Source organism: Mobula birostris, unplaced genomic scaffold (genome assembly GCF_030028105.1).
Source record: "Mobula birostris isolate sMobBir1 unplaced genomic scaffold, sMobBir1.hap1 scaffold_1214, whole genome shotgun sequence".
In the NCBI taxonomy this organism is placed as follows: domain Eukaryota; kingdom Metazoa; phylum Chordata; class Chondrichthyes; order Myliobatiformes; family Myliobatidae; genus Mobula; species Mobula birostris.
The window spans coordinates 1-117,632 of NW_027274255.1; the positions used below are offsets into that span (position 1 = coordinate 1).

At 48.2% G+C, this 117,632-nt stretch overlaps 3 protein-coding genes across 3 annotated transcripts; all 3 read right to left on the reverse strand.

The window, feature by feature from the left end:
• Positions 1-20,488: 20,488 nt before the first annotated feature.
• On the reverse strand, positions 20,489-25,601 carry LOC140192361 (solute carrier family 22 member 6-A-like). The gene is made up of 4 exons (XM_072250012.1): positions 25,158-25,601; positions 24,764-24,867; positions 22,903-23,057; positions 20,489-20,661 (listed from the first exon to the last, which is right to left on the reverse strand). Exons 1-4 carry the CDS (start codon positions 25,557-25,559, stop codon positions 20,489-20,491), a joined length of 834 nt encoding a protein of 277 aa, XP_072106113.1. The 5' UTR covers positions 25,560-25,601.
• Positions 25,602-38,780: 13,179 nt separating this feature from the next.
• On the reverse strand, positions 38,781-78,949 carry LOC140192360 (solute carrier family 22 member 6-A-like). Its single transcript, XM_072250011.1, has 10 exons — positions 78,548-78,949; positions 73,527-73,630; positions 61,995-62,149; positions 60,857-61,025; positions 59,206-59,329; positions 57,501-57,616; positions 54,032-54,246; positions 46,931-47,039; positions 42,528-42,731; positions 38,781-39,045 (listed from the first exon to the last, which is right to left on the reverse strand). Exons 1-10 carry the CDS (start codon positions 78,947-78,949, stop codon positions 38,964-38,966), a joined length of 1,680 nt encoding a protein of 559 aa, XP_072106112.1. The 3' UTR covers positions 38,781-38,963.
• Positions 78,950-108,751: 29,802 nt separating this feature from the next.
• Positions 108,752-117,389, reverse strand: LOC140192362 (calpain-1 catalytic subunit-like; the record flags this gene model as incomplete). Its single annotated transcript, XM_072250013.1, has 7 exons — positions 108,752-109,060; positions 109,612-109,670; positions 111,579-111,695; positions 114,671-114,749; positions 116,144-116,212; positions 116,909-116,973; positions 117,332-117,389. Coding segments are annotated over 7 exons (474 nt in total), but the record flags the coding sequence as incomplete, so codon positions are not given.
• Between the last annotated feature and the right edge of the window lie 243 nt (positions 117,390-117,632).

The window sequence follows — 117,632 nt, forward strand, 5'->3', positions numbered from 1 at the left end:
GGGAAAGTGGGAAATGGGGCCACAGTATTTAAAGCAGGAGTGGGAAATTGGGTCCCCGTTTTTAAAGGAAGAGTGGGAAATGGGGCCACAGTGTTTAAAGGGAGAGTGCTAAATGGGGCCACGGTGTTTAAAAGGAGAGTGGGAAATAGGGCCCCGGTGCTTAAAGGAGTCGTGGGAAATGGGGCCCTGGTGCTTAATGGAGGCGTGGGAAATGGGGCCCCAGTATTTAACTGGAGAGTGGGATATGAGGCGACAGTATTTAAAGGGAGAGTGGGAAATGGGGCCACAGTATTTAAAGGGAGAGTGGAAAATGCGGCCACAGGATTTAAAAGGAGAGTGGGAAATGGGGTCCCAGTATTTAAAGGGAGAGTGGGAAATGGGGACACAGTATTTACAGGGAGAGCGGTAAATGGGGTCCTGGTATTTAAAGGGAAAGTGGGAAATGGGGCCACAGTATTTAAAGCAAGAGTGGGAAATTGGGTCCCGGTTTTTAAAGGGAGAGTGGGAAATAGGGCCACAGTGTTTAAAGGGAGAGTGCTAAATGGGGCCACGGTGTTTAAAAGGAGAGTGGGAAATGCGGCCCCGTGCTTAAAGGAGGCGTGGGAAATGGGGCCCCAGTATTTAACTGGAGAGTGGGAAATGAGGCGACAGTATTTAAAGGGAGAGTGGGAAATGGGGCCACAGTATTTAAAGGGAGAGTGGAAAATGCGGCCACAGGATTTAAAAGGAGAGTGGGAAATGGAGTCCCAGTATTTAAAGGGAGAGTGGTAAATGGGGTCCTGGTATTTAAAGTGAGAGTGGGAAATGGGGCCCCAGTATTTAAAGGGAGAGTGGGAAATGGGGCCACAGTGTTTAAAGGGAGAGTGGGAAATGGGGCCGCAGTGTTTAAAGGAAGAGTGGGAAATGGGGCCACAGTATTTAAAGGAAGAGTGGGAAATGAGGCCACAGTGTTTAAAGGGAGAGTGCGAAATGGGGCCCCAGTATTTAAAGGGCGAGTGGGAAATGGGGTCCCGGTTTTTAAAGAGAGAGTGGGAAATGGGGCCCTGTTATTTAAAGGGAGTGTGGGAAATGGGGCCCTAAGGGAGACTGGGAAATGGGGCCCCGGTGTTTTATAGCAGGCATCGGAAATGGGGCCCCAGTATTTAAAGGGAGAGTGAGAAATGGGGCCATAGTGTTTAAAGGCAGAGTGGGAAATGGGGTCCGGTATTTGAAGTGAGAGTGGGAAATGGGGCCCCAGTGTTTAAAGGGAGAGTGGGTAATTGGGCCACAGTGTTTAAAGGGAGAGGGAGAAATGGGGCCACAGTGTTTAAAGGGAGAGTGGGAAATGGAGCCACAGTGTTTAAAGAGAGAGGGGGAAATGGGGCCATAGTGTTTAAAGGGAGAGTGGGAAATGGAGCCACAGTGTTTAAAGGGAGATTGGGAAATGGGGCCACAGTATTTAAAGGAAGAGTGGGAAATGGGGCCACATTGTTTAAAGGGAGAGTGCGAAATGGGGCCCCAGAATTTAAAGGGAGAGTGGGAAATGGGGGTCCCGGTTTTTAAAGGGAGAGTGGGAAATGGGGCCCTGGTATTTAAAGGGAGAGTAGGAAATGGGTTCCTGGTGTTTAAAGGAGGCTCGGGAAATGGGGCCCCAGTATTTAACAGGAGAGTAGGAAATGGGGCCACAGTATTTTAACAGGAGAGTAGGAAATGGGGCCACAGTATTTAAAGGGAGAGTGCGAAATGGGGCCCTAGTATATAAAGCAGGAGTGGAAAATGAGGCACAGTATTTAAAGGTTGAGTGGCAAATGGGGCCACAGTATTTAAAGGGTGAGTGGCAAATGGCGCCACAGTATTTAAAGAAAGAGTGGGAAATGAGGCCCCGGTGTTTAAAGTCAGCGTGGGAAATGGGGCCTCAGTGTTTAAAGGGTGAGTAGGAAATGGGGCCACAGTATTTAAAGGAGAGTGGAAAATGGGGGTCCCAGTATTTAAAGGGAGAGTGGGAAATGGGGCCCTGGTATTTAAAGGGAGAGTAGGAAATGGGTTCCTGGTGTTTAAAGGAGGCTCGGGAAATGGGGCCCCAGTATTTAACAGGAGAGTAGGAAATGGGGCCACAGTATTTAAAGGGAGAGTGGGAAATGGGGCCCTAGTATATAAAGCGGGAGTGGAAAATGAGGCACAGTATTTAAAGGGTGAGTGGCAAATGGGGCCACAGTATTTAAAGAAAGAGTGGGAAATGAGGCCCCGGTGTTTAAAGTCAGCGTAGGAAATGGGGCCTCAGTGTTTAAAGGGTGAGTAGGAAATGGGCCACAGTTTTAAAAGGGAGAGTGGGAAATGGGGTCCCGGTATTTAAAGGGAGAGTGGGAAATGGGGCCCTGGTATTTAAAGGGAGAGGTGGAAATGGGGGTACAGTATTTAAAGGGAGAGTGGGAAATGGGGCCCTGGTATTTAAAGGGACAGGTGGAAATGGGGCCCTGGTGTTTAAAGGAGGCGTGGAAATGGGGCCCCAGTATTTAACAGGAGAGTGGGAAATGGGGGCAGCAGTATTTAACGGGTGAGTGGAAATGGGGCCCCAGTATATAAAGAGGGAGTGGGAAATGAGGTAGAGTATTTAAAGGGGGAGTGGGAAATGGGGCCACAGTATTTAAAGGGAGAGTGAGAAATGGAGCCACAGTGTTTAAAGGGAGAGTGGGAAATGGGGCCACAGTATTTAAAGAAAGAGTGGGAAATGAGGCCCCAGTGTTTAAAGTCAGCGTAGGAAATGGGGCCACAGTTTTTAAAGGGAGAGTGGGAAATGGGGGTCCCGGTATTTAAAGGGAGAGTGGGAAATGGGGCCCTGGTATTTAAAGGGAGAGGTGGAAATGGGGTACAGTATTTAAAGGGAGAGTGGGAAATGGGGCCCTGGTATTTAAAGGGACAGGTGGAAATGGGGCCCTGGTGTTTAAAGGAGGCGTGGGAAATGGGGCCCCAGTATTTAACAGGAGAGTGGGAAATGGGGCAGCAGTATTTAACGGGAGAGTGGGAAATGGGGCCCCAGTATATAAAGAGGGAGTGGGAAATGAGGTAGAGTATTTAAAGGGGGAGTGGGAAATGGGGCCACAGTATTTAAAGGGAGAGTGAGAAATGGAGCCACAGTGTTTAAAGGGAGAGTGGGAAATGGGGCCACAGTGTTTGAAGGGAGAGTGGGAAATGGGGTCCCAGTATTTAAAGGGAGAGTGGGAAATGGGGGTCCTGGTATTTAGAGTCAGAGTGGGAAATGGGGTCCTGGTATTTAAAGGGAAAAGTGGAAATGGGGGCCCCAGTATTTAAAGGGAGAGGGAGAAATGGGGCCACAGTATTAAAAGGGAGAGAGTGGGAAATAGGGCCACTGTATTTAAAGGGGAAGTGGGAAATGGGACACCGTATTTAAAGCGAGATTGGAGAATGGGGTCCCGGTTTTTAAAGCGAAAGTGGGAAGTGGGGGTCTCGGTTTTTAAAGGGAGAGTGGGAAATGCGGCCACTGTTTAATGTCAGGGTGGGAAATGGGGCCACAGTATTTAAAGGGAGAGTGGGGAATGGGGTCCGGTATTTAAAGTGAGAGTGGGAAATGAGGCCCCAGTGTTTAAAGGGAGAGTGGGAAATGGGGCCACAGTATTTAAAGGGAGAGTGGGAAATGGGACACAGTGTTTAAAGTCAGGGTATGAAATTGGGGCCACAGTGTTTCAAGGGAGAGTGGGAAATGGGGCCAAAGTGGTTAAAGGGAGAGTGGGAAATGGGGCCCCAGTACTTAAAGGGAGAGTGGGAAATGGGGCCACAGTGTTTTAATGGAGAGTGGGAAATGGGGCCCCAGTAGTTAAAGGGAGAGTGGGAAATGGGGCCCCAGTATTTAAATGGAGAGTGAGAAATGAGGCCACAGCATTTAAAGGGAGAGTGTGAAATGGGGCCACAGTATTTAAAAGGAGAGTGGGAAATGGGGTCCTGGTATTTAAAGGGAAAGTGGGAAATGGGGCCACAGTATTTGAAGGGAGAGTGGGAAGTGGGCCCCAGTATTTAAAGTGAGAGTGGGAAATGGGGTCCTGGTATTTAAAGGGAGATTGGGAAATGGGGCCACAGAGTTTTAAAGGGAGAGTGGGAAATGGGGCCGCAGTGTTTAAAGGGAGAGTGGGAAATGCGGCCACAGTGTTTAAAGGGAGAGTGGGAAATGGGGCCACAGTGTTTAAAGGGAGAGTATAAAATGTGGGTCCCGGTTTTTAAAGGGAGAGTGGGAAATGGGGCCCTAAGGAGAGTGGGAAATGGGGCCCCGGTGTTTATAGCAGGTGTCGGAAATGGGGCCTCAGTATTTAAAGCGAGAGTGGGAAATGGGGCCATAGTGTTTAAAGGGAGAGTGGGAAATGGGGCCATAGTCTTTAAAGGCAGAGTGGGAAATGGGGCGCTGGTATTTAAAGGGTGAGTGGGAAATGGGGCCCCGGTGTTTATAGCAGGTGTCGGAAATGTGGCCCCAGTATTTAAAGGGAGAGTGGGTAATTGGGCCACAGTGTTTAAAGGGAGAGGAAGAAATGGGGCCACAGTGTTTAAAGGGAGAGTGGGAAATGGTTGCCACAGTGTTTAAAGGGGAGAGTGGAAATGGGGGCCGCAGTGTTTAAAGGAAGAGTGGGAAATGGGGCCAAAGTGGTTAAAGGGAGAGTGGGAAATGGGGCCCCAGTACTTAAAGGGAGAGTGGGAAATGGGGCCGCAGTGTTTAAATGGAGAGTGGGAAATCAGCCCCAGTATTTAAAGGGAGAGTGGGAAATGGGGCCCCAGTATTTAAAGGGAGAGTGTGAAATGAGGCCACAGCATTTAAAGGGAGAGTGCGAAATGGGGCCACAGTATTTAAAAGGAGAGTGGGAAATGGGGTCCTGGTATTTAAAGGGAAAGTGGGAAATGGGGCCACAGTATTTGAAGGGAGAGTGGGAAGTGGGGCCCCAGTATTTAAAGTGAGAGTGGGAAATGGGGTCCTGGTATTTAAAGGGAGATTGGGAAATGGGGCCATAGTGTTTAAAGGCGGAGTGGGAAATGGGGTCTGGTATTTAAAGGGAGAGTGGGAAATGGGGCCACAGTGTTTAAAGGGAGAGTGGGAAATGGGGCCGCAGGGTTTAAAGGAAGAGTGGAAATGGGGCCACTGTGTTTAAAGGGAGAGAGGGAAATGGGGCCACAGTGTTTAAAGGGAGAGTATGAAATGTGGTCCCGGTTTTTAAAGGGAGAGTGGAAATGGGGCCCCGGTGTTTATAGCAGGTGTCGGAAATGGGGCCCCCGTATTTAAAGCGAGAGTGGGAAATGGGTCCATAGTGTTTTAAAGGAGAGTGAGAAATGGGGTCCGGTATTTGAAGTGAGAGTGGGAAATGGGGCCCCAGTATTTAAAGGGAGAGTGGAAAATGGGGCCACAGTATTCAAAGAAAGAGTGGGAAATGGGGCCACAGTGTTTAAAGGGAGAGTGGAAAATGTGGTCCGGTATTTAAAGTGAGAGTGGGAAATGGGGCCACAGTATTTAAAGTCAGGGTGGGAAATGGGGCCACAGTGTTTAAAGGGAGAGTTGGAAATGGAGCCCCGGTGCTTAAAGGAGGCGTGGGAAATGGGGCCCCGGTGCTTAAAGGAGGTGTGGGAAATGGGGTCCCAGTATTTAACTGGAGAGTGGGAAATGAGGCGACAGTATTTAAAGGGAGAGTGTGAAATGGTGCCACAGTATTTAAAGGGAGAGTGGAAAATGCGGCCACAGGATTTAAAAGGAGAGGGGGAAATGGGGTACCAGTATTTAAAGGGAGAGTGGGAAATGGGACACAGTATTTACAGGGAGAGTGGTAAATGGTGTCCTGGTATTTAAAGGGAAAGTGGGAAATGGGGCCACAGTATTTAAAGCAAGAGTGGGGAATTGGGTCCCGGTTTTTAAAGGGAGAGTGGGAAATGGGGCCACAGTGTTTAAAGGGAGAGTGCTAAATGGGGCCACGGTGTTTAAAAGGAGAGTGGGAAATGGGGCCCCGGTTTTTAAAGCAGGCGTCGGAAATGGGGCCCCAGTATTTAAAGCGAGATTGGGAAATGGGGCCATAGTGTTTAAAGGGAGAGTGGGAAATGGGGCCACAGTATTTAAAGGGAGAGTATAAAATGTCGTCCCGGTTTTTGAAGGGAGAGTGGGAAATGGGGCCACAGTGTTTAAAGGGAGAGTGGGAAATGGGGCCACAGTATTTAAAGGGAGAGTGGCAAATAGGGCCACAGTATTTAAAGGGAGAGTGGGAAATGGGGCCACAGTATTTAAAGGGAGAGTGGGAAATGGGGACACAGTATTTAAAGCAAGAGTGGGAAATTGGGTCCCGGTTTTTAAAGGGAGAGTGGGAAATGGGGCCACAGTGTTTAAAGGGAGAGTGCTAAATGGGGGCACGGTGTTTAAAAGGAGAGTGGGAAATGGGGCCCCGGTGCTTAAAGGAGGCGTGGGAAATGGGGCCCCAGTATTTAACTGGAGAGTGGGAAATGAGGCGACAGTATTTAAAGGGAAAGTGGGAAATGGGGCCACAGGATTTAAAAGGAGAGTGGGAAATGGGGTCCCAGTATTTAAAGGGAGAGTGGTAAATGGGGTCCTGTTATTTAAAGTGAGAGTGGGAAATAGGGCCACAGTATTTAAAGGGAGAGTGGGTAATGGGGCCACAGTGTTTAAAAGGAGAGTGGGAAATGGGGCCACGGTGTTTAAAAGGAGAGTGGGAAATGGGTTCCCAGTGTTTAAAGGGAGAGTGGGAAATGGTGCCACAGTGTTTAAAGGGAGAGTGGGATATTGGGTCCCGGTTTTTAAAGGGAGAGTGGGAAATGGGGCCACAGTTTTTAAAGGGAGAGTGCTAAATGGGGGCACGGTGTTTAAAAGGAGAGTGGGAAATGGGGCCCCGGTGCTTAAAGGAGGCGTGGGAAATGGGGCCCCAGTATTTAACTGGAGAGTGGGAAATGAGGCGACAGTATTTAAAGGGAGAGTGGGAAATGGGGCCACAGGATTTAAAAGGAGAGTGGGAAATGGGGTCCCAGTATTTAAAGGGAGAGTGGTAAATGGGGTCCTGTTATTTAAAGTGAGAGTGGGAAATAGGGCCACAGTGTTTAAAGGGAGAGTGGGAAATGGGGCCACGGTGTTTAAAGGGAGAGTGGGAAATGGGTTCCCGGTGTTTAAAGGGAGAGTAGGAAATGGTGCCACAGTGTTTAAAGGGAGAGTGGGAAATGGGGCCGCAGTGTTTAAAGGAAGAGTGGGAAATGGGGCCACAGTGTTTAAAGGGAGAGTGCGAAATGGGGCCCCATTATTTAAAGGGAGAGTGGGAAATGGGGTCCCGGTTTTTAAAGAGAGAGTGGGAAATGGGGCCCTGGTATTTAAAGGGAGAGTGGGAAATGGGGCCCTAAGGGAGAGTGGGAAATGGGGCCCCGGTGTTTATAGCCGGCGTCGGAAATGGGGCCCCAGTATTTAAAGGGAGAGTGAGAAATGGGGCCATAGTCTTTAAAGGCAGAGTGGGAAATGGGGCGCTGGTATTTAAAGGGTGAGTGGGAAATGGGGCCCCGGTGTTTATAGCAGGTGTCGGAAATGGGGCCCCAGTATTTAAAGGGAGAGTGGGTAATTGGGCCACAGTGTTTAAAGGGAGAGGGAGAAATGGGGCCACAGTGTTTAAAGGGAGAGTGGGAAATGGTGCCACAGTGTTTAAAGGGAGAGTGGGAAATGGGGCCGCAGTGTTTAAAGGAAGAGTGGGAAATGGGGCCAAAGTGGTTAAAGGGAGAGTGGGAAATGGGGCCCCAGTACTTAAAGGGAGAGTGGGAAATGGGGCCGCAGTGTTTAAATGGAGAGTGGGAAATCAGCCCCAGTATTTAAAGGGAGAGTGGGAAATGGGGCCCCAGTATTTAAAGGGAGAGTGTGAAATGAGGCCACAGCATTTAAAGGGAGAGTGCGAAATGGGGCCACAGTATTTAAAAGGAGAGTGGGAAATGGGGTCCTGGTATTTAAAGGGAAAGTGGGAAATGGGGCCACAGTATTTGAAGGGAGAGTGGGAAGTGGGGCCCCAGTATTTAAAGTGAGAGTGGGAAATGGGGTCCTGGTATTTAAAGGGAGATTGGGAAATGGGGCCATAGTGTTTAAAGGGGGAGTGGGAAATGGGGTCTGGTATTTAAAGGAGAGTGGGAAATGGGGCCACAGTGTTTAAAGGGAGAGTGGGAAATGGGGCCGCAGGGTTTAAAGGAAGAGTGGGAAATGGGGCCACTGTGTTTAAAGGGAGAGAGGGAAATGGGGCCACAGTGTTTAAAGGGAGAGTATGAAATGTGGTCCCGGTTTTTAAAGGGAGAGTGGGAAATGGGGCCCCGGTGTTTATAGCAGGTGTCGGAAATGGGGACCCCGTATTTAAAGCGAGAGTGGGAAATGGGGCCATAGTGTTTAAAGGGAGAGTGGGAAATGGGGTCCGGTATTTGAAGTGAGAGTGGGAAATGGGGCCCCAGTATTTAAAGGGAGAGTGGGAAATGGGGCCACAGTATTCAAAGAAAGAGTGGGAAATGGGCCCACAGTGTTGAAAGGGAGAGTGGGAAATGGGGCCATAGTGTTTAAAGGGAGAGTGGGAAATGGGGCCACAGTATTTAAAGGGAGAGTATAAAATGTCGTCCTGGTTTTTAAAGGGAGAGTTGGAAATGGGGCCACAGTATTTAAAGGGAGAGTGGCAAATAGGGCCACAGTATTTAAAGGGAGAGTGGGAAACGGGGCCACAGTATTTAAAGGGAAAGTGGGAAATGGGGCCACAGTATTTAAAGCAGGAGTGGGAAATTGGGTCCCCGTTTTTAAAGGAAGAGTGGGAAATGGGGCCACAGTGTTTAAAGGGAGAGTGCTAAATGGGGCCACGGTGTTTAAAAGGAGAGTGGGAAATAGGGCCCCGGTGCTTAAAGGAGTCGTGGGAAATGGGGCCCTGGTGCTTAATGGAGGCGTGGGAAATGGGGCCCCAGTATTTAACTGGAGAGTGGGATATGAGGCGACAGTATTTAAAGGGAGAGTGGGAAATGGGGCCACAGTATTTAAAGGGAGAGTGGAAAATGCGGCCACAGGATTTAAAAGGAGAGTGGGAAATGGGGTCCCAGTATTTAAAGGGAGAGTGGGAAATGGGGACACAGTATTTACAGGGAGAGCGGTAAATGGGGTCCTGGTATTTAAAGGGAAAGTGGGAAATGGGGCCACAGTATTTAAAGCAAGAGTGGGAAATTGGGTCCCGGTTTTTAAAGGGAGAGTGGGAAATAGGGCCACAGTGTTTAAAGGGAGAGTGCTAAATGGGGCCACGGTGTTTAAAAGGAGAGTGGGAAATGCGGCCCCGGTGCTTAAAGGAGGCGTGGGAAATGGGGCCCCAGTATTTAACTGGAGAGTGGGAAATGAGGCGACAGTATTTAAAGGGAGAGTGGGAAATGGGGCCACAGTATTTAAAGGAGAGTGGAAAATGCGGCCACAGGATTTAAAAGGAGAGTGGGAAATGGAGTCCCAGTATTTAAAGGGAGAGTGGTAAATGGGGTCCTGGTATTTAAAGTGAGAGTGGGAAATGGGGCCCCCAGTATTTAAAGGGAGAGTGGGAAATGGGGCCACAGTGTTTAAAGGGAGAGTGGGAAATGGGGCCGCAGTGTTTAAAGGAAGAGTGGGAAATGGGGCCACAGTATTTAAAGGAAGAGTGGGAAATGAGGCCACAGTGTTTAAAGGGAGAGTGCGAAATGGGGCCCCAGTATTTAAAGGGCGAGTGGGAAATGGGGTCCCGGTTTTTAAAGAGAGAGTGGGAAATGGGGCCCTGTTATTTAAAGGGAGTGTGGGAAATGGGGCCCTAAGGGAGACTGGGAAATGGGGCCCCGGTGTTTATAGCAGGCATCGGAAATGGGGCCCCAGTATTTAAAGGGAGAGTGAGAAATGGGGCCATAGTGTTTAAAGGCAGAGTGGGAAATGGGGTCCGGTATTTGAAGTGAGAGTGGGAAATGGGGCCCCAGTGTTTAAAGGGAGAGTGGGTAATTGGGCCACAGTGTTTAAAGGGAGAGGGAGAAATGGGGCCACAGTGTTTAAAGGGAGAGTGGGAAATGGAGCCACAGTGTTTAAAGAGAGAGGGGGAAATGGGGCCATAGTGTTTAAAGGGAGAGTGGGAAATGGAGCCACAGTGTTTAAAGGGAGATTGGGAAATGGGGCCACAGTATTTAAAGGAAGAGTGGGAAATGGGGCCACATTGTTTAAAGGGAGAGTGCGAAATGGGGCCCCAGAATTTAAAGGGAGAGTGGGAAATGGGGTCCCGGTTTTTAAAGGGAGAGTGGGAAATGGGGCCCTGGTATTTAAAGGGAGAGTAGGAAATGGGTTCCTGGTGTTTAAAGGAGGCTCGGGAAATGGGGCCCCAGTATTTAACAGGAGAGTAGGAAATGGGGCCACAGTATTTAACAGGAGAGTAGGAAATGGGGCCACAGTATTTAAAGGGAGAGTGCGAAATGGGGCCCTAGTATATAAAGCAGGAGTGGAAAATGAGGCACAGTATTTAAAGGTTGAGTGGCAAATGGGGCCACAGTATTTAAAGGGTGAGTGGCAAATGGCGCCACAGTATTTAAAGAAAGAGTGGGAAATGAGGCCCCGGTGTTTAAAGTCAGCGTGGGAAATGGGGCCTCAGTGTTTAAAGGGTGAGTAGGAAATGGGGCCACAGTATTTAAAGGGAGAGTGGAAAATGGGGTCCCAGTATTTAAAGGGAGAGTGGGAAATGGGGCCCTGGTATTTAAAGGGAGAGTAGGAAATGGGTTCCTGGTGTTTAAAGGAGGCTTGGGAAATGGGGCCCCAGTATTTAACAGGAGAGTAGGAAATGGGGCCACAGTATTTAAAGGGAGAGTGGGAAATGGGGCCCTAGTATATAAAGCGGGAGTGGAAAATGAGGCACAGTATTTAAAGGGTGAGTGGCAAATGGGGCCACAGTATTTAAAGAAAGAGTGGGAAATGAGGCCCCGGTGTTTAAAGTCAGCGTAGGAAATGGGGCCTCAGTGTTTAAAGGGTGAGTAGGAAATGGGGCCACAGTTTTAAAAGGGAGAGTGGGAAATGGGGTCCCGGTATTTAAAGGGAGAGTGGGAAATGGGGCCCTGGTATTTAAAGGGAGAGGTGGAAATGGGGTACAGTATTTAAAGGGAGAGTGGGAAATGGGGCCCTGGTATTTAAAGGGACAGGTGGAAATGGGGCCCTGGTGTTTAAAGGAGGCGTGGGAAATGGGGCCCCAGTATTTAACAGGAGAGTGGGAAATGGGGCAGCAGTATTTAACGGGTGAGTGGGAAATGGGGCCCCAGTATATAAAGAGGGAGTGGGAAATGAGGTAGAGTATTTAAAGGGGGAGTGGGAAATGGGGCCACAGTATTTAAAGGGAGAGTGAGAAATGGAGCCACAGTGTTTAAAGGGAGAGTGGGAAATGGGGCCACAGTATTTAAAGAAAGAGTGGGAAATGAGGCCCCAGTGTTTAAAGTCAGCGTAGGAAATGGGGCCACAGTTTTTAAAGGGAGAGTGGGAAATGGGGTCCCGGTATTTAAAGGGAGAGTGGGAAATGGGGCCCTGGTATTTAAAGGGAGAGGTGGAAATGGGGTACAGTATTTAAAGGGAGAGTGGGAAATGGGGCCCTGGTATTTAAAGGGACAGGTGGAAATGGGGCCCTGGTGTTTAAAGGAGGCGTGGGAAATGGGGCCCCAGTATTTAACAGGAGAGTGGGAAATGGGGCAGCAGTATTTAACGGGAGAGTGGGAAATGGGGCCCCAGTATATAAAGAGGGAGTGGGAAATGAGGTAGAGTATTTAAAGGGGGAGTGGGAAATGGGGCCACAGTATTTAAAGGGAGAGTGAGAAATGGAGCCACAGTGTTTAAAGGGAGAGTGGGAAATGGGGCCACAGTGTTTGAAGGGAGAGTGGGAAATGGGGTCCCAGTATTTAAAGGGAGAGTGGGAAATGGGGTCCTGGTATTTAGAGTCAGAGTGGGAAATGGGGTCCTGGTATTTAAAGGGAAAGTGGGAAATGGGGCCCCAGTATTTAAAGGGAGAGGGAGAAATGGGGCCACAGTATTAAAAGGGAGAGTGGGAAATAGGGCCACTGTATTTAAAGGGGAAGTGGGAAATGGGACCACCGTATTTAAAGCGAGATTGGAGAATGGGGTCCCGGTTTTTAAAGCGAAAGTGGGAAGTGGGGTCTCGGTTTTTAAAGGGAGAGTGGGAAATGCGGCCACTGTTTAATGTCAGGGTGGGAAATGGGGCCACAGTATTTAAAGGGAGAGTGGGGAATGGGGTCCGGTATTTAAAGTGAGAGTGGGAAATGAGGCCCCAGTGTTTAAAGGGAGAGTGGGAAATGGGGCCACAGTATTTAAAGGGAGAGTGGGAAATGGGACACAGTGTTTAAAGTCAGGGTATGAAATGGGGCCACAGTGTTTCAAGGGAGAGTGGGAAATGGGGCCAAAGTGGTTAAAGGGAGAGTGGGAAATGGGGCCCCAGTACTTAAAGGGAGAGTGGGAAATGGGGCCACAGTGTTTTAATGGAGAGTGGGAAATGGGGCCCCAGTAGTTAAAGGGAGAGTGGGAAATGGGGCCCCAGTATTTAAATGGAGAGTGAGAAATGAGGCCACAGCATTTAAAGGGAGAGTGTGAAATGGGGCCACAGTATTTAAAAGGAGAGTGGGAAATGGGGTCCTGGTATTTAAAGGGAAAGTGGGAAATGGGGCCACAGTATTTGAAGGGAGAGTGGGAAGTGGGGCCCCAGTATTTAAAGTGAGAGTGGGAAATGGGGTCCTGGTATTTAAAGGGAGATTGGGAAATGGGGCCACAGAGTTTAAAGGGAGAGTGGGAAATGGGGCCGCAGTGTTTAAAGGGAGAGTGGGAAATGCGGCCACAGTGTTTAAAGGGAGAGTGGGAAATGGGGCCACAGTGTTTAAAGGGAGAGTATAAAATGTGGTCCCGGTTTTTAAAGGGAGAGTGGGAAATGGGGCCCTAAGGGAGAGTGGGAAATGGGGCCCCGGTGTTTATAGCAGGTGTCGGAAATGGGGCCTCAGTATTTAAAGCGAGAGTGGGAAATGGGGCCATAGTGTTTAAAGGGAGAGTGGGAAATGGGGTCCGGTATTTGAAGTGAGAGTGGGAAATGGGGCCCCAGTATTTAAATAAAGAGTGGGAAATGGGGCCACAGCATTTAAAGTCAGGGTGGGAAATGGGGCCACAGTGTTTAAAGGGAGAGTGGGAAATGGGGCCCCAGTATTTAAAAGGAGAGTGGGTAATGGAGCCACAGTGTTTAAAGGGAGAGTAGGAAATGGGGCCCCACTATATAAAGCGGGAGTGGAAAATGAGGCACAGTATTTAAAGAAAGAGTGGGAAATGGGGCCACAGTATTAAAGGGAGAGTGGGAAATGGGGCCACAGTATTTAATGGCAGACTGGGAAATGGGGCCATAGTGTTTAAAGGGAGAGTGGGAAATGGGGCCACAGTATTTACAGGGAGAGTGGGAAATGGGGTCCTTGTATTTAAAGGGAAAGTGGGAAATGGGGCCACAGTATTTAAAGCAAGAGTGGGAAGTTGGGTCCTGGTATTTAAAGGGAGAGTGGGAAATGGGGCCACAGTGTTTAAAGGAAGAGTGCTAAATGGGGCCACGGTGTTTAAAAGGAGAGTGGAAAATGGGGCCCCGGTGCTTAAAGGAGGCGTGGGAAATGGGGCCCCAGTATTTAACTGGAGAGTGGGAAATGAGGCGACAGTATTTAAAGGGAGAGTGGGAAATGGGGCCACAGTATTTAAAGGGAGAGTGGAAAATGCGGCCACAGGATTTAAAAGGAGAGTGGGAAATGGGGTCCCAGTATTTAAAGGGAGAGTGGTAAATGGGGTCCTGGTATTTAAAGTGAGAGTGGGAAATAGGGCCACAGTATTTAAAGGGAGAGTGGGTAATGGGGCCACAGTGTTTAAAGGGAGAGTGGGAAATGGGGCCACGGTGTTTAAAGGGAGAGTGGGAAATGGGTTCCCTGTGTTTAAAGGAGGAGCGGGAAATGGGGCCCCAGTATTTAACAGGAGAGTGGGAAATGGGGCCACAGTATTTAAAGGGAGAGTAGGAAATGGGGCCCCACTATATAAAGCGGGAGTGGAAAATGAGGCACAGTATTTAAAGGGAGAGTGGAAAATGGGGCCACAGTATTTAAAGGCATCCTGGGAAATGGGGTCCCGGTTTTTAAAGGGAGAGTGGGAAATGGGGTCCGGTATTTAAAGTGAGAGTGGGAAATGGGGCCCCAGTATTTCAAGGGAGAGTGGGAAATGGGGCCACAGTGTTTATAGGGAGAGTGGGAAATGGGGCCGCAGTGTTTAAAGGAAGAGTGGGAAATGGGGCCACAGTATTTAAAGGAAGAGTGGGAAATGAGGCCACAGTGTTTAAAGGGAGAGTGCGAAATGGGGCCCCAGTATTTAAAGGGAGAGTGGGAAATGGGCTCCCGGTTTTTAAAGAGAGAGTGGGAAATGGGGCCCTGGTATTTAAAGGGAGAGTGGGAAATGGGGCCCTAAGGGAGACTGGGAAATGGGGCCCCGGTGTTTATAGCAGGCATCGGAAATGGGGCCCCAGTATTTAAAGGGAGAGTGGGAAATGGGGCCATAGTGTTTAAAGGCAGAGTGGGAAATGGGGTCCGGTATTTGAAGTGAGAGTGGGAAATGGGGCCCCAGTGTTTAAAGGGAGAGTGGGTAATTGGGCCACAGTGTTTAAAGGGAGAGGGAGAAATGGGGCCACAGTGTTTAAAGAGAGAGGGGGAAATGGGGCCATAGTGATTAAAGCAAGAGTGGGAAATGGGGTCCAGTATTTAACGTGAGAGTGGGAAATGGGGCCACTGTGTTTAAAGGGAGATTGGGAAATGGGGCCACAGTATTTAAAGGAAGAGTGGGAAATGGGGCCACAGTGTTTAAAGGGAGAGTGCTAAATGGGGCCCCAGAATTTAAAGGGAGAGTGGGAAATGGGGTCCCGGTTTTTAAAGAGAGAGTGGGAAATGGGGCCCTGGTATTTAAAGGGAGAGTAGGAAATGGGTTCCTGGTGTTTAAAGGAGGCTCGGGAAATGGGGCCCCAGTATTTAACAGGAGAGTAGGAAATGGGGCCACAGTATTTAAAGGGAGAGTGGGAAATGGGGCCCTAGTATATAAAGCAGGAGTGGAACATGAGGCACAGTATTTAAAGGGTGAGTGGCAAATGGGGCCACAGTATTTAAAGGGTGAGTGGCAAATGGGGCCACAGTATTGAAAGAAAGAGTGGGAAATGAGGCCCCGGTGTTTAAAGTCAGCGTGGGAAATGGGGCCTCAGTGTTTAAAGTGTGAGTAGGAAATGGGGCCACAGTATTTAAAGGGAGAGTGGGAAATGGGGTCCCGGTATTTAAAGGGAGAGTGGGAAATGGGGCCCTGGTATTTAAAGGGAGAGGTGGAAATGGGGTACAGTTTTTAAAGGGAGAGTGGGAAATGGGGCCACAGTATTTAAAGTCAGGGTGGGTAATGGGGCCACCGTATTTAAGGGGAGAATGGGAAATGGGACCACAGTATTTAACGGAAGAGTGGGAAATGGGGCCCTAGTATTTAAAGGGAGAGTGGGAAATGGGGTCCCGGTGTTTAAAGGGAGAGTGGGAAATGGGGCCCCATTGTTTAAAGGGAGAGTGGCAAATGGGGCCACAGTATTTAAAGAAAGTGTGGGAAATGGGGCCACAGTGTTTAAAGGGAGAGTGGGAAATGGGGCCACAGTATTTAAAGTCAGGGTGGGTAATGGGGCCACCGTATTTAAAGGGAGAATGGGAAATGGGACCGCAGTATTTAACGGAAGAGTGGGAAATGGGGCCCCAGTATTTAAAAGGAGAGTGGGAAATGGGGTCCCGGTGTTTAAAGGGAGAGTGGGAAATGGGGCCCTGGTATTTAAAGGGAGAGTGGGAAATGGGGCCCCGGTGTTTAAAGGAGGCGTGGGAAATGGGGCCCCAGTATTTAACAGGAGTGTGGGAAATGTGGCCACAGTATTTAAAGGGAGAGTGGGAATTGGGGCCCCAGTATTTAAAGGGAGAGTGGGAAATGGGGTTTTGGTATTTAAAGGGAGGATGGGAAATGGGGCCCCATTATTTAACAGGAGAGTGGGAAATGGGGCCACAGTGTTTAAAGGGAGAGTGGGAAATGGGGTCTGGTGTTTAAAGGGAGAGTGGGAAATGGGGCCACAGTGTTTAAAGGGAGAGTGGGAAATGGGGTCTGGTATTTAAAGGTAGAGTGGGAAATGGAGCCAAGTGTTTAAAGGGAGAGTGGGAAATGGGGCCACAGTATTTAAAGGGAGAGTGAGAAATGGGGTCTGGTATTTAAAGGTAAAGTGGGAAATGGGGCCCTGGTATTTAAAAGGAGAGTGGGAAATGGGGCCCCATTATTTAACAGGAGAGTGGGAAATGGGGCCACAGTATTTAAAGGGAGAGTGGGAATTGGGGCCCCAGTATTTACAGGGAGATTGGGAAATGGGGTTGTGGTATTTAAAGGGATATTGGGAAATGGGGTCTGGTATTTAATGGGAGAGTGGGAAATGGGACCACAGTATTTAAAGGGAGAGTGGGAAATGGGGCCACAGTGTTTAATGGGAGAGTGGGAAATGGGGCCCTGGTATTTAAAGGGAGAGTGGGAAATGGGGCCACAGTATTTAAATGGAGAGTGGGAAATGGGGCCCTGGTATTTTAAGCGAGGGTGGGAAATGGGGCCCCGGTGTTTCAAGGGAGAGTGGGAAATGGGGCCACAGTATTCAAAGGGAGAGTGGGAAATGGGGCCCCGGTATTTAAAGTGAGTTTGGGAAATGGGGCCACAGTATTTAAACTGAACACAGTAGGACATAGAAACATTGAAAACATACAGCATAATACAGGCCCTTCAGCCCACAATGCCATGCTGAACATGTCCTCACTTTAGAAATTACCCATAGCCCTCTATTTTTCTGAGCTCCATTTATCTATTCAGGAGTCTCTTAAAAGACTCTATTGAATCCACCTCCACTACCATTGCTGGCAGCCCATTACACGCACTCACCACTCTCTGTGTAAAAAACTTACCTCTGACATCTCCTCTGTACCTACTTCCAAGCACCTTTTAACTGTGCCCTCTTGTGCTAGCCATTTCAGCCCCGGGAAAAAGCCTCTGACTATCCACATGATCAATGCCTTTCATCATCTTGTACATCTCTATCAAGTCACCTCTCATCCTCCGTCGCTCAAAGGAGAAAAGGCTGGGTTCACTCAATCTATTCTCATAAGGCATGCTCCCCAATCCGGGCAACATCCTTATAAATCACCTCTCACCCTTTCTATATTTTCCACATAGGCAACCAGAACTGAGCACAGTACTCCAAGTGGGGTCTGACCAGGGTCCTGTATAGCTGCAACGTTACCTCTCGGCTCCTAAACTCAATCCCACAATTGATGAAGGCCAATGCACCAAATGCCTTCTTAACCACAGAGTCAACCTGTGCAGCTGCTTTGAGTGTCCTATGGACTCGGACCCCAAGATCCCTCTGATCCTCCACAGTGCCAAGAGTCTTACCATTAATACTATATTCTGCCATCATATTTGACCTACCAAAATGTACCACCTCACACTTATCGAGGTTGAACTCCATCTGCCACTTCTCAGCCCAGTTTTGCATCCTATCAATGTCCCGCTGTAACCTCTGACAGCCCTCCACACTATCCACAACACCTCCAACCTTTTTGTCATCAGCAAATTTACTAACCCATCCCTCCACTTCCTCATCCAGGTCATTTATAAAAATCACGAAGAGCAGGGGTCCCAGAGCAGATCCCTGAGGCACACCACTGGTGAACAACCTCCATGCAGAATATCACCTGTCTACAACCACTCCTTGCCTTCTGTGGACAAGCCAGTTCTGGATCCACAAAGCAATGTTCCCTTGGATGCTATGTCTCCTTACTTTCTCAATAAGCCTTGCATGGGGTACCTTATCAAACACCTTGCTAAAATCCATATACACTACATCTACTGCTCTACCTTCATCAATGTGTTTAGACACATCCTCAGAAAATTCAATCAGGCTCGTAAGGCATGACCTGCCTTTGACAAAGCCATGCAGACTATTCCTAATCATATTATGCCTCTCCAAATGTTCATAAATCCTGCCTCTCAGGATCTTCTCCATCAACTTACCAACGACTGAAATAAGAATCACTGGTCTATAATTTCCTGGGCTATCTATACTCCCTTTCTTGATAAGGGAACAACATCCGCAACCCTCCAATCCTCCAGAACCTCTCCTGTCCCCATTGATGATGCAAAGATCATCACCTGAGGCTCAGCAGTCTCCTCCCTCGCCTCCCACAGTAGCCTGGGGTACATCTCATTTGGTCCCGGTGACTTATCCAACTTGCTACTTTCCAAAAGCTCCAGCACATTCTCTTCCTTAATATCTACATGCTCAAGCTTTTCAGTCTGCTGAAAGTCATCTCTACAACCGCCAAGATCCTTTTTCCGTAGTGAATACTGAAGCAAAATATTCATTAAGTACCTCTGCTATCTCCTCCGGTTCCATACACACTTATCCACTGTCACACTTGATTGGTCCTATTCTCTCACGTCTTGTCCTCTTGCTCTTCACGTACTTGTAGAATGCATTTGGGTTTTCTTTAATCCTGTCCTGCTGGTCGATGTCCCTGTTACTATTGGGTGGTCTATAAAAAACACCCAGTAGAGTTATTAACCCCTTCCTATTCCTAACTTCCACCCACAGAGACTCTGTAGACAATCTCTCCATGACTTCCCTTTTTCTGCAGCCGTGACACTATCTCTGATCAACAGTGACACGCCCCCACCTCTTTTGCCTCCCTCCCTGTCCTTTCTGAAACATCTAAAGCCTGGCACTCAAAGTAACCAATCCTGCCCCTGAGCCATCCAAGTCTCTGTAATGGCCACAACATCATAGCTCCAAGTACTGATCCTCGCTCTAAGCTCATCCGCTTTGTTCATAATACTTCTTGCATTAAAAGAGACACATCTCAAACCGTCGGTCTGAGTGTGTCTCGTCTCTATCACCTGCCTCTCCTTCCTCTCGCACTGTCTCCAAGCTTTCTCTGTTTGTGAGCCAACCGCCTTTCCTCTGTCTCTTCAGTTCGGTTCCCATCCCCAGCAATTCTAATTTAAAATCTTCCCAATAGCCTTTGCAAACCTCCCCGTCAAGATATTGGTCCCCCTGGGATTAAAGTGCAACCGGTCCTTTTTGTACAGGTCACACCTGCCCCAAAAGAGGTCCCAATGACCCAGAAATCTGAATCCCTGCCCCCTGCTCCAATCCCTCAGCCATGAATTTATCCTCCACATCATTCTATTCCTGTACTTACTGTCACGTGGCACAGGCAGTAATCCCAAGATTACTACCTTTGTGATCCTGCTTTTCAACTTCCTTCTTAACTCCCTGTAGTCTGTTTTCAAGAACCTCCTCCCTTTTCCTACCTATGTCATTGGTACCAATATGTAACACGACCTCTGGCTGTTCTCCTTCCCACTTCAGGATACCGTGGACATGATCAGAAAAATCCTAGACCCTGGCACCTGGGACGCAAACTACCATCCGTGTTTCTTTCCTGCGTCCACAGAATCGCCTATCTGACCCTCTAACTATAGAGTCTCCTATCACTGCTGCCATCGTCTTCCTTTCCCTACCCTTCTGAGCCACAGGGCCAGACTCTGTGCCAGAGGCACGGCCACTGTTGCTTCCCCCAAGTAGGCCGTCCCCCCCCCCCAACAGTACTCAAGCAGGAGTACGCACTGTTAAGTGGGACAGCCACAGGGGTACTCTCTAGCACCTGCCTCTTTCCTTCCCTCTCCTGACTGTGACCCACTTATCTGTCTCCCGTGGCCCCGTTGTGACTTCTTGCTTATAGCTGCCATCTATCACCTCACTCTCCCTGACCAGATGAAGGTCACCAAACGCGGTCCCTAAGGAGCTGCAGCTCGACGCAGCTGGCACAGGTATGGCCGTCTGGGAGGCTGGGAGTCTCCCGGACTTCCCACATCTGACACCGACCACAGAACACCGGCCTCACAGACATACTCCGTGTCTGTATTCTACGCAGATAACCTACCTAACAGTGACACGGGATTTCTGATTATCCGCGGCTCCGTGGAATCTCACTGTCGATCGATAAAGCCCTGACGTCATCGTTCCTTGTTTATTTAACCATTTTCATTATCGCCCCTGAAACTTTCCCTTTGCCCCGCTCCCAGTGGACCGAGATAGTCGTGGTTGGCGTTACGCTGTTACGCTACCAGAGACCCAGGTTCAATTCGCGCCGCTGTATGTACATTCTCCCGGTGGCCACATGGATTTGCTCCAGGTGATCCTGTTTCCTCCGAAGTTAGTAGGCGAATTATCACGTGAGTGTAACTGGGCCTTGTGGGCCCGTCGTTCCGTAAGGGGCCGTTTGGCTGTTTACTGTGTCGTAGCTCTAAATGAAATAAATCTGACAGACTAACAGTGGTGACTTTCGATTCGAGTAAATAAGAGAGGAGTGGCGTTGGACTTTACCAGGAATAAAGGAAGAAGATAAAGAATGGGACGGAGACCGAGAGCTGGAGCCAACGCCAATCCTTGAAAGCGTAAGCGAACCCGGGCAGGAGGAGCTGGCCAGCCGTGTAACTGAAGTTAAGGATCGTCGTAGAAGTTGTTCGAACTCTGGTTGGAATCCATTCGACCACTGGGTGGAAAGCGGAGAGAGATGGCATATTAATCAAAGTGGAATCCGTCCACGCCTCTTTCCCCTCCTCCACCCTCTCTACCTGCCTATCATCCCTTTAGGTCCCTTGCCCCCCACTGTTGACATCTGCCTTCCTCACCCCCCTCCCCTGGACCTCTCACTTCACCCTCCTCTCCTATCTGATTCCACCAATTTCAGCCCTTTGTTACCCTCACCCTTTCAGTCCAGTTCAAAGGTCTCGGCCTGAAACGTCTCTTCTCGCAGATTCTGTCTGACCCATTGAGTTTGTCCAGTGCTTTGTGTATTGATTCTGAATCGGCTCGTATTCAACTGACATAGAGTGGAATACAATCTGCTTATCAACAGGACCGGACAGTGGGGAGATTTATACAAGGTTCACTGGGTAAGAACAGGCATGTTCGAAGAATCGTTCATTTGTTAGTGTGATATGATATGGGTGATCATGGGCTTTCCATGACCATGATCGGTCTTAGCAAATTTTTCTACAGAAGTTGTTTGCCATTGTCTTCTTCTGGGCAGTGTCTTTACAAGACGGGTGACCGCAGCCATTATCAATACTCTTCCTGATGTTAGTTGTCACATAACCAGGACTTGTGATATACCACCTGCTTACATGGCTTCACCTGACCCTGATCGGGGGGTAAAGCAGGTGCCACATCTTGCCCGAGAGTAATCTGCAGTTAGTGGAAGGAACACCTCCTTTGGTAGAGATGTATCTCCACCCGGCCACCCTAATTTTAAGAATATCAGGGCCAAAAGTGCCGGTGAGAGTGTTATGGGTGCTGTCCACCTACACTGGCCTGAATCCTGAGGGAGTTACGGTAGGGCAAGGGTTAACATAATATCCAGGCAAGGATAGAGTGCAGAAAGCCCGGGAAAGAAAGGTTTTGCAGAACATCTCTTCTCTATGTCCAGCAGGGGACTGGAGACATTTCACAGGGATGAGATGAGGCTGTGAAACACACACACCAAGGAAGGCACAATTGCCTTACGAACTTCAAATTATCATCGCTGGTCAGCTTGCAGTTTCTGTTGACTTTAATGCCTCTATTATCAACGGCAATTGATCCTGCAAGGAAGGAATCTGACTACACAGTTTACCAAGGTCTGTAATGGCGAGTCAATTCTGTATAGCAATGGCATTTTCTGTTCTGACTTGACAACACTTTGGTGACAGGGGCCGGGCTGTTCTTGTGCACGAGTAAAGAAAGTCTGATTGAGGAACGGGAGAGTTTACAGAGTCTAGATGTTGGTCTCTGGGGTTTTGCGACTGCTTTGTATGTTGGGTTGTGCTGGTGAGGGGGTGTGGGTGTTGATTTTTTTTGCTGGAGCGAGGAGGGGGAGGGGAGGGTTGATGCTTTTGCTGCCTCTTGTGTGTGGGAGGGAGGGGGAGCTTTGGGGTTCTGACGTTTCCTCTCATTCATTCTTTGGGATTTTTCTCTGTCTCGTGGATGTCTGCGAAGAGTAAGAGTACGATTTTCAGGTTGCATACTGTATACATTCTCTGATATTAAATTGAACCATTGAACCATTGAATCAGGCCACTTGGCCCGTCGAGTCCGTTCCCCATTCAGTGAAGGCTGGTTTTTCACTCTGAACGATTTTTCCGACTTCTCGCCGTAACCTTTAACCCCCTGCCTAATGAAGAACCTATCAAATGAAGACCCCTACCCAACAACTTGGCTTGCACAGCTAACTGTGACAATTAATTCCACAGATTCACCACCCTCTCCTAAAGAAATTCCTCCTCATCTCCAATCTAAAGGCATGTCCCTCTATTCTCAGACTGTTCCCTTTGGTCCAAGACTCTCACACTGTTGGAAACATCCTTCCCACTCTATCTCAGCCTTTCAATACTCGATAGGTTTCAGTGAGATCCCCCTCATTCTTCTAAACTCAAGCGAGTACAGGTCCAGAGCCACCAAACACCCCTCATACATTAACCCTTTCATTCTTGGGTTCATTCTCTGTACATCATCTGGACCCTCTCCAATGTCAGCACATCTTTTCTTAGTTAAGGTCCCAAAATTCTTGCAACACTCCAAGTGTGGTGTGACCAATGCCTTATAAATTCTCAGGGTTTTAACCTTGCTTTTATATTCCAGCCCTCTGGAAGTGAACGCTAATTCCACAGATTTGCCACCCTCTGGCTGAAGAAATCCCTGCTCATGTCTGTTCTTAAGGGAATATCCTTCTATTCTGAGGCGACTGTTTACTCACTGAGGGATATGGTGTTGACGCTGATACCCGACAAGCCAAACCCCAACAGAAATCTCCAGAAGCAGAAGAGCGGGAAGGAGGAGGAGAACGCTCCACACGTCCCCGACACAGCGACCAGGAAGTGCAACCATAGGAGCAGGGTTTGGCGGCCATACCTGACGGACGAGAAGCATTGGGTAAGCACCAGTGAACAGGAGTCCACGCTGACATGGGGTTACAGGAGAGCATCGGTAAGTGGCTCTCTGGTCCTTGTGATGTGGCTAATGTTTGAACGGCTGTGTGATGTTTGACTGATGTCATCCAGGAGTCTGATCCATCATAGGACATAGTACATTACAGCACAGTACAGGCCTATTGGCCATCATTTTGTACTGACCCTTAACCCACTCCAAGATCAATCTAAGCCTTTCCTCCCACATAGCCCTCCGTTTTTCTATTATTCATGTGCCTATCTAAGAGTTTCTGAAACTTCTCGAATGTATCTCCCTGTGCCCCAACCCAGGCCGTGTATTTCAGTGTAAAAAATCTTACCTCCGACATCCACGGCCCTGCCTATCATCACTGTCATTATCTGCCAAGCTGTACGAAGTGGGCAATCATGACCTTTGCCCATTACTGTTCTTGGCAAATTTTTCTACAGAAGTTGTGTGCCATTGTCTTCTTCTGGGCAGTGTCTTTACAAGACGGGTGACCCCAGCCATTATCAATACTCTTCAGAGATTGTCTGCCTGGTGTCAGTGGTCACATAACCAGGACTTGTGATCTGCACCGGCTGCTTGTACGACCATCCACCACCTGATCCCACTGCTTCAAGTGACCCTGATCGGTGTGGTGGGGGGGGGCGTTGCTAAGCAGGTGATATACTTTGCCCAAAGTTATCCTTTCTATCTCCCCTTATACTTTTCATAATCACCCTAAAAGCATGACCTCTGGTATTAGTCATGTCCCCCACGTCCATAGTTCCCTCAAAGTTGCCGCACATGTTGATATGGTGGTTAAGAAGGCTTTTGGTGTGCTGGCCTTCATCAGTCAGGGAATTGAATTCAAGAGCCGTGAGGTAATTTTGCAGCTCTATAAAACCCTGGTTGGACCACACTGTACTGCGTTCAGTTCTGGTCGCCTCATTATAGGAAGGATGTGGAAGCTTTAGAGAGGGTGCAGAGGAGATTTACCAGGATGCTGCCTGGATTAGAGAGTGTATGCTATGAGGAGAGGTTGAGCAAGCTAGAGATTTTCTTTTTGCAGCGAAGGCGGATGAGAGGTGACTTGATGATAAGAGGCACAAATCAAGTGATAGTCAAGAACTTTTTCCCAGGGTGGAAATGGCTAATACGAGAGGGCATGATTTTAAGGAGATTGGAGGAAAGTATGGGGGGATGTCAAAGGTAGGTTTATCACAGAAAGTGGTGGGTGTGTGGATTGCCCTGCCTGGGGTGGTGGTAGAGGCAGGTACATTAGGGGCATTCAAGAGACTCTAAGATAGGCATGTGGGGTCCACATCCAGAGATCCCTGAAAGCCAATAGGGTGGTTAAGAAGATGCAGAGTGTTTTGGTCTTCAGCAGTCTGAATATCCAGTTCGAGGTAATGTTGCAGCTCTATAAAACTCTGGTTAGACCACACAGCAGCTTAAGCACTCTCATTCAGCAGTTGCCTCCCCTCCCCTGATGCTGTTTGACCCATTGAGTTTATTCAGAGATTACTTGTTAACCCATCTGCGTGTTATCCTTTGAGTGATTTGGATGTGTGACTGTCACTGTGGTGTGGGGTTTTATTGTGGATTCTCTTTCTGTGGCTCCCAGCAAGAAGACGAATCTCACCACTGTACTTTGATAATAAATGTACTTGGAACGTTGAACTTACTTGTCGGCCAGTCTGCCCAGGACACTGGCTCCGATCAGCAGTCCGGCCATGTAGATGGACTGTACCATCCGCTTCAGAGACTTCCGATCACACACGAGGTCCCACTGCCGAAACAAGGGCACAACTGACCGTCACTGAGGACACGGCAACTCCGCGCTGCCCAATTACACCCATGTGACCAATTACCCTACTAACCCACACGTCTTTGAACTGTGGCAGGAAACCCACGCGGTCACAGGGAGAATAGACAATCTGCTTACAGAGCCTGTCGGGAATTGAACCCGGGTCTCTGGTGCTGTAAAGCGTTGTGTCACGGCGCATTCTGTTCACTCCATCAAGCCACCCCCTTCAGTGCACCATCCCCCAGAAGTGAGGGGGGCATTTCCAGCCGTACCTCTGTCACAATTGTTGACGTGAACTGGGAGTGGTCGTACACCCACCCATCGGTGCATGCCTGTGTGTCAGGTTGGCTCCCGTTGCCCTGCGTCTCGTTGGTGCCCAAGAGATGCCACTGCGGGGAGGTGTACATGCGGCACTTGTCCGGCCTCCCTTCCCGGTCCATGGGCAGGAACACCCGGAGAAACTCCGCCCTCAGTGGCTCCTCCGTCACATTGAGATACCTGGAATCCGCACCTCCCAGCCGCACCCTGCACCGGTGGTCGGGGACAGCGGCCACGAAGTTCTGGAGGAGATTGTTGCAGGACGTGAACAAGGTCGGAATTGATAGTAGGGCAATGTGGATGGCTTGGAACTTCCCCAGGTCTCCAACCATCTCCAGGATGTCCCCAAAAGCCATGGTCTGAGCAGGAGGAGGGCAGACCAGGTGTACTGAGGCAGACTGTGCTGGCAATCGATGCCTAAACCCACACTCAGCCTTTTGTATGTGATGTCCGGTAATGTGTAACATGCTGATAACAAGAGTTAATTAATCATTCTGAACTGTTAATCTACAGTGGCATGCAGAAGTTTGGGCACCCCAGTCAAAATTTCTGTTACTGTGAATAGTTAAGTGAGTAGAAGATGAACTGATCTCCGAAAATCATAAAGTTAAAGATGAAGCAACACACATCAAAGTTGCTGGTGAACGCAGCAGGCCAGGCAGCATCTGTAGGAAGAGGTACAGTCGACGTTTCAGGCCGAGACCCTTCGTCAGGACTAACTGAAGGAAGAGTGAGTAAGGGATTTGAAAGTGGGAGGGGGACGGGGAGATCCAAAATGATAGGAGAAGACAGGAGGGGGAGGGATGGAGCCAAGAGCTGGACAAGTGATAGGCAAAAGGGATACGAGAGGATCATGGGACAGGAGGTCCGGGAAGAAAGACAAGGAGGGGGGACCCAGAGGATGGGCAAGAGGTATATTCAGAGGGACAGAGGGAGAAAAAGGAGAGTGAGAGAAAGAATGTGTGCATAAAAATAAGTAACAGATGGGGTACGAGGGGGAGGTGGGGCCTAGCGGAAGTTAGAGAAGTCAATGTTCATGCCATCAGGTTGGAGGCTACCCAGACGGAATATAAGGTGTTGTTCCTCTAACCTGAGTGTGGCTTCATCTTTACAGTAGAGTAGGCCGTGGATAGACATGTTAGAATGGGAATGGGATGTGGAATTAAAATGTGTGGCCACTGGGAGATCCTGCTTTCTCTGGCGGACAGAGCGTAGGTGTTCAGTAAAGCGGTTTCCCAGTCTGCGTCGGGTCTCGCCAATATATAGAAGGCCACATTGGGAGCACCGGAGGCAGTATATCACCCCAGCCGACTCACAGGTGAAGTGTTGCCTCACCTGGAAGGACTGTTTGGGGCCCTGAATGGTGGTAAGGGAGGAAGTGTAAGGGCATGTGTAACACTTGTTCCGCTTACAAGGATAAATGCCAGGAGAGAGATCAGTGGGGAGGGATGGGGGGGGATGAATGGATGAGGGAGTCGCGTAGGGAGCAATCCCTGCAGAAAGCAGAGAGAGGTGGGGAGGGAAAGATGTGCTTAGTGGTGGGATCCCGTTGGAGGTGGCAGAAGTTACAGAGAATAATATGTTGGACCCGGGGGCTAGTGGGGTGGTAGGTGAGGACCAGGGGAACCCTATTCCTAGTGGGGTGGCGGGAGGATGGAATGAGAGCAGATGTACGTGAAATGGGGGAGATGCGTTTGAGAGCAGAGTTGATAGTGGAGGAAGGGAAGCCCCTTTCTTTAAAAAAGGAGGACATCTCCCTCGTCCTGGAATGAAAAGCCTCATCCTGAGAGCAGATGCAGTGGAGACGGAGGAATTGCGAGAAGGGGATGGCATTTTTGCAAGAGACAGGGTGAGAAGAGGAATAGTCCAGATAGCTGTGAGAATCAGTAGGCTTATAGTAGACATCAGTGGATAAGCTGTCTCCAGAGACAGAAACAGAAAGATCTAGAAAGGGGTGGGAGGTGTCGGAAATGGACCAGGTAAACTTGAGGGCAGGGTGAAAGTTGGAGGCAAAGTTAATAAAGTCAATGAGCTCAGCATGCGTGCAGGAAGCAGCGCCAATGCACTCGTCAATGTAGAGAAGGAAAAGTGGGGGACAGATACCAGAATAGGCACGGAACATAGATTGTTCCACAAAGCCAACAAAAAGGCAGGCATAGCTAGGACCCATACGGGTGCCCATAGCTACACATTTAGTTTGGAAGAAGTGGGAGGAGTCAAAGGAGGAATTATTAAGAGGACTAATTCCGCTGGACGGAGCAGAGTGGTGGTAGAGGGGAACTGCTTAATCCCCTTCTCGCAATTCCTCCGTCCCCGCCACATCTGCTCTCAGGATGAGGCTTTCCATTCCAGGACAAGGGAGATGTCCTCCTTTTTTAAAGAAAGGGGCTTCCCTTCCTCCACTATCAACTCTGCTCTCAAACGCATCTCCCCCATTTCACGTACATCTGCTCTCACTCCATCCTCCCGCCACCCCACTAGGAACAGGGTTCCCCTGGTCCTCACCTACCACCCCACCAGCCTCCGGGTCCAACATATTATTCTCCGTAACTTCCGCCACCTCCAACGGGATCCCACCACTAAGCACATCTTCCCCTCCCACCCTCCCTCTGCTTTCCGCAGGGATCACTCCCTACGCGACTCCCTTGTCCATTCGTCCCCCCTATCCCTCCCCACTGATCTCCCTCCTGGCACTTATCCTTGTAAGCGGAACAAGTGCTACACATGCCCTTACACTTCCTCCCTTACCACCATTCAGGGCCCCAAACAGTCCTTCCAGGTGAGGCGACACTTCACCTGTGAGTCGGTTGGGGTGATATACTGCGTCCAGTGCTCCCGATGTGGCCTTCTATATATTGGCGAGACCCGACGCAGACTGAGAGACTGCTTTACTGAACACCTACGCTCTGTCCGCCAGAGTAAGCAGGATCTCCCAGTGGCCACACATTTTAATTCCGCATCCCATTCCCATTCTGACATGTCTATCCACGGCCTCCTCTACTGTAAAGATGAAGCCACACTCAGGTTGGAGGAACAACACCTTATAGTCCGTCTGGGTAGCCTCCAACCTGATGGCATGAACATCGACTTCTCTAACTTCCGCTAATGCCCCACCTCCCCCTCGTACCCCATCTGTTATTTATTTTTATACACACATTCTTTCTCTCATTCTCCTTTTTCTCTCTCTGTCCCTCTGACTATACCCCTCGCCCATCCTCTGGGTTCCCCCCCACCCTTGTCTTTCTCCCCGGACCTCCTGTCCCATGATCCTCTCATGTCCCCTTTGCCAATCACCTGTCCAGCTCTTGGCTCCATCCCTCCCCCTCCTGTCTTCTCCTATCATTTTGTATCTCCCCCTCCCCCTCACACTTTCAAATCTCTTACTAACTCTTCCTTCAGTTAGTCCTGACAAAGGGTCTCAGCCCGAAACGTCGACTGCACCTCTTCCTAGAGACGCTGGCTGGCCTGCTGCATTCACCAGCAACTTTGATGTGTGTTGCTTGAATTTCCAGCAGCTGCAGAATTCCTGTTATTTGCGAAGTTAAAGATGAAACATTCTTTTCAACATTTTAAGCAAGATTAGTGTATTATTTTTGTTTTGTACAATTTTAGAGTGAAAAAAAGGAAAGGAGCACCATGCAAAAGTTTGGCTACCCCAAGAGATTTGTCCTCTCAGATAACTTTTACCAAAGTCTCAGACGTTAAATGGCTTGTTAGGGCTATGGCTTGTTCACAGTCATCGTTAGGAAAGGCCAGGTGATGCAGATTTCAAAACTTTATAAATACCCTGACTCCTCAAACCTTGTCCCAACAATCAGCAGCCATGGGCTCCTCTAAGCAGCTGCCTAGCACTCTGAAAATTAAAATAAATGATGCCCACAAAGCAGGATAAGGCTATAAGAAGATAGCAAAGCGTTTTCAGGCAGCCGTTTCCTCAGTTTTTAACGTAATTAAGAAATGGCAGTTAACAGGAACGGTGGAGGTCAAGTTGAGGTCTGAAAGACCAAGAAAACTTTCCAAGAGAACTGCTCCTAGGGTTGCTAGAAAGGCAAATCAAAACCCCCGTTTAACTGCAAAAGATCTTCAGGAAGATTTAGCAGACTCTGAAGCGGTGGTGCACTGTTCTACTGTGCAGCAACACCTGCACAAATATGACCTTCATGGAAGAGTCATCAGAAGAAAACCTTTCCTGTGTCCTCACCACAAAATTCAGCGTCAGAAGTTTGCAAAGGAACATCTAAACAGGCCTGATGCATTTTGGAAACAAATCCTGTGGACTGATGAAGTGAAAATAGAACTTTTTGGCTGCAACGAGCAAAGATATGTTTGGAGAAAAAAGGGTGCAGAATTTCATGAAAAGAACACCTCTCCAACTGTTAAGCACAGGGGTGGATCGATCATGCTTTGGGCTTGTGTTGCAGCCAGTGGCACGGGGAACATTTCACTGCTAGAGGGAAGAATGAATTCAATTAAATACCAGCAAATTCTGGAAGCAAATATCACACCATCTGTAAAAAAAAAAAGCTGAAGATGAAAAGAGGATGGCTTCTACAACAGGATAATGATCCTAAACGCACCTCAAAATCCATAATGGACTACCTCTAGAGGCACAAGCTGAAGGTTTTGCCGTGGCCCTCACTGTCCCCCGACCTAAACATCATCGAAAATCTGTGGATAGACCTCAAAAGAGCAGTGCATGCAAGACGGCCCAAGAATCTCACAGAACTCGAAGCCTTTTGCAAGGAAGAATGGGTGAAAATCCCCCAAACAAGAATTGAAAGAGTCTTAGCTGGCTACAGAAAGCATTTACAGGCTGTGATACTTCCCAAAGAGGGTGTTACTAAGTACTGACCATGCAGGGTGCCCAAACATTTGCTTCAGGCCCTTTTCCATTTTTTGGTATTTTGAAACTGTAAAAGGTGGAAATAAAAAAGTAATCTTGCTTAAAATATTAAAGAAATGTGTCATCTTTAACTTTATGCCTTTCGGAAATCAGGTCATCTTTTACTTGGTTAGTTATTCACAGTAACAGAAATTTTGACCGGGGTGCCCAAACTTTTGCATGCCACTGTAAGTTTAATGACCGCTGTCACTGTGAAATCAGGTTTTAAGAAGCACAGCGTAAAGGAATTGTAAACACAGGAGATTCCGCAGATGCTGGAAATCCAGAGCAACACACTCAGAATGCTGGAGGAACTCATCAGGTCAGACAGCATCTATGGAAATGAATAAAGAGTCAACCTTTCAGGCAGCTATCCTTCATCAGAACTGGAAATCCCTCTGAACTTTTCCTATCCATGTTCCTGTCTATATCCCTCTAAACCTTTCCTATCTGTGTACCTGTCCATATCCCTCTAAACCTTTCCTATCCGTGTACCTGTCCATATCCCTCTAAACCTTTCCTATCCGTGTACCTGTCCGTATCCCTCTAAACCTTTCCTATCCATGTACCTGTCCATATCCCTCTAAACCTTTCCTATCCGTGTACCTGTCCGTATCCCTCTAAACCTTTCCTATCCGTGTACCTGTCCATATCCCTCTAAACCTTTCCAATCGGTGTACCTGTCCATATCCCTCTAAACCTTTCCTATCCGTGTACCTGTCCATATCCCTTTAAACCTTTCCTATCCGTGTACCTGTCCATATCCCTCTAAACCTTTCCTATCCAAGTACCTTTCCATATCCCTCTAAATCTTTCCTATCTGTGTACCTGTCCATATCCCTCTAAATCTTTCCTATCCAAGTACCTGTCCATATCCCTCTAAACCTTTCCTATCCGTGTACCTGTCCACATCCCTCTAAACCTTTCCTATCCAAGTACCTGTCCCTATCCCTCTAAACCTTTCCTATCTGTGTACCTGTCCATATCCTTCTAAACCTTTTCTGTCCAGGTACCAGTTCATATCCCTCTAAACCTTTCCTATCCATGTACCTGTCCATATCCCTCTAAACCTTTCCTATCCGTGGATCAGTACTTGGAGCTATGATGTTGTGGCCATTACAGAGACTTGGATGGCTCAGGGGCAGGAATGGTTACTGTGAGTGCCAGGCTTTAGATGTTTCAGAAAGGACAGCGAGGGAGGCAAAAGAGGTAGCGGGTGGCACTATTGATCAGAGATAGTGTCACGACTGCAGAAAAGGAGGAAGTCATGGGAGGGATAGAGTCTCTGTGGGTAGAAGTTAGAAAAAGGAAGGGGTCAATAACTCTATTGGGAGTTTTTTTTATAGACCACCGAATAATAACAGGGACGTCGAGGGGCAGATAAGGAGACAGATTCTGGAAAGGTGTAATAATAACAGGGTTGTCGTGGTGGGAGATTTTAACTTCCCAAACATTGACTGGCATCTCCCTAGAGCAAGGGGCTTGGATGGGGTGAAGTTTATTAGGTGTGATCAGGAAGGTTTCCTGACACAATATGCAGATAAGCCTACAAGAGGAGAGGCTGTTCCAGATCTGGTATTGGGAAATGAGCCTGGTCAGGTGTCAGGTCTCTCAGTGGGAGAGCATTTTGGAGATAGTGATCACAATTCTATCTCCTTTACCATTGGAGGGGGATAGGACAGACATTGGAGGGGGATAGGACAGACAAGTTAGGAAAGCGTTTAATTGGAGTAAGGGGAAATATGAAGCTATCGGGCAGGAACTTGGAAGCATAAATTGGGAACAGATGTTCTCAGGGAAATGTATGGCAGAAATGTGGTAAATGTTCAGGGGATACTTGCTCGGTGTTCTGCATAGGTACGTTCCAATGTGACAGGGAAAGGATGGTAGGGTACAGGAACCGTGATGTACAAAGGCTGTTGTAAGTCTAGTCAAGAAGAAAAGAATAGCTTACAAAAGTTTCAAAAAACTTGGTAATGATAGAGACCTAGAAGATTATAAGGCTAGCAGGAAGGAGTTTAAGAATGAAATTAGGAGAGCCAGAAGGGGCCATGACAAGGCCTTGGCGGACAGGATTAAGGAAAACCCCAAGGCATTCTACAAGTATGTGAAGATCAAGAGGAGAAGACGTAAGAGAATAGGAGCAATCAAGTGTGACAGTGGAAAAGTGTGTATGGAACCGGAGGAGACAGCAGATGTACTTAATGAGTACTTTGCTTCAGTATTCACTACGGAAAGGATCTTAGTGATTGTAAGGATAATTTACAGTGGATTGAAAACCTTGAGCATATAGACATTAAGAAAGAGGATGTGCTAGAGCTTTTGGAAAGCATTAAATTGGATAAGTCTCCGGGACCAGATGAGATGTACCCCAGGCTACTGTGGGAGGCGAGGGAGGCATCATCAATGGGGATGGGAGAGGTTCTGGAGAATTGGATAGTTACAGATAGCCCAGGAAATTATAGACCAGTGAATCTTACTTCAGTGGTTGGTAAGTTGATGGAGAAGACCCTGAGAGGCAGGATTTATGAACATTCGGAGAGGCATAATATGATTAGGAATAGTCAGCATGGCTTTGTCAAAGGCAGGTCGAGCCTTACGAGCCTGATGGAATTTTTTGATGATGTGACTAAACATATTGATTAAGGTAGAGCAGTAGATGTAGTGTATATGGATTTCAGCAGGGCATTTAATAAGGTACCCCATGCCAGGCTTCTTGAAGAAGTAAGGAGACATAGGATCCAAGGGAACATTGCTTTATGGATCCAGAACTGGTTTGCCCACAGAAGGCAAAGAGTGGTTGTAGACAGGTCATATTCTGCATGGAGGTAGGTGACCAGTGCTGTGCCTCAGGGATCTGTTATGGGACCCCTTCTGTTCATGATTTTTGTAAATGACCTGGATGAGGAAGTGGAGAGATGGGTTAGTAAATTTGCTGATGAATCAAAAATTGTGGGTGTTGTGGATAGTGTGGAGGGCTGTCAGAGGTTACAGCGGGACATCGATAGGATGCAAAACTGGGCTGAGAAGTGACAGATGGAGTTCAACCCAGATAAGTGTGAGGTGGTTCATTTTGGTAGGTCAAATATGATGGCAGAATATAGTATTAACGGTAAGACTCTTGGCAGTTTGACGAATAGAGGGAGCTTGGGGTCCGAGTCCATAGGACATTCAAAGCTGCTGTGCAGGCTGACTCTGTGGTTAGGAAGACACATGGTGCATTAGCCTTCATCAACCATGGGAATGAGTTCAAGAGCCGAGAGGTAATGTTACAGCTTTATAGGACCCTGACCTGTATTGTGCTGTAGGTTTTCCATGTTTCTATGTACCCATGTACCTGTTCATATCCCTCTGAACCTTTCCTATCCGTGTACCTGTCCATATCCCTCTAAACCTTTCCTATCCGTGTACCTGTCCATATCCCTCGAAACCTTTCCTATCCGTGTACCTGTCCGTATCCCTCTAAACCTTTCCTATCTGTGTACCTGTCCGTATCCCTCTAAACCTTTCCTGTCCGTGTACCTGTCCGTATCCCTCTAAACCTTTCTTATCCGTGTACCTGTCCGTATCCCTCTAAACCTTTCCTGTCCGTGTACCTGTCCATATCCCTCTAAACCTTTCCTGTCCGTGTACGTATCTTGGTGAAGAAGTTGCCCCTCAGGTTGCCACGAAATCTTCACCATCAGAGAGGCTGCAAAGAAATCATTGTCATTGGAGAGGTGGTCATAGGGGACAAAGAAATAGTCAATGAATTGAATAAGTATTTTGCACCAGTCTTCACTGTGGAAGATACGAATAGTTCGCCAGATGTTTGAGAGTGTCGGGGGCAGAAGTGAGTGCAATTGCTATTAGTATTACTAAGGAGAAGCTGTGTGGGAAGGTGTGTGTAGGTAGATAGGTCACTATTCTCCAGGGTTCTGAAGGAGGTGCCTGAAGAGATTGTGGAAGCATTAGTAATGATCTTTTAAGATCACCCTGACCTTCAGTAACTCCATCTATCTACACTCACCTGCGACCCACCCAGCACATTCTTCCTTGTGCTGCTGTCATGACACAGTTGGTGGTGGTGGCTAGAGAGCTGTCCTCAAAGCCCTAGAGACCCGGGGATCGATCCTGACCTCTGGTGCGTGTGCGTATGTGTCTTTGTTTTTGGAAGAAAGGGTGTGCTGACATTGGAGAGGATCCAGAGGACGTGCCTGAGAATGAATCCAGCAACGAAAGGGTTAATGAACCGTTCGATGGCGCTGGGCCTGTGCTCACTGGAGTTTAGAAGAATGAAGGGAAGGGATCTCATTGAATATTGGAAGGCCTCGATAGTGTAGACGAGGAGAGGATGTGTCCTATAGTGGGAGACTTTAGGACCAGAGGGCACAGCCTCAGAATAGAGAGATGTCATTTGGAACAGCGATGAGGAGAATTTCTTCAGCCAGAGCATGGTGAAGGTGAATGAATATGTGTGGAACTCATTGCCACAGATGGCTGTGGAGGCCGAGGCATTGGGTATATTTAAAGCGGAGTTTGATAGGTTCTTGATTATTCAGGCGGTTAAAGGTTATGGAAAGAAGACGGGAATGGGGTTGAGAGGGATGACGGAATGGCGGAGCAGACTCGATGGGCGGCATGGTCTAATTTGGCTCCTATGTCTCATGGTCTTATGAGGCTGAGCGGGTGTGTGTATACATACAGTGCCTATAAAAAGTCATCTATTGTCATCAAAAGTCACCCATTGCGGCCTCCTCTACATCGGTGAAACCCGACGCAGATTGGGGGACCGCTTCGTCGAGCACCTCCGCTCCTTCCGCCACAACAGACAGGATCTCCCGGTTGCCACCCACTTCAACTCTGTTTCCCATTCCCATTCGGATATGTCCATACATGGCCTCCTCTACTGCCATGACGAGGCTAAACTCAGGTTGGAGGAGTAACACCTCATATACCATCTAGGTAGTCTCCAGCCCCTTGATATGAACATAGAATTCTCCAACTTCCGGTAATTCCCTCCCCCTCACTTCCTCTATCTTTATTTCACCCTGCCCCCTCCCCCCCAGCTGCCTATAACCTCCCTCATGTTTCCACCTCTTTCTACTACCCATTGTGTTTTCCCCTATTCCTTCTTCACCTTTCCTGCCTATCACCTCCCTGCCTCCCCTCTCCCACCCCTTTATCTTTCCCCTTACTGGTTTTTCACCTGGAACCTACCAGCCTTCTCCTTCCCACCCTCCCCCCACCTTCTTTTTGGGCGTCTGCCTCCTCCCTCTTCAGTCCTGACGAAGGGTTCTGACCCGAAACGTTGACTGATTGTTTCCACAATGCTGCCTGACCTGCTGAGTTCCTCCAGTGTGTTGTGAGTGTTGCTTTGACTCCAGCATCTGCAGAGTATTTTGTGCCTATAAAAAGTATTCACCCCCCTTGGAAGTGTTCATGTCTTATTGTTTTATAATATTGAATCACAGTGGATTTAATTTGACTTTTTTTTTACTGATCAACAGAAAAAGACTCTGGTGTCAAAGTGAAACTGGGTCTCTACAAAAATCATCTAAATTAATTACAAACATAAAACACAATAATTAATTGCATAAGTAAACACCTCCTTTAATATGACACATCAAATCATCACTGGTGGGCCAATTGGTTTTAGAGGTCACATAATTAGTTAAATGGAGATCACTGTGTGCAGTCAGGGTGTTTCAATTGATTGTAGTAAAAATACATCTGGATCTAGAAGATCCAACTGCTGGTGAGTCAGTATCCTGGCAAAAACTACACCATGAAGACAAAAGAACACTCCAAGCAGCTCTGTGAAAAGGTTATTGAAAAGCACAAGTCAGGAGATGGATACAAGAAAATTTCCAAGTCACTGAATATTGCTTGGAGTACAGTTAAGTCAATTATCAAGAAATGGAAAGAATATGTCACAACTGTAAATCTGTCTAGAGCAGGCCATCCTCAAAATCTGAGTGACCATGCAAGAAGGGGATGAGTGAGGGAGGCCACCGAGACAACTCTGGAGGAGTAACAAGCTTTAGTGGCTGAGATGGGAGAGACTGCACATGCAGCAACTGTTGCCTGGGTGCTTCACTAGTCACAGCTTTATTGGAGAGAGGCAAAGAGAAAGCCACTGTTGAAAAAAACTCACATGAAATGTCAGCTAGAGTTTGCCAAAAAACATGTTGGAAACTCTGAGGTTGGCTGGAAGAAGGTTCTATGGTCTGCTCAAACAAATATTGAGCTTTTTGGCCATCAGACTAAATGCTATGTTTGGTGTAAGCTAAACACTGCACATAATCAAAAACACACCATCCCTCACATGAAGCATGTGGTGGCTGCAACATGCTGTGGAGATGCTTCACTGCAGCAGGCTCTGGAAGGCTTGTGAAGGTAGAGCGTAAAATGAATGCAGTAAAATACAGGGAAATCCTGGAGGAAAACCTGATGCAGTCTGCAAGAGAACTGCCACTTGAGATAAGATTCGTTTTCCAGCAAGACAATGACCCCAAGCATAAAGCCAAAGCTACACAGGAATGGCTTAAAAACAACAAAGTTAATATCCTGGAGTGGAATCTGTGGCTGGACTTGAAAAGTTTTGTAAAGAAGAATGGGGGAAAATTGCAGTGTCCAGATATGTAAAGCTGACAGAGACCTATCCACACAGTCTCAAGGCTGTAATTACTGCCAAAGATGCATCTGCTAAATCTGACTTGAAGGGGTGAGTAATTATGCAATCAATTATTTTGTGTTTAGTAATTGTAATTAATTTAGACCAATTTGTAAAAATTTGTTTTCAATTTGACACAAGTCTTTTCTGTTGATCAGTGTCAGATTAAATCCACTGTGATTCACTGTAAAACAATAAAACATGAAAACTTCCTTGGTGGAGGGTGAATACTTTTTATAGGCACTGTATGTACGGAAATCATGCAGGGTCAGTATGTCAATTAACCCATTTTTGCCCAGACGTGGCAAAAATATTATAGCTGGAGGTGGGACTGGGGGGTGGAGTGAGTCAATGGGAATGTGATGCCCACTCACAGGGAAACAAGGGAATGGGGAGAGGTGTGTGTTTGTGCTGTTTAGCATGGGTAGAATGTGTGTGATATACAGTCAGTGGCCACTTCATTAGGTACACCTGGACCAATGCAGATATCTAATCAGCCAATCATGTGGCAGCAACTCAATGCATAAAAGCATGCAAACATGGTCAAGAGGTTCATTTGTTCAGACTGAACATCAGAATGTTTGCATGTTCATGTACTTTGGTCGTAGAAATAAATGTGCAGACTATTTGTATCATTTAATGCATGCATTACTAAATTACAATAAAAGAGGACTGCGTGTCCTCATAATCTAATCTAATCTATTTTCTAAATGGGGAGAAAATCCAAAAATCTGAGATGCAAAGTGACTTGGGAGTCCTTATCCAGAACATTCTAAAGGTTAACTTGCAGATAGAGTCATTGGTGAGGAAGGCAAATGCAATGTTAGCATTTATTTCAAGAGGTCTAGAATGCAAGAGCAAGGATGTGATGCTGAGGCTTTAAAGGCACTGGTGAGGCCTCACCTTGAGTATTGTGAACAGTTTTGGCCCCTCATCTTGAAAAAGATGTGCTGGCATTGGAGAGGGTCCAGAGGAGGTTCACAAGGATGATTCCAGGAATTAAAGAGTTATAATATGAGGTGTGTTTGATAGCTCTGTACTTGTTGGAATTTAGAAGGATGAAAGGGGATCTTATTCAAATGTTGAAAGGCCTAGAGAGAGTAGATGTGGAAAGGATGTATCCCATGGTGAGGGAGTCTAGGACAAGAGGGCACAGCCTCAGGATAGAGAGGCATCTATTCAAAACAGAGATGTGAAAAAATTTCTTTAGCCGGAAGGTGGTGAATTTGTGCAATTTATTGCCACAAGCAGCTGTGGAGGCCAGGTCGTTGGGTGTATTTGGGGCAGAGCTTGATAGGTTCTTGATTGGACATGGCATCAAAGGTTATGGGGGAGAAGGCCGAGGAAGGGGGTTGAGGAGGGGAGAAAAGGATCAGCCATGGTGGAGCGGACTCGATGGGTCAAATGGCCTAATTCTACTCCTGTCTTATGGTCCTATTCAAAGTTTCCTGGTCTTTGGAGAAGAGCCAAACTGCTCTTCATTGCATTTCCACCCTCCTACCTTGTTGAAAGAGGCTTCCGTGCAGCGAACCACATACTCACAAAAATCAGAAACTGCTAGGACATTGTTACATCAGGGGACTTAAGGCTTTTGCTGTCACAACTTGAACCAGATATTTCAACTCTTGCTAAAAACCATCAAACTCAAGGATCACATCGATATCGAAGCTGGTATTGTGTAAGCTAGGTTTAAAGACAAAACAAAATTAAAGTAGGGTCACTTTTCTCAAGTTAGCATATGGTAGACACTATGGGGGTGCTGGTAAGTATATTGTGACCAAGAGGGGTGTTGGCAAGTGTGAAAGTGCTTGGGTTGGGCAAGGCTACCCTAGAGTTCAGAGGTTGGTTTGAGGAACAAAAACCATCCAGTGAGCGGCCGTTCTGTGGGTGAAAACGCCTTGTTAATGAGAGAGGTCAGAGGAGATTGGCCAGACTGGTTCAAGCTGACAAGAAGGTGACAGTAACTCAAATAACCACACGTTACAACAATTGTGTGCGGGAGAGCATCTCCAAATGCAAAACATATCGAACATTGAAGTGGACGGGCTACAGCAGCAGAAGGCAATGAACATACACTCAGTGGCCATGTTATTAGGTACAGGAGGTACAAGTTGCAATATCCAGCTGGGCAAACAGTAGCAGGATGCGGCAGGTTGGCCCCTTCAGTCCCCTCCTGTCCACCTGCGGAGGTGTGTTGACGAGGGCACCAGGCGGCATTCCGGTTCAGGGCACCTGTTCCACCAGGGGGATTTGCGCTCCCGGTTCCGGGATCACATCCGCCTTTGGCGCCTTCCCCAGTCTCCACCTGCAAACAACCACAAGTCAGCAGTGTCGCGAAATTCCTCCAACCTTGTTAACCCCAGGAACATTGATTTCTCCAAATTGTGGTTATTTTGTTTCTGTTCCCATTCCCATTTCTTCATTTCCCCACCCTGGCCTCTTAGCTCCTCTCTTCACCTGCTCACCTCCCCTGGTCCCCCTCCGCCTTATCCTTCTCCCATGGTCCACTCTCCTCTCCAATCAGATTCCTTCTTCTTCAGCCCGTTACCTTTCCAGCCTATCACCTCCCAGCTTCTTACTTCATCTCCTCTCCTCCACCTACCTGGCTTCACATATCACCTTTCTAGTTTGTACTCCTTCCTCTTCGCCCCCACCTTCTTATTCTGGCTTCTTCCCCCTTCCTTTCCAGTCCTAATGACCCGAATCGTTGACTCTTTATCGCTCTCCATGGATGCTGCCTGGCCTGCTGAGCTTCTGCAGCATGTTGTGTGCGTTGCACTGGGTTTCCAGCAACTGCAGAATCTCTTGTGGTTTTTAAAAAATTTTTAACCCTGTTTCAGGTAAGATTCAGCATGATATCAAAAGTTCTGACTAACTTCTATAGATGTGCGGTGGAGACTGTATTGAGTCTGGTTTGGAAGCACCAATGCCTTTGAATGGAAAATCCTATGGTAGTGGTGATGGATACGGCCCGGTCCTTCACGGGTGAAGGCCTCTCCACCATTGAACCCATCTACATGAAAAACTGTCACAGGAAAGCAGCATCCATCATCAGAGATCCCCACCACCCCAGGACATGCTCTCTTCTCACTGCTACCATCAGGAAGGTGGTACAGGAGCTCAAAACTCATACAACCAGATTCAGGAACAGTTATTACCCCTCAACCATCAGGCTCCTGAACCAGGGGGAATAACTACACTCAACTTCTCTTGCCCCATTGTTAAAATATCCCCATAAACTATAGATTCACTTTCAAGGACTCTTCATCTCATGTTCTCAATATTTATCTATTATTATTCTTTCTTTCTTTCTTTTATATTTGTACATTTTGTTATATTTTGCGCTCTGGTTTAATACCCAAGCCAAGATGGTGCAGTCTTTCATTGGTTCTGTTATGGTTATTATTCTATAATGGATTTACTGAGTAAACCCACAAGAAAATGAATCTCGGGCTTGTATATGGTGACATATTAATACTTTGATAATAAATTTACTTTGAACTTTCAACCTGATTCATCCCTGGACAGGGAGGGTTTGACAAGACACCCCCGCCTGGATTCAGCACCCTTGTGTGTCTCTCTCCTCTGTCTGGTAGCAACTCTCTCAGTCCTGGTCGTTACCACGAGTTTAAATAAGAGTGGTGCAGCAGGTAGTCCCACTGCCTCACGGTTTCCAAGACCCGGATTCAATCCCGCCCTCTGGCGCTGACAAGCCACAAGGGTGGAGTTCATGGTTACTACAGGAAAAGTATTAACATGGATAGAACATTGGATAACTGGCAGGAGGCAAAGAGCGGGAACAAAGGGAGCCTTTTCAGATTAGCTGCTGGTGACTAAGTTTGCAGATGATCGGTGGAGGGGCAGAGAGTGTTGAGGAAGCTGAGAATTTGTAGAAGGACTTAGACAGATGAGGAGAGTGGACAAAGAAGTGGCAGATGGAATACAGGGTCGGGAAGCATTTGGTCATGAACTTTGATAGAAGGAATAAAGACGTGGACTACTTTCTGTATGGGGAGTGAATTTAGAAATCAGAGGTACAAAGGGACTTTGGATTCAACCTAACTTGAAGGTTGAGTCAATGGCAAGGAAGGCAAATGTAATGTTAGGACTAGAATATAAGAGCAAGGATGTGATGCAGAGGCTTTACAGAGCACTGGTTTGACCACATTTGGAATATCGCGAGCAGTTCTGGAGCACTTTTTTGTTTAAAAGACAAAATGTGCTGGGATTGGAGAGTGTCCAGAAGAGGTTCATGAAAATTATCTCAGCAATGAAAGGGTTAATGTGTGAGGCTCATTTGACGGCCCTGGGCCTTTACACGCTAGAGTTTCAAAGAATGAGGGGGAATCTCTTTGAAACCTATCGAATATTGAAAGGCCTACATAGAGTGGATGTGGAGAGGATGCTTCCTATAGTGGGGGAGTCTAGGACCAGAGGATACAGATAGAGTGGATGTGGAGAGGATGCTTCCTATAGTGGGGTAGTCTAGGACCAGAGGGCACAGATAGAGTGGATGTGGAGAGGGTGTTTCCTGTAGTGGGGGAGTCTAGGACCAGAAGGTACAGATAGTGGATGTGGAGAGGATGTTTCCTATAGTGGGAGCATCCAGGACCAGAGGGTACAGCCTCAGAATAGTGGGACATGCGGAGGCCAAGTCATTGGGTAGATTGAAGGTGGAGGTTGATAGGTTCTTGATTAGTCAGGGTGTCAGAGGTTATGGGGAGAAGGCAGGAGAATGGGGTTGAGGGGGATAATAAATCAGCCGTGATGGAGTTTTGGAGCAGACCCGATGGGTCTGAATGGCTTAATCCTGCTTCTATGTATTATGGGCTTATAAACCTAGTCCCAGTCAGTCCAAGCCATCCCAAAATGCACCCCCCCCCCAAGGCAGTCTCATTTGAGTCCACACACTCTCCCTGGGTTCCAGTAATTCCTGTCACAACCCCATGGCACGCTGGTGGGGTTAACTGTTGGGCGGCACGGTAACCTAGTGGTTAGCGTAACATTATATAACAGCACTGATCATAAGACCAGGGTTCAATTTCCGTCGCTGTCTGTGAGCAGTTTGCACGTTCTCCCCGAGACCGCGTGGGTTTCCTCCGGGTGCTCCAGTTTCCTCCCACTGTCCAAAGACGTACAGGTCAGGGTTAGTGAGCTGTGGGCGTGCCCTGTTGGCGCTGGAGGTGTGGCAACACTTGCGGGCTGCCCCCAGCACGCCCTCGGACTGTGTTGGTTGTTGATGCAAGTGGCGCTTTTCACCGTATGTTTTGATGAACGTACTCAGTGGTTGTATTCTTTCATTAGGAGTTGGAGGAGATTGGGTACGTCACCAAAGACACCGGCAAATCTCCAGAGATGTACCGTGGAGAGCATTCTGACTGGCTGTGTCACTGTCTGGTATGGGGGGGCGGGTGCTGGTGTGGGGCTACTGCACAGGATTGAATTAAGCTGCAGAGAGTTGTAAACTCAGTCAGCTCCATCACGGGCACCGGCCTCCGTAGTATCCAGAACATCTTCAAGGAGCGATGCCTCAGAAAGGCAGCGTCCATCATTACGGACCCCCATCACCCAGGACATGCCCTCTTCTCATTGCTACCATCAGGGAGGAGGTACAGGAGCCTGAAGACACACACTCAACAATTCAGGAACAGCCTCTTCCCCTCTGCCATCCCATTTCTCAATGGACATTGAACCCAGGAACACTGCCTCACTACTTTTTCATTTCTATTTGTACCATTTTTATTCCATTGTACCCCGGCTCGGCGGGAGATGAGGAGGACGACCCACCTGCTCTCAACATCCTCGACCGTGTCCGGGAGCTGGGTGTTGAGGGTCTCCGGGAGACCGAAGGCCGATACTCCGGACAGAATGGCCATCCCGCCATAGATGCTCATGGGCACGAAGGGGAGGTAGCCGCCGCTCAGCTTGACCATCGGTGCCACGATGGCGCCCACCCGAGCCATGGTGTTGGCCAAACCTATGCCCGTCTGCCTGCGGGGAGAGGAACGTCCGGACTCAGCAGCGGTGGGCAAAGCTCCTCACGTCCCCACCTCCACACCTCCACATCAACAGCAAGGTCGTGGAGTCACCAGGCCTTTCTGTCCTCTAATCTGTACTAACCCATTTGCAGATTCTGCAGAAGCTGGAAATCTTATGGAACTCAGCAGGTCAGGCAGCATCTATGGAAATGAATCAACAGTCAACGCTTTGGACTGAGACCCTTCTCAACACTGGAAAGAAGCCCCCATTTCACAGTGAGCACCCATTTTAATTCAACTTCCCACTCCCATTCTGACATGCCGGTCCACGGCCTCCCCGGCTGTTATGATTAGCCCAAGCTTTAGGTAGAGGAGCAACTCATATTCCACTTGGGTAGCCGCCAACATCGGCTACTCAAACATCTAGCAATTTCTACTCCCTCTCTCGTCTCTCTTTTTCCATTCCCCATTCTGGTTTCCCTCTCACCCCTTCTCTTCTCCTTACCTGACCATCACTCCCTTTGGTGCCCTTCATCATTCCCTTTCTCCCATGGTCCGTTCTCCTCTCCAATCAGACTCCTCCTTCTTCAGCCCATTACCTTTTCCACCTATCACCTCCCAGCTTCTTATTTCATCCCCTCCTTCCCCACCAACCCAATTTCTCCCTCAGCTGGTCTCACCTGTCACCTCTCAGCTTGTTCTCCTCTTTCACCTCCCCCCAACTTCTCATTCTGGCTTCTTGCCCCTTCCTTTCCAGTCTGGGTGAAGGGTCTCGGCCTGAAATGCCTTGCTTCTGGCAGCAACATAACATGCTCAAAGCTTAACAACCCCAAACGTCTCGACAACTTTCAATTCCTTGCTCCAAATGTCTCATGTTCACCGAGAATGCCCAGTCCCTGTACACTTCTGTCCCCACCAAGAAGGGCTGGAAGCTCTCTGCTTCTTTCTCAACCAAAGACCCAACCAGTTCCCCTCCACAACCACTCTCCTCCGTCTTGCCGAACTAGTCCTCGCCCTCAAAAGTTTCTCCTTCGGATCCTCTCACCTTCTCCAAACTCGAGGGGCAGCCACAAGCACCCACGTGGGCCCCAGCTATGCCTGCCTTTCATTGGCTATATGATATGAACAGTCAATGTTCCAAGCTTTCCCTGGCAATGCACCCCAACTCTTCCTGCGCTACATTGACAACTGCATTAGTACTGATTCATGCACCCATGTTAAGCTCATTAATTTCATCAACATTACCTCCCACTTCTACCCTGCCCTTTCTTCCATAGTCCACTCTCCACTCCTATCAAATTCATTCTTCTCCAGCTCTTTATCTTGCCCACCCACCTGGGCCCACCTATCACCTTCTAGCTAGCCTCCTTCCCCTACCCCCAACCTTTTTATTCTGGCTTCTTCCCTCTTTCGTTCCAGTCCTGAAGAGGGTCTTGGCCCAAAATGTTGGGTGTTTATTCCTTCCTGTCAATGCTGCCTGACCTGCTGAGCTCCTCCAGCACTTTGTGAGTTGGTCTGGATTTCCAACATCGGCAGAATCTCTTGTGTTTAACCCTAAAAAAAAATAAAAAACCCTAAACCACCAGTCTTTGAAACATGGGAAGAAACCCACATGGTCACAGGGGGATCATACAAATTCACTACAGGCAGCAATGGGAATCGAACCTGGGTCGGTGAGCCATGGCTGTGTAGAACGTTATACAGACCTCTCCACTACCATGCCACTGTTCTTCCCCCTCCTCCCAACTTCTGGCTTCTTCCCCTTTCTTTCCAGTCCTGATGAAGGGTCTCGGCCTGAAGCATCGACAGTTTATTCCTCTCCATAGATGCAGCCTGACCTGCTGATTTCCTCCAGCATTTTGTGTGTGTTACTCTGGATTTCCAGCATCTGCAGAATCCCCTGTGTTTATGCTATACAACCATACTCCAAGATCGATCAACCCTTCCCTCCCACATAATTCTCCATTTTTCTATCATCAATGTACCTTTCTAACAGTCTCTTAAATGTCCCTCTGCCACCACCCTCTTCCACGCACCAAGTCAAGTTTATTGTCGTTTAACTATATAACGTGTATAAACATATATAGAAATGAGACAATGTTTCTTCGAACCAGGGTGTAAAGCACAGTAGTACATATAACTTGTGAACTTGAGGGTAAAATCTATGAATGGATCACACATAAATAACAAACTGAAGTGCATAAATGTTAAACATTGTCAGGTACGGAACAGACTAATCACCCATAAGTAACAAACTAAAGTGCATTAATGTTAAATATTGTAAGGTATGGAACAGATTAACCAGCGACACTTTGAACGCAATGCGGCAGGGAGTTCAGAGGCCTCATGGTCCTGGGGAAGAAACAGTTTCTCATCCCAAGAACTTGGTGCAGGAGCCATGGAGATACACGAATGGAAGACAAGGAAATGGCGAATGAATTGAATAAGTTGTCACTGTGGAAGAAATTAACAGTGTGCGGGAAGTTTGAGAGTGCCAGGGAGCGGAAGTGTGGGAAGTTGCCATTACTAGGGAGAAGGTTCTTGGGAAACTGAAAGAACTGAGGGTAAATAAGTCACATGGACCAGATGGTGTACTCCCCAGTTGAGAAAGAGGTAACTGACGAGATTGTGGAGGCATTAGTTGCGATCTTTCAAAAATCAATAGATTCTGGCATGGTTCCAGAGGACTAGAAAATTGCAAATGTCACTCCTCTCCAAGAAGTGGGGGAGGCAGAAGAAAGGAAATTGTAGACCGGTTAGTCTGACCTCGGTGGTTGGGAAGATGTTGGAGTCGATTTTTAAAGATGTGGTTTCGGGGTACTTGGAGGCACATGATAAAATAGACCGTAGACAGCATGGTTTACTCAGGGGAAAATCTTACCTGACAAACCTGTTTGAATTCTTTGTAGAAATAACAAGCAGTATAGACAAAGGAGAATCGGTTGATGTGGTGTACTTGGATTTTCAGAAGGCCTTTGACAAGGTGCAGCACGAGGCTGCTTAACAAACTACGAGCCCATGTGATTACAGGAAAGATTCTAGCACGGACAAAGCAGTGGCTGATTGGCAGGCGACAGAGTGGGGATAAAGGAGGCCTCTTCTGGTTGGCTGCCGGTGACCAGAGATTTCTGACAGGGGTCAGTGTTGGGACTGATTCTTTTTATGCTATATGTCAATGATTTGGATGATGGAAGTGATGGCTTTGTTGTAAAGTTTGCAGATGATATGAAGATAGGTGAAGGAGCAGGTAGTTTTGAGGAAGTAGAGAGGCTAGAGAAGGATTTAGACAGATTAGGAGAATGGTCAAAGAAGTATGAGATAGAATACAGTGTTGGGAAATGTACACTTTGGTAGAAGAAATAAAAAGGTAAACTATTTTATAAATGGACAGAAAATTTTTTAAATCTGGGGTGCTTGGGAGTCCTTGTGCAGGATTTCCTGAGGGTTAATTTGCAGGTTAATTCTATGGTGAGGAAGGAAATTGATAAAATTGCATTCATTTCGAGAGGACTAGAATATAAAAGCAAGGATGTTGTGACTTTATAAGGCACTGGTGAGGCCTCACTTGGAGTATTTTTTCCTATAGTGAGGGAGTCTAGGACCAGAGGGCACAAATAGAGTGGATGTGGAGAGGATGTTTCCTGTAGTGGGAGAGTCTAAGACCAGAGGACACAGCCTCAGAATAGAGGGACATCCATTTAGAACAGAGATGAGGAGGAATTTCTTTAGCCAGAGAGTGGTGAATCTGTGGAATTCTTTGCTAAAGGCAGCTGTGGAAGTGAAATCTTTAGCTATATTGAAGGCAGCAACTGATAGATTGGTCAGGGCATGAGGGGATACGGGGAGAAGGCAGGAGATTGGGGCTGAGAGGAAAACGGATCAGCCATGATGAAATGGCAGAGCAGACTCGATGGGCCAGATGGCCTAATTCTGCCCCTATACCTTGTGGTCTTATCATCAGTAAGTTGATTGGTCATTGTGCATTCTCCTGTGATTAGGCTGGGGTTAAATCGGTGCTTTGCTGTGTGGTACAGCTCGCTGGGCCGGAAGAGCTAGTTACGTGGTGTAAGTCTAAATAAGCAAGCTGATGTGATTTCACCCCCACCCCACTGTGGGACCACCAGGGAACACCCCTCCCTGCTGCAGAACTACCCCTCCCCTCCCCGCCCAGTCCATTAGCAGCCTACTGAAGGAAGGAACCCAACTACCCACCTGATCACGGTCGGGTACATCTCGCTAACGTAGAGATAACCGCAAGCGAAGGAAGCGGCCAGACTCCCCTTCCCGATGACGGCGAGGGTCACGCTCAGGACCTGGAGATCTGTGGGTGTGGCACAGAGCTGGGTAAGTGGCGTTGAAGCTGAACGCTCACGCCCGCAACGGCCTCCGTCAGCTCTTTATACGAGAGTCCCAATGGGCAGCAAGGTCGTGGGGTGGTCAATGTAACGCCAGTACAGAGCTAGTGACCCTGGTTCAATTCCCGCCACTGTCTGTAAGGAGTTTGTACCTTCTCCCCGTGACCAAGTGGGTTTCCTCCGGGTTCTCTGGGTTCCTCCCACAGTCCAAAGTCGTGGGCATGTAATGTTGGCGCTGGAAGCCTGGCGACCCTTGTGGGCTGCCCCCAACACACCCCACTGTGTTTGTTGTTGATGCATATGGTGCGTGTTTCAATGTGGTGATAAAGATTTGAGGGTTAAACGTAATCTTTAATTTTGTTTATATATTGCACTGTACTCCGGACGCAAACAACAAATTCCACACCATAGGTCAGTGATAATAAACAGGATTCTGATTCTGCCTGCACATGGTCCATATCCCTCCGTTCCCTGCACATGGTCCATATACTTTATTGTCGCCAAACAATTGATACTAGAATGTACAATCATCACAGCGATATTTGATTCTGCGCTTCCCGCTCCCTGGATTACAAATACTAAATATTAAAAATGGTAAAAATTACTAAATATTAAAAATTTAAATTATAAATCATAAATAGAAAATAGAAAAATGGAAAGTGAGGTAGTGCAAAAAAAACCGAGAGGCAGGTCTGGATATTTGGAGGGTACGGCCCAGATCCGGGTCAGGATCCGTTCAGCAGTCTTATCACAGTTGGAAAGAAGCTGTTCCCAAATCTGGCCGTATGAGTCTTCAAGCTCCTGAGCCTTCTCCCGGAGGGAAGAGGGATGAAAAGTGTGTTGGCTGGGTGGGTCATGTCCTTGATTATCCTGGCAGCACTGCTCCGACAGTGTGCGGTGTAAAGTGAGTCCACGGACGGAATGTGTGATGTGCTGCGCCGTGTTCACGATCTTCTGCAGCTGCTTCCGGTCTTGGACAGGACAACTTCCATACCAGGTTGTGATGCACTCTAGAAGAATGCTTTCTACGGTGCATCTATAAAAATTAGTGAGGGTTTTAGGGGACAGGCCAAATTTCTTTAGTTTTCTCAGGAAATAAAGGCACTGGTGGGCCTTCTTGGCAGTGGACTCTGCTTGGTTGGACCAAGTCAGGTCATTTGTGATATTGACCCCGAGGAACTTAAAGCTTTTGACCTGTTCCACTTGCGCACCACCGATGTAAATTGGGTCATGCAGTCCGCTACTCCTTCTGAAGTCAACAACCAATTCCTTCGTCTTGCTGACATTGAGGGGTAGGTTATTGTCTTCGCACCAGGTTCTTAATTTCCTCTCTTTACTCAAACTCATCATTACCCGAGATACGGCCTACAATTGTTGTGTCATCAGCAAACTCAATATATGAGTTTGATGGAAACTTGGCTACACAATCATGGGTGTACAGTGAGTACAGCAGGGGGCTGAGTACACAGCCCTGTGGGGCGCCGGTGCTCAGAGTGATTGTAGAGGAGAGCTTGTCCCCTATTTTTACAGCCTGGGCCCTGTCTGTGAGGAAGTTGAAGATCCAGCTGCAGATCTGAGTGCTAAGGCCCAGTTTCCAACTTCCACCACCTTCAACAGGACCCCACCACTAAGCACATCTTTCCCCCTCCACCCCTCTCCGCTTTCCACAGGAATCATTCCCTCCGCGACTCCCTGGTCCACACGTCCCTCCCCACGGATCTCCCACCCGGCACTTATCCCTGTAAGCGTAAGTGCTTCACCTGTTCCTACACCACCTCTCTTGCCACCATTCACGGCCCTAAACAGTCCTTCCAGGTGAGGCAATACTTCACTTGTGAGTCTGTTGGGGTCATCTATTGCATCCGGTGCTCCTGCTGCGGCCTCCTCTACATCGGTGAAACCGGACGCAGATTAGGGGACCGCTTCGTCGAGCACCTCCCCTCCGTCCGCCACAACAGACAGGATCTCCCGGTTGCCACCCACTTGCAGGAAGATGGTTCCCGATGTTGGGGAAGTCCAGAACGAGGGGTCACAGTTTGAGGATAAAGGGGAAGCCTTTTAGGACTGAGATTAGGAAAAACTTCTTCACACAGAGAGTGGTGAATCTGTGGAATTCTCTGCCACAGGAAACAATTGAGACCAGTTCATTGGCTATATTTAAGAGGGAGTTAGATATGGCCCTTGTGGCTAAAGGGATCAGGGGGTATGGAGGGAAGGCTGGTACAGGGTTCTGAGTTGGATGATCAGCCATGATCATACTGAATGGCGGTGCAGGCTCGAAGGGCCGAATGGCCTACTCCTGCACCTATTTTCTATGTTTCTATGTTCCGGAGCTTAGGAATCAGTTTATTTGGAATGATGGTATTAAAAGCAGAGCTGTAGTCAATGAAAAGGAGCCTTACGTATGTGTCTTTATTCTCCAGGTGTTCTAAGGAGGAATGTAGGGCCAGAGAGACAGCATCTGCCATTGACCTGTTGCTCCGGTAGGTGAATTGCAAAGCGTTGAGGTTGACCGGTAGACTGTGGTTGATGTGTGCCATAACCAATCGCCCGAAGCACTTCATAGCAATTGATGTCAGAGCCACAGGTCGATAGTCATTCAGGCATGCCACCTTGCTCTTCTTCGGCACTGGGATTATCGTTGCCTTCTTAAAACAGGAGGGGATCTTAGACTGAAGCAAGGAGTAGTTGAAGATGTCAGGAAACACTCCAGCTAGCTCGCTTGCACAGGCCCGGAGAACCCGTCCTGGGACACCATCTGGGCCCATCACCTTCCTTGGATTTATCTTCAGGAAGGCCCTTCTAACATCCTCGGTGACGATGAATCTCGATGCCACCAGGTCCGGTTCATCCAGAGGGAGCGGGACGCTCCTCTTCTGTTCGAATCTTGTGTAGAATACGTTAAGTTCGTCAGGAAGAGAAGCGCCACAGTTATTGATATTCCCAGCCTTTTCTTTGCGCCCAGTGATCTCATTTAGACCCTGCCATAGTCTACTGGCATCCCTTCGGTTAGCCTGGGCTTCCAACTTGGCTCGATGTTGCCTCTTGGTGCCCTTAATGGCTTTCCGGAGTTCACGCCTGGATTCCGTGTAGCGACTGGTATCCCCGCAGCTCTAGCCTTTAAAAGGGACTTGACCTCCTCATTCATCCAAGGTTTCCAGTTAGGGAATACCCGGATCGTCTTGCGAGACACACAGTCCTCCGTGCATTTCCAAATAAAGTCCGTGACAGCTGAGGCATACTCATTGAGGTTAGCTGCCGAGTCCACCAATTCAAAGCAGTCATGGAGGACCTCATCCGTTTCCTCTGTCCAACGCGACACCACTTTTGACACCGCGACCTCCCACTTCAGTTTCTGTTTGTAAGCCGGGAGGAGGAGTACCGCCTGATGGTCCGATTTTCCGAAGTGAGGTCGTGGGACGGAACGGTAGGCATCTTTGACTGCTGTGTGGCAGTGGTCAAGTATATTTGGGCCTCTAGTGGAGCAGGAGACATGTTGGTATAACTTTGGCAGCGCCTTTCTGAGGTTGGCCTGGTTAAAGTCCCCGGCTGTAATGAGCAAAGCCTCCGGATACCTGGTCTCAAGTTCACTGATGTTGATGTACAGTATGTTCAGAGCACACTCCACATCTGCCTGGGGGGGAATGTAGACCGCTGTCAGTATGACCGAGGTGAATTCCCATGGCAGATAGTAGGGACGACATTTCACCAACAGGTGTTCCAGGTCCGGGCTGCAGGAGCTTGTCAGTGCCACTGTGTCTGAGCACCACGCAGTGTTGATCAGTGGGCAGACACCACTTCCCCTCGTCTTGCCCGAAGACACCATGCAGTCTATCCGATGGATCGAAAATCCCTCCGGACGGATGGGACAGTCGGGAGTGGCAGGGGAGAGCAGAAACAGAATACACAGCAGTTCTGCATCTCCCTGCAATAGGTGAGTCTCCCTTTAAGATCATCCACCTTGTTCTCTATCTCCCATCATCCCCTGCACGCAGTCCATCTCCCATCATTCCCTGCACACGGTCTGTCTAATTACAGTTTTATAAAGCTGCAGCATGATCTCCTGACTTTTGAACTTAGTGCCTCATAAGAAGTAGGAACAGGAGTCGGCTATCCGGCCCATCGAGCCTGCTCCGCCATTCAATAAGGTCATGGCTGATCTGACTCATCTCCACCTACCTGCATCATCCATACTATGCAAAAATCTATCCAACCTTGTCTACGGAAGTAGTCTCCACTGCTTCATTGGGCAGAGAATTCCACAGATACAGCACTCTCTGGGAAAAGCAATTCCTCCTCTTCAACACTCACAACACACTGGAGGAACTCAGCAGGTCGGGCAGCATCCGTGGAAAAGATCAGTCGGCGTTTTGGGCCGGAACCCTTCGTCCGGAACTCTTCAGTCCTGACGAAGGGTTCCGGCCCGAAATGTCGACCGATCTTTTCCACGGATGCTGCCCGACCTGCTGAGTTCCTCCAGTGTGTTGTGAGTGTTGCTTTGACCCCAGCATCTGCAGATTATTTTGTGTTTACTTCCTCCTCTTCTCCATCCTAAATTTGCTTCCCTGAAACTTGAGGCTTTGTCCCCTCGATTAATAAAGGCTTTTTTTCAGTCATTTGGGGAGTTTGGGATTGAGACCCCAAGATTCCCCCATACTTTTAAGAGTCCCTCATCATTGTTCTTTATGCATCCTCCCACTAACAGTGTGCTGTTCTCTATGGGTTAACATTAACATTATTTAACATCTGACCTCCAAAAGTGCAACATCTCGCACTTGTGCAGATTAAACTCCATCTGCCATCTTTCTGCCCAGCTCAGTAATTGTCCTCTATCCCACCGTGTCCTCAACACCAGCCATCTTTGAATGGTCTGCAAATTTGCTAACCCACCCTTCAATGGTTTCATCCAGGTAGGTCAGGCATTCCTGTTCCTATCCCATCTCCTGGCATACAGTGGGACCCTAGGATGAAACAGCCCTCCATCCCTCCCATCCGTGTCCCTATCTAAACTTCTCTTAAATGTTGCAATTAAATCTGCATCCACCACCTGCGTTGGCAGCTTGTTCCACACTCACACCACCATCTGCATGAAGCCGCTCCCCCTAAATATTTTGCCTTTCACCCTTCGCCTATCATCTCTAGTTCTAATCTCACCAACCTCAGTGGGGAAAATGCCTACTTGCATTTACCCTATCTATACCCCAAGTCCTCAAGTCCCGGCAACATCCTTGTAAATTTTCTCTGCACTCTTTATATCTTATTGACATCTTTCCTGTAGGTGGGTGACCACAATACTCCAAATTAGGCCTCACCAACACCCTATACAACTTCAGCATAACATCCCATCTCCTGTACTCAGTACTTTGATCTAGGAAGGCCAATGAACCAAAATTTTTCAATATGATCTTATCTTCCTGTGATGCTTCTTTCAAGGGATTATGGACCTGTATTTCCAGATCCCTCTGTTCTACTGCACTTCCAGTAGATGGCACTTGTCAATCCTAGCCACTTCTGGTTGGTCATTAATGAAACAAGGAAAATAACTAAATACTTGGTTAATTACTATTTTTCCGGTAAATTATCATCACAAACTTCCCTTTGGAGTTGGAGGCAACTTGATGTGACACAGCTGAGGTGTGGTGAGGCAGTGGGCCCATCACTGAGAGCAAGGAAGGACTAGGGTTTGATCGATGTAAGCACCGGGCCAAACCAGGAAGGTCAGGTGCAGGCTGGATCGAGGCAGTGGGGTCCAGTCCCCAGAGCGCTCCAAAGCGACTGCACACGATGTCTGAATGGGAATTTAGGCAAGAATGTGTCATAGCCCGGGGTGAGAGATGGGCTGTTTCAGCTCTCTGCTCTGCTAAGGGTCCGGGGACAGTCTCTCTCTGTGGATTTCAGTTCAGAACCCTATTTGCTTGTGTTTATTGTTTGCACCCGTTTGTTTTTTTCTTTCTCTGCACTTTGGTGGTTTGACGGTCTTTTTTATGGGTTCTTTAGGACTTCTTTGTGTTGCGGCTGCCTGTAAGGAGGCAAATGTCAAGTTTGCATAGTATGCATACTTAGATAATAAATGAACTTTGAACTCCTCAGTACTCCACTGCTCACCGTGTAAGTCCTACTCTGGTTTGCCCTCCCAAAGTGTAGCAACTCACACTTGTCTACGTTAAATTCTCTCTGCCACTTTTCAGCCTCTTTTGCCGACTGACTTCCTGCCCGTTACGCCGCTGGCGTTTAGGGTACCGGTGAAGATCCTCTATCTCTGGCGGTGTTCAGGGCTCCGCCAGGTTTTGCTTCCTCTCTGTTTTCACCACTGTCAGTCATGCAAGACCCGGGAATACCATCGCACTCAGATGTAGAAGGATTCTTCATTGCTGTTTCTGTAACAGTTTTGTTGTCCCAGTCAGGGTTGTTGGCCCTGAGCTGAACCCCCGAACCTGGAGGACCGGTGGACCACTCTTAGTCTGACCTCTACCCTTTGACTTGTTTGGCATGGGTGACCCTACCAAGAGCCAAAGCGTAAAGCCCTGACTCCAGCCGACGTAGCTCTCCGGGTCACTGAGGCACGCGAGCCTCCAAACCCTACGACAAGGTTGTGGTCCTGTTGGAGGGTTTTGCCAACTGGGAACAGACACCTTTTCAGACCAGAGGAGCTCCCAGTACTTCAAAGCAGGCCTCACTGGCATTATGCACAACTCTAACACGACATCCCAGCTCTTGTACTCAATACTTTGATTTACGACAGCCAGTGTGTCTTGCCAGAAGATTGTTTGAGTTGCACAGTTAACCCTGGAATCTGACACCAGGTTTGGTGGTGTTGGATGACCCCAGGAGATTGTTTGATGCTCTCCCCCCACCCCCAGCTCACGTACAGCTGATGACCCTGCCCTATCCCGCCCCCACACAACTGGCAGTTAACGTGGCCAATCAGAGTGGGCAAATTCCAAATGGTAACACTGACCTTTTGGGATGAAGATGTTAATCAGGATGACCAACCCCGCCAGGATGAGGGAGGCACTTTGCGTGAATCTCCTGCCGACGTAACTCATGGTCCAAACACCCACCAGCTTGGCAGGGATGTCTATTGCTCCGAAGATGAGCTGGATGAGGTAGATGTTGACCCCAAACCCTTGTAGGTCCATTGCCAGCCCGTAGTACGAGAAGCTCATTGAGAACCTGCGGGGCAGGGAGAAAAGATCTGCCAGAACGGCTCTCACCAACACCCGTAGAAGCAAAGGTTACAGGGCTCGGCCCTTCAGATAAACCCAGGAACTCCCTCTAACAGCCCTGTGGGAAAACCTTCCCCACGTGAAAGAGGATGTAAAGCTAAGGTTATAAGGCATTGGTCAGACCGCATGTGGAGTATTGTATTTTTGGGCCCCTTATCTAAGAAAGGATGTGCTGGCATTGGAGAGGGTCCAGGGGATTAATGTATGAGGAGTGTCTTGTGGCTCCAGACCTCTGCTCACTGGAGTTTTAAAGAATGAGGGAGAATCTCACTGAAATCTATCAAATACTGAAAGGCCTCGAAAGAGTGGATGTGGAGAGGATGTTTTCTATAGTGGGGGAGTCTAGGACCAGAGGACACAGAAAAGAGTGGATGTGGAGGGGATGTTTCCTATAGTGGGGGAGTCTAGGACCAGAGGACTTAGTCAGTGAATAGAGGGAGATCCATTTATAATGGAGATTGAAGTTAAATCCTTGGAATTCATTGCCACAGGCAGCCGTGGAGGCCAAGTCATTGGGTATGTTTAAAGTGGAGGCTGATAGGGTCTTGATTAGGCAGGGCATCAATGGCAGGGGAATGGGTTTCAGAGGGAAAATAAATGATGGAGCAGGCTCAATGGGCCGAATGGCCTACTCCTATTCCTACATCAGCTCAGCCCAACCTTCTTGAAGATTAGCTGCATTAATTTTTATTTGTTACATGTACATCGAATCTGGTGTCGTTTCTGTGTCAACAACCAACACAGTCTGAGGATGTGCTGGGGGCAGCCACCAACACAGTATGCCCACGACTCACTGGCCCGAACCCGTCCATCTTTGGAATGTGGGAGGAAACCGCAGTGCTCAGAGGAAACCCGGGCAGTCACGGGGAGAGGATGTACAAACTCCTGATCGGCAGTGGTGGAGTCAAACCCCAATCTCAACAGCTGGCGTTACGCTGATGTGCCATCCCCACGGGTGTCGTAGGAACACAAGAAATAGGAGCAGGAGTCAGCCATCCAGCCCATCGAGCCTGCTCCACCATTCAACTGGATCATGGACTGATCTCCACCTACCTGCCTTTTCTCCATAACCCTTAATTCCCCTACTGTGCGAAACTCTATCCAACCTTGTCTTAAATGCATTTACTGAGGTAGCCTCCACTGCTTCACTGGGCAGAGAATTCCACAGATTCACTACTCTCTGGGAAAAGCAGTTCCTCCTCATCTCCGTCCTAAATCTACTCCCCTGAGTCTTGAGGTTATGTCCCCTAGTTCTAGTCTCACCTACCAGTGGAAACAACTTTTCTGCCTCTGTATCATCTATCCCTTAAATAATTTTATATGTTTCTATATCCTCTCATTCTTCTGAATTCCAGTGAGTACAGTCCCAGGCAACTCATTCTCTCCTTATAGTCTAACCCCCTCATCTCTGGAATCAACCTGGTGAACCTCCTCTGCACGGCCTCCAAAGCCAATATATACTTCCTCAAGTATGGAGACCAGAACTGCACACAGTACTCCAGGTGTGGCCTCACCAGTACCCTGTATAGTTGCAGCATAATGTCCCTGCTCTTAAATTCAATCCCCCTAGCAATGAAGGCCAACATTTCATTTGCCTTTTTGATAGCCTGCTGCACTTGCAAACCAACCTTTCGTGATTCATGCACAAGTCCTCCAAAGTCATGCTGCCATTTTTTACCATTTAAATAATCATCTGATCTTCCATTTTCCCTTCCAAAGTGGGTGACCTCATATTTACCAACATTGTACTCCATCTGCCAGACCCTTGCCCAATCACGTAACCTATCTATATCTCTCTGCAGAATTTGCTTTTCTATTCAATTTAGTATCATCAGCAAACTTAGGTACAGTACACTCAGTCCCCTCTTCCAGATCATTAATATATATCGTGAACAGTTGTGGGCCCAGCACCGACCCCTGTGGCACACCGCTCACCACTGATTGCCAACCAGAGAAACACCCATGTATCCCAACTCTCTGCTTTCTAATTGTTAACCAATCCTCTATCCATGCTAATACATCACCCTATCCCTATGCATCCTTATCTTATGGATAAGTCTTTTATGTGGCACCTTATTGAACACCTTCTGGAAATCCAAGTAAATAACATCCACCTGTTCCCCTCTATCCACTGCACTCATTATATCCTCTAAGAACTCCAGTAAGTCTGTCAAACAGGACCTGCCTTTGCTGAATCCAAACTGTCTGCCTGATGGGTCCATTTCTTTTCAGGTGCCTCACTATTTCTTCTTTAATAAGAGCTTCAAGCATTTTCCCAACTATAGATGTTAAACTAACTGGCTTATAGTTTCCTGCCTTCTGCCTACATCCCTTTTTGGACAGTGCTGTGACACTCATCATCTTTCAATCCGCCGGACCTGCCCAGAGTCCAGAGAATTTTGGTAAATTATCACCAGAGCCTCTACTATAACCTCTGCCATTTCTTTCAGTACCCTGGGGAGCATTCCAACAGGACTAGGGGGACTTGTCTATCTTTAGGCCCACAAGTTTGCTTGGCACTACCTCTTCAGTGACGGCTATCGTATCGAGGTCCTCACCTCCCATAACATCTCTCTTTGGCATGTTAGACGTGTCCTCCACCGTAAAGACTGACACAAAATAGTCATTCAAAGCCTCGACCATTTCCTCATTACCCAATATGAATTCCCCCTTCTTGTCTTCCAAGGGACCTACGCTCACTTAAAGGGAGCCGTGGAGGCTTAGTGCATTGCAGGGTACTATTACAGCATCGTGCATCAGAGTTCTGAGTTCAGTTCTGCGGCTGTCTCTAAGGAGTTTGTACGTTCTCCATGGGGGTTTCCTCCAGGTGCTCTGGTTTCCTCCCACAGTCCAAAGGCTGTGGGCCTGAAGATAAGGCAGGTCCCCTGGCCCTGATAGAATGCATCCCAGAAATGGCAGAGATTAGTAGGTTAACTGGTCATTGTAAGTTGTCCTGTGAGTTGCTGGGCACGGTGGCTCGGTGAACTGAAAGGACCTGTTCCACACTGTAGCTTTAAATAGAAAATCCAGCCCCCTGCAGCTCCGTCCCCTCCATCGAGGGTCTCGAGCAGAAACATCTCCTGTCAAACTTCCCCCTCAGGAAATTCACAGGTTAGACCAGGTGACCCCCCCCACCCCCATTTTTCTAAACTCCCTGGAGCACAGAGCCAAGCCTCAGGCTAGGACAGGTAAATGACCTACCAGATGGACATGGTGCAGAAGGTTATCCTGCGGACTGTGGGAGTTTTGAACAGGTCGAGCGTGTTGTACGTCCCCGTGCTGGATTTTAGCTCTGCCTCCATGTTGGACTTGAGGAACTTTGGGAACAGAAGCAATGATATAGGAGCGTACAGGATCGGAACTGGAGACGGCCATTCTACTTGTTCCTCCCTCCCTCCCTTCCTCCAGCCCTACCTCAGCACCAGTTTCCAGTCCTTCTCCCCCACCTCGCTGAGTAAGTCTCCCCAGTTCTCCGGGCTAGGCTGCCACCCTCCGAGCGAAGAAACTCCTCCATGCCTGGTGTGTACGGTGCACCGATCAGTCCAATGCGCATGAGCACCGCACAGGGGTACGCCACGCACATGGGAATATACCGTGTCACACGGGAAATGCAATGCACATGCAGAAAGGTGCCACACACACAGACCAATATAAGACCCAAGAGGGGGAGAAGATGGCGACGCGACGGCAGTGCGCGCGGCCACTTCGGTGATGAATATCTGTTATCTGTCAAGTAGGGGACTGTGAACAATTCTGATTTGATGGAGACGGACGTGAGAGTACAGCGGAACATCCGGAAAACTTCTGAAATGCTGCTTCGCTGACGCTGCTACTGTGTGGTAACCGGAATCTCCAGGGCTGAAGGCCCCAAAATCCTCGGGTTTGCTTGTTTCAGCGGCCGGGGAGAGGTCGAAAGCGTTCGGCAGAGGATGGCACTACTATATCAGAGGGACTGGTTGGAAGCTCGGAGTTTTCGGACGGACAGACTCAGTGTTGGCTGTGGTCAGCTGCTTCCAAGGCATCAGCAAGTTGACGGTGCCTGGAGGTTTATGGCAGGGACTTTCTCCCTTTTGCCGCTGCTATCGGGGACTTGGGAGTCGATCGACTCAGAACTTTGAGACTTATTTTTACCGTGCCCATGGTCTGTTCTTTATCAAATTATGGTATTGCTTTGCACTGCTGTGACTATATGTTATAATTATGTGGTTCTGTCAGTGTTAGTCTTTGGTTTGTCCTTTTTCTGTGATATCACTCTGGAGAAACATTGTATAATTTCTTAATGCATGTATGCATTTCTAAATGACAATAAAAGAGGAGTGAGTGTTCTCATAATCTAAAAAAAAATCTAAGATGTAGGGACAGAATTAGGCTATTTGGCCCATTGAGTCTATCCCACTATTTCATCATGCTTGTACTATTTTCCCCCTCAGCCCCAATCTCCTGCCTTCTCCCCGTATCCCTTCATGCCCTGAGCACTCAGGAATCTATCAATCACTGCCTTAGATATACCCAATGACTTGTCTCCACAGCCCCCTGTGGCAACGAATGCCCCGGATACACCACTCTCTAGCTCTTACCACGGTACTTCCCGTGTGTACGGTATAATCCTGTGTGTACAGTATATTCCTCCCTGTGTACAGTATAATCCCCATGTGCATGGTATATTCCTGTTTGTACAGTATAATCCCCTTGCATACGGTATAATCCCCGTATGTACAGTATATTCCTGTGTACAGTATAATCCCCATGTGTACAGTATATTCCTGTGTATATGGATGCCTGGTGTACTGAATGATACACACTGAACGATTGAGCTCCCTCCCCATTACTGAGCAAACTTCCCATTGGGATACCCATTGCAGGAATGGCGGTGACGACAGGGAACCTATCTCCCATCAGCACTCACCGCAGCAGTTATCTCCTCAGCTTCCTCCTTCTTGCCGTTTATCCTCGCCACTCTCTTGAGCTGTTTGAGAGCAACGTCAGCCTTGTCATTCATCATGAGCCACCGGGCGGACTCAGGAGTCCACCTGTAAACAGGGAATTTCCGGAGTTAACCGGCTTAGTGTCCCTGGTGATTTCTCTCTGTATATGTTCTGAAGTTCTCCACTCTACATCATAACTCTCTAAGGTTGGGAATAGAATTCAACAGGACTGCAGTTTGGATAAACCTTTACACAAATGTTTAGACTGTCACCATTCAGAATATAAAAGCAGAGATTTAACACTGAGGTTTTATAAGGCACTGTTCAGGCTGCACTTGGAGTAGTGAGCAAATTTGGGCATCGTATCTGAGAAAGGATGTGTTGTCATTGGACAGGGTCCAGAGGAGGTTCACGACAATGACTCTGGTTAACATGAGGAACATTTGATGGTCCTGGGCCTGTACTCGCTGGAGTTTAGAAAAATGAGAGAATCTCATTGAAACCTTTCAAATGTTGAAAGGGCAAGATAGAGTGGACATGGAGAGGATGTCTCCTGTGGTGGGGGAGTCTAGGACCAGAGGGCACGGACAGAGTGGATGTGGAGAGGATGTTTCCCATGGCGGGGGAGCCCAGGACCAGGGGGCACGGACAGAGTGGACGTGGAGAGGATGTTTCCCATGGCGGGGGAGTCTAGGACCAGAGGACACAGATAGAGGGGATGTGGAGAGGATGTTTAGAATGAAAAGGATGTCCCTTTAGAACAGAGATGAGAAGGAATTTCTTTAGCCAGAGAGTGATGAATCTGGAATTCTTTGCTAAGGATGTTTGCAGAGGTCCAAACGTTGAGTACATTTAAAGCAGAGATTGATAGGTTTTTGATTTGTCAGGCCATGAGACGTTATAGGGAGAAAGCAGGAGAGTGGGATTGAGAGGGATAGTAAATTAGCCATGATGGAATGGCTGACTTGATGGGCCAAATGGCCTAATTCTGCTCCCTATGGGTTATGGTCATCATTTGCTTGGGTGATATTTCAGATTCATTGATTTCTCAAAGGAATGAAATATGTTATTTGTGTTAACAACCAACACACATGGTAGTGTAGCGGTTAGCCCAACACTTTACAGCACCAGTGATCCGCGTTCAATCCCCACCGCTGGCTGTAAGGAGTTTGTAGGTTCTCCCCATAACCATCGGGGTTCCTCCGGGTGCTCTGGTTTCCTCCCTCAGTACCGGTTAGGGATAGTAAGTTGTGGAGATGTTATGTTGATGGTGACACTTGTGGGCTGCCCCCAATACGTTCTCGGATTGTGTTTACATTGATGCAAACAACGTATTTTACTGTGCGTTTCAATGTCCATGTAATAAAGCAAATCTTTTTATCTGTCAGTTTTCTCTGTTCTAAGTTCTGAATTCCGTGGTCCGCATTCTGCATCCTGTGTTCCACGGTCCGCGTTCTACATCCTGTGTTCTGTGCTCCGTGTTCTATGATCTGTGCTCTCTGGTCTTTGGTCTGTCCCAGCTTCTTCCTGCCAATAGTTGCCGACCCAGGTACTTTGGGAAGGAACCCCACGCACACTGAATAGGTGCCTCCCACGGGAGCCCATCATTGACGCGCCTGATGCGGGACTTACCAAGAATAGAGGAAGAAGACGTAAAAAGGCACGGAGAGGACCAGGAAGAGCAAGCGGCCATCCTGGATTCCGTACGCGATGCCGGGCAGGATCAGCTGGCCGAGGGTGTAGAAATAGTTGTAAAACATGGTGGCCCGTAGCCGGAATTTCGTCGGGATCCACTCGATGCCTGAATGGGGAAGAAGCGAGAACGTCACTGTGCGGAGAGCCGGTAGAGGGTCCCTCCTGAGCCCAGAGAGGCCCGGAGTGAATCCCAGTCACTCATTTCATCGGGGAGAGTGAGCAGGGCTCAGTGATGCGGCCGTGTGAGAGTGGAAGGGGGTATAATGAGAAAGTGAGAGAGAGAGAGAGTGTGTGCGTATGTCTACATGTGTGTGCATCTTTGTGTGCACGTCTGTGTGCATGGGTTTGGGGAGAGAGTGATTGTGGGACCAGGAGAGGAGGAGATGTCTGTAGGTTCGGTGGGGGGGAGGGGGTTGTTTGTTGGGTTGAAGTTCATGACTCCAGGGGAAGATCAGGGTCCCAAGAGGAATGCCCCCTTTCCTCAGCTCCCTTCACTTCCCACATCGAGGACGAGAATTTTCCGGCCTGGGTAACACATTTAAATCATTGCTGGGGGTAGGAAGGGCGACCTCCTGTTGCCTGGCTCCCATTTCTCCCGGAAGGGTCCCAGGGCACAACAGGGACACTTTCCAATCTGACAGTTCCAAAGCCAACCCCATACTTTTCCAATGGCGATCTGAGCTTCACCCACCTCTACTCCACCTCCGAGGGTGGAGGGAGACACAGTGCAAAGGCACACTACGGGCGTCTCATGTACTGTCAGCAGACCTGCGCCACTAATCTAAGAAAGGATGTGCTGGCTTTGGAGAATAGAGGGACGTCCATTTAGAACAGAGAAGAGGAGGAATTTCTTTAGCCAGAAGGTGGTAAATCTGTGGAATTCATTGCCATGGGCAGCTGTGAAGGTCCTCATTGGGTACATTTATGGTGGAGGTTGATAGGTTCTTGATCGGTCTGGGTGTTAAAGGCTACGGGGAGAAGGCAGGAGAATGGAGTTGAGAGGGTTAGTAAATCAGTCATGATGGAAGGGGAGCATGGGTCAACAGCTGAATTCTGGTCGTATGGTCTCACGCACCCAGGCATACTGTGTTGAGTATTATCCCTGACACCGCTATTCCTGACAGGACCCTCCAGAAGCAGTAGAGTGGGAAGGAGGAGGAGAAGGCGCCGCACGTCCCGGACACCGCCAGCAGTAGGTGGGATGACAGTAGGACTGTCCGCCGCCCGTACCTGGCAACCAAAAGCACCGGGTAAGACATCTCACTTCGCTACCTAAACATGAGAGATTCTGCAAATGCTGGAAATTCAGAACAACACACACACACGAACTGCTGGAGGAACTCAGCAGGTCAGGCAGCATCTATGGAAAGAAATAAACAGTCAAGGTTTCGGGCCGAGATCCCTCCATCGGGACCGGAAAGGAAAGGGGGAAGAAGACAAAGTCAGAAGGAAATCACCCTCACCTGGTCTCACCTTTCACCTGCTCACCTCCTCCCCCTCCACCCACCATCGTATCCTGGCCTCCTGGCCCTTCCTTTCCAGTCCTGATGAAGGATCTCGGCCCGACGGGTGACAGGTGTAACCAGTTCCTTCCCTTTCTCCAGTGGTCCATTGTCCTCACCTATCAGATTTCTTCTTCTTCAGTCCTTAACCTCTTCCACCTATCACCTCCCAGCTTCTTACTTCATGTCCTCTGAGGAAAGGTTGAGTGAGCTATTTTCCTGGCCCGCCAAGGCTCGTTGCCTGGCAACTCACCAATTTAACCCCTCACCCAATCACAGGACAATTTGCAGTGACCAATTAACCTATCAACCGTTATGTCTTTGGATTGTGGTGGGGGGGATCCCGATCACCTGGAGGAAACCCACGCGCACACGGGAAGAACATACTTACGGGGGGGGCGGGGGTGCGGCGGTGCTGGGATTTAACCCTTTGGAGTGAAGGAGGAAGAGAGGCGGCTAGGTAGGGGTGTACAAGATGATCGAGTGGACAGCCAGAAACATTTTTCCCAGGGTGGAAATGGCTAATACAAGGAGGCATAATTTTAATGTGATTGGAGAGAAGTATGGGGGGGGGTGATGCTAGAGGTAGGTTTTTTTACACAGAGAGTAGTGCAGTAGTTCTATGTTCTGTCTCTGGGGCAGAAATAAACAGTTGACGTTTCAGGTCTCAACTCATCCATGGACTTTTTACTCTCCTCCCATCCGGTAGGCGCTACAGGAGCCTCTGCTCCCGCACCAGCAGGCACAGGAAGAGCTTATTCCCTGAGGCTGTGACCCTGCTGAACCTCTCATCACAGTGCTAAGCAGTATTGGCAGTATTGCACCCGTATTGTACTGTCTCAGTGCTTTTACATTTGTGTGCTGTAACACTTCTTTTATTCGCAGTTATTTTGTAAATAACACTATTCTTTGCATTTCTGGTCAGATGCTAAATGCATTTCATTGGCTTTGTATCTGTACTCGGCACAATGACAATAAAGTTGAATCTAATCTAACCTAATCATCAGAACATCTCATTTCCCAGCCAGCACTGGATTTCAAATCGAAAGTAAATTTATGATCAAAATGCATTATCAGTTACAATATACTACCCTGAGATTCATTTTCTTGCAGGGATTTACAGGAAAAATAAAGGATCCAATGGAATTTACAGAAAACCACACATAAATCCATCCAGGCCATACTGTCTTGTCGCTGTTCCCATCGGGCAGGAGGTTCAGGAGTCTCAGGTCCCCCACCACCAGGTTCAGGAACTGTTATTACCCCTCAATCATCAGGAAGGAGGTACAGGAGCCTCAAGACCCACACTACCAGGTTCAGGAATGGTTATTACCCCTCAACCATCAGGAAGGAGGTACAGATGTCTCAGGACCCACACCACTAGGATCAGGAACAGTTATTACCCCTCAACCATCAGGCTCCTGAACCAACGAGGATAACTTCACTCACCTCAACACTGAACTGATTCCACAATCTAAAGACTCACATCTAAAACTCCTGTTCTCAGTGTTATCTACCATTTTTTGTATTTACACAGTCTGTCTTTTGCACGTTGGTTGTTCGTCAGTCCTTGTGTGTAGTTTTTCATTGATTCTATTGTATTTCTCGGTTCTACTTTGTGAATGCCTGCAAGAAAATGAATCTCAGGGTTAGTGTCAAGTGACCTACACGTACTTTAATAATAAATTTACTTTCACTTGTTAAAGACGGGACAATCTATAGCTATGCAAAAGCTGACAAATTGCAAATGAACTAAATAAGACTGAGGACACGAGTTGTAAAGAGTCCTTGAAAGTGAGCTGAGGAATCAGTTCAATGCTGAGGTGAGTGAAGTTACCCACACTGGTTCCGGAGCCTGATGGTTGAGGGGTAATAACTGCTCCTGAACCTGGTGGTGTGGGTCCTGAGGCTCCTGTACCTCCTGCCTGATGGCAACAGTGAGAAGAGAGCCTGGCCTGGGTGGGGGGGCCCCTGATGGTGGATGCTGCTTTCCTGTGACAGCGCTCCGTGTAGATGTGCTCAGTGGTGGGGAGAGCTTTGCCTGTGATCGACTGGGCCATATCCACCGCTTTCTGTCAATTTTTTTTTAAGATTTAACAGCATGGGTGAATTTTCAACTGGAGCAGATCACCTCCCTAACTGCAGAGCTGACCTTTGCACCAAGCTGGGTTTAACCTTTTACTGGGAGGACCGCTGCCCTACTTCCAGCGCATGTGTGCTCTGCGGCACGGCCCAGCTGGCAGTGGGTGGCGTACAGATACCGACAGGAGGCACAGTGACACCAGAATCCAGAGCGAGCAAAACAATTTGCTGGGGGTGGGGGTCTCAGCGGGTCAGGCAGCATCTGAGGAGGGGAACGAGAACTCGACGTTTCAGAACCCCGGACAACCCAAACATTGAATGTCTCTTCCCCCTACTGGGTTTCTCCGACAACTCATTTCGACAGAGGACATGGTGTGATGGTGTGTGAGTGTGTGTCTGTGTCTGTGTACCTTTAAGATGTGCAGTTTTAAGATAAAGCATGTGGCCACTTGCAACTGTGTATATGAATGGGGGGGTGGGAGTTGTGTGTATAGGGTGTAAGACCATAAGTGTAAAAGAATTAGGCCATTCGGCCCATCGAGTCTGTTCTACCATTCAATTGTGACTGCTCCTTTCTTCCCCTCCTCAGTCCCCCTCCCCAGATTTCTCCCTGTAACCTTTGGTGTGTGTCCAATCAAGAACCTATCAATCCTTGTCTTAAGTACACCCAACAACCTGGCTTCCACAGCTGCCTGCAGTAACAAATTCCACAAATTCGTCACCCTCTGGCTAAAGAAATCTCTCCACATTTCCATTTGAAATGGGCACCCCTCTATCCTGAGGGTGTGCCCTCTTGTCCTAGACTCCCCCACCATGGGAAACATCCTTTCCACATCTACTCTGTCTCAGCCTTTCAACATCCGAAGGGTGTCCAGCGAGGGGTAACAACTCTGGTGAAGGGGCTTATCGTGTCCATTCTGGGACAGCTCCCTCACCTTTGGTCCCCACCGGACACTTAGCTCTCACCTGTGGCTCACCTGTATTGTGGATAGCGTGGAGGGCTGTCAGAGGTTACAGCAGGACCTCAATAGGATGGAAAACTGGGCTGAGAAGTGGCAGATGGAGTTCAACCCAGATAAGTGTGAAGTGGTTCATTTTGGTGGGTCAAATATGATGGCAGAATATAATATTAATGGTAAGACTCTTGGCAGTGTGGAGCATCAGAGGGATCTTGGTGTCCGAGTCCATAGGACACTCAAAGCTGCTGTGCAGGTTGACTCTGTGGTTAAGAAGGTATACGGTGTATTGGCCTTCATCAATCGTGGGTTTGAGTTAAAGAGCTGAGAGATAATGTTACAGCTATATAGGACCCTGGTCAGACCCCAATTGGAGTACTGTGTTCAGTTCTGGTTGCCTCACTACAGGAAGGACGTAGAAATCATAAAAAGATGCAGAGAAGATTTACAAGGATGTTGTCTGGATTGGGGAGCATGCTTTATGAGAATAGGTTGAGTGAACTCGGCCTTTTCTCCTTGGAGCAATGGAGGACGAGAGGTGACCTGATAGAGGTGTACAAGATGATGAGAGGCATTGATCGTGTGGATAGTCAGAGGCTTTTTCCCAGGGCTGAAATGGCTAACATGAGAGGGCACAGTTTTAAGGTGCTTGGGAGTAGGTACAGAGGAGATGTCAGAGGTAAGTTTTTCACACAGAGAGTGGTGAGTGCGTGGAACGGGCTGCCAGTGATGGTGGTGGAGGGGGATACAATAGGGTCTTTTAAGAGACTCCTGGATAGGTACATGGAGCTCAGAAAAATAGAGGGCTATGGGTAACCCTAGGTAATTTCTGAAGTAAGTACATGTTCGGCACAGCTTTGTGGGCCAAAGGGCCTGTATTGTGGGCCAAAGGGCCTGTATTGTGGGCCAAAGGGCCTGTATTGTGCTGTAGGTTTTTCATACCTCTATAAGGTCACTCCTCAGTCCCCTACACCCTATCTGTGTCCCTCATGGTTCTATACACCTCTATAAGGTCACCCCTCAGTCCCCTACACCCTATCTGTGTCCCTCATGGTTCTATACACCTCTATAAGGTCACTCCCTCAGTTTCCTATGCCCCAATGAGGAACATCCCAATCTGATCAATATTCGGTCCATCAACTCCCGGCAATGTCTTCGTAAATCTCCCTCTGCACTCTTTCCAGCTTCTTTGCATCTTTCTCAACAGGGCGACCAAACTACACAGGGTTCTGCAACTGTGACCTCATACGTACTATCCTGACCCCTGTACTCAGCACCCTGGTGGATGAAGGCCAGCGTACCAAACACCTTGTAAGCAGAATCCATGGTTACATATTAACTCTGCACAGAAGGAGAGCTGGGGAAAGATTACAGCCCTCACCCTCTTGCCCCAGGCAAATCTGTCAGTAAACTAAACGAATACCAAAGGATCAGTAACAGACCCGCTGGACTTAGAGCTTTTGGCAAGGTTGTAATGGAAGTGTCACTGGGTTCAGCATAGTCTTGCATTGAATCAGAAGGCCGTACCCATTCCCAGTGGAAATAACATTGGCATAGAAGGCAAAACCGAGTATAGAAGAGTACAGCACAGGAACAGGCCATTCGGCCCACAATGTTGTGCTGAACTGGCTAAAAATCAAATTTAAAACACCCAAACATTACTCCCTCCTACCTACACCATGTCCCTATCCCTCCATCTTCCTTACATCCATATTCCTATCCAAACATCTCTTAAAAGCCTCTAATGTATTTGCCTCCACCACCACACCAGGCAGCCACCACTCTCTGAGTGAAAAACTGACCCTTTGAACCTGCCTCTCACCTTCAATGCCTGCTCTTTGGTATCAGACATTTCAACCCTGGGAAACAGACACTCCCTGTCTCCTCTATCAGTGCCTCTCATAACCTTATAAACCTGTACCAGATCTCCCTCAGGCTTTGCCGCTCCAGAGAAAACAACCCAACTTTGTCCAGCCTCTCGTGATAGCACATGCCCTCTAAACCAGGCAGCTTCCTGGTGAGCCTCTTCTGCCCCCTCTCCAAAGCCTCGACGTCCTTCTGGTCATGGGGTGACCAGAACTAATGCAATACTCCAGATGTGGCCAAACCAGAGTTTTATAAACCTCTTGACTTTTGAACTCAAAGCCTCAACTAACAAAAGCAAGCATTCCATAAGCCTTCTTCACCCCCCTATCAACCTGTGCAGCCACTTCCAAGGAGTGATGAACCTGGATCCCAAGATATCTCTGCTCAGCAAGACCATTAAGGACCTTTTCCCTTAACACTATACTTGGCTTCTTGTATTTGCCCCTCTGAGTCCCTGTTTTCATAGAATATACGCTAGTACATGCCCTTTGGCCCACCATCTAATTACAGAGAAATGAGGAAGTTGGTACATTAACAACATTTAAAAGGTGCTTGGACAGGTACACAGATAGGAAAGGCATCGAGGGCAAATGAGACCAGGATAGATGGACAATCCCAGTCAGTACAGACCAGATGGGCTGAAGGGCCTGTTTCTGTACTGTTGGGGGCTGGGGAGGTGGGATGGAGAGGAGGTGTTTGTGACTGGCTAATTCTTTCTCCTGAAGGTAGTTATGCTGAATAGTCATACTTTATTGATCCCGAGGGAAATTGGGTTTTGTTACAGTTGCACCAACCAAGAATAGGGTAGAATGGTGATGGATCTGAAATGACGCCTGTTTCTTCCTCCACAGACGCTGCCTGATGTAGAAAATAAAACATTACAGCACAGTACAGGCCCTTCAGCCCACAATATTTCACCTACTTCAAGATCAATCTAACCCTTTCCTCCCACAAAACACTCAATTTTTCTATCATCCACATGCCTATCTAACAGTCTCTTAAATGCCCCTGATGTATCTGCCTCTACCACCACCCTTGGCAGGGCATCCCACTCTCTGGTAAAGAACTTACCTTTGACACACCCCCTGCATACTTTCCTCCAATCACCTTTAAATTATACCTCCTCCAAATTAGCCATCTCCACCCTGGGAAAAAGTCTCTGGCTGTCCTCTCAATCTATGCCTCTTATCATCTTGTACACCTCTATCAAGTCACCTCTCATCCTCCTTCATTCCAAAGAGAAAGACCCTTTCACTCAACCACTCCTCATAGGACATGCTCTCTAATCCAGGCAGCATCCTGGTAAATCTCCCCTGCACCCTCTCTAAAGCTTCCACATCCTTCCTATAATGAGGCGACCAGAACTAAACACAATACTTCCAGTGTGGTCTGACCAGGGTTTTATAGAGCTGCAACATTACCTCACGGTTCCTGAACTCAGTCCCCCAACTAATGAAGGCCAACACACCAAACACCTTCTTAACCACTATATATATATATAACCATATAACAATTACAGCAAGGAAACAAGCCATCTCGGCCCTTCTAGTCCATGCTGAACTCTTACTCTCACCTTGTCCCACCGACCTGCGCTCAGCCCATAACCCTCCATTCCTTTCCTGTCTATATAGCTATCCAATTTAACTTTAAACGACAACATCGAACCTGCCTCAACCACTTCTGCTGGAAGCTCGTTCCACACAGCTACCACTCTCTGAGTAAAGAAGCTCCCCCTCGTGTTACCCCTAAACTTTTGCCCTTTAGCTCTCAACTCATGTCCTCTTGTTTGAATCTCCCCCACTCTCAATAGAAAAAGCCTATCCACGTCAACTCTATCCATCCCCCTCATAATTTTAAATACCTCTATCAAGTCCCCACTCAACCTTCTACGTTCCAAAGAATAAAGACCCAACTTGTTCAACCTTTCTCTGTAACTTAGGTGCTGAAACACATGTAACATTCTAGTAAATCTTCTCTGTACTCTCTCTATTTTGTTGACATCTTTCCTATAATTTGGTGACCAGAACTGTACACAATACTCCAAATTTGGCCTCACCAATGCCTTGTACAATTTCAACATTACATCCCAACTCCTATACTCAATGCTCTGATTTATAAAGGCCAGCATACCAAAAGCTTTCTTCACCACCCTATCCGCATGAGATTCCACCTTCAGGGAACTATACACCATTATTCCTAGATCCCTCTGTTCCACTGCATTCTTCAATGCCCTACCATTTACCATGTATGTCCTATTTTGACTAGTCCTACCAAAATGTAGCACCTCACATTTATCAGCATTAAACTCCATCTGCCATCTTTCAGCCCACTCTTCTAACTGGCCTAAATCTCTCTGCAAGCTTTGAAAACCTACTTCATAATCCACAACTCCACCTATCTTAGTATCATCCGCATACTTACTCATCCAATTTACCACCCCATCATCCAGATCAATAATGTATATGACAAACAACATCGGACCCAGTACAGATCCCTGAGGCACACCACTAGTCACCGGCCTCCAATCTGACACACAGTTATCCACCACTACTCTCTGGCATCTCCCATCCAGCCATTGTTGAATCCATTTTACTACTTCAATATTAATACCTAACGATTGAACCTTCCTAACTAACCTTACGTGTGGAACCTTGTCAAAGGCCTTACTGAAGTCCATATAGTCAGCATCCACCACTTCACCTTCGTCAACATTCCTAGTAACCTCATCAAAAAATTCAATAAGGTTTGTCAAACATGACCTTCCCTGCACAAATCCATGTTGACTGTTCCTAATCAGACCCTGTCTATCCAGATAATTATATATACCATCTCTAAGAATACTTTCCATCAATTTACCCACTACTGATATCAAACGCACAGGCCGATAATTGCTAGGTTTACTCTTAGACCCCTTTTTAAACAATGGAACAACATGAGTAATACGCCAATCCTCCGGCACCATCCCTGTTTCTAATGACATTTGAAATATTTCTGTCAGAGCCCCTGATATTTCCACACTGACTTTCCTCAAGGTCCCAGGGAATATCCTGTCAGGACCCGAAGTCTTATCCGCTTTTATATTCCTGAAAAGCTCCAGAACTTCCTCTTATTTATTCATCATAGTTTCCATAACTTCCCTACCTGTTTCCCTTGTCTTACACAATTCAATATCCTTCTCCTTAGTGAATACCGAAGAAAAGAAATTGTTCAGAATCTCTCCGATCTCGTTTGTCTCCACACATAGCCGTCCACTCTGATTCTCTAAGGGACCAGTTTTATCCCTCACTATCCTTTTGCTATTAATATGACAGTGGATTTATTGGGATTTATTTTCACCTTACTTGCCACAGCAACCTTGTATCTTCTTTTAGCTTTTCTAATTTCTTTCTTCAGATTCTTTTTACATTCTTTATATTCCTCGAGCACCTCATTTACTCCATGCTGCCTATATTTATTGTAGATCTCTCTCTTTTACCAAACCAAGTTTCCAATATCCCTTGAAAACCATGCCTCTCTCAAACTTTTAACCTTTCCTTTCAACCTAACAGGAACATAAAGATTCTGTACTCTCAAAATTTCACCCTTAAATGACCTCTATTTCTCTGTTACATTCTTCCCATAAAACAAATTGTCCCAATCCACTCCTTCTAAATCATTTTGCATCTCCTCAAAGTTAGCCTTTCTCCAATCAAAAATCTCAACCCTGGGTCCAGACCTATCCTTCTCCATAACTATATTGAAACTAATAGCATTGTGATCACTGGACCCAAAGTGCTCCCCAACACATACCTCTCTGACCTATCTCATTCCCTAACAGAAGATCCAACACTGCCCCTTCTCTCGGTGGTACCTCTATGTATTGCTGCAAAAAACTATTCTGCACACAGTTTACAAACTCCAAACCATCCAGCCCTTTTGCAGTATGGGCTTCCCAGTGTATGTGTGGAATATTAAAATCTCCCACAATCACAACCTTGTGCTTACTACAAGTATCTGCGATCTCCTTACAAATTTGCTCCTCCAATTCTCGCTCTCCATTTGGTCGTCCATAATACATCCCCATAAAAGTTACTACACCATTCCCATTCCTCAATTCCACCCAAGTAGCCTCCCTAGATGAGCCCTCTAATCTATCCTGCCAGAGCACCGCCGTAATATTTTCTCTGACAAGCAATGCAACACCTTCCCCTCTTGTCCCTCCGATTCTATCACACCTGAAGCAATTAAATCCAGGAATATTTAGTTACCAATCACACACCTCCTGTAACCATGTTTCACTAATAGCTACCATATCATACTTCCAGGTATCAATCCATGCTTTAAGCTCATCCACCTTTCTTATAATGCTCCTAGCATTAAAATAAATGTATTTAAGAAATTTTCAACCTCTTACTCTCTGTTCATCACTAACGGTGCAAATAACTTTACTATTTTCTTTTTCTTCCTTCTTCCCTACATCTGTTCCTACACTCTGGTTCCCCTCCCCCCCCCCCCCCCCCGTATCTAGTTTAAATCCACCGGAGCCTCTCTAGCAAACCTACCTGCAAGGATATTTGTCCCCCTCCAGTTCCGATGTAGACCATCCCGCTGGAACAGGTCCCACCTTCCCTGGAAAACTGCCCAATTATCTATAAATCTGAAGCCCTCCCTCCTGCACCATGTCTTCAGCCACGTGTTGATCTGCACTATCTTACTATTTCTAAACCTGCCTGCACGTGGCACTGGTATCAATCCTGAGATTGCTATCCTGGAGGTCCTGTCCTTTAACTTGGCGCCTAACTCCCTAAACTCACCTTTCAGGACTCCTCACTCTTCCTACCCAAATCATTGGTCCCTACATGGACCATGACATCTGGCTGCTCACTCTCCCTCTTGAGAAAACCGAGAACTCAATCCGAGATATCATGGACCTTGGCACCAGAGAGGCACCAGACCATTCGGGATTCTCAATCTCTTCCACAGAAACTCTTACCTGTCCCCCTAAATATGGAATCCTCTATCACTACTGCTCTCCTCTTTTCCCTCCTTCCCTTCTGAGCTGAGGGTCCCGTCTCGGTGCCAGAGACGCAACCACTGCAACTTGTCCCTGGTAGGTCGTCCCCATCAACAGTATCTAAAATGATGTACTTATTATTGGTGGGAATGGCCATAGGGGTGCTCTGCTCATTCTGTCTATTCCCCTTCCCTCTCCTGACAGTCACCCAGCTACCTGTCTCCTGACTTTTATGGATGACTGTCTCCCTGAAACTCCTGTCTATTTCTGCCTCCTGAATGATCCGAAGTTCATCCAGCTCCCTAACTCGGTTTGTCAGGAGCTGCAGCTGGATGCACCTTTCGCAGGTGTAGTTATCAGGGGCAATTTTGCTCGCCTTGACTTCCCACATTCTGCATATGGAGCACTCAACTGCCCTAACTGCTGCCTCCATTACCTACTCTTAAGGTAATTAGATTTATTAAAGGAACTTACCCGGCCTTACCTCACTTGGAGTGAAGCTCTCCCTCAGCCTCTGCTCGCCGAAGCATCAGGATCCAAAACCTTCCTACTCTGTCTCCCTCTACTCCGTCGCCCACTCCGTTAATCTGCTCTCTTTTAAATACTCCCGCTGCCTCACGGTCCGACTTACACGCACTTGTGCAGTCGTGCCCCGTTCAACTGCCGATGAAAACTTGTGCGGCAACTTTGAGGGATCTGTGGATGTGAACCCCAAGATCCCTCTGTTCCTGCACACTGCGAAGAATCCTGTCAGTAACCCTGTACTCTACCTTCTAGTTTGACCTTACAAAGTGAATCACTTCACACTTTTCCGGATTGAACTCCATCTGCCACTTCTCGATATCCGGTTGTAACCTACAACAACCTTCTGCCCCGTCCACAGCTCCACCAACCTTCGTGTCATCTGCAAGCTTATTAACCCACCCTTCCCCTTTCCCATCCAAGTAACTTATATAATTTGAAAAAGCAGGGGTCCCAGACAGGTCCCTGTGGAACACCACCGGTAACCAACCTTCGGGCAGAAGTGCTCCATGTACAGCCATCCTTTGCCTTCTATGGGGAGGCCAATTCTGAATCCACACAGCCAAGGTTCCCTGGACCCCATGCCCCCTGACTTTCTGAATGAGCCTACCGTGGGGAACATTGTCAAATGCCTTACTAAAATCCGTGTAGATATTTGGATGAGTTGCTCATTCCCAGAACCTTACCTGTCGGAGAACCTCCCGAGAGTGACAGATCCCACCAAGAATCCAGCCATGTAGAGAGACTGTGCCATGTGTCTCAGCGATTTACGGTTACACACCAGGTCCCACTGCCAAAGCAAGAACACCACCAAGACACTCAGAGAGTGGCTGAACAAGTGTAGGAAGCAACAGGAGTAGAAGACCACCACTTGGCACCTGAATCTCAAGTTGAAGTTTAATTCTCATTCACGTATACAGCTAAATGAAACAGCATTTCTCCAGGGCCAAGGTGCAAACCACGGTACCACACATTAACGCACAGCACATAGAGTTACCATCCAGTGCAGACAGTCACAATAAATAATATTAGCACAAGAGGCATGGCCTGAAGATTGATGCTGACCTGGAGCCACATTTCTGCAAGAACAAGCATGTGGCAGTACCTCATCTCACACTGGGTCAGCCGCAGCTGAAGGTAATCCAGCTCGTCTTTCAGGGCGCAAGACTGGGGGGGGTGTGGGGAACACTGATAGAGAGGGCCAGCCCCCAACCCAGCACGGATTCCCACGTGCTCTGGTCTCCCCCCACACTGCCTCCAGTGATCTCTGAAGATCTCATTTTGATCTTCAACAAGGCCAATGCTAATTCATTGGTATTAAACAGGAAATTAGAAATGTGTGCAATAAAGGAACAGCAGTTATAATGGGTGACTTCAATCTACATGTAGATTGGGTGAACCAAATTGGTAAAGGTGCTGAGGAAGAGGATTTCTTGGAATGTATGCGGGATGGTTTTTTGAACCAACATGTCGAGGAACCAACTAGAGAGCAGGCTATTCTGGACTGGGTTTTGAGCAATGAGGAAGGGTTAATTAGCAATCTTGTCGTGAGAGGCCCCTTGGGTAAGAGTGACCATAATATGGTGGAATTCTTCATTAAGATGGAGAGTGACATAGTTAATTCAGAAACAAAGGTTCTGAACTTAAAGAGGGGTAACTTTGAAGGTATGAGATGTGAATTAGCTAAGATAGACTGGCAAATGACACTTAAAGGATTGACGGTGGATATGCAATGGCAAGCATTTAAAGATTGCATGGATGAACTACAACAATTGTTCATCCCAGTTTGGCAAAAGAATAAATCAAGGAAGGTAGTGCACCCGTGGCTGACAGGGATAGTATCAATTCCAAAGAAGAAGCATACAAATTAGCCAGAAAAAGTGGCTCACCTGAGGACTGGGAGAAATTCAGAGTTCAGCAGAGGAGGACAAAGGGCTTAATTAGGAAGGGGAAAAAAGATTATGAGAGAAAACTGGCAGGGAACATAAAAACTGACTGTAAAAGCTTTTATAGATATGTAAAAAGGAAAAGACTGGTAAAGACAAATGTAGGTCCCCTACAGACAGAAACAGGTGAATTGATTATGGGGAGCAAGGACATGGCAGACCAATTGAATAATTACTTTGCTTCTGTCTTCACCAAGGAGGACATAAATAATCTTCCAGAAATAGTAGGGGACAGAGGGTCCAGTGAGATGGAGGAACTGAGTGAAATACATGTTAGTAGGGAAGTGGTGTTAGGTAAATTGAAGGGATTGAAGGCAGATATATCCCCAGGGCCAGATGGTCTGCATCCCAAAGTGCTTAAGGAAGTAGCCCAAGAAATAGTGGATGCATTAGTGATAATTTTTCAAAACTCGCTAGATTCTGGACTAGTTCCTGAGAATTGGAGGGTGGCTAATGTAACCCCACTTTTTAAAAAAGGAGGGAGAGAGAAATCGGGGAATTATAGACTGGTTAGCCTAACGTCGGTGGTGGGGAAACTGCTGGAGTCAGTTATCAAAGATGTGATAACAGCACATTTGGAAAGCGGTGAAATCATTGGACAAAGTCAGCAGGATTTGTGAAAGGAAAATCATGTCTGACGAATCTCATAGAATTTTTTGAGGTATTGCACACTAATCTCCTGTGTGGGTAAGGTATTGATGTGGATGGAGAATTAGTTAGCAGACAGGAAGCAAAGAGTGGGAATAAACGGGACCTTTTCAGAATGGCAGGCGGTGACTAATGGGGTACCGCAAGGCTCAGTGCTGGGACCCCAGTTGTTTACAATATATATTAATGACTTGGATGAGGGAATTAAATGCAGCATCTCCAAGTTTGCGGATGACACGAAGCTGGGTGGCAGTGTTAGCTGTGAGGAGGATGCTAAGAGGATGCAGAGTGACTTGAATAGGTTGAGTGAGTGGGCAAATTCATGGCAGATGCAATTTAATGTGGATAAATGTGAAGTTATCCACTTTGGTGGCAAAAATAAGAAAACAGATTATTATCTGAATGGTGGCCGATTAGGAAAAGGGGAGGTGCAACGAGACCTGGGTGTCATTATACACCAGTCATTGAAAGTGGGCATGCAGGTACAGCAGGCGGTGAAAAAGGCGAATGGTATGCTGGCATAGTAATAGAACCATAAATAGTTAAATAGTAATATGTAAATTATACCAGTAAATTATGAAATAAGACCAGGACCAGCCTATTGGCTCAGGGTATCTGACCCTCCAAGGGAGGAGTTGTAAAGTTTGATGGCCACAGGCAGGAATGACTTCCTATGACGCTCTGTGTTGCATCTTGGTGGAATGAGTCTCTGGCTGAATGTACTCCTGTGCCCAACCAGTACATTATGTAGTGGATGGGAGACATTGTCCAAGATAGCACGCAACTTGGACAGCATCCTCTTTTCAGACACCACCATGACAGAGTCCAGTTCCATCCCCACAACATCACTGGCCTTACGAATGAGTTTGTTGATTCTGTTGGTGTCTAGGGGATTCAATAGTTGGGGAACATATAGCAGGTTTTTGTGGACGGGAACTTGATCTCCTATTCAAGAATGAGACATGGGACTAGATCTTCAATTTGGGAATAAGACAGGGCAGAGAGGGGAATTTGTGAAGGGGAACACTTCACATCGAGAGAGCATGAGGCCATTAGTTCAAAATAGTCAGCCAAGCAGGAGATTGCAGAGAGTTGGAAACTGTTCTTTGTGGACCTAACACACCTCTATAAGGCCACCAGTTAGTTTCCTACACTCGTGAAGAAAGTCCAAACTGCTCGATCCCTCTATATGACCTTCAAAACCCGGGCAACATCTTGTAAATCTCCTCTGCATTCTTTCCAGCTCAATGGCATCTTCCTATAGCAGGGCGACCAAAACTGAACACGGTGCTCTAAATGGGTTAATTTTGTCTCTCAATTGTAACAAAACATTCCTATTGTAACATAGCTCGATAGACTGGATGTGGAGAGGATGTTTCCAATATTTAGGTGTCTGGGACCAGAGGGCACAGATAGTGTGGATGTGGAGAGGATGTTTCCTATAGTGGGAGAGTCTAGGACCAGAGGACACAGATACAGTGGATGTGGAGACGATGTTTCCTGTAGTGGGAGAGTCTAGGACCAGAGGGCACAGATAGTGTGGATGTGGAGAGGATGTTTCCTATAGTGGGGGAGTCTAGGACCAGAGGGCACAGATAGAGTGGATGTGGAGAGGATGTTTCCTGTAGTGGGGGAGTCTAGCACCAGAGGACACAGATAGAGTGGATTTGGAGAGGATGTTTCCTGTAGTGGGGGAGTCTAGGACCAGAGGACACAGATAGAGTGGATGTGGAGAGGATGTTTCCCATGGTGGGGGAGTCTAGGACCAGAGGGCACAGCTTCATAATAGGGGGGCTTCCATTTAGAACAGATATAAGAAGCAGGAATTTCTTTAGCCAGAGGATCTGTGGAATTCATTGCCATAGGTAGTTGTAGAGGCCAAGTCATTGCCTGCATTTACGGCAAAGGTTGATAGATCCTTGTTTAGTCAGGGCATGAAGGGATACAGGGAGATTGTGGCTGAGGGGGAAATAGATCAGCCATGATGAAATGACGGAGCAGACTCGATGGGCCAAATGGCCTAATTCTGCTCCTGTTTCTTACGATCAATGGTTTTATAACAATGATGTTACACTCCTCGAGTAGGTCACCCCTCATTCCCAACACTCCGAGGAATAAAGCTCCAGCCTGTCCAAACTCTCCCCATCAGTCCATCGAGTCCTGCAACGTAAATCTCCTCTGCACCCTCGCCAGCACGACAACGTCTTCCTGTATAACACACACACAAAACGCTGGAGGAACTCTGCAGGTCAGACAGTATCAATGGAGCGGAATAAACAGTCGACATTTCAGGCTGAGAGCCTTCATCGGGACTGGAAAAGAAGGGGGAAGAAGACAGAATAAGAAGGTGGGGGAGGGGGGGAGGAGTCCACGCTGGGGGTGTGACAGGTGAGACCAAGTGAGGAGGAAGGTGGGTGGGTGGGGAGAGGTATGAAGTAAGAAGCTGGGATGTGATAGCTGGACAAGGTAAAGGGATGAAGAAGAAGGAATCTGATAGGAGAGGGGAATGGACTCCTCCTTCTCTTTCTCTCGTGGTCCAATCACCTGGTCTGGATTTCCAGCATCTGCAGAATCTCTTGTGTTAACATCTTCCCCATAACAGGTTGAACAAAACTGTGCCCAACGTTCCCAGTATGGCCTCACCAACATAACGTACCATCCCCTGCACTCAGTGCCCTGACTACTGAAGACCAGAGCACCAGACATCTCCTTCACCACTTCCCACCTGTGACACTGCTCTCTGAATGGGGGAAGGTTGGCCAACTAACGCAAAAGTTTTTGAGGCAGAGCAGGCTCCCTCTTGCCCAAACTCAATCAGACCTTCTGATTGCAAAACTTGGCCATGGACGGTCCAGAGGCCGTCTGCAAAAGGAGGAGGGCTGGACATTTAGCGAGCGACCCCATCTCATAAAATCCCAGAGCTACAGAAACGCAAACAATCTGCAAAGACCTCATCCCTGAGGGAGAAAGAAAATAGGCTCCACCTGGGGGCAACTTGAAAGAGTGGCCCAGGCCAGAGGACTCTGGTTAGCCACTATAAGTGGCCAATGGCCCAGGAGGGGTGATGTGACTTAAGCTGAGATCTGATTGCAAAGTAGTCATCTTAAACATACCTCTGTGACGATCGTCATTGTGAACTGGGAGTGGTCGTACACCCACCCATCGGTGCATTCCTGTGTGTCAGGTTGGCTCCCGTTGCCCTGCGTCTCGTTGGTGCCCAGGAGATGCCACTGCGGGGAGGTGTACATGCGGCACTTGTCCGGCCTCCCTTCCCGGTCCATGGGCAGGAACACCCGGAAAAGCTCCTTCCTCAGTGGCTCCTCTGTCACATTGAGGTACCTCAAATCTGCACCTCCCAGCCGCACCCTGCACCGGTGGTCGGGGACAGCGGCCACGAAGTTCTGGAGGAGGTTGTGGGTGGCCATGATGGCAATCGGGATAGCTAAGAGAACAATGTGAATGATGTAGAATCGGCCCTCAGTTCCCACCTTCTCCAAGATGTCTGTGAAGCCCATGCTCGCCTCGTGTGGGCCAGGAGATGGTCGCTTTCAGAGAACCTCTGTCGCCTGGGAGACTTTGCTTCGGGTGGAGAGGTGGCTGCCTTTGGGTAGAGGTTGGCACTGGCAGGCTTCAGCAACATCCAACCTGGTGGCAACAGATACACCCGTTAGAGTCAATGTCAGAATGGAGTTTATCGTCATCTGCACACGTGGAAGGAAATCGCATCGCAGGCGTCAGAGGGGCAACGTTCAGGAAAGAAAACGGGCGTCAAACATAAATTACACACACATCTTACAAGAAAGAACACAATATGAACAAAAAATTAATATCATGAACTCAAGAGATTCTGCAGACACCAGGACACCTAGAGAAACACACGCACAAAGTGCTGGAGGAATGGGCAGATCAGGCAGCGAGTGTGGAGGAGAGTGAACGGTCAATGGTTCAGGATGAGAGCCTTCATCAGGACTGGAAAGGAAGGGGGCAGAAAACAGGGTTAGAAAGGAGGACAGACTGGGAGGTGACAGGTGAGGGGGAAGGTGGGTGGGTGGGGGAGAGGGGGGGATGAAGTGAGACACTGGGAGGTGATGGGTGAGACCAGGTGAGGGGGAAGGTGGGTGGGTGGGGGTGAGGGGGGATGAAGTGAGACACTGGGAGGTGATGGGAGAGACCAGGTGAGGGGGAAGGTGGGTGGGTGGGGGAGAGGGGGGATGAAGTGAGACACTGGGAGGTGATGGGTGAGACCAGGTGAGGGGGAAGGTGGGTGGATGGGGCAGAGGGGGGATGATGAAGTGAGACACTCGGAGGTGATGGGAGAGACCAGGTGAGGGGGAAGGTGGGTGGGTGGGGGAGAGGGGGGATGATGAAGTGAGACACTGGGAGGTGATAGGTGAGACCAGGTGAGGGGGAAGGTGGGTGGGTGGGGGAGAGGGGGGATGAAGTGAGACACTGAGAGGTCATAGGTGAGACCAGTTGAGGGAGAAGGTGGGTGGGTGGGGGGGAGGGGGGATGAAGTGAGACACTGGGGGGGTGATAGGTGAGACCAGGTGAGGGGGAAGGTGGGTGGGTGGGAGAGAGGGGGGATGAAGTGACACACTCGGAGGTGATGGGTGAGACCAGGTGAGGGGGAAGGTGGGTGGGTGGCGGAGAGGGGGGATGAAGTGAGACACTGGGAGGTGATAGGTGAGACCAGGTGAGGGGGAAGGTGGGTGGGTGGGGGAGAGGGCGGGATGAAGTGAGACACTGGGAGGTGATAGGTGAGACCAGGTGAGGGGGAAGGTGGGTGGGTGGGGGAGAGGGGGGATGAAGTGAAACACTGGGAGGTGATGGGAGAGACCAGGTGAGGGGGAAGGTGGGTGGATGGGGCAGAGGGGGGATGATGAAGTGAGACACTGGGAGGTGATGGGAGAGACCAGGTGAGGGGGAAGGTGGGTGGGTGGGAGAGAGGGGGGATGAAGTGAGACACTTGGAGGTGACAAGTGAGACCAGGTGACGGGGAAGGTGGGTGGCTGAGGGAGAGGGGGGATGAAGTGCGACAGTGGGAGGTGATCGGTGAGACCAGGTGAGGAGGAAGGTGGGTGGGTGGGGGAGAGGGGGGATGATGAAGTGAGACACTGGGAGGTGATGGGTGAGACCAGGTGAGGGGGAAGGTGGGTGGGTGGGGGAGAGGGGGGATGGAGTGAGACACTGGGAGGTGATGGGTGAGACCAGGTGAGGGGGAAGGTGGGTGGGTGGGTGGGGGAGAGGGGGGATGAAGTGAGACACTGGGAGGTGATAGGTGAGACCAGGTGAGTGGTTAGGTGGGTGGGGGAGAGGCGGGGATGAAGTGAGACATTGGGAGGTGATAGGTGAGACTAGGTGAGGGGGAAGGTGGGTGGGTGGGGGAGAGGGGGGATGAAGTGAGACACTGGGAGGTGATGGGTGAGACCAGGTGAGGGGGAAGGTGGGTGGGTGGGGGAGAGGGGGGATGAAGTGAGACACTGGGAGGTGATGGTTGAGATCAGGTGAGGGGGTAGGTGGGTGGGTGGGGGAGAGTGGGGATGAAGTGATAGGTGAGACCAGGAGGTGATAGGTGAGACCAGGTGAGGGGGAAGGTGGGTGGGGGAGAGGGGGGATGAAGTGAGACACTGGGAGGTGATAGGTGAGACCAGGTGAGGGGGAAGGTGGGTGGGGGAGAGGGGGAATGAAGTGAGACACTGGGAGGTGATAGGTGGAAGAGGCAAAGGGCTGAAGAAGAAGGAACCTACTAGGCAAGGACCATGAGGAATGGGAAGAAGGAGCGGAACCAGCTGGATATGATGGGTAAGTAAGGAGAAGAGTAGGGGGTATGAGTGGAACTAGAATGGGGATTGGAAGAAGAGGGCAGGAGGGAGTGGGAGAAATTACTGAAAGTTTGAGAAATTGGTATTTATGTCGTCAGATTGGAGTCAACCCAGACGGAATATGAAGTCTTGCTCTTCCAATATGAGAGTTTAACCCTAGAGTTTTGGAAAATTTCCTCATCCAGGAATGAAGGCAAGAGGTGCCAAAAATGGACTCAGATTTATCAGACATCAAGTAGACCCAAGGGTACAAACACCAGCTCAACCACAGAAGAAATGGGGTGGGAAGCTTGGAAACAAAGAAGATGTACAGCAGAAAGCTGTGCCGAAAAGGCCCTTAGTTTAGAACTACCTAGGCTGACCCATAGCCCTCCATTTTTCTAAGCTCCAGGTACCCATCCAGGAGTCTCTTAAAAGACCCTGTTGTTTCTGCCTCCACCACCATTGCTGGCAGCCCATTCCACGCACCTCACCACTCTCTGTGTAAAAAACATACCCCTGATATCTCCTCTGTACCTACTTCCAAACACCTTATAACTATGCCCTCTCGTGCTAGCCATTTCAGCCCTGGAAAAAGCCTCCGGCTATCCACAGGATCAATGTATCTCCTCAGGTCACCTCTCATCCTCCATCGCTCCAAGGAGAAAAGGCCAAGTTCACTCAGCCTATTCTCATAAGGCATGCTCCCCAATCCAGGCAACATCCTTGTAAGACTCCTCTGCACCCTTTCTATGGTTTCCACGTCCTTCCTGTAGTGAGGTGACCAGAACTGAGCACAGTACTCCAAGTGGGGTCTGGCCAGGTTCCTATATAGCTGCAACATTACCTCTCGGCTCTTAAAGTCAATCCCATGATCGACAAAGGCCAATGCTCCATATGCCTTCTGAATCATAGAGTCAACCTGCACAGCAGCTTTGAGTGTCCTCAAACTCTAACTCTAACTTGAACTCTATCTGCCACTTCTCAGCCCAGTTTTACATCCTGTCAATGTCCCGCTGTAACCTCTGACAGCCCTCCACACTATCCACAACACCTCCAACCTTTCTGTCATCAGCAAATTTACTAACCCATCCCTCCACTTCCTCATCCAGGTCATTTACAAAAATCACAAAGAGAACAGAACAGATCCCTGAGGCACACCACTGGTCACTGGCCTCCATGAAGAATATGACCCGTCTACAACCACTCTTTGCCTTCTATGGGCAAGTCAGTTCTGGATCCACAAAGCAATGTCCCCTTGCCTCCTTACTTTCTCAATAAGCCTGGCATGGGGTACCTTATCAAATGCCTTCCTAAAATACATATACATTACATCTATGACTCTACCCTCATCAAAGTGTTTAGTCACGTCCTCAAAAAATTCAATCAGGCTCGTAAGGCACGACCTGCCTTTGACAAAGCCATGCTGAATATTCCTAATCATATTATGCCTCTCCAAATGTTCATAAATCCTGCCTCTCAGGATCTTCTCCATCAACTTACCAACCACTCGTCTATAATTTCTTGGGCTATCCCTACACCCTTTCTTAAATAAGGGAACAACATCCGCAACCCTCCAATCCTATGGAACCTCTCCCATTCTCATTGATGATGCAAAGATCATTGCCAGATGCTCAACAATCTCCTCCCTCGCCTCCCACAGTAGCCTGGGGTACATCCCGTCCGGTCCCGGTGACTTATCCAACTTGATGCTTTCCAAAAGCTCCAGCACATCCTCTTCCTTAATATCTACATGCTCAAGCATTTCGGTCTGCTGCAGGTCATCCTTACAATCGCCAAGATCTTTTTCCGTAGTGAAAACTGAAGCAAAGTATTCATTAAATACCTCTGCCATCTCCTCCGGTTCCATACACACTTTTCCACTGTCACACTTGATTGGTCCTATTTCTCACATCCTATCCTCTTGCTCTTCACATACTTGTAGAATGCCTTGCAGTTTTCCTTAATCCTGTCCACCAAGGCCTTCTCATGGCCCCTTCTGGCTCTCCTAACTTCATTCTTAAGCTCCTTCCTGCTAGCTTCATAATCTTCTAGATTTCTATCATTACCCTTCTTAATGACTGGATTTACGACTCAGAATGTGTCATTTCATTGGATGCTGAGAAAGCTTTTGATAGAGTTGAATGGACATATCTGTTTAATACGCTTGAGAAATTCAATTTTAGTCCGATATTTATATCTCAGATTAAATTGATATACTTTACTCCTTTGGCTTCAGTTTTTACCAATAATCAAAGATCTCCCTTTTTTCAGTTATTCCGTGATACTAGGCAGGGTTGCCCTCTTAGTCCATTATTACTCGATATTGCCCTGGAACCGTTAGCTATTGGTATTCGTGACTCTCCTAATATATTTGGTATTACCTGTGGGAATGAGATACATAAATTATCACCATATGCAGATGATTTACTATTATATATTTCTAACCCTCAGAAATCCATTCCGGCAGTACTATCTTTGCTTGCTCAGTTTAGTAGTTTTTCTGGTTATAAATTGAATCTTAGCAAGAGTGAACTTTTTCCATTAAGTATGCAGGCTCCCATTTATAGATGTTCACCATTCAGATTGATTACTGACTATTTTACTTATTTGGGGGTTAAAATTGCTAAGAGGCATAAGGACTTACTCAAGCTCAACTTTTTACCGTTAATTAGTCAGGTTAAACAATTACTTACTAAATGGTCCCCATTGTCTCTATCACTGATTGGCCGAATCAATGCTATTAAAATGATTATTCTACCTAAATTTTTATATTTATTTCAAGCGGTACCATTTTTTATTCCTAAATCTTTTTTCATACTGTTGATTCTAAAATTTCCTCATATATGGCAGAATAAAAATCCTAGGTTAAGGGAAAAATATTTACAGAAGTCCAAGAAAGATGGTAGTTTAGCATTGCCGAATTTAATATTCTATTATTGGGCAATTAATATTCAATATTTAATATTTTTGACACAGGATTGGGATATAATTCCAAGTCCACAATGGGTAAACCTCGAAAGTTACTCTGTACAAGGGCTTTCATTTGTTTCTATTTTAGGATCTTCACTTCCCTTTGTGTTTTCTAAATTGAATAGACAAATGGTTAATCCAATAATTAAACACACATTACAAATATGGTTCCAATTTCGTAAATGTTTTGGTTTGAACAAATTTATATTATCAAGCCCTATTACATCTAATTTTTTTTTTAATTTCTGTTATGGATCCAGCCTTTCTGATATGGAAAATGAAGAGTATAACATGTTTCCATGATTTATTTTTGAATAACTGTTTCCTGTCTTTTGAACAGTTGTCTAATAAGTATAACCATATAACCATATAACAATTACAGCACAGAAGCAGGCCATCTCGGCCTTTCTAGTCCGTGCTGAATGCTTACTCTCACCTAGTCCCATCTACCTGCACTCAGCCCATAACCCTCCATTCCTTTCCTGTCCATATACCTATCCAAATTTTTTTTTAATGACAACATCGAACCTGCCTCAACCACTTCTGCTGGAAGCTCGTTCCACACAGCTACCACTCTCTGAGTAAAGAAGTTCACCCTCATGTTACCCCTAAACTTTTTCCCCTTAACTCTCAACTTATATCCTCTTGTTTGAATCTCCCCTACTCTCAATCGAAAAAGCCTATCCACGTCAACTCTATCTATCTCCCTCATAATTTTAATTACCTCTATCAAGTCCCCACTCAACCTTCTACGCTCCAAAGAATAAAGACCTAACTTGTTCAACCTTTCTCTGTAACTTAGGTGATGAGACCCAGGTAACATTCTAGTAAATCTTCTCTGTACTCTCTCTATTTTGTTGACATCTTTCCTATAATTCGGTGACCAGATCTGTACACAATACTCCAAATTTGGCCTCACCAATGCCTTGTACAATTTTAACATTACATCTCAACTCCTATACTCAATGCTCTGATTTATAAAGGCTAGCATACCGAAAGCTTTCTTCACCACCCTATCCACATGAGATTCCACCTTCAGGGAACTATGCACCATTATTCCTAGATCCCTCTGTTCTACAGCATTCTTCAATGCCCTACCATTTACCATGTATGTCCTATTTTGATTAGTCCTACCAAAATGTAGCACCTCACATTTATCAGCATTAAACTCCATCTGCCATCTTTCAGCCCACTCTTCTAACTGGCCTAAATCTCTCTGCAAGCTTTGAAAACCTACTTCATTATCCACAATTCCACCTATCTTAGTATCATCTGCATACTTACTAATCCAATTTACCACCCCATCATCCAGATCATTAATGTATATGACAAACAACATCGGACCCAGTACAGATCCCTGAGGCACACCACTAGTCACCGGCCTTCAACCTGACAAACAGTTATCCACCACTACTCTCTGGCGTCTCCCATCCAGCCACTATTGAATCCATTTTACTACTTCAATATTAATACTTAACGATTGAACCTTCCTAACCAACCTTCCGTGTGGAACCTTGTCAAAGGCCTTACTGAAGTCCATATAGACAACATCCACCACTTTACCCTCATCAATTTTCCTGGTAACCTCTTCAAAAAATTCAATAAGGTTTGTCAAACATGACCTTCCCTGCACAAATCCATGTTGACTGTTCTTAATCAGAACCTGTCTATCCAGATAATTATATATACCATCTCTAAGAATACTTTCCATTAATTTACCCACCACTGATGTCAAACTTACAGGCCGATAATTGTTAGGTTTACTCTTAGAACCCTTTTTAAACAATGGAACCACATGAACAATACACCAATCCTCCGGCACCATCCCCGTTTCTAATGACATTTGAAATATTTCTGTCAGAGCCCCTGCTATTACTACACTAACTTCCCTCAAGGTCCGAGGGAATACCCAGTCAGGACTCGAAGACTTATCCACTTTTATATTCCTTAAAAGTGCCAGTACTTCCTCTTCTTTAATCATCATAGTTTCCATAACTACCCTACTTGTTCCCTTTACCTTACACAATTCAGTATCTTTCTCCTTGGTGAATACCGAAGAAAAGTAATAGTTTAAAATCTCCCCCATCTTTTTTGGCTCCGCACATAGCCGTCCACTCTGATTCTCTAAGGAACCAATTTTATCCCTCGTTATCCTTTTGCTATCAATATAACTGTAGAAACCTTTTGGATTTATTTTCACCTTACTTGCCAAAGCAACCTCATATCTTCTTTTAGTTTTTCTAATTTCTTTCTTAAGATTCTTTTTACATTCTTTATATTCCTCGAGCATCTCATTTACTCCATGCTGCCTATATTTATTGTAGATCTCTCTCTTTTTCCAAACCAAGTTTCCAATATCCCTTGAAAACCATGGCTCTCTCAAACTTTTAACCTTTCCTTTCAACCTAACAGGAACATAAAGATTCTGGACCCTCAAAATTTCACCTTTAAATGACCTCCATTTCTCTGTTACATTCTTCCCATAAAACAAATTGTCCTAATTCACTCCTTCTAAATCATTTCGCTTCTCCTCAAAGTTAGCCTTTCTCCAATCAAAAATCTCAACTCTGGATCCAGTCCTATCCTTCTCCACAATTATATTGAAACTAATGGCATTGTGATCACTGGACCCGAAGTGCTCCCCAACACATACCTCCGTCACCTACCCTATCTCATTCCCAACAGGAGGTCCAACGCTGCCCCTTCTCTCGTTGGTACCTCTATGTATTGCTGCAAAAAACTATCCTGCACACATTTTACAAACTCCAAACCATCCAGCCCTTTTACAGAATGGGCTTCCCAGTCTATGTGTGGAAAATTAAAATCTCCCACAATCACAACCTTGTGCTTGCTACAAATATCTGCTATCTCCTTACAAACTTGCTCCTCAATTCTCGCTCCCCATTAGGTGGTCTATAATACACCCCTATAAGTGTTACTACACCTTTCCCATTCCTCAATTCCACCCAAATAGCCTCCCTAGATGAGCCCTCTAATCTATCCTGCCGACGCACCGCTGTAATATTTTCTCTGACAAGCAATGCAACACCTCCCCCTCTTGTCCCTCCGATTCTATCACACCTGAAGCAACGAAATCCAGGAATATTTAGTTGCCAATCACACCCCTCCTGTAACCATGTTTCACTAATAGCTACCACATCATATTTCCAGGTATGAATCCATGCTCTAAGCTCATTCACCTTTCTTACAATGCTCCTAGCATTAAAATAGATGCAGTTAAGAAACTCTCCACCTCTTACTCTCCATTTATCCCTAATGGTGCAAACAATCTTATTATCTTTTTCTTCCTTCTCCCCTACATCTTCAGTCTGAGCACTCCCCTTCTCTGTCACCTGCCTATCCTCCCTCACACTCTGTCTACGAGCTTTCTCTATTTGTGAACTAACCTCCTCTCTCCTAGTCTCTTCAATTTGATTTCCACCTCCCAACTATTCTAGTTTAAAGTCTCCCCAGTAGCCTTCGCAAATCTCCCTGCCAGGATATTGGTCCCCCTAGGATTCAAGTGCAACCTGTCCCTTTTGTACAGGTCACGCCTGCGCCAAAAGAGGTCCCAATGATCCAGAAACTTGAATCCCTGCCCCCTGCTCCAATTCCTCAGCCACGCATTTATCCTTCATCTCATTCCATTCCTACTCTCGCTGTCACGTGGCACAGGCAGTAATCCTGAGATTACTACCTTTGCAGTCCTTCTTCTCAACTCCCTTCCTAACTCCCTATATTCTCCTTTCAGGACCTCTTCCCTTTTTCGACCTATGTCATTGTACCACGACCTCTGGCTCCTCACCCTCCCACTTCAGGATATCTTGGACACGATCAGAAACATCCTGGACCCTGGGACCAGGAAGGCAAACTACCATCCGGGTCTCTGGACTGCATCCACAGAATCGCCTATCTGACCCCCTAACTATCAAGTCCCCTATTACTACTGCCCTCCTCTTCCTTTCCCTACCCTCCTGAGCTACAGGGCCAGACTCTGTGCCGGAGGCACGGCCATTGTCACTTCCCCCGGGTAAGCTGTCCCCCCCAACAGTACTCAAACAGGAGTACTTATTGTCAAGGGGCACAGCCACTGGGGTACTCTCTATTACCTGACTCTTCCCCTTCCCCCACCTAACCGTGACCCACTGATCTGCCTCCCGTGGCCCCGGTGTGACCACCTACCTGTAACTCCTCTCTATCACCTCCTCACTCTCCCTGACCAGACAAAGGTCATCGAGCTGCAGCTCCAGTTCCCTGACACGGTCCCTTAGGAGCTGCAGCTTGGCGCACCTGGCGCAGATGTGGACGTCCGGGGGGCTAGGAGACTCCAGGACCTCCTACATCCGACACCGAGAACAGCAAGCTGCCCTCACACTCATACTGCCCCTCTCCTCAAATAACAGGAAAAATTGAAAACCAAACCTACTATGCCTCGCTCGTTTCCGCCTAAGCCCGTTGAGCCAAAGCCCTTAAGCCTTCACTGTGCTCCCGGCTCACTCCGCTGCCCGCAAAATGACGCTGCCCATTGTATAAGGCTGTGTTTCTTTTAACTTGCCCAGATCCCATTTTTTTTAGATATTTACAAATAAGTAACCTTTTAAATACCATGCTGCCTACATTTCTGATTTCATACTCAACGGATATCACGGAAAAATTTTTAGGTTTAAATCCTTATCAGAAGGAATTATTTATGATATAATTATGAAAATACAGCCAGGTATATCTGATAAAATTAAAAATGAATAGGAAAGAGAACTTCAACTTCACTTACCTATAGAGAAATGGGAGAACATTTTTCAATTAGTTAGCTCTTCCTCTATATGTGCTAAACATACGCTGATAGAATTTAAGGTAGTGCATATGGCCCACATGTCTAAAGATAAACTAGCTCATTTTCACTCTGATATAAACCCTATTTGTGACAGATGTCACTCTGAGGTGGCTTCTTTGACTCATATGTTCTGGTCCTGCCCTCTCTTGGAAAAATTTTGGAAAGATATCTCTGATATTATTTCAACAGTTTTGCATATTGATTTACAACCCCATCCTATTACAGCAATTTTTGGTTTGCCGATGATGGATCATAGCTCTTTATCCTCTGCAGCCTGTCAGATGATCGCATTTGTTACATTAATAGCCAGAAGATCCATTTTATTGAATTGGAAAGAGACCAATCCCCCTACAACATTTCAATGGCTTTCCCAAACTATATCTTGTTTAAATTTAGAAAAAATCAGAAGTGTCATTTTTGATCCTTGGGTTAAATTTGAAGAGACTTGGAAGCCATTTATTCAACATTTTCATGTGATGTGGTTTGACCTTTTCCGAATCCTTTTTATTAACTTTGAATATATGAATAGAGAAGTGGAGCTGACAACGTTAATGAATGTATTCGATCTAATATATTGGTTCAGCCCAATCCTTTTCTTTTTATTTCTTTTCTCTTCATAATTAATTATATTAAGAGTTTGGAAGTCTGTTACACTTGTACTATTTGTCGTTTCTCTTGTATATATTTATTACCAATAACGTAATTCCAATCTCTTTATATCACTACTGTTATTATGTTTATGAAATTGAAAACTAATAAAAAGATTAAAAACGAAAGAAAGACTGGATTTACAACAGCCTTTGTACACCACGGTTCCTGTACCCTACCATCCTTTCCCTGTCTCATTGGAACGTATCTATGCAGAACGCCATGCAAATATCCCCTGAATATTTGCCACATTTCTTCCGTACATTTCCCTGAGAACATCTGTTTCCAATTTATGCTTTGCAGTTCCTGCCTGATAGCCTCATATTTCCCCTTACTCCAATTAAACGCTTTCCTAACTTGTCTGTTCCTATCCCTCTCCAATGCTATGGTAAAGGAGATAGAATTGTGATCACTATCTCCAAAATGCTCTCCCACTGAGAGATCTGACACTGACCAGGTTCATTTCCCAATACCAGATCAAGTACAGCCTCTCCTCTTGTAGGCTTATCTACATATTGTGTCAAGAAACCTTCTTGAACACACCTAACAAACTCCACCCCATCTGAACCCCTCACTCTAGGGACATGCCAATCAATATTTGGGAAATTAAAAACCTCCCACCACAACAACCCCGTTATTATTACTCATTTCCAGAATCTGTCTCCCTATCTGCTTCTCAATATCCTTGTTACTATTGGGTGGTCTATAAAAACACCCAGTAGAGTTATTGACCCCTTCCTGTTCCTAACTTCCACTCACAGAGACTCCGTAGACAATCCCTCCATGACTTCCTCCTTTCCTGCAGCCGTGACACTATCTCTGATCGGCAGTGTCACGGCCCCACCTCATTTGCCTCCCTCCCTGTCCTTTCTGAAACATCTAAAGCCTGGCACTCGAAGTAACCATTCCTGCCCCTGAGTCATCCAAGTCTCTGTAATGGCCACCCCATCATAGCTCCAAGTGCTGATCCTCGCTCTAAGCTCATCCGCTTTGTTCATAATACTCCTTGCATTAAAATAGACACATCTCAAACCATCAGTCTGAACGCATCCCTTCTCTGTCACCTGCCTATCATCCCTTTCGCACTGTCTCCAAACTTACTCTATTTGTAAGCCAACTTCCTTTTCCTCCATCACTTCAGTTCGATTCCCACCACCCAGCAATTCTAGTTTAAACTCTCCCCAGTAGCTTTAGCAAACCTCTCCGCCAGGATATTAGTCCCTCTCAGGTTCAAGTGCAACCCATCTTTTTTGTACAGGTCACACCTGCCCCAGAAGAGGTCCCGATGATCCAGAAATCTGAATCCCTGCCCCCTGCTCCAATCCCTCAGCCCCACATTTATCCTCCACCTCACTCTTTTCCTATACTCACTGTCACGTGGCACAGGCAGTAATCCCGAGATTACTACCTTTGTGGTCCTGCTTTTCAACTTCCTTCCTAACTCCCTGTAGTCTGTTTTCAGGAGCTCTTCCCTTTCCCGACCTATGTCATTGGTACCAATATGTACCATGACCTCTGGCTGTTCACCTTCCCACTGCAGGATATTGTGGACATGATCGGAAACATCCCAGACCCTGGCAGCAATCTACCATCTGCGTCTCTTTCCTGCGTCCACAGAATCGCCTGTCTGACCCCCTAACTATAGAGTGCCCTATCACAGAAGGGTAGGGAAAGGAAGAGGATGGCAGCAGAGCCACAGGGCCAGACTCTGTGCCAGAGGCACGGCCACTGTGTGTGCTTCCCCCAGGTAGGCTGCCCCCACAACAGTACTCAAGTAGGAGTACTTATTGTTAAGGTTAGCATTAAATAACAATGGGACAGTGTTTCCCGCAGACACTCACCTCACCTCCTCATGTAAGGGTGGGGTCCTGGGAGAATGAACAGGAACACGAACACACAGGCCAAGTCTGAGTCAGGGTCCTTCCAAATGCAGTGGCCAGACGTGAGCACAAATGGACAACAGGTAGTGATATGGCTTCGTGGACGCCTTCCAGGGTTCCCTGTGTGAACGTACATGTCAACAGGAGCAAGGTCACTGACTCAGGAGGACGTACGTTGGTGAGAGATGGTTAACCCTATGTAGACATGGGCTTTGACCACCGTAATCTTGGTGTGTTTCTCGTTGGAGACAGACGAAGTTTACGGAACCTTCCTGCACATTATCATAAACACAGGGGACTCTGCAGATGCTGGAAATCCAGAGCAACACACACAAAAGGCCGGAGGAGCTCAGCAGGTCAGGCAGCGTCTATGGAGAGGAATAAGCTAGGCTGTATATAAGGAGGCTGGAAGGAAGTAACAGAGGAGTGGTGCAGTTAGTGGGTGGAGGTGTTGATCAGACTCAGTGCTTGGGGAAAGTAACTGTTTTTGAGTCTGGGGGTCCTGGTGTGGATGCTACGTAGCCTCCTAGGTAGGAGATGGGAATGGGACAAACAGATCTGTAACCTTTGCCAGTCTACACTGTCCAGCACACCAAACTTCTAGGAAACTTACTATCCCACCCATCTACATTTTCTTCCAGGTCGTTTACATGCATCACAAACAGCAGGGGTCCCAATACAGATCCCTGCCGAACTCCGCAGGCCACAACCTGTGGACTCACTTTCAAGAACTCTACATCTGATGTGGGGTTGGGGGCATGTCTCTACCAAAGGAGGTGTAAGGCACTGTCCCCTGCTCGTACGACCAGCCGGTCACAAATCCTGGTTATGCGACCACTGACGCCAGGCGGACCATCCCTGAAGAGTGTTGATGACGGCTGGGGGTCACCCGTCTTGTAAAGACATCGCCCAGAAGAAGGTAATGACAAACCGCTTCTGTAAAAAAAATTTGGCAAGAACAATTACGGTCTTGGAAAGACCATGATTGCCCACGTCATACAACCCGGCACGTAACGAATGAGCGAGAAGCTCTTGTGTTCAGTGTTAATTATTTACTTCTCTTTTACATTAGCATAGCTTGTCTTCTTTTGTACATTGGTTGTCAGTCTTTGCGAGTAATTTTTCACTGATTCTATTGTATTTCTTTGTTCTACTGTGAATGCCTGCTAGAAAATGAATCGCAGAACCTTATACGTACTTTGATGACAAATTTACTTTGAACTTTGATTTAATGTTGGTTGTCCCCTTCCTGAATGAGACGGGCTGGGTTCCTGAAGTGGCAGCTGGGCATACTTTGGATTCAGTGGCCACAATTCCAATGGTTTTAAAGTAGTTGTGGAAAAAGAGAGAACACGGGTCGCCACGGTAACGACACTAATGCAGCTCAGACTATGGGGAGTCAAAGGTCAGAGATCATTCCAACGTCCTCTGTACGTCCTTACTCGTGAATGCGTGGGTTTCCTCCCACGGTCCAAAGACGTGCCAGCGTGTAGGCTCGAAGCTCGAAGTAAATTTATTATCAAAGTTCATACATGTCACCACATACAAACTTGAGGTGTGCTTTCTTGCGGGCATACTCAATAAATCCGTGCAAGAAGAATAATCATCATAGAATCAGCGGAAGATGACACCAACTTGGGCCCTCAACCAGAGTGCAAACGACAACAAAATTCAAAAAGAAAGAAACAGTAATAATGAATAAATGAGCAATAAATATCGAGAACATGAGATGAAGAGTCCTTGACAGTGAGTCCATGGGTTGTGGGAATGGTTCAGTGATGGGCCAAGTGAAGTTATCTGGTTCATGAGCCTGATGGCTGAGGGGTAATAACTGTTGCTGAACCTGGTGGTGTGGGTCCAGAGGCTCCTGTACCTCCTTCCTGATGGCAGCAGTGAGAAGAGAGCGTGTCCTGGGTGGTGGGGATCCCTGATGATGGATGCTGCTTTCCTGTGACAACACTCCATGTAGATGTGCTCAATGGTGGGGAGGGCTTTACCCGTGATGGACTGGGCCGTACCGACCACCTTTTGTAGGATTTTCCGTTCGAGGGTGTTGGTGTTTCCATCCCAGTGAGGCAGCCAGTCAATAGACTCTCCGCTACACCTCTGTAGAAGTCTGTCAAAGTTTTAGATGTCATGCTGAATTATTGCAAACTCCTGAGGAAGTCGAGATGCTGCTGTGCTTTCTTTGTGATTGCACTGCCTGTTGGACCCGGGACAGGTTCTCTGAAATAATAACACTGAGGAATTTAAATTTGCTGAACCTCTCCACCTCTGACGCCCCGATGAGGACTGGCTTCCTCCTCCTGAAGTCGACAATCAGCTCCCTGGTCTTGCTGACATTGAGTGAGAGGTCATTGTGTCACCACTCAGTCAGATTTTCAATCTCTCCCTCCCGTGTGCTGATTCATCACCTCCTTTGCTTGGAACGAGAGAGGTGTCATCAGCAAACTTGAATATGGTCATTGTAAATGGTGCTGTGATTAGGCTCGGGTTAAAGACGTGTGTCGCTGGGCGGTGCCGTCCGTTGGGCCGGGAGGGCTGGTTCTGGGCTTTGTCTCTAACTCAAATAAATACGAACAGATGCAGAGTTTAAAGTCCTGAACAGGACCAGGGTCATGCTGAGGGCATTGTGCAGGGTCAGGCCGGGCTCGACAGCGTGACTCTGTTTAAAGGTAAAGAATGATGATTGGAATTGTCCTGTCAAAAGCTCCGGGGAGAGCACTTGGTGAACAAACAAACACACACACACACACACGCACACACACACACATTGACACTCTGCTGAGTGTGCGCAGTTCAATGTCTTCCCCCCGGAATATTCTCAGATTGGGTCCGAAACCGAAGTTAACTTTGTGGGTATTAAGATGGTGCGTCCTGGTGCCCAATAAGCAGGCTCATCGCTCTCATTAGGGAGAGCGATCGGGCCAGCCAGGAGTTTACACTGGACAAAGTACACAGCTGTTATTGCATCTTCTGGTCGATATCGTTTTGAAAATATTGGAAACTTTCTTTCCACTATTTTTTGTTAGCTTGATATGTGACGCACTTAATCGACATCCTCGCACGAAAGTGCTAAGCAAATGCAGACATTCTTTTCCCTTTGGTTATGACGCACATATCGAACATCAGGGAACCCCAACTGACAAGAGATACTGAGACTCTGGTCAGGAAAGAGAAGGAAGCACACTTTAGGCAATTGCCTACAGAAGACTCCCTCGCCAAATGTAAACAAGTTTAAGAGCTGACTAAAGAGAGAAATCAGGAGGGCCAAAAAAAAGGGCATGAGATGGAATTGTCCATCAGGGTTAAAGATAATCGCAGGAGGTTATTCAGTTATATTAGCAGTAAAATGGTGACTGGGGAAAGACAGGACCACATGTGTGGAGCTGAAGGAGGTGCTGAGATGTTTAACTTCTATTTCTCCTCAGTGCTTGTTGAGGAGAATATCACAGATGGCAAAGCGTGAAGTTTTGGAAAGTGTGTAGAGTATATCACACGGATGGAAGTTTCAGAAAGTGTGTAGAGTATATCACGCGGATGGAAGTTTCGGAAAGTGCGTACAGTATATCACGCGGATGGAAGTTTCGGAAAGTGTGTAGAGTATATCACGCGGATGGAAGTTTCGGAAAGTGCGTACAGTATATCACGCGGATGGAAGTTTCGGAAAGTGTGTAGAGTATATCACGCGGATGGAAGTTTCTGAAGTGTGTACAGTATATCACACGGCTGGAAGTTTCGGAAAGTGTGTAGAGTATATCACGCGGATGGAAGTTTCGGAAAGTGTGTAGAGTATATCACACAGATGGAAGTTTCGGAAAGTGCGTACAGTATATCACGCGGATGGAAGTTTCGGAAAGTGTGTAGAGTATATCACGCGGATGGAAGTTTCGGAAAGTGCGTACAGTATATCACGCGGATGGAAGTTTCGGAAAGTGTGTAGAGTATATCACGCGGATGGAAGTTTCAGAAGTGCGTACAGTATATCACACGGCTGGAAGTTTCGGAAAGTGTGTAGAGTATATCACGCGGATGGAAGTTTCGGAAAGTGTGTAGAGTATATCACGCGGATGGAAGTTTCGGAAAGTGCGTAGAGTCTATCACGCAGATGGAAGTTTCGGAAAGTGCGTAAAGTATATCACGCGGATGGAAGTTTCGGAAAGTGCGTAGAGTATATCACGCGGATGGAAGTTTCGGAAAGTGCGTACAGTATATCACGCGGATGGAAGTTTCGGAAAGTGTGTAGAGTATATCACGCGGATGGAAGTTTCGGAAAGTGCGTACAGTATATCACGCGGATGGAAGTTTCGGAAAGTGTGTAGAGTATATCACGCGGATGGAAGTTTCGGAAAGTACGTACAGTATATCACGCGGATGGAAGTTTCGGAAAGTGTGTAGAGTATATCACGCGGATGGAAGTTTCGGAAAGTGTGTAGAGTCTATCACGCAGATGGAAGTTTCGGAAAGTGCGTAAAGTATATCACGCGGATGGAAGTTTCGGAAAGTGCGTACAGTATATCACGTGGATGGAAGTTTCGGAAAGTGCGTACAGTATATCACGCGGATGGAAGTTTCGGAAAGTGCGTACAGTATATCACGCGGATGGAAGTTTCGGAAAGTGTGTAGAGTATATCACGCGGATGGAAGTTTCGGAAAGTGCGTACAGTATATCACGCGGATGGAAGTTTCGGAAAGTGCGTACAGTATATCACGCGGATGGAAGTTTCGGAAAGTGTGTACAGTATATCACGCGGATGGAAGTTTCGGAAAGTGTGCAGAGTATATCACGCGGATGGAAGTTTCCGAAAGTGTGTACAGTATATCACGCGGATGGAAGTTTCGGAAAGTGTGCAGAGTATATCACGCGGATGCAAGTTTCGGAAAGTGTGTACAGTATATCACGCGGATGGAAATACTTGCAGCCTTGAGGTGGACTAAGGTGGGCAGATCAAGGAGCGAGTGAGCAGTTTCACATTCCTGGGTGTCAGCATTCCTGAGGATCTCACCTGGGCCCAACATCCCGATGCAGTTACAAAGAAGACACATCAGCAGCTATATTTCATTAGGAGTTTGAGATTTGGTTTGTCACCAAAGTCCGTCACAAATATCAACAGATGTACGGTGGAGAGCATTCTGACTGGCTGTGTCACCATCTGGTATTGGGGGGGGCTAGTGCACAGGATCGAAAAAATCTACAGAGAATCGTAAACTTAGTCAGCTTCATCATGGGCACCAGCCTCTTCTCATTGCTACCATCAGGGAGGAGGTACAGGAGCCTGAAGACACACACTCAACGATTCAGGAACAGCTTCTTCCCCTCTGTCATCTGATTTCTGAACCCATGAACACAACCTCACTGCTTTTTTGTTTCTATTTTTACACTACTTATTTAATCTAACTATTTAATATACATATATATACTTCAGTTTTTTCCCTCTATTATCATGTATTTCATTGTACTGCTGTTGCAAAGTTAACAAATTTCACAACACATGCTGGTGATATTAAACCTGATTCTGAATCTGGTCCCCAGGGCCCAACCCAGTGCCCCTACCCCACCCCCCGGACCTTATGGGAGACCGGGGAAGAAATCACACAAGCCCTTGTAGAGATAATTGATTCAACGCTGACCACTGGAGAAGTTCCAGGAGACAAGAGAGAGAGGCTGATGCTATTCCATTGTCCAAGAATCAGAACAAGGGTAGGCCAGGGAACCACAGGCCGGTGAGCTTGGAGGGAATTCCGAGGGACAGGATTTAACGTCACTTGGATAGTCAAGGCCTGTTTGGGAATAGTCAGCATGGTTTTGTGAGTGGGATGTCATTGCCTGACAAATCTTTTGCAGATTTTCAAAGGGGTAACTGATGGGATAGATGAAGGTGGGGCTGTGGGCGTTGTCGATGTGGGCTTCAGTGAGGCTTGCCTGCTGCTGGAGTCCACATGAGGAAGAGATGAAGAGATGCCAGAGGTAATGCAGTGTAGCATCCATGCTTGGCTGGAGGTGGCCAATCCTGTCGGTGCTGCCCTCCGGTGTTGGGTCACTGGAATTACAGGCTGGGCTGCCAGACACCATCAAACTGCGGGACTTGTCGCTCAGGGTCTTGGTCTAAAACTGTGTTTCTTCCAAGACTGTTTCTTTTTTTAATCACGCTCATTATTTTGAGTATGGCTGTATCCTTTTGCACCTGGGCTCCAGACGAACGATGTTTCATTCGGCCATGTCCACATATGGCTTAAACGATAATTAAACTTGATTTGATTTGAGTTGTTCAGTCTGTCCCCTAGTGGTCACAGTGTGTATATGCAGTTGTTCAGTGTGTCCCCTAGTGGTCACAGTCTGTATATGCAGTTGCTCAGTGTGTCCCCCTAGTGGTCACAGTGTGTATATGCAGTTGCTCAGTGTGTCCCCCTAGTGGTCACAGTGTGTATATGCAGTTGTTCAGTGTGTCCCCTAGTGCTCACAGTCTGTATATGCAGTTGCTCAGTGTGTCCCCTAGTGGTCACAGTCTGTATATGCAGTTGCTCAGTGTGTCCCCCTAGTGGTCACAGTCTGTATATGCAGTTGCTCAGAGTATCCCCTAGTGGTCACAGTCTGTATATGCAGTTGCTCAGTATGTCCCCTAGTGGTCACGGTGTGTATATGCAGTTGCTCAGTGTGTCCCCCTAGTGGTCACAGTCTGTATATGCAGTTGCTCAGAGTATCCCCTAGTGGTCACAGTCTGTATATGCAGTTGCTCAGTATGTCCCCTAGTGGTCACAGTCTGTAAATGCAGTTGCTCAGTGTGTCCCCTAGCGGTCACAGTGTGTATATGCAGTTGCTCAGAGTATCCCCTAGTGGTCACAGTCTGTATATGCAGTTGCTCAGTATGTCCCCTAGTGGTCACAGTCTGTAAATGCAGTTGCTCAGTGTGTCCCCTAGCGGTCACAGTGTGTATATGCAGTTGCTCAGTGTGTCCCCCTAGTGGTCACAGTCTGTATATGCAGTTGCTCAGTGTGCCCCCTAGTGGTCACAGTGTGTATATGCAGTTGTTCAGTGTGTCCCCTAGTGGTCACAGTCTGTATATGCAGTTGCTCAGTATGTCCCCTAATGGTCACAGTCTGTATATGCAGTTGCTCAGTATGTCCCCTAGTGGTCACAATGTGTATATGCAGTTGCTCAGTGTGTCCTCTAGTGGTCACAATGTGTATATGCAGTTTTTTTCCAAAAATACTTTATTCAGAAATATTATAAAATAAAAATAATTACATACAGGAAAAGAAAACCATTCGTTGACTGTGAGTCCTTATTCAATACAGTTATTAACAAATTTTTGCGTTGACTCTGTTCATTTACAAATGAAAGATGTTTACAGTAAATCATGCGTTTACTCTCAACTCTTGGTCAAGTGTTAAGACTTATTAACAATCAAAATTTTCAACAATAAAGGCAGGCAATGGCTCTAATACTTTCCCAAATTAACAATTCCACCCATTCCTTGGGCACCATGTTGATTATCTGTCCACACCGCTGATGAGGGTAGGTCTCCTCCCCACCCAACCTCTTGCTCAGTGTGTCCCCTAATGGTCACAGTCTGTATATGCAATTCAATCACAAACAAGAGGAATGCCCAAAACACCGTAACACACATCAAAGTTGCTTGAATTTCCAGCATCTGCAGAATTCCTGTTGTTTGCGTTTTTGAAATGCCCAAAACGTTGACTGTTCCTTTTTCCATCAATGCTGTCCAGTCTGCTGAGTTCCTCCTACATTTTGTGTGTGTTGCACAAACAAGAGAAAATCTGCAGATGCTTGAAATCCAAGCAACACACACAAAGTGCTGGAGGAGCTCAGCATCCCAGGCAGCATCTACGGGAAAGAACACAATTGATGTTTCAGGCTGAGACTCTTCATCAGGAATGGAGATAAAGAAGATGACGAGTCAGAGCTAGAAGGTGAGGGGAGGGGAGGGAGAAACACAAGATGATAGGTGAAACTGGGAGGGGCAGAGAAGTAAAGAGCTGGGAAACTGATTGCAGAAAGAGATACAGGGCTGGAGAAGGGGGAATCTGACAGGAGAGGACAGAAGGCCATGGAAGAAGGAGGTGATGGGCAGGCAAGGAGATGAGGTGAGCGATGGAAAGGGGGATGGGGATTGGTCAAGGAAAGTGGAGGGCATTATCAGAAGTTTCAGAAATCGATGTTCATGCCTTCAGGCTGAAGGCCACCCAGGTGAAATATAAGGTTTTGCTCCTCCAACCTGAGTGTGGCCTCATCGTGCCATGGACTGACATGCTGGAATGAGTATGGAAAGTGGAATTAAAATGAGTGACCACCGGGAAATCCCACTTTTTCTGGTGGATGAAGCGCAGGCGCTCCTCAAAGCAGTCTCCAAGTCTACATCGGGTCTCACCGATATACAGGAGGCCACGTCGGGAGCACTGGACACAGTAAATGACCCTAACAGACTCACAGGTGAAGTGTCACCTCACCTGGAAGGACTGTTTGGGGCCCGGAATGGTAGTGAGGGAGGAGGTGTAGGGGCAAGTTTAGCACTTGCTCCACTTGCGAGGATAAGGGCCAGGTGGAAGATCAGTGAGGAGGGATGAATAGACAAGAGAGTCGCGTAGGGAGTGATCCCTGTGGAAAGCAGAAAGTTGGGGCGGGGGGGAGGAGTGGGGAAGGTGCGCTTGGTGGGGGGGGATCCCATTGGAGATGGCAGAAGTTACTGAGAATTGGTCGGGGAGGCTGGTGAGGGCAAGAGGAACCCTATCCCTGATGGGGTGGCGGGAGGATGGGGTGAGGCAAACGTGCGCGAAAAGGAAGGGATGCGGTTCTTTAAAGAATGGGCTTCCATTCTGCTCCCATAAATGCTGCCCTCACAAGTGGAACAAGTGCCTCACCTGCACCTACACCTCCTCCCTCACTACCATTCAGGGCCCCAAACAGTCCTTCCAGGTGAGGTGACACTTCACCTGTGAGTCTGTTAGGGTCATTTACTCCATCCGGTGCTCCCGGTGTGGCCTCTTATTCATCGGTGATACCCAACGTAGATTGGGAGACCGCCTCGCCAAGCACCTACACTCTGTTCACCAAGCGGAATCTCCCAGTGGCCACCATTTTAATCCTACTTCCCATTCCGATATGTCCATCCTTGGCCTTGTCCACTGTCTGGATAAAGCCACACTCCAGTTGAAGGAACAACACCTTATATTCTATCTGGGTAGCCTTCAACCCAATGATACAAACATTGATTTCTCAAACTTCCAGTAATGCCCCATGCCCCCTTCAACATTCCCCATTCCTATTTCTCTCTCTCACCTTATCTCCTTACCTGCCCATCACCTCCCTCTGGTGCTCCTCCCCCTTTCTTTCCTTCACGGCCTTCTTTCCTGTCCTATCAGATTCCCCCTTCTCCACTACCTGTAGCTCTTTCACCAATCAACCTCCCAGTTCTTCACTTCACTCCTCCTCCCTCCCAGTTTCACCTATAACCTAATATTTCTTCCACCTCCCCCACCTTCTTAATCTGACTCCTCATCTTTTTTACTCCAGTCCTGATGAAGGGTCTCAGCCCAAAATGTTGACTTTACTCTTTTCCATAAACGCTGCCTGGCCAACTGAGTTCCTCCAGCATTTTGAGTGTGATGCTTGTATATACAGTTGTTCAGTGTGCCCCCTAGTGGTCACAGTGTGTATATGCAATTGTTCAGTGTGTCCCCTAGTGGTCACAGTGTGTATATGCAGTTGTTCAATGTGCCCCCTAGTGGTGACAGTGTGTATATGCAGTTATTCATTGTATCCCCTCTTGGTTACAATTCTGTATGATTCTGGATAGTTCAATGGTATCGTACTATTTGAGCAGGGGCTTTCTGATTGGCTCACTCTTATCTACAAATTTGAATGGAATGTTTCTTATCTATGGGATAGCAGAAGGGCAGCACACACTGCCCCATCTTCAGTTTTTAGTCAGTTCTTCATTCTGACCTACTAGCCACTGTTTCAAATGGAGGGCTCCATTCTACATGATACACAAGCCAGGACGGTACGATATGGAGAATATACGTTCCCCAGCGAGCAGGCTCGCCTTCCCCACACATCTGATGAATCCAAAGGAACGGCAGAGATTGATATAGTCTGGCACCAGCAGCGTTGCTGGAGTTGCCAAGCATCAGTGAACACTGACTTACGGACTCCACTCCAACTTTTCCTCGGGGTTTACTAGGCTCCCATGAGAGGGCTTAGCTACAAGGTTCGAGATCAGAGTTTTCCTTCTCCTGTATGAGCTGCCAACCATGTCCGACAAGCCCCATCTGCCCAGAGCACCTGGTTGAAAGGTCTCAGTCACCCTCCTTTGCCCCTTCTCCTGCCAGTAGAAAGGGTTCCAGCTTGTTGTATTGAGACAACAATCCAATGGTGAATCAACAGGCTTTGTGCCTCTTTCCTGGCTTCTGGAATAACTTCTGGATCAAACCATAGAAACCATAGAAACTACAGCACAGAAACAGGCCTTTTGGCCCTTCTTGGCTGTGCCAAACCATTTTCTGCCTAGTCCCACTGACCTGCACACAGACCATATCCCTCCATACACCTCCCATCCATGTATCTGTCCAATTTATTCTTAAATGTTAAAAAAGAACCCACATTTACCACCTCATCTGGCAGCTCATTCCACACTCCCACCACTCTCTGTGTGAAGAAGCCCCCCCCAATGTTCTCTTTAAACTTCCCCCCCTCACCCTTAACCCATGTCCTCTGGTTTTTTTCTCCCCTAGCCTCAGTGGAAAAAGCCTGCTTGCATTCACTCTATCAATACCCATCATAATTTTATATACCTCTATCAAATCTCCCCTCATTCTTCTACGCTCCAGTGAATAAAGTCCTAACCTATTCAATCTTTCTCTGTAACTGAGTTTCTCAAGTCCTGGCAACATCCTTGTAAACCTTCTCTGCACTCTTTCAACCTTATTTATATCCTTCCTGTAATTTGGTGACCAAAACTGAACACAATACTCCAGATTCGGCCTCACCAATGCCTTATACAACCTCATCATAACATTCCAGCTCTTATACTCAATACTTTGATTAATAAAGGCCAATGTACCAATAGCTCTCTTTATGACCCTATCTACCTGTGACGCCACTTTTAGGGAATTTTGTATCTGTATTCCCAGATCCTTCTGTTCCACTGCACTCCTCAGTGCCTTACCGTTAACCCTGTATGTCTTACCTTGGTTTGTCCTTCCAACGTGCAATACCTCACACTTGTCTGTATTAAACTCCATCTGCCATTTTTCAGCCCATTTTTCCAGCTGGTCCAAGTCCCTCTGCAGGCTCTGAAAACCTTCCTCTCTGTCTACTACACCTCCAATCTTTGTATCATCAGCAAATTTGCTGATCCAATTTACCACATTATCATCCAGATCATTGATATAGATGACAAAGAACAATGGACCCAGCACTGATCCCTGTGGCACACCACTAGTCACAGGCTTCCACTCGGAGAAGCAATTCTCTACTACCACTCTTTGGCTTCTTCCATTGAGCCAATGTCTAATCCAATTTACCACCTCTCCATGTATACATAGCGACTAAATTTTCCTAACTAGCCTCCCATGTAGGACTTTGTCAAAGGCCTTACTGAAGTCCATGTAGATAATATCCACTGCCTTCCCTTCATCCATCGGATTCCAGCACAGCCTGTGATGCAGCAGCAAGCGAGATTTCCGCTATACACGTAGGTCACCATACCTGCGCACGTGACGGTGAGCTGGACTTGATTCAGGTAGATGGACCAAAGCGAAGGGCTGGAGATCAGCCCCGTAGGGTGAGGATGGGATGCAGCAGGTAGAGGGAGAAGTGTGGGGAATGTACGGCATTGCAGAGTGATGGCATTCAGAAGATCCACCGTCTCTTCCCCGACAGCGGATATGTCTCCCTCCACACAAGCAGCCTGACCCGCAGAATTCCTCCAACGTTCTGCGTGATGGTCTCTGCAGCCCCCTCCCCCCGTAGGTTCGCCTCTGTCAGGACATCTCCCACACACGCGGGCTGGTGACCATCTCCCTCCATCTTTCCTGGAGGCAATGACAGGTGGGGACACAAAGGAGGAAGCCAAGGGTCCTTAATGTTCAGAGATGACTTTAATGGTCATCTCATTGGGGTATTCCAGATCCAAGAACCTTTATGGGGGTGACCCGTCAACCCTGTCCCATTCCCTGAACCATCTAATCAGGCTGGGGTAACACCATCACCATACCAATCATAAGACCATAAGACAGAGGAGCACAATCAGGCCATTCAGCCCATTGAGCATCTACTATTCATCATCCCTCTCACCCCCATTCTCCTGCCTTCTCCCTGTAGCCTTCATAAGGGGTGTTAGATGGCCCTGCACCTGTACACACCAGAGTTTAGAAGGAGGAGGGTGGATCTCATCGAAATCTACCAAATACTGAAAGGCCGAGATAGAATAAATGAGGAGAGAATGTTTCCTACGGTGGGGGAGTCTAGGACCAGAGGACACAGATAGAGTGGATGTGGAGAGGATGTTTCCTACGGTGGGGGAGTCTAGGACCAGAGGACACAGATAGAGTGGATGTGGAGAGGATGTTTCCTATAGTGGGGCAGTCTAGGACCAGAGGACACAGATAGAGTGGATGTGGAGAGGATGTTTCCTATAGTGGGGTTCTAGGACCAGAGGACACAGATAGAGTGGATGTGGAGAGGATGTTTCCTATAGTGGGGGAGTCTAGGACCAGAGGGCACAGATAGAGTGGATGTAGAGGGGATGTTTCCTATAGTGGGTGAGTCTAGGACCAGAGGACACAGATAGAGTGGATGTGGAGAGAATGTTTCCTACGGTGGGGGAGTCTAGGACCAGAGGACACAGATAGAGTGGATGTGGAGAGGATGTTTCCTGTAGTGGGGGAGTCTAGGACCAGAGGACACAGATAGAGTGGATGTGGAGAGGATGTTTCCTATAGTGGGGTTCTAGGACCAGAGGACACAGATAGAGTGGATGTGGAGAGGATGTTTCCTATAGTGGGGGAGTCTAGGACCAGAGGACACAGATAGAGTGGATGTGGAGAGGATGTTTCCTATAGTGGGGAGTCTAGGACCAGAGGGCACAGATAGAGTGGATGTGGGGAGGATGTTTCCTATAGTGGGGGAGTCTAGGACCAGAGGACACAGATAGAGTGGATGTGGAGAGAATGTTTCCTATAGTGGGGGAGTCTAGGATCAGAGGACACAGATAGAGTGGATGTGGAGAGGATGTTTCCTATAGTGGGGGAGTCCAGGACCAGAGGACACAGATAGAGTGGATGTGGAGAGGATGTTTCCTATAGTGGGGGAGTCTAGGACCAGAGGACACAGATAGAGTGGATGTGGAGAGGATGTTTCCTGTAGTGGGGGAGTCTAGGACCAGAGGACACAGATAGAGTGGATGTGGAGAGGATGTTTCCTATAGTGGGGGAGTCTAGGACCAGAGGACACAGATAGAGTGGATGTGGAGAGGATGTTTCCTATAGTGGGGAGTCTAGGACCAGAGGGCACAGATAGAGTGGATGTGGGGAGGATGTTTCCTATAGTGGGGGAGTCTAGGACCAGAGGACACAGATAGAGTGGATGTGGAGAGAATGTTTCCTATAGTGGGGGAGTCTAGGATCAGAGGACACAGATAGAGTGGATGTGGAGAGGATGTTTCCTATAGTGGGGGAGTCCAGGACCAGAGGACACAGATAGAGTGGATGTGGAGAGGATGTTTCCTATAGTGGGGGAGTCTAGGACCAGAGGACACAGATAGAGTGGATGTGGAGAGGATGTTTCCTGTAGTGGGGGAGTCTAGGACCAGAGGACACAGATAGAGTGGATGTGGAGAGGATGTTTCCTATAGTGGGGGAGTCTAGGACCAGAGGACACAGATAGAGTGGATGTGGAGAGGATGTTTCCTGTAGTGGGGGAGTCTAGGACCAGACGACACAGATAGAGTGGATGTGGAGAGGATGTTTCCTATAGTGGAGGAGTCTAGGACCAGAGGGCAGGGCCTCAGGATAGAAAGATGTCGCTATGGAACAGAGATGAGGAGGAATTTCTTTAGCCAGAGAGTGGTGAATCTGTGGAATTCATTGCCACAGGCGGCTGGGGAGGCCAAGTCATTGGGTATATTTAAAGTAGTGGTTAACAGGTTCTTCGTTAGCCAGAGTGTCAAAGGTACAATGAGAAGACAGGAGAATGGGGCTGAGAGGGAAAATAAATCAGCCAGGATCGAATGGCGAAGCAGACACGACGGGTCAAGTGACCTACGTCTGCTCCTACATCTTATGGTCTTACAGTGGTGCTAGAGAGGTTGTGAACCTGGGAGAATTCTCTGCATTTCTGCATAACTAATAACCTAAAATGTCATCAGATCTTCAAGCAAGTTCTAGGACTAGATAAAGAGAACCCAATTAAATAAATAACACAATAAAACAATATATTTGTCCATTTCTTTATGGAGAAAAATATTCCAATATTACATGTATTTATTGGAAAAAGTATGTGAACCTCTGGGTTAATGCTTTCTGCAAAAGCTATTTGGAGTCAGGGGTTCCAATCAATGAGATGAGAATTTCATTGCAAGCTGTCCAGCAAAAAATCTCTAGAACTTGCTACTAAAGTCTCTGTTCATGGGTCCACTATAAGAAAAACACTGAACAAGAATGGTGTTCATGGAAGGACAACACGGAGGAAACCACTTCTCTCCAAAAAAAGCATCGCTGCACATCTCAGGTTTGCAAAAGACCACCTTGCTTCTATGACAGTGTTCTGTGGTCAGATGAGACAGAAGTTGAACTTCTTGACAGAAATACACACTGCTGTGTTTGGAGGGAAAAGGGCACTGCACACTAGCCCCAAAACCTCATCCCAACTGTCAAGCATGGTGGAAGGAGCGTCATGGTTTGGGGATGGTTTGCTGCCTCAGGATCTGGACAATCATTGAGGGAACAATTAATTCAAAATTGTATCCAGGCATTTTACAGCAGAATGTCAGAGTAGCGGCCTGTCACCTGAAGCTTAATAGAAGTTGGATGATGCAACAAGACAATGATCTGAAACACAAGAGAAAGTCAACGACAGAACGGTTTAAAAAGAAGAAAACCCATGCTTTGGAATGGCCGAGTTAAAGTCCTGACCTTAGACCTTGTGGAAGGACCTGAGGGAAGCAGCTCATGTAGGGAAACACTCCAACATCCCAGAGCTGAACCAGTTTTGTAAGGAGCAATGGCCTCAAATTCTTCCAAGCTGATGTGCAGGACTGATAAACAGTTACTGGAAACCTTTGGGTTGAGGTTATTACTGTATGAAGGGGGTCACACACTTTTTCCAATAAATACGTGCAATATTGGATTATTTTTCTCAATAAACAAATGCTGTTTGTGTTATTTATTCAATCGAGTTCTCTTTATCTAGTTTTAGGCCCAACAGATAAAACTACTCCTGCTCCTTACTTGTGGGACTTGCATAAGATCTGATCACATTTTGGGTCATATTCATGCAGAAACAGAGAAAATTCTACAGGGTCCACAAACTTTCTAGCAGCACCGTATGTTTTGATCCTATGTTCCTCTCTAGGTTTCCTCCGGGGAGGAAGAGAAGATGGAGGCGCGACGACAGCGCACGCGGCCTCTCCGGTGAAGGACATCTGTAATCTGTCAAGTAGGGGACCGTGCACAATTCTGATTTGATGGAGACGGACGTGAGAGTACAGAAGAACATCTGGAAAACTTCTGAAATGCCCGCTTCGCTGCCGCTGTGTGGTAACCGGAATCTCCGGAGCAGAAGGCCCCGAAATCCTCAGCTTTGCGTGTTTCAGCGGCCGGGGCGAGGTCAAAGGCGCTGGGCAGAGGATGGCGCTCGGGAGGCTGTATCGGAGAGGCTGGTCAGAGGCTCGGAGTTTTCGGACGGATGGACTCAGGGTCGGCTGTGGTCGGCTGCTTCCAAGGCATCGGCAAGTTGACGGTGCCTGGAGGTTTATGGCAGGAAGTTTCTCCATTTTGCCGCCTGCTATCGGGGACTCGGGAGTCGATCGACCTGGGGACTTTGAGACTTTATTTACTGTGCCCATGGTCTGTTCTTTATCAAATTATGGTATTGCTTTGCACTGCTGTAACTATATGTTATAATTATGTGGTTCTGTCAGTGTGAGTCTTTGGTTTGTCCTGTTTCTGTGATATCTCTCTGGAGAAACATTGTATCATTTCTTAATGCATGTATGCATTTCTAAATGACAATAAAAGAGGACTGAGTGTTCTCATAATCTAATCTAACGTTATCATCAATCTGTCCTAGTCGTGGTAGCGCTTTGCTCCCGGTGATGCAGAACGTACTGGGAGTGTGGGGAGCATCTTCTTCAGTGTCAGCTATCCCCCCTACAAACCTCCCACCCTGCCTGTGTTCAAAGACCCGCGCCGGTTAGCGTGCCACTCTGCGGCGCCAGCGATCACCGGTCGTGGTTCACTTCCCGCCACTGCCTGTGAGGAATTTGTACACGCTCCCCGTGACCGCGTGGGTTTCCACCGGGCGCTCTGGGCTCGTCCCGCCGTCTGGGGACGTACCGGGCTAGGGCGGGTGAGCCATGGGACCGGACGCACCGTGACGCTTGCGGGCTGCCCCCCAGCACCACCTCGGACTGAGTCGGTCACTGACGCGAATGACGCATCTCGCTGTGCGTGCGACAGACGGCGATAATTTGTTATCGTTGCCCCCGTGCTCCCTCCCCCCCACATACCTACCGCCTCCCCGTTCCTGCCGCCATGTTCATCGCCGGACCCTGGGGGAGGGACATTCTGCAGGAGGGGAGGGATTCTTCAGTGTTAATTTTTACTCAGAGATGCAGCACGGAGACAGGCCCCTCCGGATCAATGAGGTAACGGGATCAGTAAACCCGCTAACCAGGAGTGACAGTCTCTCTAACAGCACGGTAGCGTAGTGGTTAGCGCAACGCTTCACCGTACCGCCAACCCTGGTTCAAATCCCGCCGCTGCCCGTAAATGTTGTCACATTCTCCCCGTGACCACGTGGGCTCGGACGGTATTTGGCCGCGGTGGACCGTCCCGTGATCAGAGTTGGGTTACATCAGGGAACTGAATCTCGTCTGTGTCCCACGTCCCACGGCCCTTGTTCATTACCGAAACTCTGCCACAGCAAGTCCTGGACGCACAAAGCTCCTTCAGGCCGATTAGGCGTTTATTTCTTCATAAAAAGACTGGCAGAAATTTTTTTTTAAAAAAGAGAGAAGTCTGCATACGTAATATAACGTGGCTGGCTCCTGCGGACACGACGAGGCACTTCGGGGTGCTGAGCCTTGCTTCACTCTGAACGGCGCAGGCTGGGGTGGCGAGGGTGCGGGGCGTCTGAGTGCATATCCGTCGTTCCTTCTGCAAAGGCACTGCGAGGCGGGAAGCCAGGGGCAGCGGAGGTGGGGCAGAGATCTCGCTAGAAACCGATCAGGCAAACATGGTCAACTTCAGCCACTGTGGAAGCAAAGGAGAGGCGATGTCACGAGAATCCAAGTGCCCCTGCGCAGTTAGTCCCAATGTCCAGCATTCCTCCTTAGTCCCTCCAATCTACCTGTCCGAGTGCTTCTCAAATTGCACAGACATCCGTGTCTCGCACTTCCTCCGGCAGACTGTTCCGTCGCAGACCCTCAGGCCCCCTTTAAATCTTTCTCCTCTCACTCTAAACCTGTGCCCCTCGTTTTCGACTACCCCCCCGCCCACCCTGGGGATGCCCTCCCACTAGGAGGTTGCTACTGGATGGGAGAGCACGCAAGAGAGAGGCGGGGAGCGAGTGTGAGTAGAGGGGGAGAGTGCAATTTTAGAGAACACAGAAAGAGAGGGAGAGAGCGCAGAAGTGGGGTAGATGAGAGAGGAGGAGAGGCACGGGTAGGGGGGGAGAGCGGGAGGGAGGGGAGAGTGCGGGAGGACAAGAAGGTGAGGAGGAACACGGGTAGGTAAGGGTGGTGGACAAGAGAGAGGGAGTGAACGAGGATTTCCTCGAAGGAATGAGAGACGTCCGCGCTCACCTGGTGCATGTTGAAGGTCACAATTCCGTCGCGATCTGTGTCCAATTTCACAAAGGTACCTAAAGCAAAGAGACCTCAGCTCACATCCCGGTGAAAGATCTCAGCCCCAACATTGACTTTAATCTCCTCCCCCAGACAACCGGCAACCCCTGTGTTCCTCCAACCCCCCCCCCACCGTGTTTCTCCAGCTACCCGAGATCCCCCAGACCCTCGTTCCCTCAGAACCCCCCATGTTTCCCCCAGACCCCCGTGTTCCCCGAGACCCGAGTTCCCCCATCCCCCCATGTTCCCCCAGACCCCCGTTCCCTCAGAACCCCCCATGTTTCCCCCAGACCCCCGTGTTCCCCGAGACCTGAGTTCCCCCAGCCCCCCATGTTCCCCCAGACCCCCGTTCCCTCAGAACCCCCCGTGTTCCCCGAGAGCCCCCGAGTTTCCCCAGCCCCCCATGTTCCCCCAGACGCCCCCCGTGTTCCCCCAGACCCCCATGTTCCCCCAGACCACCCCATGTTCCCACAGACCCCCCGTGTTCCCCGAGACCCCCCGAGTTCCCCCAGACCCCCCGTGTTTCTCCAACTCCCCCATGTTTCTCCAGACCCCGTGTTTCCCCAGTCCCCCATGTTCCCCCAAACCCCCCCGTGTTCTCCCAGACCCGTGTTCCTCAGACCCCCCGAGTTCCCCCAGACCCCCATGTTTCCCCCAAACCCCCGTGTTCCCCCAGACCTGTGTTCCTCCAGCCCCCTGAGTTCCCACAGCCCCCCGAGTTCCCCCAGCCCCGTGTGTGAAGCTCAAAGCATCAGCGGATGAAGAAAGAGACGCCCACCGAGGCTTGTAACCGTTCGGCCCGTCGAGCCCATGCTATGCCATCAGTCCCCGCACCCCTACAAATGATCCTCCCCCCTCTCTAGGGGTCAATTCACAGCAGCCGACTAGCCCACCCACCCAGCGTGCCGCCGGGGTGTGGGGGGCAAACCGGAGCACCCAGGTGGTCACTGTGAGAACATGCAGACTCCGCACAGACCGCCCCAGAGGTCGGGATCCAGCCCGCCTCTCCCCAACGACCCCGAAATTTGGGGAACTGGGGGGCGGGGAGCGAAGTTCCCGTCTAGGATGCGAGCTAATGAAGCCTGTCTAACCTTCGTCCAGTTCTCCAGTGGGAAACCCTGCAGTCTCAAAGCTCAGCTGAGGACTACAGACAGTAACAGGCCATTTGGCCCATCTAGTCTGTACCGAACTTTTGCTCTGCATGGTCCCATCAACCCATTCCGGGACCATCACCCTCCACGTACCTATCCAAACTTCTCCTCAACGTTGGAATCAAGGTTGCATGCACCGTTCTCACTGTCAGCTCGTTCCCCACTCTCACCACCCTCCAAGTGAAGAAGTTCCCCCACCTGCTCACCTTCAAACTTCTCACGTTTCACCCTTAACCCCTGACCCCAGTTGTAGGCCCAACCAACCTCAGTGGAACAAACCTGCTTGCATTTCCCCTACCTATACTCCTCAGTCAAATCTCCCCTCAATCTTCCACCAATAGTCCTCACCAATTCAATCTTTCCCTTTCACTCAACAGCAACATCCTTGAAAATATTCCCCGTACTCTTTCAATCTTACTGGTATCTCGGAGATCCTCTGTGCCAGGGGCTTCGTCAGGCTGGGGCAGGCTAGGTAGGTTGGGGGTCGCACGGTACACGGCCTCCAGTTGGGATGGGGAGGGAGACGGGAGAGTGTGAGAGTCACGGTAACGGTCTCCCGGAGGGACGGGGACGGAGAAGGGAGGGGGAGGGGTGTGAGAGTCACGGTAACGGTCTCCCGGAGGGACGGGGACAGAGAAGGGAGGGAGAGGGGTGTGAGAGGCACGGTAACTGTCTCCAGTTGGGACGGGGAGGGAGGACGAGGGAAGAGGGGTGTGTGAGAGTCATGGTAACGGTCTCCCGGAGGGAGAGGGGAGAGGGGAGTGTGAGACTCACGGTACATGGTCTCCAGCCGGATGATACAGGTGATGAAGTTGTCGAAGTTAACGGAGAGGTCAGGCTCAGCGAAGCGAGTGATCAGCAGGTTGTGTAACTCATTATTCAACTTGAAACCTGAGACACAGAGGGGATAGTCCCATTGAGAGGGGTGAATGGACAGCATAGAACCTGCATAATCTGCCCCAACACACACACCCTGACACACATTCCTCACCCACTCACAGGACAGTGGGTGGGGGAGAGGGGGGATGAAGTGAGACACTGGGAGGTGATGGGTGAGACCAGGTGAGGGGGAAGGTGGGTGGGTGGGGGAGAGGGGGATGAAGGGAGACACTGGGAGGTGATGGGTGAGACCAGGTGAGGGGGAAGGTGGGTGGGTGGGGGAGAGGGGGGATGAAGTGAGACACTGGGAGGTGATAGGTGAGACCAGGTGAGGGGGAAGGTGGGTGGGTGGGGGAGAGGGGGGATGAAGTGAGACACTGGGAGGTGATGGGTGAGACCAGGTGAGGGGGAAGGTGGGTGGGTGGGGGAGAGGGGGGATGAAGTGAGACACTGGGAGGTGATGGGTGAGACCAGGTGAGGGGGAAGGTGGGTGGGTGGGGGAGAGGGGGGATGAAGTGAGACACTGGGAGGTGATGGGTGAGACCAGGTGAGGGGGAAGGCGGATGGGGGAGAAGGGGGATGAAGTGAGACACTGGGAGGTGATGAGTGAGACCAGGTGAGGGGGGAAGGTGGGTGGGTGGGTGGGGGAGAGGGGGATGGGCATTTGAGGAGTGAAGGGTTGGGGGGGGAACCAGAACAGGGAATGGAAAAAGAGATCAATTTGCTCGGAGGGCCTGCTTCTGTGCTGTGCAGCTCTGTGATGTTTCCTGCACAAGCCCGACGTGCCCACACTGGCACATACAATCACAGAGTCACACACCCACACACCACGGTTTCCTGTTACAACTACAACACGGTAAGAATCTTTCTTTCAGTAGCTGCTGTGTCGTACGACATGTGCGATCAGGACCTTTCCGTGACCATGCATGTTCTTGGCAAATTTTTCAGCAGAAATGGTTTGCCATTGCCTTCTGGGCAGTGCCATTACAGGGCGGGTAACCCCCAGCCATCATCAATGATTCATACCTGGCCTCAGAGATTGTCTGCCTGGCGTTTGTGGTCACATAACAGGGCTCGTGATTAAAAATATCTTGACTAAAAAAGAGCTTGACGATGTTTACGCAAACTGCTGCAGGAACTCAGCAGGTCAGGCTGCACCCAGAGAAAGCAATAAGGAGTTGACAGTTCAGGGCTTCATCAGGACTGGCGAAGGGTGTCTCGCCCCAAAATGCTGCCCGTTTCTTCCTCTGCACGGATGCTGCCTGACCTGCCGAGTTCCTCTGGCATTTTGTCTGTGTTGCTCTGGATTTCCAGCGTCTGCAGAATCTCTTGTGATTTTAAAGGTTGAGGCAGAGGGGGGTGAATCTGTGGAATTTGCTTGCCGGGGGCAGCTGTGGAGGGCAGGTCATGGGGTACATTTAAGGCAGAGGTTGGTAGATTCTTGATTGGTCAGGTCATGAAGGGATACGGGGAGAAGGCAGGAGATTGGGACTGAGAGGGAAAATGGATCAGCCATGATGAAATGGTGGAGCACACTTGATGGGCCAAATGGCCTAATTCTGCTCCTATGTCTTATGGTATAAAAAGTCTCGCTAGGCCACATCCGGGGCTCTGGTTGCCCCAGTACAGGAAGGGCATGGAGGCTTTGGAGAGGGGGCAGAGGAGGTTCACCAGGTCTAGACAGCGTGTGCTATAATGAGAGGCTGGATAAACTTGGGTTGTTTTCTCTGGAGTGGCGGAGACCTGATAGAGATTTACAAAATTATGAGAGGCACAGATAGAGTGGACAGACAAAAACAATTACCCAGGAAATGCTGAATACCAGAGGGTGTGCATTTAAAGTGAGAGGGGGGTAACTTCCAAGGAAGTTTACACAGAGAGAGGTGGGTGCCTGCAATGAGCTGCCGGGGTGGGGGCGGAGGCAGATATCGAGGTGTTTAAGAGAATGTTAGACAGACACATGAATATGCAGGGAATGATGGGAGATAGACAATGTGCAGGGAATGGAGGGAGATGGACCATGTGCAGGGAATGGAGGGAGATGGACCATGTGTAGGGAATGATGGGAGATGGACAATGTGCAGGGAATGATAGGAGATGGACCATGTACAGGGAATGGAGGGAGATGGACCATGTACAGGGAATGGAGGGAGATGGACCATGTGCAGGGAACGATGGGAGATGGACCATGTGCAGGGAATGGACGGAGATGGACCATGTGCAGGGAACGATGGGAGATGGACCATGTGCAGGGAATGATAGGAGATGGACCATGTACAGGGAATGATGGGAGATGGACCATGTGCAGGGAATGGACGGAGATGGACCATGTGCAGGGAACGATGGGAGATGGACCATGTGGAGGGAATGATGGGATATGGACCATGTGCAGGGAATGATGGGATATGGACCATGTGCAGGGAATGATAGGAGATGGACCATGTACAGGGAATGATGGGAGGTGGACCATGTGCAGGGAATGATGGGATATGGACCATGTGCAGGGAATGATAGGAGATGGACCATGTACAGGGAATGATAGGAGATGAGCCATGTGAAGGGAATGATGGGATATGGACCATGTGCAGGGAATGGAGGGAGATGGACATTCAAGAATATCTCATGATTGTTTAATGTCTTTTCCAGTACACGTGTTATTCCAGATCCGATGTTGCACAAAAGAAAACACAGTAAGATAAAGAACATAGTAATTTAAAAAACTATATTAAATATAATTAGATAAGATAGCTGATATTTATAGATTAACTGTCTGTCCATAAGGTGACTGACAGGAAATGATAACGTCGTGGTGGTTGAGGGTGTGGGGGTAGGAGGGATTAGTTTTGTCGGACATTTAATGACTAGTTTAATCGGGTCGACACAACACCTGTTCCTGTGTGGTTCTGTGTCAGGCCTCCTGGCCGCACCACCAGCCCGTGTCAGTCCCAGACGGGAAAGCGCACTCGAACCGCCCGTGTGCTCCCTACCTGCCGATTCCAGGGCCAGCCTCATCTCGTAGGAGTTCATTGTGCCAGATTTATCCAGGTCGAACTGTCGGAAAATACCCTGCAGGGGGGAGAGAGAGAGACAGAGGGAGCATCACTCAGAGGCACACCCTTACACCACTGGACGTACCTTCAGCTGTATCTGCTGCCTGATGGGAGAGAGACCGCAGGGACAGGAGGAATCCGGGGTTTTATGTTGCCTGTTTTACTGGGCAGTGAGAAGTGTAGGCACAGTCCGTAGAAGGGAGGATGTTTCCCATGATTTGCTATGTGCACAACTCCCTGCCATTTCTTGTGGTCACCGTTCCAAGCCGGAATGCATCCTGATAGGAGGCTATCTATGGTCTATCAATAAAAGTTAGTGAGGGTTGATGGGGACATTGCCAAATTTCTTCACCCTCCTGAGAAGTTTAATTTTACAAAGTTTATTATTATTGTTGTGGACTATTATTTCTGTTGTGAATGGATGTTGTTCTATGGTGGTATCTGTGTCATGTGTTGTATGCTGTCGGTAATGTGCTTTACGCCTTGGCGCCGGGGAACGCTGTTTCATCTGGCTGTATTCATGCACGGTTGACTGACAATTAAACCTGAACCCGAACTTGAATTTGCCAGAAGTTGAGGTGCTGGTCCTCCGAGGCACTGTCGGAGGGTTTGGAGGCTTGCGTGCCTCAATGACCCGAAGGGCCGTGTTGGCTAGAGTCAGGGGCTTTCTGCTTTGGCTCTTGGTCGGGTCACCCACGCCAAACAGGGTCAAAGGGTAGAGGTCAGACCAAGAGTGGTGAACCGGTTCAGGATTAACAACAACTGACTGGTCAAGATAAATTATTACGGAAACAGCAACGGAGAATCGTTCTACGTCTGAGTGTGATGGTATTCCTAAGTCTCCACCCAGGACTTGCGTGACTGACAGACGTGAAAACCGAGAGGAAGCTACTGGCACGATGGAGGAAGCCCTGAACACCGCCAGAGATGGAGGACCTTTACTGCTGCCGTAAACGCCAGCAGCGTCTAGGCCAGAGCGTCTTCACGGTTGGAGCACGGTCAGATTGCCGGTGATATTATGGAGAGGCCAGGAGGGAGCTGAAGAGAGTTCGGAAACGATTTCCCGAGCCTGGAAGCTGGCAGACGGGCACATGGCTGACTGAGGTGATTTGACATAAAAATGATCGTAAGACGTATTGCTCTGGGAGTTGGTTCCTAATGGGGTTTTTTTTTTCTCTTTTTTTTTGTTTTGTAGTTAGTGGGTTTTTTTTTAGTTAGTTGGGGTTCTCTTTTTTCCTTCTTTTTCTTTTTTTTAATAGCATATATGTTTTTTTCAGCTTTATTAATTATATGTATACTATTTTGTTGAATTTCTGTATTTTATAGCTGTAGAAGATTCTATATCAATGAAAAGATTTTAAAATGAAAATGACAGGAGGGTAGAAGGCGGGGGGAAATCTCCGCTCTCACCAGCCACTTTCGGATCTTGTTCCACAGGACGTTGAACTCCGTCAGCCCGAGTTTCGCGTTCCCATCCCGCTGGTTAACGGGGTGGAAGTTAAGGAAAGCGGCCTGGTCAGTTGGCGGGCAGTTCCCTCCCCTGGGCAAGTGTCCTGAAACCCAGCTGCAGCACACCTGGAACCGGTTCCACCCCCCCAGTCCTCACGCCTGCGGTTAAGTGTACCTCACACGTGGCTTCTTCATGTGGAATTGAATTTATTTCGAGATACGGCGCGGAACAAAGCCCCTCAGGCCCAGCAAGCTGCGCTGCCCACCGATTTAAAATCAGCCCAATCACGGGACAATTTACCGATAAAACCGCCTTTGCACTGGGGGAGGAAGCCCACCCACTTGCAGGAAGGACGGGCAAACTCTCCGCGGGAGGACGCCGGTCTGAAGGCCACACTCCAGCGTCCTGGGCAGCAACAGAGGCACGCCACCGCTGCGCTGCCCTGGCGCCCGAGAGCCTCAGCGCAGACTGACCTCTGCACCCACGGGCACATCTGGAGTGAGTACCCCGCCCACACACCTGGAGTTAACGTATCTCTGCACCACCCCCCCCCCACGCCCGCCACTGTCTACATTGGGAATGATTGCCTCCGCTACACAGGTCACAGTCCCGGCGCCCACGGACCCCACGTCGGGATTCAACGCCCACAGAACTGACCGCTGGGGTTCCAGGGCGTGAGGCAGGATGGGGGGAGGGGGGCAGGAGGGGCCGCCACACAAGGATACGTCCATGAGGTTCACCATGGACCGGCAGGCGTCCACGCTGAAACCCGACGTCTTCAGGTCCTGGTCTGGGGAGGGGGAGGCAACAGAGAGACTGAGGAGGAGCAGGGGTGAACGCAGCAGAGAGGGGGCAGTGCTGAGGGGGGAGGGGTGAAGGGGGGGAGGAGTGAAGAGAGGGGGGGTGAATAGAGGGGGTGAAGAGAGAGGGTTTTAAGAGAGGGGGTTAAAGAGAGGGGAGAGAGTGGGGGAGGGGAGAGAGTGGGGGAGGGGAGAGAGTGGGGGAAGGGAGGGCTGGAATGGGAGGGTGGAGTGGGGAGGGGTAGGGAGAGGGGGAGGGGAGGGTGGAGAGGGGAGATGAGAAGTGGGGAGGGGAGAAGTGGGGAGGGGAGGTGCGAAGGTTGAGGGCAGAGCGGAAGCAATTCTTACGTTTTCCCACCACACGATTGAGGATCGTCTGAAGTTCCATCACTGAGACCTGCATATCCTGTGGGAGAGGAAACAATCCCCCGTCAGTAACTGTAACCCTCTCCAGCCCCTACACCCCTCCCTGTCTCTGTAACCCCCTCCAACCCCTACTCCCCTCCCTGTCTCTGTAACCCCCTCCAACCCCTACTCCCCTCCCTGTCTCTGTAACCCCCTCCAACCCCTACTCCCCTCCCTGTCTCTGTAACCCCCTCCAACCCCTACACCCCTCCCTGTCTCTGTAACCCCCTCCAACCCCTACTCC

Coding starts and splice junctions, on each gene's coding strand:
- LOC140192361 (XM_072250012.1), bottom strand. CDS start 25,559: ATGGCTTTTGGGGACATCCTGGAGATGGTTGGAGACCTGGGGAAGTTC. Junction 23,058..24,763: donor CTGGGCAGACTGGCCGACAA/GTAAGTTCAACG, acceptor CTCGTCCGTCAG/GTATGGCCGCCAAACCCTGC. Junction 20,662..22,902: donor CGTCAACACCATATCCCTCA/GTGAGTAAACAG, acceptor CTTTCCACCCAG/TGGTCGAATGGATTCCAACC.
- LOC140192360 (XM_072250011.1), bottom strand. CDS start 78,949: ATGGGCTTCACAGACATCTTGGAGAAGGTGGGAACTGAGGGCCGATTC. Junction 73,631..78,547: donor CAATGACGATCGTCACAGAG/GTATGTTTAAGA, acceptor TTGCTTTGGCAG/TGGGACCTGGTGTGTAACCG. Junction 61,026..61,994: donor ACTCAACACAGTATGCCTGG/GTGCGTGAGACC, acceptor TTCCCCATTCAG/GCATCGAGTGGATCCCGACG.